Source organism: Diadema antillarum, unplaced genomic scaffold (assembly GCF_040938485.1).
Source record: "Diadema antillarum isolate AM-2024a unplaced genomic scaffold, OU_Dant_1.0 seq00001204_RagTag, whole genome shotgun sequence".
Taxonomy (NCBI): Eukaryota; Metazoa; Echinodermata; class Echinoidea; order Diadematoida; family Diadematidae; genus Diadema; species Diadema antillarum.
The window spans coordinates 324,307-458,277 of record NW_027271997.1 but is presented as its reverse complement, the minus strand read 5'-3'; the positions used below and the strand labels follow the sequence as shown (position 1 = coordinate 458,277).

Sequence of the window (133,971 nt, the reverse complement as noted above, 5' to 3'; positions counted from 1 at the left end):
TCTTAAACAGCTCTTTGGTATTTATATAAATGTTAATTGTTCTCTTATCCGAGAAGAGAGAGAGAGAAAAAAAAAACCATTGCGTGTATATAAGATGTGTGTGTGTGTGCGTGTGTGTGTGTGTGTGTGTGTGTGTGTGTGTGTTGGGGAGGGGGGTCCCCGAAGTGAAACATTCATTTTTTCATTTTCATTTCATTTGTTTTCACTTAAAGGAGATGGCTAGTAACTGATCAGTGGGAATCAGTGGGAATGCTGGAGGATGATTGTTCCAATCCTTGTGGGATTCATTTAAGAGTGCATTATATATCTATTGTTGTGTGAAAATTATTTGCTTCAGAATGGTCTCATATTCAAGTAATGTGCAGTTTAATGTTTCCAGGTTAGCGTGCCTGGTCAGTGACGGGGCATTAATCTGCACATTACTTGAATATGAGACCATTCTGAAGCAAATAATTTTCACACTACAGTAGATATATAACGTACTCTTAAATGAATCCCACAAGGATTGGAACAATCATCCCTCAGCATTCCCACTGATTCCCACTGATCGGTTACTAGCCATCCCCTTTAATAAAACATGCGTATACATCAAAATGTGCCAATGGTATGACAAGACAGTATAACATGACAATGTGACAAAAAGCAAACGAACAAACAACCAAACATATCAAGTGAAGGGGTTAGTGAGAAAGCAATGGGCCTTATTTAAAACTAACCCCGGAAAAGTAAATACAGTCTCATGTCTCTTCTTTCTACATACACTCACACATAATTATACACACGCATGCATACACTGACAAAAAACATACACCAGCACATTAACAATACACAAGATGCCATTTTCACAAACACACCCCTAACATGCTAATCTCTTAAAAATTCTGAAAATGATATTGGTAACTTCCAGAATACCTTTCAAGTAAAATACATTTCACATTAGAGTGGATAGAATTCCAGATTTGAGGGCCTTGAAAAAATATTGACTTTTTGTATTAGGAGGATGTTCGAACCTGAGGTAAGTAAGAATTTCTATACAATTTCTTGTGCCGTACAGGCACAGCATGTATACGTTTTTGTCCATATTAGCCTACTATCATGTCACTGAGTCTTGATTGCACAATCAAATTAGTTATCTTTATACAATGTACTTTGTTTGATATTCGATATAATATTCTCATAGATCAGACATTGCTAACTGTAGGTACTTTTCTATATCATTTATTATTCCATATTGCAGTATATTCTAAGAATAAAAACTCTAATTTGGGATTATTAAAGGTGACTGCGCGTTTAAGACGTTTCACCTACTGCATGGACTGATGGCATTATAATAAATCACACGTCTATTAGTTATTAGATGTCGACTTCTTTGTGCAACAAGGCTGTGACAAGTTTGATCCCTCTTAATTCACGACGAAAAATCAATCACGCGGCATATCATGATAATGTATCGGTTATTATTTTCTTGTATTTTCTTGTACCAACTATAGGGGCAGATCCAATTCGTAAAGGGGGGGGGGGAGGGGCGCCTTTACAAAATAAAAGGGGGCCCAATCCCGGATCCGCCGCTGCACTATATGAGAAAGTCCAAATAAATTGTTCTTTGCAGACGATAATGTATTATATACTTATTAAAAAATTGCCCAACTATATCCTCTTGCTCCCCTCCCGTGTTTATCCCTCGCAATATCGCACTAACTCAATGTTTTACAAACATGCATGAATGTGTACAACTATATTGGAGGGCCCACTGGAAGTTGTAGAAACCTGGAAGTGGTGCGAGTAAGGCCTCTTTTTTGCTTTGTTTTGTTTTGTTTTTGCTTGTTAGCTGATGAAACCCGGAAGTGGCACCAGAAATGACAAACTCCCTACCCCCCCCCCCCCCCCCCCCCCCCCCCCCACACACACACACTTTTAAAAACGTACGTGGCGCCGGCCGTGTGTAATACTCGTTGTAATAGCAGACATAAAAATTTGGTATACTAAAATAATGATTCGGCATAGTTTCAGAATGGGCGTCTTGAACTGCAGCTGCAGGGGATAAGAAAATATATCTATATTCTAATTTGTTGCGTTACTTAATAAATTAACACAGAGGCTTTGTCTTTCTCAGCGATCCATGCATGATAACTTCACGTATTCGGTTCCATGTGTTATGTTTTGCTAAAAAGAGAAAGAATGAAATAAATGAAATGAAATGAAATGAAATGAAATGAAATGAAATGAAATTTTAAGTCACAAACATTTAGTTGCGGTATGTTTATATCATTCCTGACGGTTTAAATAAAATAAAGCATGCAGTTTTTCTCCTGAAATCTTCTTACAAATTTCAATAGTGGGTGCTGAATGATGTTGGCCTCCGCGCCGATGTTTTATTGTTTATACAGGCCTATTAATCGCTGGCACGCTGCGGTACTTCATCACTATTTCATATCACTGATTACCATAATCATTGTCCATAATCCTATATCATGCCTTTCACGTTGTATAATGGCTTATGTTACGAGCTTTGTTACGTTATATATAAAAAGAAATCATCGGCTATCATTTTCCAGTTCAAGCGATATGTCAGTTCTATCAGTGTCGTCAGTATGAGCTATAGAAGATTGCACAAGCGTCAATAACGGTGAAAGAAAAAAAAACAACAACGTTGGTTATTTCCATTAATCGTATTTATCTGCAACATTGCAATTATAAGAGTAAATATGCCGTGCTTATAGCAGTGGAAGGTATATATGATATTGTTGGGCGCTATGAAATGCAGATTGTGCAAATTTAGATTTCTTTGTACATTGTGCCCTGTTAAATATCTATGAGACATCAAACTTGAATGTTAACATAAATCGGGTACCATAGGGCCTACACAGAGCTGGAAAGAAATATCTATCTTATTACTGAGATGTGTGTGTGTGTGTGTGTGTTGGGGGGGGGGGGGGGGGCAGGTGCATGGCCCATAAATGATAATGTAGTGCAAAGAAATACTTTAGCAACTCAGTGTATAGTATCAATTACCGGTATTGTCGCAACTCGACGATGAATCATTTCATCAATGAATTGATAATAATTATTGAACACATCGAGACTTTCCATATAATATAAATAAACATGCATCGGTCTTTGTAAATCCTGTTTACCTGAATGAAGCAGGGGCGGATCCATGAATTCCTTAATAGGGGAAGGGGGAGGCCCACGCGTCCCCCATTTTTCTTTTTATTTCTTTTGTTTTAACAAAAAATAAAGTGTATCCGCCACTGATGAAGTATAGGGCCTTATGATTAGAAAGCAAATAACGAATACAAAAATTAAACAAAATTTTGAAAAGAGAATTGCAGAAAAGAAAGACAAATTACTGAACCATTTGAATAAATGGACAATCAAACTTAACCCTCCATAATATAGCTCTTAAATTGTATTCCCGTTTCATGCGATGATATCAATATTTGATAAGTTTATAACTCCCAATTCCCACAAGATATTGACAGTTGAAACTTCCGTATAATTAATATTCTGTATGCTTACCATGTGATATTATGTAGACCTTGCTGATATTGACTTTATGTGTACATTCTGTAAATATGTTTGTTTACCTGTTGGTTTACATCCAATAAAAAGTTTAAAAAGATAACGAATTCTATACCGTATACGAAATCACCAAGTTTGTCTTTTGCAAAACTTAAAAAAGAAAAGAATCCATCCAGAAAATGTTGCATTTTTGTCGAAATAACCAAAAAAGTCTTAAGAAGAGAGTATAATACATGTATTATATCAGGATATGGAATGAGCATAAAGTATCTACGAGTGCATGTGATGTTTTCTTCTTTGCAGTATACAGTATACAATTCTGGGCAAGTGGCGAGTTATCTCGTGCACCATGTGCATTGCCAACAGATCTCAAGGGTGGATCTAGCGGCTTTTTCCAAGGAGGGGGTTTCAGGGGCTGAGCTGGGTATTGCGAGCGAAGCGAGCTGGGGGTGTATGCCCCTTCCCACAGTAGGGAGATTTTTCATTTTAGGGTTGCCAGCTTGCGATTTTAAGCATACTTGCATGCTCTCTCTCTCTCTCTCTCTATTTTTTTTTTTTTTTTTTTTTGCTCAAATAATTGGGGGGGGGGGGGGGGAGGGGCAAAATCTCTCGGGGGCACATTCATGTGACGGTGTGAGATCCTCGGCGAGGGGGCTAAGCGACCGAGCGGAGGAGGGTGTGGGAGGGGGGATACCCCCTCCCACGGTGGGGACCTTTTGTAAAAACGGAGTACAAAAGTCGCGTTTATGGAGCATTTAAAAGCAAATTTCGAGGGAATTAAACAGTGGATAGAATTATTGCGAAGGACTATGATTATGAACATATACGGGGGTACAAAATTTATGTGACGGTGTGAGATCCTCTGCGACTGTAGTTATGATAGCGAAGCGACCGAGCGAGGGAGGTGCGGGAGGGGAATACCCCTTCCCACGGTAGGGACTTTTTTTGTAAAAACAGAGTATAAAAGTCGCGTTTAAAGGGCATTTAAATCAAATTTCTAGGGAATTAAACATAGTAAAAAAAAAAATCACTGCGAAAGACTATGCTCATAACTTATGGATACTATTCATTAAATTATATACGGACGGAGCGAGCGAGCCACTCCGGCACTTTGCCATTCGTTTGAAATGTATTCATTAAAAGCTAAAACGTAATAGCATTGTTCGAGCAATAAGAATTATTCTTATAAAATATTACTAGAAAGCATAGAAGAAAAGGATAAATGCAGGGTTTACTAAAGTTATGTTCCACGGGGCACACTCGAGGACGCGAGGCCATACCGCGAGGCTACACGAGGCTTGATAATTATACACTGAATTTACTCATAAGTAAATAATAATGTATAGATGTATATAATGGGTGAAAACGTTGAAAGATGTACAATTGGGCAAATCAGGAGTCAAAACTAAAACATGTGACTCACTGATATAAATATATCTCAGTGAAATAATGTCATTGATGTCAGCTTTCTTGCAAACCCGATTATACTGGGATATCTCCAATGGTGTTGTTTTTATTCAAGGTTAAATAGAACTGTGACATATTGGCGAACGTCTCTGACTAGAATAAACACTGTTTTGGTGAAAATTCAAATTAAGGGTGAAAAAACATTCAAATGAAGATAATTTAATCTTGTTCATCCTTTCGAAGACGGTGTTAATTTGTTCCTAAAATACTGCTTACCTCCTGTGAAGTTTACAAAAGCTAATACACATCGAAATTAAAGAAAAAAGTGGAGTTTTTGTCATTTAAGCAGAGCTTTTCATATTCTTATCTTCACTTTCATCTCATTTGAACAAAACATATAGCAGGGGTCTCAAATTTTTGTTTATCAGTATAGATACTAATAATGAATGTAGTGCATTTTGTTTGATCAAATCACCATAAAAGCCCTATACAGATATTGGAAGTAAGCCATATTCTAATTTGATCAGAGACGTTCACGTTTCATTCATAGACATTCTTCAGACATAATATAGGCAGTACAAAATAAAATGATGTCCTTTGATCCATAATTAAGAGTTTTGTGAGCAATATTTCCTTTATTCAACACATGTTAATCTTTTGTCAACAATTCCGAATGGTAATTTCAACTTGAATTATTTTTCATACTAACTGATTGTAACTACAAATCTCCAAATTGGAAGATGAATTTCGATTTCTGCACCAAAAGTCAACAACAACCCTGTTCTTGATATATTATTCAGATCTTACAACACTTCTGAATGACAGACAGCAAAATTACATGAAAAACTTGCAATTTCAACTACTTTACCTAATTACTCGTTTATATATCAGAGACATTTGCTTTTCCATCAGGGACGTTTCGGCTGTAAGTTATCACTAGAATTAAACATCAAACTCCGTATTTTAAAAGATGCTCGTAACTCAACATTCCACAATCATTGAGAAATCATTTACCTACTAGGCCTATGTCAAGAATTGTTTTTGTTATATAATGATGACCACTACTTTGCATTTCACCTTCAGGTGTACATGCAGGTGTGTCCACACGCTATCAATATTGTATATATTTGCTTTCAAATATATAGTCTCAAATCTATAACAAAGGTAAACACGAATTAAACATGCCTAAAATAATTATAATTGTATGAGTATGTCAGGCCAGTTCGGATTTTTATTAGAAACAGTAACTGGGCCACTGTTATGTCGTCTCAGAAAGATGTAATTAACCTTTACTCATCCTATAGAAGAATCAAATTCCGCTGCGCTTTTTTTTTTGGGTATACTATGGCAGATATATTGTAAACAATGTAATGCAGTTGCCACAACACCAAACTCAAAAGAATATCAACGGTAGGGTGTATAGCAACTGTTTGTTGACCAAAAGTGAACTGAAAAAACTCTTTCAAGAGGTTGACAATGATAACATAACAATATCACATTTTGTCTGTCACATCGTTAGGGGATTATTAATCCTGCTTCCTTCTACCTTATAAGGCGATACATAGTGTTTTACAGAGGAAACTATGTAAGGGACATTCTAAATAGACGTTTTCTTGTTTCATCACAGACGTTAGTATGTTTCCTTTTCTCATGTATTTGGCTTAAACAAACCTAAAAAAAATATCACTAGAATATCTCACCTTACTTCTAAAGGAAAAAGCTTCATTGAAGATGAAATTCAGCCCAAATATATGTTAGTCGCTGATAAGAAAGAATAAAATCTTACGGGTTCAACAAAAATGAGGAAGTTATGACATTTTGAAGTTTCGCTAGTTTTTCAGGAATCAGTTTTTGAACGGTCATTATGAATCTGCAAATGGCAAAGTGAGCATGTCATCCCTCACAACTTACCATAACATTTGTACATAACATTTTGAAATTTCCAGTTTTTCATTCAAACATTATATGCCCCAGGCTTAAATCCGGGTATATCTACTTGTAACTGATCACTATTCTGAAGGTAATCAACCAGGAATAGCATTATGTTTCAGATTTCAATGCCAGAAACATTGAATTTTCGTTATTTTTTGTACACGATCAATGGAAAAAATGTGAGGTTATGACATGGTTAGCTCACTCATTTGCATATTCTTATCCACTGTACAAGAACTTGTTTGCAGAAATTATCAAAAATTCAATATAGTTAAGTAAGGGTGCAATTAAGCATAATTAAGGGTGCAGGTGTGCCCCGCAGGTGTGCTGCTATACTGTTTCAAATTAGGTGCAAATTTGAACCTTCGTTTCTTAGCGAGTATATATAATAAAGCCTCAAATTTCACAGGCTCAAAAGCAAACGTATAATGTGAGGTGCATCAAAAACAGAGTCCGCATTATAACATTGAACTGAATTTATCCTCCATTTGGCATTCAATGTCCTCAATCAGTGCATAGTACCGACTATCTATGTCGCTTGCTACCTGAAACCGGGGTTGGGATAGTCATTATTTTGTGAACGGATGGCAACTCCAAGATGTCCGTCCAGTCTTGCCAGTACCACGGCCGTGGTCTGGAACTTATAGGCTCTATGAACATGACTGAGACTAAAGATCCTGAACAGGAAGACATTGTAATATTCGGAGCGTTTAAAATCCATCCGGTCTTCCCATCTTGCTGTACGAAAAAAAAATAAAGTTAAAATGACATTAAGATTAACTTGCCGTGCACCGGAAGAAGAAGGTACCCACAAATGAACGTCTCTGAACGAAATTACACATATACCGTGGAATAATGAAAGATCTTCTCCTATAATTGCAGTAGTTGAAAATATGTAAAACGTCCCGTATAACGTCTCTGACGTAATTAAACATCTTTGCTTATCAGTACTTAATGGGTTTGATTTTTACAAGATACTGGCATTATATTTGGATTGAGGAACCTACATGTGCTACAAAAGTAGGCACCAATTCACCATGATGGCTCATTAATATTGGTTTGAGAACAGATCTTGTTCAGAGAACGTCCCTGACCTAAACCTGTTTTTCTTATATTTCTGCTTCTCTCACAAAAAATACGTAATTTAAAGTGACTATACTACATTATAATTATAGACTATTGAAATATTACTAGTCATAAAACATAGTTTCTGTCCAGGCAATGTGTTTACACTTGCTCAATCAACATAAAACCTTAAATTTGAAACTCATCATGTTCAACATCTTTCAGGAAGCTTCATTTTTCTTAATCATTATTACAACACGCCCGTGTATAACTTTGTTCTTGTTTCTCATACTAACCGCACCCATCCAGAGCTACTTTTACTTTAATGTTCTCATAATTTGTATAGTGGATGTCTTTATTTCATGAAACAGTAATTATCATTTTGCTCGGAGACGTGCGATTTTTTATCTTCATGCAGATTCTTACATATTTATTTACTGTCTATCCTTCTTTGATTTACCTCTAATCCAAAGATTGAAATCATTCACAAATGATACTGATTGGCATATCTACGGAATGATAGCTCTTATAAATTGGCACAAACACCAGGAAAGTTTTTGCTATTACTCACATTTTCAGGATTTGTGGGCATTTCTGTCGAATTGTGCCGACTCGATTCAAGGATGGCGCGTCAATGCGTAAAATAAGCACGCAAATAAAGTATCATGCAGTGCATAAGTGTCAGATGAGGGAATATCCTTCAGAGATTTTCAATCAGGGACATTCGTTTTGAGACATTCGCCAATTCGGGTTTTCAACCAGAACTCATTTTTGTGGACAGTATGCTACTGAAGTTGCCAATCATCATAGTCGCCTGGCTCCACTGGCGTACTGATCACCAGTTTTTATCTCAAGCATAGGTATCCTAATCCACTTTCATGAATGACACCATTAACCAATTGAACATCTCTGATGGTTATTTAGTATAATTTTCTTTAATGAGCCACCACGCGATTATTTCATACATCCCACTCACAAATTTTGGTGGAATGGTAGCATGGATAAGACGCTAAATAAATATGGCCTTACATGTTTTACATATTCATCCTGAATTTTTTTCGTCAAGGAAAAGATAATTCATTCAGAGACGTTCTTTTTCAGACATGAGTGAATTCAAAAGTTCCTGATAAGATAAATCTACACGTTCATGGCAGAAGTACTCAGTAACTGTGATTAAATAGTTGCAGTGTGTGGGCTTACTCACAAGGAAAAAAAAACCTGTAGAATTGGATTAGAACAAAAATCACGACGTGTGATTCTGGGATTTTTTCATAGAATATGCATTTTTGTCAATATTTTCAGCTTTAAGGCATTATTTTTTAAGGAAATGCAGTAACAACAATACAAAGTATATATTTTCTGAAAGGCACACCCCTCCCCTACCAAATGATACCTAAAACTATGAAAAACACCCCCAGGTGACAATTTTACAAGGGTTTGAATATCGCAAAGCCCGAAAATGGCCAATTGTACATCGTTCATAATAATGATGTATACATGTATATATTATAATGTATATTGTGAGTGTATTGTAATTTTCGTTCCGTTAGGGGCTAAAATTTTGCATTTTCAGTTATGATATTGACAACTGTTTGACAAGAAAAGTCTTTTTGGTCCTAAAATAATTGATTAGTAATTTGTTGTTTGTTGTTCTCCCCCCCCCCCTTTTTTTTTAACTTGGCAGCCCAAGGCGACCCCCCTCCCCCTTGTATCCGCTGCTGGATCTGTCGCTCCCGTGCTGCACAATGCACGCGTACTACACTAGTAATTTCACGTGGTGGATAATCGAAACCGCGGCTGGCTGTGGGTATGTAGCATAGCGTGGTGAGGATCGACGCTTCCGCGCTCCCGCGTCGTGACATGACTGCTCCAGACACAGAGTGCCACACGAAACCACTCGGCTTTATATGTACATACGGCCTGTTCCCCTTGCTTGTGCACTGCTCCTGTCTGTCGCGTGTGTACGCGACGCACGGTACGATGATACTACAAGGCAAGTCCCGTGTACAGTGACAGTGACATCAACATATTAAACAGGCTTAAAACGTTGTTTTGGATCCTTTTCCCACCATCTCTGTATGCATGTATTTCTCCGCATCTCAAGTTCACTCCAGCCAAGAGACTGAAGAAATAAGAAACATTTTCTAGGTAGGCGGGGAGTCAAGTCCGAGTGTTAAAGACCTGAACACAGTCACTGAGTCAGTGACCACTGCACTGGCACTGGCACAGCAGTGACCGAGGTGCAGACTCGGCTGTATTGTAGTGAAGCCCATGAAGGTAAATATAAAAAGAAGCATGTTCACAAGATCAGAGACAGAGTCGAGAGAGGCTTACCCTTTTTAGGCCGTATTCTTAAGCTTAGTTGTTACGAGCATAACATAGCAGAACTGTTTACTACGTTATGTACGGCCTTCATCTTTGATTTTTGTGTTTATAAGTGAACAAGCGTGAAGAGGGTCTCAATGGCCTAACTAACTTTAACACGGTTAGAGTCTAACGTTACTTGTTTTCTACATAGGCACCCTAACCATGCTAACGTTACATTTACTGGGCGTCATCGTAGGTAATTAAGGTAATTGTATAGTTAAGACCCCTAACAATTGAAATTACACAGTAGTGTCAGTACACTGTGTAACCGCAGCAGCGACCCCATACGGACAAATACGTACCGTAAAGGGTTACTGTGTTACAGCGCCCCGCGACGGGGTTATACACTGTGCTGCTAGTGTAGGGCAGGTGCATACGACTACGAGCGCTCTCCTAAAGCGAACTGTACCGTACGGTACCCACGCCAGAGGAGCATTCGAATGCTCCCAAAGTGTACCGTACCGTACTGTACCGAGCCAAAAGTGGACCACTTCCCAATGTGCTCCAAAAGTGTACCAAAGCGTACCAAAAGTTCATTGTCAAGCATGAAGCATGCGCGTATCATGCGCATACGTCACAATGCAAAGACATCATTCTCTTTGTTTGGGACAGCCGTAAGTAGTTCAAGCGACAGGTGGATGACATTCTTGCTACAGACAAGCGTGACCTTTTCTAAAAATAACTCGTGAGGTATGCTTTCTCCACAGAGCGCTCGAACGCTCCAAAACTGGCACAGTACGGTACGGTACGCTTTGGTTCGCTTTAGAGTGCTCGAACGCACCCAGGGATCTACTATTACTAAATAAGCGTAGCCATAGGCAAAACGTAAGTAATATAGGGCTAGCCATTCAAGCTGTAGCCACAGAGTCTTACGTTTAACATGACATCACAACGTTTAACATCACACTACACAGGGCTGTAAATTCAGCTCAATTTGACGTCGTGAATATGAACATGGTTTGAAGTGAGTAAAATGCAAACTTGTGAATCTACATTCTAGTATAATTTACCTACTCACGACTCTATATTGGTGTCTAGACAAAGACAAATCGTAGTAGATGCTGCTAGTCGTTGGCTATGCTCCACAATTAGGCCTCAAGGGTTTAACTTGGGGGCCATGCACCCTCTTGACCTGACTCTAACATTAATAGACATTTTAAGTTACATTAATACAGAGTTGTAATACAGAAATGTATTCTGACATGTTCTCCTTTCAGCTTCTCAACATTGCCGTTGCAAACCATATTTTGACAATCAATGAAATTATTGCCATAAATATTGTCAGATGCTTACAAAAATTGCATAGTAACCGATTCACTAATTCGCTCACTACTCCCGATAGGAATGCGAGTACACCTAGTGTACATTCATCATCTGTTGAAGTTGGAAAGCTGGCATCTGTAGCTCCTGGGCCTTGTTGCGAGAAACCTGAAAAATCTAACGCAAGTCCCCCAAATTGTGTGCATGTCCATTGCAGAAAGGATGTTTGATTTCGTATGCAAATATCAAACACAACTTTGATTTTGATTTTGACCAAACGCAAAGTTTTGGATGATACTCGTGTTTGATATTAATGTGAAGTTCCATCGCAAGTCACATTTCTAGCAACGAGGCTGTGTGCCACCGCCCAGTCCACAGCACAGAAAGCTGTGCAGAAGTCATACAGTGACAATTCATCATATTTGCTGGCTAATTTCAGCAGAACGTGCGCCTTCACCAGGCATATGCGTGTACATCATGCATACAATGCTCAAGCAGAGAGCAAGTCTCGAACTGGTGTTTGTTACTTCTTTGTGAACTCAGTAATGTTTATTGCAATAGTTTCCTAATAGTGGCCAAAGTTGCATCAAAATGACATCGTAGAGAAGCTGAAACTTGAAAATATAAGCCTGTAACCTAACATATCAATGAAAGCCATTTTAAGGTCAAAACAGTGCGGCCCCTTGAAGGCTCGTAGACCCGGTGGTTGCAGGGGCGCTGTTGGATGATACTGCCGATCACCGCTAGCATTGATACGAAGATTGCTGAAGTTGAGCTGCCTTCAAGAGTAAAGCGCGAAGGTATTGCTAGGTAACGTTGCCTTCGTTGTCTTCTGCGCGTCACGCAGTCTGTAGCGACGCCAGGGTGCGCGCTTCTTAGTATGACGTCACAGAAGAAGTTTGCTAAAGCTGTCATCATCAGCCGAATCATGAACCGAACTGTGATCGGTCCACTAACTACAGTGGATCGGACTTCTTCGGACTCGTGGAAATGGGTCAAAGCGTAAGCGCTAAAGAGGAGTTGATAGCATACAATGTGTAAGTCTCTGTAGGAAACTTGCGCCGTGCGCCCACGTACACATTTGACTAAATCCACCAGGTCTATGTGCCTTTAACCCCTGGATTGCTCAATGCTGGTTGTAAATCTGCTAATCACCTGACTACACTGACTTACGACTGAATTGTCACTACTGACACCACTAGTGGCAGTATAAAAAACACTGAAATTGTAATTGCTACTTGACTAAACTAATTGTATCTGAAAGACTAAAAGTATCACACAGTTTTTATTAGTGAATAGGTACAACTTATATATAATGTAAAAGCTGTTTTACAGTGTATTTACCTCTTTATTGTTGAAATGACACAGACAGATTGAGCTGACTACTGCATAAGTTCTAATTCACAGTGTTGTTTGTGTCTTCACTTGCAGTCTTTATGCACTTTTTCCATGATGTGCGTGATACTGTTACATCACTGTTGAATTTCCATTGCAAATTGAAGCAGTTTGCTTCAGTAGCACATGCCATTATTGACGATGATAGATTACAAAATATGTGTATGAATATTACAGAGTTCTATCTTTGAACATATATTTTATTGCAGAGCCAGAAGTGAACCAGCCAGTAAGATCTGATCAAGAACTAAATAAGCAACACAGTAGGAATACAGAGAAAAATGAAGAGATTGTGTCTTGGGATCCAGTGAAGCAGCAACATTGTGATTTGTAGACTGTCTGAGAAAGGACTTGGTCTTTGGATGACTGCTCTCCATCAATGCATGCTTAACACTGAGAGAAGAAACCCAAATACCACAGCTATTATAGGGAGGAAAAAGAGGACACACCACCATCCGTAGAGATGTCTTCCACAGATGACCCCAAATCCTCGGCGGGAGGGGACGCCAAATCAACTTCGACAAAGCCACAGTCAGCTTCCTCAACACCATCAGCATCTTCTGGCGGTGGTGGGGCAAATCTGCCTAAGGTGCACTAGCACTTAGATTTTTATTTTGTAATTTGTAATGGCAAAAATGGAATGGTATACCTAGTACTATGGCTAGCATTGATTGACACTGATATATTCAAATATCTTGTGTGAATCAAACGTTTGTAAGAAATCGTGTGCCAGTACAATTTTCAGATTGTTCAAATTGATTGAGAATATCTTCACTCTGCTTTTTGACAAACAAAACCAAACAAAACAGCAAAGAAATCCTGATAAGTAAACGCATTTGTCGACTGTATTTCTGGAATTGCTGCTGATGTTGCAATCAAAATGCAGTCTCTACATCTGTCCTTTAATGATCCTAGTGTTTTGGAATATATTTTCTTTATGCTTGTTGCTTTCACAGAGGCCAAATTACTCACTGAAGTTCACACTAGCTGGCCATACGAAGGCAGTGTCATCAGTCAAATTCAGCCCGAATGGTGAATGGTTAGCAAGTTCATGTAAGTACATTTTATTATTTTATTATTATTTAATTACTATTTTTAGTGTTATTACTGCTTTTAATGTTGTGATAATGATGATGGTGATGATGATGACAACTATCATTTTCTAATGTAAGTTGTGGAGTGATAATCCATACGTCTGTTTGCGTGCTATTGTCAGGGCCGGCGGAGCGTTTTCAAAAGTGGAAGGGGGGGGGGGGGGGGGGACCCACTTCCGGGTTTCATGAGCTAACAAGCAAGCAAAAAAAAAAAAAAAAAAAAAAGGGGGGGGGGGGTCTTCAACGGAAAAACAACCTTACCGCGCTCACACTTCAAGATCTCTGTCTATTTCTTTTCAGTGCCACTTATGTACTTCCGGGTTAAAAAAGGGGGGGGGGGGGCCCAAAGTGATGACAGCTTATGTATTCCTTTGTATGGTGCACAAAAAGTGGGGGGGGGGGACTGAGCCCCCCCCCCCCCCCACCCCCCCCCCGTAACCTATTAAATGGTTTCTTTTATTTGCCTGGTATTAACATGTAATTTTGCAGTACACACGTATATCAAAGACTCCTCTTTACTCTTACTGCTTCTCTAGCTGCCGACAAACTCATCAAAATATGGGGTGCTTATGATGGCAAATTTGAGAAGACGATTTCAGGACACAAACTGGTGAGTTAAATGAGCCTGACATAACATTTTATGGAATTCCTCAGTCATGTTGAAACAAAGGATGAACTTGCATGGACCAGGTGACCAGAATGATCCATCAATGAATACTTGGGAAAGTTTCCATGTATGCATTTAATGTATTAAAGACATAATTTACCATTTGCAGATGAAACAAAAACCCAGTATTATTGCTTAAAAATAAATCTAATATGTGAGTTAGGAATAGGAACAACCAATGTAAAAATTTGAACCAGTATAATCGATGTTTGATAAGTATTGTTAAATATACAAATGTGAACAATAATTATTAAAGAAATGTTTCCAGACTAAACCATCTACAGTTATGGTTTGGTGAGAAAAATAATGATATCTCCTTATATTTTAGGCTTTACTGCAAAACTTTTATATGGTAGGATGTTTTATGATACAACTGGCCTACACATATGCATCAAAATTGATATCTTGAACATTTTTGAAATCCCTGCTCCCAAAGGTAATCAGGACCTTTAATCTTTTTCTAATGATATTGCCAAATACTACTTTTGCTCTCACATGAATGTGCTGGCAGGCACCATTCATAAGGACTACTTGAATAATTGTTACATCAGAGATGCTTATCTCAGTGAATTTAAAAACCACCATGCCCTGTTGGTACAAATGGCCTTTTTTGTTCTACTCATGCACAGAGTGGAACCCCGAAGTGGTTTATTAAAGGGATGCCTTGTGGTAACACTCTTTGTGACATAATTGTGTGCAGTACCTGTTATGACAAACCTACAGTCAGACCATTAAGTTATGTTACTCCTGCACGCACTGCGCACGGGGCTGCTTCGTGCGGTTGCGTGCGGTTTCGTACGGGTGCGTGCGTTTTCGTGGCATTTTGTACGATCTCGTGCGGGGGCGTGCGCCTCTGTACGCCCCCGTGCGACCTCGTGTGCCTCTGTGCGCCCTTGTGCGCCTCCGTACGACTGCATGCCAGTCTGTGCGAGGGAGTATGGATCCGCATGCGGGCGTACAGATTCGCACGCAGGCGTTTGGATCCGCACGCTGGCGCACGACTACGCACGGGTGCGTACGGGGGCGCACGGAGCCATACGCACCTGTGCGAAATCGCACCCTGCACGCAACGGCATGAAGCGGCCCCATGCGCAGTGCGTGCGGGAGTAACATAACTTAATGGTCTGACTGTATGGCTTGTGTTTGACCCCTGCCAAAACAGAAATATTGTACTTAAACACACTGATTGGTGGCAAGTTAATTTGCTTCCAGTCATTGCATTCATCAATATCTACTGTGTACGCCATATACCTAGCGAGTCTAAATTTTCGCAAATCGTGACTTCCCGACAATTTTGCGAGTAGTTAAATTCGCGATCGTGGAGTACTGTACTGATCGGAGAAATGTACCATACTGGTATATGTATGCGTCACATTCATATCAGGATCAGAGTCATTATTTTTTAGTGTCTTTAATTTCACGAATAGCATCTGCTCACAAAGTTTGCGAAAATAAAAACCTTGCAAATATTCGGCGTATACAGTATGTGATGTCCAAGGAATTACACTCTGACACTATGAAACAACCAAACAAACCCACAAACATTACATACAGCTTCAGCAGGGCTTGACATTAGCAATGGCCTGGGGCCACCATGCCGGGGCACCACTATTTTTTAGGAAAGATATATGTGCTGGTGGACTGATCGGGCCACCCACCAAAAGAAAATGTTAGTGCCAAGCCTTGGCTACAAGTGTCATATTATTGTCTTGCTGAGTTAGGTTAGTCATTATTTTGTACCATCTGTCTTGAAATGGACCACAGGGCATCTCTGATGTAGGATGGTCAAGTGACTCAAGGTTACTTGTGTCTGCCTCGGATGACAAGACGCTAAAGATCTGGGACTTCAACACAGTGAGTGTTATACATGTCACAGACACTGTTAGTGGATACTGTCATAAATTTGATAGCCAAATTATTGTACAGCATGTTCTGCCATTACATCATGGATCTAGTTAAATACTCAAATTTCTCTTTCTGTTTTGACTGACATTGCCAATTAAAAAAGCATGTACATATTTGCCACATATCCCATTCCATCATATATGGGTGTTTTTTTCTGGAAGTTAGCAATACTTCAGAATCAATGTATAATATATAATGTAGATTATTTGAAAAACAGAACTGTCATGAATGAGATGCTTCTATTTTTAACAGAATGAATTATCCCCATGAACATACTTCCTGAAGTGTGTCAGTGGAGATGTGATGAGGGGTTAATAATACAACTTATTAAGTGCAAGTTTATTCAGGATTAACAGTCCTTTCTACAGCCATGCAGTTTAGTGGGAGTGAGCATTTACGAATATGATAGTATGGCTGATAGGTTTAATTGCAGAAAGTGTGTTGCTATGGTTACTGCATGTTATGGCAAAAATTGCCAAAATAAAAGAACAACACCTTGTGCAGCCATTAACTTCCCCAGTGTTCATGTGCCTGAGTGAAATTGTCCATTTCTTAATAATATATTATTCTTTGATTAAAATAACCTGTGAGTGCAATCTAAACTGGATGCTGTTTGGTTATTATCATATCTCATAACACAGTTGTTCAAAATTTGCCATTTTGGTATTACATCAGTATAGAAGTATATTAGTAATCTCATCATTCTTATTGCTCTCACAAGACAATACCATTGGGTGGGATTATTAATCACAGACAGCAGCAGTTTCATTTTGCTATCAAATTTGGTGCACAGCTCAATGTTATTTTCTGCATTACATGTTTCTGGAGTCACCGCAATGTGTTTGAGAATATATTCACTCCAAAATGTGTCCAGGGTAAAGTTGTCAAATATGTGTGACTGATTTCTATTCTCCCTTGTGTTCTGTCTTAGGGGAAGTGTTTGAAAACACTCAAGAGCCACAGTAACTACGTATTCTGCTGCAACTTCAACCCACAGTCAAACCTCATCGTCTCAGGCTCAGTAAGTATCCAGTTGTCTCTGTCAGGTTCAGAGTCATCTTCAATCAAACTCCAATAATCTAACATTGCTACAATATATTTGTCACCTTTAAGTATTTGCACTTGTCCCGTTTGCCTATAAGTCACAGCAGAATCTTTCTGGGGACATGATCTTGAATTTTATTTTAAAGTTTTGTTTATGTACAGTTCATCATGTGAACTTGTATCCACTGCATGTTCAAGCATTGAGAAACAAGAAAAGTTAAGAAATTTTAATTTCCTGAACTTCACTTGGCCAGTAGTAGGAGGTTTCTCACTCCTACCCCAAGAATACTGGGGTATTTTCTATTCATTATGTTCATTGTGAGCCATATTAGACATCATTCTGTCAAAGAAAAAAAAATCCTTTTCGTGTGTGGTGGGAATGTTTGATTTGATTTTTAAAAAAAATTATTTTGTTGTTGTTAGAGTAACATATTGCTTTGCTTTACTTAGAGAAAATAACATATTTTAATGCCAATAATTTTTTGACTACCAATAGTTAATTCTAATTTCCTCTGCCTTTGTTCCTCCAGTTTGATGAGAGTGTGAAGATCTGGGATGTGAAGACAGGGAAATGCCTCAAGACGTTACCAGCACATTCAGACCCAGTCTCAGCCGTGAGTGAAACCCTCCTTGTCTCCATTGTAAAATGCTCAAAATTACTCACAGTGGTTCAGTCTTTGAGAAGTCACCACCACCACCACAACAACAACAGCAGCAGCAGCAGCAGAACAACAACGACGACAACGACGACAACGACAACAACAACAACAACAACAACAACAACAACAACAACAACAACAACAACCTACCCTTGACAGGCTCAACAGTAGCTCGTGTCATACCCATTCAAAATTTGAGAATGGTTTTGCTAATGAAATCAGAAACTGTACAGTTGTTGATGTGGTACTTCTACAGTGCACTCCTGTTACAACGAACACAGTTATGATAAAATTCTGGTCACAACGAAGTAAAACATTATCAGCTCTATATTTTTTATTGTTTATTTGTTCGGTTATAATGAAATTTCTATATGACGAAAGAAAATGGCCAGTCAGCCTCATTACAGTTATCATGACTGAATTACAGATAGTGGAACGAAAAAAAAAAGAAGACTCACCCAGAAATGCTTGTCCAACATGGCACAGAGCCTTTTATTGTGTGAAAAGTGTAGCAACTCTCTCATCTATTTTCATCTTGTGTCTCTGAACCAGGTTGATTTCAACAGGGACGGTTCTCTCATTGTCTCCAGCAGTTACGATGGTCTATGGTGAGTTCTATGTCTCTGTTATCACAGCAGCTTATGTGCTGAGCATATTCAGAGTATGGTAATATTTGTGGTATGGTAATGTTTGTCCATCTCACACTAGGTGATACCAGTATGAAAGTAGAAACATGCAAATATTGCATACACTGTTTTCTGTTCACATGAATTTATGCTATCGCTATTGAAGAAAAAGTCAACAGTCAGTGACATTACACAATTGTAAAGCATGCAAAATGTATCTTACTAGACTGGCTCAAAAATGTAATGCATGAAGATTTTCACTCAGCCATTAAAGGAAAAAGCAAATACTGTAAAAGTGGATATTTTCGCGCGACTAATTTTTCGCGCTTGGCCGGGCAGGAAGAGTTTCGCATGTTTTTAATTCCGCGGAATCAAGACATCACGTACAGGAACATATGGCAAGCAAAAATATTCGCATGCTTTTATTTTCGCTCTAGTTTCTGGTTGCGCAAAATGCGCGAAACTTTCAACACCGCAAAAATTTCCACTTTTACATTAGTGGCTTTCTACTGCATCACTACTGTGCACCAAACACTGATGTATATACTTATCTACTTAGCAGTACAAGTTCAAAATTTATCATAGCCATATCGCAAACTTTTTCTTTGAAACAGCCATTGCAGGTTTCCTACAAAGTGTTCTTAACAGGATGAAAGTGATAGTGAAATACATGTTGATTCGGTGTCTATTAATATGTAAGATATTGACGCAGTGAAATGTTTATCTATGTGTTTGCTTTGTCATGGTTGTGTTTCATTTGTTGTTGTTGGTGGTGTTTTGTTGTTTTTTGTTTTTTACTTTTAAAGAGGTGTAACATGCAAAAAAAAAACAAAAACAAAAAACTCCAAACAAAGAAAAGAAACCAAGCAACAAATAAACCCTGCTTTTCCATTTTAACTAAAAAAAAATATATCTGCATATTTTTTTGCTCCAAATTGTATTATCTGAATTTGTTAGTACCTGCTGATCTCAGTAGATATCGCACCTTCATGCTTAAATACTATGAATGTTTCAATGTAGGAAATTTATGTATTATCTTAACATGTTATAACCATTAATTTCCTTTTCCTTCTCTTTCAGTCGAATATGGGATACAGCTTCAGGTCAATGTTTAAAGACATTGATTGGTGAGTTGATGGAGAATGTTTCAGAGATTTGTTGTTTTAGTTTTCTTGATTATGGTTGTGATGGGATATCATTGACATACCATAATGACAACATAATTATAAGTTATTAAAATTTTTGATAGATATGTGAAAAATGTGTATATTCCTCCTGAATGCTGCAAATAAACACCTTAAACCAGAAGTGTTGGCAGTGTTCATGTCATTATGTTGTACTGTGGCAGAAACTGCTTTTAGCAAGCTGCATAGCAATGAACTTTATGTGTTTAATGAGATTGATAATTAATCAATGCTATAAAGTAACAGGCAGCAATTAAGTCAGCAATGATAAAAGTGAATCAATGTCTAATTTCTTCCTTGCTGCAAATTTACCACTCTCTATGGGTGCATTGAATTGGCACAGGAAATTAATAACAAGTTTCATAGAAAGCATAAAGGCTCTACCAATTGATATGTGTGTTAGTATGGTAAGTATGTTTTTATCTTTGTTATTTTTTTTCTCATAGAAAAGAGACTGAGAAAAATGTGCTCTTGAAGAGAAGGATGTGTTTGTTCGTTTGTTTTTTTTCCTGAAATTGAATAGACATGTTTTTATTTACCATTTCTCATTTTTAAGCCAATATTCTTGCTTGGCATTCAGAATATGTTTTTAGTATGCATCAGTTTGTTTGTTTGTTTGATTGTTTTTGCCTGCAGGGCTTGGTAACTATGATGTAGGATTTGGCAAGAGGAATAAGTCTGTTATAGATCAGTGGATATCCCTTCATGTATCTTCAGATTTTAACATTGTGACTAGATATGCCATTACTGTCGTCTGCTTTTCAGATAATGTATCATTCTTGTGCTGATTGTTAACTGTCTTTGTTTACGTTGTTTTGTGTGTGATAGATGACGACAATCCACCTGTGTCGTATGTCAAGTTCTCGCCAAATGGAAAGTACATCTTGGCTGCCACTCTGGACAAGTGAGTTCTCACCCAATACTGGAAAGCCTGAAACTTTCGCATATTTGAGCCGACGACCTTTTCTGTGGCATGAAACTTTTGTGAATTGCTACTGGTATTCAATGTAATGTGTAGACAAAAACTTTAGCATGCATTTTATTTTTGTGAATCATGGCTCCTTTCCAAATTTGCAGAAGTTTCATGCAAAAATTTCTGGTTTTACAGTAATTGTTTTGTATTTCAGCTGAGCATTGCTGATGAAAATTATTAATTGAAGCCTGTAGTAGGATTTGATGATGCATATGCATTACAATGACTTTAAACAAAAATCCCTTGAAATGTAAATAATACTTTGTATATGCTCTAGTATAATGGCATTATTTGAACAAATGCTGAAGAATGAAATATGAAATTAATAAAGACGAAATTTCTGTTGATGGCAGCACTGATTATTGGAAATATGTGTTATGTGTGGAAGTTTGAAATCTGAATTTCAAATAGAAAAGATTATTTCAGATGTAAATTTGTATGCTTACCTTTGGGTGTTTTTTCCTGCTATAATGGTGAGGTAGTCTCATTCATAAGGTGTGAAACAAGAAATTAAGAGATGTCATGTTTTCATTTCCTGAAATGAAACAAACACTTTCTCATTTGTGTGTTTGTGTGTGTGTGTTTGTTTTAATGTTCTGATTAGCAATATATAAATCATTTTTTGAACTTAATCATATCATATTGATGCATCCCTCCTCCTTCGTAACAGCACGTTGAAGCTGTGGGACTACAGTAAAGGCAAATGTCTAAAGACGTACCAAGGCCACAAGAACGAGAAGTACTGCATCTTTGCCAATTTCTCAGTGACAGGGGGCAAGGTGAGAGAACATACAATTGTGTACTATGTGTCAAAGTCTTTTTGTCTGATATATTCTCACATTGATTAACCCTAACTGAGAATATACCATGCATGCAAGTACATCTACAGAAACTGTGTCAATCTGGAGGTATGCCTGAATGGTGGAAGGCAGAGCAGTGGCACAACCTTTTGATTCTTTCTTTCATAGACCACATTTTAGCTTTGCACTTCTAGTGGATCATGAATGTTACAAATGTCTTCACAGAGAAGCTTTGTATTGCTCTAGAAGATGTGACAAATCATAATTTTGAATGACAGATGCAGTGAAGAGATTAATCGGTCAGCTTTATTGATGATGTCAAATAACTGGAAAACTACTACTGTGTCTGCTGTAGGTTAGAGAACAAAGTGAGATTACCCTTATCATTTGCATTTGATCTTTACAGTAGACATTGCTCCTAAATTTGTCTTCTTTTTACTTTTGCATTGTTTCCATCATACAGTGGATAGTCTCGGGCTCAGAAGACAATATGGTGTATATATGGAATCTACAAACCAAGGAGATTGTTCAGAAGCTGCAAGGCCACACAGGTAATGTATTTGTAGAAGTAAAATGAACCAAGTGATCTATGCTGGTGCGAATGTCCACATTTGATGAGAATTAATTTGTCTCATTCCGTTCCAGTGAGGAGTAACTTTGCTCCATTTGCTTTCCATCTTTTGATGATGATGATGATGATGATGATGAAACAGCATTTGTATAGCGCCATTTATCTGTAGAAACATTCAAAGGCGCCTTACAGTGGTCTCTGCATAATGGGGTACCGCTTTATTGGGTACTCTGCTTATAATTGATGCATGGGCCGAATACACAGTTCCAATGCATGCTTTGCTTACCTGATAATCGAGTGGGCATTTCCGTTAAATGGATAGACATTTTCCAGACAAACATTGTCTATTTTCATTGTTTCCCACAGAAAATCTCGAAAATGGGTGTAAATATAAGTTCTCAAGGAACTGTGAGGTGCTGAGAAGAAATAGAGCACTGAGGTTTATGTTCTAACATGTTCAACATGCTGTGTATGATTAATTGGATGTATTATTACAGACATGAATTACTTCACATGTCTAGCTTCAGCTGTCTTTATCAGGCATTTTGCAGATTATTTTCTTTAATTTGATTAAATGTGCATAATATGTGCATATTTTCCATCCTTTTTTTCAAAACGAGGCATGGTTCCTGCTTTTTCAATGTTTTCTTTTTTTTCATTGTGTGCCAGTATGTTTTGTGATCTTCAAAGGTTGGTGGCCTTATGTATGTGTAATACAGAGTCAATGTCTCGAGCAATGTATCTGTCTTCACTCTCTGAACATGGTTCTTTTTTTCTTGCAGATGTTGTCCTATGTACGTCATGCCACCCAACAGAGAATCTCATCGCATCAGCAGCCCTTGAAAATGACAAGACCATCAAGATCTGGAGATCGGATTGCTAACATCTCCTGAGGCCAAAACCCTATCCTCCCATTACATTCTGTACAGATTTGCTTTCTTTTGTACATTTTTCAATTTCCATTTTTCGTCTCAAAAGTTGTGGATGTCAGGGGCAGAACCTGTGAGAAGATGGAATACAGCGATGTTTGAGTTTCGGTGGAAAGTTCCCCTTATGATCCAATACTGTCTCTTTTCATCAGAGAAATAAACGAAGTTCAAGAGTCTTGTATACAGAAACGGTACACTACACAGATGGAAGAATGCGGGACTACATGCAAGAGTGTATGTTACCAACAGAGAGAGAAGCAATGCCGTCTGCATACCCTGGCTGAACTTGAAACTGCAGCAAAGCATTGATGTCAAGTTCGAAAATAAAATCTGTCATTGACTTTCTCAGGTTTTATCTTATTTGCATGAAGAAAAGTGGAAATACTGGTGTATTTTTCTGCTCCTCAAGTCACTGTTTATTCAACACCAACCCAAATGATTTTCTAATCCACCCCCCCCCCCCCTTTTACTCTTAACATTAAACACATATAACATCCATAAAGGTAAATACTGAACAACTTATTTGCAGACCAAACTCTTAATTAATATATGTATTGCTTCTGACAAGTTGGGGGGAAAAATGTAATTCATAGTAGCGTGACCCGCATACTTGTATCACATTTCCGGTATTGCACTCACAGTAAGGCATTATACAGGAGGTTTGTGTATTTGTGTTTACATATCATGTGTTCACCAAAGTCCAGTTTGGACATTCTTATTTTCATCAGTCAGTGATCCAGGACTACAGTTAAGTTTAGGCAAACTTCTCTTGCAATATGTTGCTGTTGTTTTTTCTAAATGACTCAACAGAAACCTAGGCTGTGTGGGGCAACTATTTCATCATGCTCATGAAGACGACCTAGCTGTTGATGTAATAACACATAATTTATATTGGTGCTGCATTTTCTTTTCTTTTTTTTTTCTGTTAGTGTATCATTTTTATGGAGTGAATATATTTGCTATATTCTCTGTTGATGTGCTTATCTGATCACGAGTGAAGGCTCTGTGTTCCTGTTAAATTGCTTGTGAATTCAGCCTATTCTTGAAAGATGCGTAGTGAAATGATGTCACTTGTCAAAAGCAAGGGTTAGAAAGACATAAAAAGACAGAGAAAAGTTATACACTGCTGATGTTCTCTGATACTACCAATACTTGTCAACAAGAGGGAAGTTGGGGGGGGGGGGGGGGGGCGTTTGGAGGACCAACCAAAAGTGGATTCACGTCTTCATTGCTTTTTGGCATTTGAGAATGCAGGGAGGCATCAATTCACAAGGGCCCCCTCTTTGTCATCGTTGGGGGACATTGCAATGTTCCTGGCTTCAAACTTGAGTCATAGTGAAATAGTGAAATGCATTGCATTCTTATTTTTTGCATTCAAAATTACAACATGTGATATATTATGCTTCATTCTGGAATCAAACAATGGTGTGGGAGAGAACACACATCAGGCTGTCTGTGAGAACCGGGCATGTCGGTCAGGGTCTACTGAATCACAGGGCACCATCTAACGTCAAACTTGGTATGGTGGTAGAGCTGTAGAGGGGATAAATTCCTTGTTTGCCTCATCCGATTTGTACGTACTTAGCAGCCAATCGACTGATTAACCGGTAATTGACTTCTCAATGGAGAAAGTGTCTCGTTATTTAAAGTTCTCTTTATTTGAGTACAGGTTTTAACCACCGTCTACTGTTAAAAAAAGGTAGTAACCACTATTATGAGAGTAATTGCGAGTATTTATGTAGAGTCATCTCACTGGAATCTTTTAAGGTTCCTAGGTACCTGTGGAAATTTACAGCTGTGTTGCTTCAGTCTTGCTAGTTCGCTTCTGTCTGGCCATGTTGATGAGTCTGGTGTACAAATTCTCATTTCCAACCAGAGTAACAGTGTGCTGTTTGCCAGACCGCACCATCTCTGTACAAGTTAGACAGATTTACCACATCGTGCTACTTCCAGAGAAACCTGCCTTTAAAGCCCGAAAAAACACAAAAATTTAGCACGATTTTTGGATATTATATTGTGTTCATGCCTTATGTAGGCAACGCCATATAATTTGCATATTTTGACATGGAAGACAATCTCACAATCCAGAAGCACAGTAACAGAATTATAAATCAGTATCATTTCCAAGTGTGAGAAACCTTGTTATTGTAGTTTAGGGTGTCAATTATAGGGAATTACATCAAGCTAAGTCAGCTCCATGGCTATAGCAATGAAGTTACTTTTCACATTGAAATTTACCCTGTATATCATTAGAATATCATGAATATTGTCCAAAGTTTATGGGAGTTACGTTAATGCCCCCTTGATTGTCTGTGTAAGTATCATGCACATTACTGCAACTGATAGAATAATTTGAGTCATGCACATTATTGGGCATAAGAAGAGTCATTACTGTCAACCAGGAATTTTAACCTTTTGAAGGTCGCAGAACATGTTGGATGCTGCCCCACTGGAGTTATGATATTTCATCTTCTGCTCAACACGACTCACAAAAAAACCACAGCCATGAGATGAATTTCATGATTTTTAAGTTGATCTTTTTTTCAAACTCTCTGTTGGTCTGAGTTATGGGTCCTGAAGATTGGGTCTTGATGTTGTGATCTGAAATGAAACACTTTGCTTGGCAAAACATATCTTGTTTATGTTTCATGTGATTCAGCCTCCTGCAGCAAAGGATATTTAAAGTTTCAGATGGTATTCTGTGAAATTTTATTACTGTATTTAGTAGTGATCTCTCTCTACTCTTACTTTGTAGTTTGTGTAAATCATTGAACACAATATGTAAACTGAGGTTCCTTCTTTTCCAAAGTGTCATGTAGTTCAGCAAATAATGTTTTGTAATAAAGAGGTTGTACATTTCAAGTTTTAGTCTTCACAGTTTTCATATATTTGCCTCTTCCTCCTCCTTAGTAATCTGTCATCTGTGCAGTGCTTGATATGATGGCACTTTTCATGACCTATCACACACCAAGCAATTTTTAGTTAATTTAAATGCCCTGCAGGCAGTGATAATTTTTGACTTGCCTAGAGCTCATTTCACCAGTATAATTGTGGCAAAAAGGAAAAGGAGAATTTATATATTTGTGCTGTATGGAATCATATGTAACAAAATGGAGGGAACACTGGCATGTACACTAAAAGCTATGAAAGTCTGCCACTCTCAATACCACAATGGAAACTCGATATAAACAAAATACCAGATATATGTATAACAAACTAATTTCTCTGGTCCCATTGTTTACTGCATACTGATATAACAAAATATCTGATAAAAAGAACAAATTGTCATGGTCCCAAGGATCTCGTTATACTGAGTTTCCACTGTAGTTCTGATGTGTGTGAAACTCCATAAAAGTCCTTGTGGAAGTACATTGTACGGTGATTGGATAATGCAAAGCTATCGTGATGTCCCCATTACATGTACATACAAATGTATGTATGTGACCCTGCACCACAAAACCAACAAAAAGTTGCCAGACATGGATTTTTAGTTAAAGGCAGATTCTGAAAGAGTAGACTATGCTTTAAAATGATGTATAACTCGATTCAAATGGACTCCCCTAACCTATCTAAATATTTGAAAGAAAGCACACACTCTGGAAAAGTGTGAACTGAGAAAAGAGGCTCTGATGTACAGGGTCTATTCAAGCGCTTAATCCTTGGTATGTAGTGCTCCCTGTGCGATGAATGGGACAAAAAACAGGATGTAAACCACTGTGGCAACAACAATGAAGGGATTATCAAATTTAGCTGAACTTGACCATGCTATCTTAACACATTCTGTCCATGATTGCTGCCAACTTTCAAAGCAGTAGCATTATCCTGTCAAAAGTTATCAGAGTTGAAAGTGGAGAGTGTGCAAAGGATTTTTCAAGAAATGGAAAGGGGCCTCCAAGACATACCTGATCACACTACTCTACCAGAAAGGGGTTGTAGAACAATTGCTGAATACCCACTTTCCCATTCATTTTATCATTCCAACTTCAAGAATAAGGTAGAAGAAGAATAGCTCTTTCAGAAAATGTGGAAAACTAAAAATTGACTTGGTCGAACCGTTTCACGGAGTTCTCACATAAAATCAAGTGGTGCGACTTTTTGTTGGTTTTGTGATGCACGTTGACATATTTGCTGAAGTTTTCACTGGAATTGTGACTTCAAAGCGATTTTATTTCGTGAAAAGTGTGAACATGAAGAATCTTCACATCTCTCTTCACTCAGATTCAACAACAATTTGCATTACAAGCAAAGGCAGGCATATCTCGGTGATCAATTCAGATTTATTCCAATATGGTCAGCCATCATAGCTTACACAACGTGTACACATAGGGTTACACACTATTGGCCACTTAGCTGATATTTACAGTGTACAGTACACACTTTGCTACACTATGCAAGTACATTGTCCATGTATGCTAACTGATACAAACAAGATGTGAATTTGTTTCCCAAAATATGACACAAAATAAACATGATACAAAAGCCATCTTCAACCATCATGACATTCAAATGCTTTGTGTGTTTGTGTGAATGAATGATGTATAAATCAAGAGAAGGACAGAAAGGATACATGTATCATGTGAATGGTCAAGACTCTTAAATAGGACTGTATACTCCGTAAACCTGTGGACTGGTTAAGAAATTATTACAGGGTTATGACACCGCCTTTTCTTTCACAATACAACTTCATATAAATGAAGTTAGTGTGCGTGAGTTTGTTGGGATAAGATTTATTGAAAACAAGTGCCTAACATACCCTGATACATGACGCCACTTCTTTGTAGAGAAAATGCAAATTTCATGCGAAACATGCTAAAAAAAAGAAGAACATCTTGCTGTATAGAAAATAAGTCTCATAAGCGATAGATTGACATGAAGCATTTAGAAACATTCTTAATGAATGGCAACATTGAATATTGATGAACATAACATTCGTAAAAAGTGAGCAGCATTTGCTATGAATCTTGGTTGAGTGCTCCTTAGAGTCATGTTTTTCGAGGTGTAACAGAAACAGTTGTTGAAAAAGGATCAATTCCACCTCATTCAGTCCCGTTCAAAAGATCAAATCATCACAAGTATTTGAAGTTAGAAAATACACAAAAAGAAGTATACCGAAGGGGCAAATAAAGAAAGATTTAAATGCATTATGAAACCAGAAAACACAGTGAATGTGTTTATAACTTTCCTATTCACACAAAATTGCCCTAACCTCGACAACAACCACTAACTCGCATCACTTCTCTTTTCTCTGATATTCAAATTCTATTAAATTGTAAGGCTATATTGCAGACATGCCCTGAAAAGTGCTTGGTTATGTAATAGATGAAACATGAAAGAGAAAATAGGTTCAAAGAGGGCGAGGGACGGGGTGAAATTATTATTATTTTTTCTTCTTCTTCTACACTTACTTTTACATTTACATTTACATTTACATTTACATGCACTTGAGGAAACTGTCGATAGCGTAGGTCTCTGTAGGAAACTTGCGCCGTGCGCCCGCGTACGCGTTTGACTAAAACACCGGGACCATGCACCTTTAAGATGACTGAATGACTGCTCACAAATGACAAAACACAATTTCTTATTTATATATTGCATCAAATATCATTTACATTTTCCTGCTTAATTACAATCATGGCACTTTTATCAAAAGGTCCTTGCAAATCCTTCCCACACATTCACTGGTATTTTACTATCTTGTACACTACTGCACATGATTTCTTCACTATCACATAGTGTTTATATGTATATGCATATTTGCATACAATCAAGTTTGGCCATCCCATGTTACTCCAAGCTCCTCTTACACACAGGTACGTACATATTTCACGGTTGAGATGTTCATTCAGTACAAATATTAGAGTTGGTATGGTTTAACTAAAAAAACACCATATAGCACACATGACAACTAAACATCGTAAGGAAGTACACATCTGCATATTACATGGAACTGCTTTATCTGAGGAATTCGTTTGAATAAACATACACTTTTAATCACCCTATTCACTCTCCTATGCACTTGGACACACTAATTCACCCTCACACACCGACACTCTTGTACATACACTCACACAGTCTCAACATATGTCTTGCAAATCACAAATGTGATACACATCAGTTACTATAAAAAAAAAACAGTCAGTTATGCAGAATCACATTATGCTGAATTTTGCATTGTTTCAAATTCAAACGACATGTTCCATTTAATAGCTTAGACTTGTCTGGACAGACTACGTTCAACAGTATTTGCACAATTCTATTTCAACTCATTATCAGAACTATTTTACCAGCAATATGTGCAAAAATTTCTGCACCACAGAAAAAAACCCTCCAGGCTGATTGTATTTCACTACTCTTGCCATTCTATAGTCTTGCTGGGCACATGGAAATATATGAGTGATATGACAATAACTTGACTGTCGTTACAGCCTTCAGCCCCTGCGCATATAATCTATAAACTGAGCAATTTCTTGCTCCTCTGTTGGTAATGCCCTTGACTCGGGAGAGTGTGGTGGAGCGCCCCCAGCAGAGAGATGACCAAACATACAGGAGAGAGAGAGGAGGAGGAGAGACGTAATGCATTGATGGTTCACTTTGTGCAACAGGACAAAAAAAGAATCATGTATTTGGTTGTATTATCCTTTGATGGCAGGTGGCATGCATTGATCACAAAGGGTGTACTATAGCTACAGTCAAACCTGTCTATAGCAGCCATCCAAAGGAGACGAAATAAGTGACCATTAAAGACAGGTGGCTGCTGTAAACAGGGTATTCAAAATGGCTTTTCTCATGGGGGAAAACGAGTGGTTGTATATGGCAGGTGGCCGCTATAGACAGGTGGCCACTAAGGGAGGTTTGGACTGTACATGTAAAGTCTATAGATAACAGGTTGCTGGTGAATCCACTGATTTGGTTTTAAATCACCAGGCATTCATTTCATAAATAAATGCCTGTCAATTCAAAATCCAGCATTTATTACTCAGATGGATTTTTGCAACGTAAACCTGAAAATCAAGAGCATCTAAAAAGTTACATGATCCTCCTGACCAAACGCTGTGTTTTTTTTTCTGCAAAAGCAAATTTGAATGACAGAAGAAATAATAAACATGCAGATTCTCACAGAAACTGTTTGATATCAAAGTGCCAGTAGTCTTGAATTGGTTCTGGTCAAGTGTTGTCTGCTTTCACCAGGGCTGTGGGTCAAATCGCAATATGCAAGTGCCCTTTGTGGGGTTACCGTAATCTAAAAATGGCTAGATACCATCATGGAGTCCTAAACATTGACCACCATGGGTTTCGTCACTCCTCATCCATACTGCATTCATCACCTCTTGAAACCTTCTTGATCATATCAGCTACCTCCCTCCTTTTTAGGTGTTCCTGTAATGAAGGATTTCACAATTTACAGAGACTAGTTAGCACTGAAGGTAGGTGTGTACATGGTAACATCCGTCTAAGATATTAACAAAATTAAAGAGGAAAAATATGTCTGCAAAAAAATCTGTAAGTCATACAGAAATAAACATCCTTTACTTGTATATCACCCATGTAAGTGTGGACACCTACAAACTAGTTCTAGGCAAATTCACATATTTGTCAATCTTGAGTGTATAAATCACATTTTATAGATGTAGTACAGGTTACATACAATCTATCTGCTTGCATACTTTAATATACATTAAATAATTTGGTTCTTTTACAATTTCATCACTCATGTTATGTGTACACAGGTGCTACATACTTAAGGTGAGGTATTTTGGGCCAAAAAAAATAGAAAGAAAGGAAAAATTTCTGTATCATCACCATTGCTCTGCATGGCCAATCATACACAAATTTCAATATCTACTTACAATCAATTTACACTTGTTGCATAATAAGTCATGCATGAGCAGTTTTGGAATGACTGGTATGTATTCAAGAATTCCAAGAATGCGCTGAATGCACAGATGGCATCTCCCATCATACCTTGAAATAGAACTGTTAAAATATCCCGATAATATTACAGTCAATTGTGGAATATCAAAACAAAGCATCACAAACAACAAACATACGAGTTACATGAAAATGCAGATTTAAATGACCACTGCTGATTTGTAGATGATAACTGATTTCAACAACAGAAAATCAACCACTATTTGCATTAGTCTTAAATGATCATATTATGATCATCATTATGATCACAGCATCACAGCTCTGTATCATTGTTGCCAGTGAAGCTGTATGCATCATCAAGCCATGACAAACTAGGGTCTGTATACACAGACTAGTCTTCTCTCTCTGTGTGTACATTGCAGTTTTGACAGTGATATCACATACACACAACACAAATCACAAAGTCTAAAGGCAAGAACACTGGTATGTATACAATACAACAACTTCAAAATGATAAACACACAACGGCACATTTCATGCAACGACTTGCATTCCGACAATATATATCTGTAACCCAACATTAGCAGCCGTTTCTAGAAGGCGAGTATTCCGATAGACTGAAATTATGTTTTCTACAAAATTGTAAAGTACAGTGTAGCTGATCACATAGTACTAATTCCTCATCAATGCTGATTTTCCTGTCTTTCAATGCCATGGAATGGTTGGAGACAAAATGACTTAAACTGCACACTCTTTTAGTGATACCTGTTATCTCTAAAATATATGTCACACCTGGTCTGTGAGAGAACTCAAAATCCTGAGGGATGGTGAAATAAAGTCACTGGGGTTACATCTAGAAGGAGACAAAACATAGCCATCCTTCCTGCTCACTGTCCTGTGTTGGCTTTGTACTGGGGGGGGGGGGGGGGGTGGACTGGTATAAGGAAAACCAATCTTGGAAGATTTTGGCACATAAGATGAGTACACAGTCCAATCATACAGCCAGCAGAAAACTATTTTCTGGTTTGGTAACTTCATTCAAGTAACAGCATCTTGTACAGTGTCAGGAGTGAATAAAAAAGTCTTGTTATTAATGGAATACAAAAACTGGTTTAACAGCCTTAATCAGTTTCTTCCTAATACATGTACTTGTGCAATACAGCAGCACAGTGAACATATCATATTTCTGGGGATTATACTTTGAAACTAAACAATTTGCATCACTGGAATCAACCAATTTCACACATTATATTCGTTAAGACATCAAACATTGTACACTTTGAAGGACTGTAAATGGTGAGTATATCACTACAAGCACTTGTGTACTCTAAGACTGGGGTCAGGATTTGGGGTGGGGTAAGAGCAAGCATCTGCTCCATTTGACTTTGTTTTCATTTGTTTGTTTGTTTGTTTGTCGCATCAGACTAATATGGGTACTTGATAATGCTGAGGTCCACATGGTCATGCAAAGAACAGTATGTGGAACTTGAAAATATTGGTGCACAAGTTGTAGCACTTTCAACCGAGTCAAGTCTTCACTCTTTTCTTTTCTTTTTCTTTTTCCTTTTACACTCGTATATATATCCTGGACATTTGTGAGGTACCATTAAAAAGTATTCTATGAGGGATGATGTCCATAAAAAAAGTCAGATAAGTCAGTTGCTGAAACTCTAGAATCATATGTGGTCTACATGCAAAGAAACACGTCTTCTCTTCTTCCTTTCACCATCTCTAAGGCAGCTGTCACTCTTGTTTACTCATTTTATTCCTCACCTCTTTGCTTCGCTGATAAATATTTAGGAGTTTTTCCCTCTCTCTCTCTCTCTTTCAGAGAAGGAAAGGAAGACTACCTGTTGATTGCATGAACTGTTTCAGTGTGACTGTGCGAATGAAATACATGCAGTGTTCCAGGAACTTTGTCATCTCGTGAAAGCTCACCACTCCATTAACATGAGTCTACGTGCACACGGAGGGAGATTTAATGGGGAAGGGTAGGGAATGGAGTTCTATGGATGATAGTGGTGTGATCCTGACTTAGAGTCTAGAGTGACAACGAGGCATAGTTCTGAAGGACTGGGGACAAAACACATCTTTATGTGGTATGAAATATACTCACTGACTGGTGTACAATGCGAAGCTGTAAGAAATGGCCACAATCTACAGTTCAGATCACTGGCTATATATCCACATTATTACCATCTCTTTAAAATGCAGACAAGAATTTAATTCAGTGTACAAAATGTTCATGAGAATAATGACAGATATATGATTATGAAAACGTATCACCTGGTATTCTGCAAATGAAATTTTTTTCTATATCTTCTTGTACCAGTCTACTTTTATAATCCTGGTCCAACAGACTCTCCTATACAGTTCTGGTCTACTTACTTCTGTATGTAATCTTTATTACATATGTCTCCTTGTGGAATACTAGGGGCATAATTCTACATGAGTCTTCTAACACAACACCACTAGCAGGACAATACACTTCATGATCCTCATCAAGAAACTGTCTAATGGTGTTGCATGCTATCAATGACAATGGAATATTAGTACCTGACACCCCTCTATCGAATCAAATGGATGCAAGTATTTCTACTGGATAACATCACACCACAGTACTTCCGCACCATGCTTCAAGCAATGTTGCACTCTTGTAATACTGTACTTTCACTAGCATCACCTCGATTGACCTACTCCACAATATGTACACACAGTAAATATATATATAATATATACACACGCATACAATACTTTATACTTTTATATATCTACAAAGGTGACAACTGTTGTCCAGTCTCAGTACAGCTCCAGCTATAGCACTTGAATCGACCACACCACACTCGATACACACAACAATAAGTTACCAGAGTACCTACTTACATGGAATTCCACACATTCACACTGACTTTCTGGAATATCGATTTCTGTGTAACATTGTTACCTTGCATTTTGTTGAGCTTCAAGAGTTCACATTTAAGCAATACGTCAACAACTACCGTCTGAATTCTGAGGAGATGATACTTCTGTCAAAAGACCATCATATCTCCAAACAAAACAAAAGAAAGCATACAATGCATGAGCTGCACAAATTAATGAAAAATCCATTGACTTTCTAATGCGGGTAGACCTCTGTGTCTTACTGTTTGCATAAAAGTGCAATTGATACCAAGGTAAATAAACTAAAAGAGTAAATGTAATAATATGTCATCATTTTGTTAGTGACTGTCACTAAATTCTGTCTCTATACAATGACTCCCTAGGGTATCCACTTTGTGCACTCCCTGGAAGCAAAAATAAACAACAAAACAATTCTATCAAGCATGTTCCTCGATGAGCATATATGGAAATAACACTTCAACAATCACCACCATCCATGGAATAGATCTCATTCTAGAGAAGCATCGAGTTATGCTGACACACACTGGTCAGTTTGAAGACAAGAGACCCGCGGGTCTAGCGCTCACCTGAGTATCGCAAGTTCACCTTTCACGCAGTCACTAATCTAAATTATTCACAGCTCTACCAAAATTTGACCAGGCACTCTCAAGTAGAAGATGAAAATGTACAATAAGGTCCCATTTTTTTAAAGATTCCTTAATTTGGGGGGATTGGGGCCCCCTGGGGCCCTCTGGGTGGGGCATGGTACTCATTTTGATAAATTGTGATCCTGATCCCCTAGGGATGCTACTTGCCAAGTTTGACGAAAATCCATCATGAGGTTTTCAGGAAGAAGATGAAAATGTACAATTTAGGCCCCCATTTGGACCTTCCCAACCACCCCCCCCCCCCCTCCCCGAGGGGCACCCCTGGATCTCCTATGAACAAACTTGAAACTACAGTCATTAATGTACTCACTCATAGTATTATCTTAGCTCTATAACTTCTGATACTAGAGAAGATTTTAAAAGATTCCTTCATTTTGGGGGTGTGGGCCCCCCGGGGGCCCCCTGGGTGGGGCATGGTGCCCATTTTAACAAATTGAGATCCTAACCCCTTAGGGATGCTACCTGCCAAGTTTGGTGAAAATGGGTCATGGGGTTCTCAAGAAGATAAAAATGTACAATTTAGGCCCCATTAGGATCCCTCCTCACCCCCCTCCCCTGGGTCCCAAGGGGGGCACCCCTGATTCTGCCATGAACAAACTTGAAACTACAGTCATTAATGTACAAACTCATAGTATTAACTTAGCTCTATCACTTATGGTTCTAGAGAAGAAGATTTTTACAGATTCCTTAATTTTGGGGGGTTTGGGCCCCCTGGGGCCCCCTGGGTGGGGCATGGTGCCCATTTTAACAAATTGGGTTCCTAACCCCCTAGGGATGCTAGCTGCCAAGTTTGGTGAAAATGGGTCATGGGATTCTTAAGAAGAAGATGAAAATGTACAATTTAGGCCCCATTAGAACCCCTCCCCACCCCCCTCCCCTGGGTCCCAAGGGGGGCACCCCTGATTCTGCCATGAACAAACTTGAAACTACAGTCATCAATGTACTAACTCATAGTATTAACTTAGCTCTATCACTTCTGGTTCTAGAGAAGAAGATTTTTACAGATTCCTTAATTTAGGGGGTTTGGGCCCCCCTGGGGGCCCCCTGGGTGGGGCATGGTGCCCATTTTAACAAATTGAGTTCCTAACCCCCTAGGGATGCTACCTGCCAAGTTTGATGAAAATCGGTCTTGGGGTTTTCAAGAAGAAGATGAAAATGTAAAAAGTTTACGCACGACGCACGACGGACGACGCACGACGGACGACGGACGACGGACGACGGACGACGGACGACGCACGACGCACGACGCACGACGCACGACGCACGACGGACGCCGGACGAAGGGCGATCGCAATAGCTCACTTGAGCCTTTGGCTCAGGTGAGCTAAAAAGTGACAAGGTAATGCATCAAACTGCCACAACTCATGACAAACCATGTTTAAGCAATACTCTTCATGGCTTTGCATTCTTTGGAATGCTTATAATCACTGGGATGAATCATCACAAATGTCTAAATATAACAAACTGCAATTGTGGCTCAAAATGGATGAATGGATGGAAACCTGCCGCGCGGTGAAAAAGAGCAAACTTCATTGCCCTCATTTTTGACGGACGATTCACTGCTCGGTCTTCTTGACCACTCCCGTAGCCTCCTTCAGCGAAGAGAAGGAGGAGAAGGTCTTGGTGATCCAGCTGTTGGCGTTGCCGCCCGCCGACGTGTTCCTCACCAGCTGGAGCTCGGCGAGGGCGCTGTTCAGCTGGTGCTCCAGGTGCTGGGCACGGCACTGCGACTCCACCAGCTGCAGCTTGGTCTGTGCCAGCTCCAGCTCAAACTCGCGCACCTGGTTGAGGGCCTGGGCCAGCTCGGGTTCCTTGGGTACCTCCGAGGGTGGAGGTGGGTCGTTAGGAGACCGCTCATACTTCCCTTCCTCACTGATAAGATCTCGGCAGGAATCACAACTCTGAAGTCTTTCCTATTTGATGCAATCAAAGATGAAGAGGGTGGGGTGAGGTATATAGATATAAAGATATACATAGATAGATTGGTAGATAGACAGAAGAGAGGGGGAAAGATAGGGTGGAAACTGAATTTGTCTATCATTTACACCATAATCACACAAAAATGTGAAATTAAGACTAATGCATCACTAAAATGTCCTTGATTTCATAAGTAAACTAAATTCAATAAACACCAAGGAAAGAGTGATCTTCTCTGAATTTGTTCATTCAAAATCAAAAGAATAATCGAAACACTGAAAACCTAGTAGGGGACATGTTCAGTGGATACAAATCAGGCCGTAAAGCCACTATTTACCATTAGCAGATGAAAGGAAAAAAAAAGCTTAGTATTTTCAAAATAGTTTTAAAATGTGAGTTAGGGTTAGAAACAACGAATGTAAAAATATTAATCAGTATAATCAATGTTAAGTATTGTCAAATATCCAAAATGTGAACAATAGTTTTATTAAAACCATTTCTAGAATATACTGTCTACAGTATGGCTTATTGAGAAAATTTGTGATATCTCCTTATATATGTGGCTCTATTGCAAAATTTTTATATGGTAGGATGTTTTGTGATGTTACTGCACAATTATAGGCCTACATATACATCGAATGTGATAACTCCAACATTTTTAATAACTGCTCCCAATGGTAAGAAGTAAGAATCTGATGCATATGTGTAGGTCAGTTGTATCACAAAACATCCTACCATATACAAATTTTGTGATAAAACCTAAAATCTAAGGAGATATCACAATTTTTCTCAATAAACCGTAACTGTATACGGCTTAATCTGGAATCCCTTTTATTAAAACCATTGTTCACATTTTGTATATTGAACAATACTTAACACTGATTATAACAATTCAAATTTTTACATTGGTTGTTTTATCCCTAGCTCACATTTTAGAATTATTTTGAAGCACTAATGCCGGGTTTTGATTTCATCTGCAAATGGTAAATTATGCCTTCAAGGTGGCCAGGAGATGAATGATGGCAAGACACTCAGTCAACTGACCCTGAGGTCCAGCATGGACTTCTTGGCCCTCGTCTGCTGGGCCTCCAGTCTCTCACTCAGCTTAGAACAGATCTGTTTGTATTCTCCAATGATGGCTGAGTTCCTCTTGGACTCAGACTCCGCCTTGGACGTCTCTCTCCTGTACATCTCTTTCACCTGGGAAATAAAACATTCCCAAACATTCCCAGCTTGAGTTTGACAAACCAAAACAGATTTACAGAACAGGCTCATAGCAGCAGCATATTCATGCATTCATTATAAGCATACCCCCCCCTCCCCCCCCAAAAAAAAAAAAATAGAAAAGAAAATATCCTTGTAATCCCTTTACAGTGAGTCTTTGAACTTCAGCAAACAATACATTTAAGCTGAACATGCACTTGTTAATTTCTGAGAAGAAAACAATGGAATATCATTTTTTCTTTTAAAAAAAAAGGACGAAAGGCACTGAGAAAAAGTTGAAAGACAAACAATTGGGGGTTTAATTGAGTATGCAAGAAAGTCACAGGTCTTTATGCGGTAAGTATGATCAAAGAGGCTGAATACTGATTCTAATCTAAGTGTAATGCCAGTCTATGGTCAGAGAGGCTTCAAGTTGTGGAGGTATAACAAACATTCACAATGATAAGAAGTTTCATCAAAATCAGACATGAAGTGAGAAAGTTGAGAGAATTTCAAAGCTTCAAACGTGACATGAACCAGTGATATTAGCTGCAACCACAATGGGCAAATGAAATGAGATGATACTGGCATCACCTTACAGGTCTCATGCTGACCCACTTTCTTCTTTCTTGTTCTTTTTTTTTGTGTGTATGGGACTATTAAAAAACATCTGCGCACACTTGACAGTACAGATGGCTAGAAGACTTGGATCAATTCATTCTGATGCAAAGCAGATAAGTGTGTCTACACAAGTTTTCTATCTTCAAAGCAAACAAATCTCTACGGCATGACGAAGGACACCAAGATAATATCCTAACTCGAGTCTTCCGATTACAGATGGTTCATATTAGACTCACACGAATAACAATTTGCAAAAGAGACATAGAATAGCATCTTTTATTTATCTCTTTGCTTCCATGTCACTTCGTTTGGATCCCTGCAAGCCTCCCACCACCTCCAGAGAGGATGTTTGAGGCCTGACGAGGGAGCAAGCTCACCTGCGCCGTCTCCGACCCAAGATGCCTCTTTTCCTCCTCCGAATCCTTGAGCTGCAACCTCAGCGCCTTCAGTTCCTTCTCCAGCTCGTCTGCTCGGTCTCGCTCCTGGTGATTTCGGTGGCAAAGAATAGCACGGGAACATTTGAGGTGTCAGAAACACCGCATGTAGACAAACACATACACTGTACATTGCTAACCGCAGGAAGTGACAACGCAGGAACACAAACAGGGGAAACATCATGGATTAATTATCTTCCAGTCATGCCAATGGGGTCAACAACTCTCTGAAAGTCTTTGATCTAACTCACGTGGGAAAATGACTCTTTCGAAAATATTGTCTGTTCTACCACAGATTTCATGTTTTACCATATAAACTGCTATTTATATTATGAATTCCAAGTAGCATTACATGATGTCAGGGAGATACCGCCTTGTGAAATTAACATAATTCAAATGGCTTCACTTTCATACCACTGTCTACGTATGCTTACATTTTCTCTGATAGAAAGCTGTACTTTCTTTTCTGTTGTCAACATATCTTGCATATGATGTGTTTTCTTCCTTATAACTGAAGACATAAAGATATTCCCAAGTTTTTCTCATGATGTAGATATCCAGGATTAACTTTGATGTCATCGGAAGATTTAGCGGGCTCAAAGGATAATGATGCATTAAGTGAAACCCAACCCTGTTAACCTGCCCAGCTCTATATCCATGATGGCCTTTACAAGCAAACGTTAAAGTTTCTCAGAACATGCATCACCAACATTACATGAGATTTTGGTTTGCTAGAAAAATACCCTCTATTGTCTCAGCGTGAGAGACGTCCAGGTTTAAAAGTTGATGGTTTCCATGACGACAGTGAGTTTGTTCTTACCGCATCCATTTGTTTCTCCATCATGAGTTTGTGGGTGATGAGTTCATGAGCCAGCTCATCATTCTCCCTCTCGAGGTGGATGTTGGCCTCCATCAGCTGCTTGTTTTCTCGCTGGATGCAAGGACAAATTATTATCAACAAAATTAATCCATCGGCACAAAGACAAAATCAGTGATGTCAAAAGAATGTCATGGAATTAAGTTTCCACGTCTATTCAGGTGGTTGTATATCAACGGAGTTGTCAAAAATTAAACAAACAAACATTGTTATGAATGCAAAGGATGAAACTGATGTCAAATTTTACAGTGGTGTTAGGTGTATCACTGAATTTTTGCACAACTTTGGTATCAAGTGCAACACTGATGACAATATGGATCTCCAGCTTCATTTTAGTTTCTTCCATAGCTGTTTGTTTTTTCTTAACCAAACATCATCACCTGTGAGACAGATACCTGACTGCTTTGTTGTAATATCGGATCAAAATCCTGCTTAAAATGTCATTAATCATATATACATGATAAATAATTCATTTGAGAAAGCTTCTCTCAGAGCGATTGATAGTGGTGCCATCCAATAGTCAAATATTCATGAAGTTATAAGGTGACCAAAACTTCAAAGTAAAAAAAAACAATGACCTGTATCAGCCTGTCTTATTTTCTTCATATGTAAATAGTCCTCTACAATTCTACAAGCTCAAGGCAAAGGTAAATTCTACGAGGATTAAGATTACAAGCTGAAAAGAGAGAGAGAGCTTTTCTCACCTCTAGTCTCTCAACGGGGTCTTCTCTCTCCTCCTCCTCCTTCATGGCGTAATACTCCTTCTCATACTTCTTCAACTTTCGCTGGCTCACCTGCAAAGGAAAGGAGAAGTTTATTATCGTTTCTTTCCTCCTTGCAGTCTCAGAGTTCCCTGACAGCCACAGCATCTATCATGAACAGAATGATCATCTAAAATCAATCAAGTTATGCACTGATTGGAGTAAATCACCTTTGATCCTCTACATTCCTGTGAATTGGAATCATGGTTTCTGGACTTAAAGTGAACAAGTATAAGGGGACAATGAGTTAGGACAACTTTTCCTGTAAACTACCCATTGCAAGAGTGTCACTGTCAAAAGTACTTGAAAGGCATTGGAAATTATATGTCTATCCCGCCTCCTCAACAGCGAGACTGATGCCAACCTTGAAGACGACCGCTATGAGAAAGACCTGCGTGCCATATACCATGAACTCAATCCATGGATAGTCCATCATTTTGTCCTTACCCGCACGAGCATTGTACCCAAAAAAGACAAAGACCTCTCTACTGCCAGTGACCAGTCTCTACACAATAGCTCAAATCACTTGCCAGAAAATCGCCTTTCTCAACTCTGCACCCTTCCCCACAACTCTCCATGCCTTTCTTTGTAAGAAGTGTAAATGTTTGCCTCAAAGAGTAGACGATCTGACAATGGAATTGCGTGAGGTACAGTATGCCATTGATCCCCTCATTATAGTTGTATTTAACAAACCGTTAAAATCAGAATTGTTTGGAATAGAACACACATTTGCAGGGACCAAGTGCTATAATTTAATGAGTTGAATTATGCATTTTTGTCACTGTTGTGTATTAGACATCTGATATATTGTTCCTTATGTATATTTTTATGTTTGTATATTTGGACACAACAAATGATTTAAATTTGAATCTGAACCTGAATCTGCCTTGTCAGACACCCCAAAGACCACAGCACCAGCCACACTCCACATGGCTCCTTAATTGCCAACTACTCATTCTTATTCAAAAGAGCCACCAATACATGTACTCTCAGGGACCTTGCGAACAGATGGACAACGCCTTCTCAAAAATCCGCCAACTTCTTTTCAGATGCCCAGGAATCGTCAACCACTCCAAACTGTCAACTAGTCACAGCAGTCTGCATCCAGCTACAGGTGTACATACCCTCTCCCCAACCCAACCCTCCAACAACAGTTCAACTCCCACATTAACAACCAGATTCCTTCTCTCATGTCTCATGTGTACCAACCTACCCAGCAATTCTGAAATCATGCAAGTAATGACATCCCTTGCCTCCTTTACAGTTATGCTCTCAAAAGACCATCCTACGCATCAGTGCTCCATGCCCCATCCCCACAGCTGAATAGCTAAAATACAATCAAAAACTTCTATGACAAACACTGAACTAAATCAGGATAAAAGTTTACCATGAATTTCATATACTACTCTGTCTGTCCTGTTTTGTGAGCATTCTTTCCATTTCAGTACTTTATGTAAGCATTTAGATAAACTTTATTACATATCTTAAAGTGCAAATGGCACATACATGTCTAAACATGCAAGTAGTGTAACGTGCAGCTCACTTTTGTTGACATGGCAATCTGAATCAGTTCAGCTGCACTCTCATCGGTGCGATACTTCTTCGGTAGAGTGACCCGGAAGTACTTCAGTACACCTTCAAAATCCTGTCCCAGCAGTTCCTTCTTTGATGACTGCAGGTGTGTCAATCAATGATAATGACAAGTTTGATTTTGTCAAAGTCGAGTCAAAACCAATTTCATAATTTCGTTTGCTTGGATTCATAATATCTGTGCAGTACGCAATCATATCTGTCAATAATGTACAATAAAAACATTTACCAAATAACAGAAGTTATTACCAGCCAATCAGATGCTGAATTTAACCGCATTTAACATTCAGTACTTTGCTAACCTGAAGACATAACATCCTGGTTAGCTTGACTCATGGCAAATCAACACTGTAACGGATTTACGCATGAAGTTATCATGAAACAACTAAATGTGGTGAGATGCGCCATTATGAGGCATCACAAGCTATACAAAAAATAGGCTTACTCATGCACTGTGACCTACTCCAGATAAACTTCTAGTCTTATTTGGGAGTTTTAACATAAACACTGTATATGTAAGAAGAGTGACTAAAAGGAATAAAATTAAACTGATTTCCGGGTATCAAGAAAAACAACAACTTAGGGGATATTTTTACATATTCATAAAAAATTCTTGAAAAAACACAGAAGATGAAACTGATATTTTGAAAGCAATAGAGACTTCCACCGCTTTAGCTATGATTTGTCTTTTTGAAATGCAAAAAAAAAAACCAACCCAAAACACCCAAATAAAACTGAAAAACTGAGAACAGATCTGTGTATAAAGTACTCTGTGGTATTTCAAAATGACAATGCAACATTTCACTAAAGGCTGAATGCACCAGGTAATTAAACTTCCATGGAAGGTGTTTACTCACTTTTAAGAGGGCAAGAGCTACGTGGAAAATGACAGCCATTCCCTGGAAGACAAAAACAAATGAAACAAAATACAAATTTAGTAGTTATGGAAGACACAAATTAAAACATAAAGCTGAAAATAATACATTTGAGCTGCACACTCTGACTTCAAAAATTCAGTAGTAAGTACTTGATTTAAGTCTAACATGGGAATTACAACATTTGATAGAGTATTTAACTCTAAGCTTGCGATATGTCAGCAAAGTTTGTACCATTGATACCTGACCTGTTGACTAAATTTTCCAAGAGATAGAACTGGAACTGTTTTTAAGCAAAATTCCTATTTTCTACCTCACACAATGTCAATCGAAAGGTCATATAGACTTACACTACTTCTTGTTCAGACTGCCACTAAATGCAGAGCATTAGGGCACATATTTGAAATATTGATCCATTATCTGGTAGTCCACCAAAACAAGAAAAAGAAATATGAATATTTTCCCCTCCCTTGAAGTTACACCAATTGCATAATAATAGGTAATGCATTCGCAAACCTGGCAATGAAAACAAATTTGCATCATAAGAGTGGCTCTGATATAGGGCAGCGTATTCTTCATTTCGTTTTCCATTGAACCATGTCAATCCTTTGCCCCACTGTAAATTGCTGTGTTGCCATTTTTTAAACTATGGTACCGGTATTCTCAACAGTTCCTTATTTTGTTGCTGCATAACCTTTGCTTAGAGAACTGTGGACTTTCTTTTGTCTTTTTATCTATTCCCCCCCCCCCTCCTTTGTTGTTTTGTGAATTACATCATTCATTTACTTGCTTTTGTTCCTTCTTTCTTTTTCTCTATCTTTGTGTTTGTTTTATGTCATGTCCCTTTTGTAAATAGTTTTTTCTCTATCTATACCCCCTTGCTTGTTATAATTTTATAGTTTTTTTTAGAAACTCTTGTATTTGATTAGTTGTTTTAATACTATGAGGACCCCTAATTTCACAAGCTCTGCTTTTCTATAGGGTCTCCTCGTCTTTCTTCTTTTTCTCTGATTTAACCAGTGTATTCTATTATATTTGTATACTTGTTATTCTCTTGTTAATTGTCAGACACATTCAATGTATTATTGTAAGGAAGGAAGAAAGATGAATAAACTTGAAACTTGAAACTGTTGCTCAGCCCTGCCCTCCCTGCAGCCTCACCCTCTCTGTAGCAACATCCTCCCGGCAGTCCTGCCCTCCCTGCAGTCCCACCCTCCCTGCAGTCCCACCATTTCTGGAGGCATATATAATCCCTGCAGCCCCACCCTCCTGACAGACCCACCTTTCCCAATATTCTCCCCAAAGTCTCAGCCTCCCTGCAGTCCCACCCTCCATGCGGCCCCGCCTTTCCTGCTAGCCAATCCTCCCTGTAGCCCCACCCTCCTTGTAGTCCCACCCCTCCCTGCAGTCCCATCCTCCCTGCAGCCCCATGTTCCCTGACCTCCCATTTTCCCTACAGCTCTACCCTTCCTGCAGTCCCAGCCTCTCTGCAGTCCCAGCCTCCCTGCAGCCCAACCCTCCCTGCAGTCCCACCCTCCCTGGATTCCCACTATCCCTACAGTCCCATCTGTCCTTGTGGCCCTGTCCTCCCTGACCTCCTATTTTTCCTACAGCTCCACCTTTCCTACAGTCCCACCCTCCCTGCAGCCCCACCCTCCCTGTAGTCCCACCCTCCCTGCAGCCCCACCCTCCCTGCAGTCCCACCCTCCTTGTAGTCCCATCCCTCCCTGCAGTCTCACTCTCCCTGCAGCCCCATCTTTCCTACCAGCCAATCCTCCCTGTGGCCCCATCCTCCCTGCAGTCCCAACCTCCCTGTATAGTCCCACCCTCCATGCAGCCCCACCTACCTTCAGCCCCACCCTCCATGCAGCCCCACCCTCCCTGCAGCCCCACCCTCCCTTCAGCCCCACCCTCCCTGCAGCCCAACCCTCTCTGCAGTTCCACCCCTTGCTTCACACTCATCCAGCACACCCCTACCTCCTCCTCACTCAATGCTGCTATCCAGCTGTTTCACTGAGTCATACTAGGAAATCAAGAATACAGCAGCGATGCCCTCCGGCATCAAAGTGTGCAATTGTTTAAAACCTCCTCCAGCCCCTTCTTTCCCCCTTCCCTTTTTCCTCTGTGTGTACCTCTTTCTTTTATAAGAAACGGGGAGAAGAAAGAGAAATGAGCTGCCATTATAGAATCTCTCATGGGATGGCAGCAGACAGGATGCAGGTCATCGCAGAGGGAGGAAGCGTGATGGCGTGAGATGCCAGGAGACAACCAACCTGAGCTTGCAAAACATCACCATCAAATTTAGGGTCAGAATCAGGACTTAGTGATTCACACACTCTCTACTGCTTGCTGTATACATGAGCCCTGAAGAACAGTGAAAGTCATCGAAAGTTGACCATGTACACAATTTTCATAATGTGACATATTTAGAAAGTATTGAGAATTTCAGCAGAGTGATGTGATATTTAACTACAGAAGGGAACACTTCTTAGTCACTCCATGATATATCCCTACATAGATATTTTTGCTAACATCCGGCAGAAACAGTGCAATTTTGTTGTTTCTTCAAAACTTCCCCACATACAAGGTGAAACATGAGCAGCTTATGACGTATATCATACGCGCACCCACAGATTCTTGAATGTGTACTGTAATCTCTGATGAAATCGATAGCACAAAACAACTCTTAGATACAGAAATATAAGCTGAAATCACTAAAACCTAGTGGGTTTTCCGCTCAGCTAATGTTTCAAGAGGAATTTGGCAGACTCTGGCGACAGGTGGGCACAGAATAACCTTTGACCCCGTACCTTTCAAATCCTCTAAACAGGCATCAGATCAAAGCATCCAGCATGAAATCAACTGCTGCTGTTTGATCAGAACAAAATAATCTCTTGCAAAAAAAAAAAAAAAATATCGGTGCTGCAAATGCACCAAATCCAGGCCCCATCAGAAATCTAGCTGCAGCTGATTACAAACTTGATGGCAACAATGACTAAATACTCTCTATGACTGTTTACAGACACTGAAAGAAGAGAGGAACATCTTTATGATCCTGTAAATTGAAGTTGTGTACAGGTTAAGTCAGTTTTTGTTACCTTATTTTTTCCTCTTTACTCAAAGCTGATATATTTCTAGACAAGCTCCTAACCCTCATGAGCACACATCTACAAACATGTACAGCGGAGATGTCATCGGGGGAAATAACTAAAGAGGCCACAGCCCAGGAACAAGGCTAGGTGTGAATGTTCCCCCCTCCCGCCACCATCTTCCCCCTCCCGCCGGAGGAGGCGATTACCTCGGAGAGGAAGACGTCCATGATGTGGAATACGGTGTGGAGCGGGAACTTGGCCGTGAAGAGAGTGAGGAACCACTGGGAGGCAAACATGTGGGTCTCGATGCCGATGTGGAGGAAGTGGCTAAACAGATCTGGCACGTTGTCCTAGGCCGAGCAGAAGATAGAAGTTGAAGCAGAAAGAGGGATGGGGGGGGGGGGTGGTTGGAGAGATCAAGGGGGAGAAAGTGAGAAAGGAGAATAAAAAGGGAGAGGGAGGGTTGAAATAGGAAAAGAGAGAAAGAAATGGAAAAGAGGGGAGGGGGTAATGTAGACAAGAAGAGGCATTATGTGAGGGCAATAAAAATACATTCGTAGATGAGATGGTGTTATGAGTAAACACGGGGCAAAGAAAAAATTGCACAGAAGAAAAGGAGTGTGACATGTGAATACAAATAGAGACAGAAACAAGAATGAAAGAGAGAGAGGAAGAGAAGACGAAGGATAGATGAAGAGAGAGGAGATATAAACACACAGGTACTGGTAATACAAGAAAAAACAAGGGGGATAACAATATTCCCAGATGGGAATCGCATTAAAAATATGTGAAGTGTTTGGAAAAATAAATAGAGCTGGGAAAAAACCCCAGGAATTTTGAAAGAGAGTGACTCAGTGTCCAAAAAAGATAGAAATTAAAGAGGATAATTACAAAGCTGAGGGGATACCAGACAGACAAGGAAGTCCACATAGAGTACAAACAAAACTAGCAACTGAAACATACTTTTCATGACACTTGGCATTAATGGCTCCACATACACAGCATGTTCATTACGATGGTTTTCCAAACACAAGGATAGAGTATGCTGTAACGTTCAAACCTGCTAAAGTATATGCAATGTTAACAAACCTGGCACTTGCATGATACTGGTTCTCACATCTCATTTTTATCCAAACAAATGCTTCCGACACGCGAGAAGTGTTATTGGTAACAGGCATCTATCTTGTCAATAAAAAATTTTATGAGGTAGTATTGCGACTGACACCAATGTAGGCAGTGTGCACTCTATCTCCTTAAGCTCTCAAAAACAATGTAGGAAAGAAAATATCAGACTGTTAAAATAAAAATGAATGACAGAACATGGCAAAAGAAATAACACCTGTAGCATCCTTCAAAATGCAGCCATTACAACTACAAGGGGAAAAATTGTAGTCACTGAAGTAATGTGAGGGAAATAACCTTTAATACATACTGGAAAAATTACTTCGTCTCTGGCCCATGGCTATGATAGGGGGTTTAGCAAAGGTTGGCAATTGGCCCAACCATGCTTGGCAATGAGTGACAAAAACAACGACAAGCGGGGTTTGCCGTAGTCTAGCCTTAATTTGCAGGCACAAACCCTTGTTGGTCATAAAGGAGTCTGGCCCAAGACTACTACATGCACCACTGGCACTGTCCCATAGGCCCTGTATTGCAGCTTCTCCCAGAGGCTACAGTGCCAGTGGTGCATGTAGTAGTCTTGGCGCAGACTCCCTTACGACCAACAAGGGTTTGTGACTGCAAACTAGTTTAGCCTTACCTCCAGGAGGCGGTCCAGCTGAAAAAACTTGACATGGAGCTCCTGGAAGTTGTTGAGGAAGAGGTCCCTGAGTCCCTTGTCGTACATGATCTTGATGAGGACGGCAAAGGCTTGCTCCTCCGGCATCTGACGAGGAAGGGATGAGTCAAGCAGTGAAGACGTGTCATGGATATTTGAATGACAGAAAATTTGAAGTGTGTGTAGAAGTTTGTCAATTTACAATCTGCAGTTTACAGTGCTGCTACTCATAGGGCTCAGTTCACATTCATTATCTAATAGAGCACAATGTGCACATGCTATGACCATCTATAATCACTTTCTTTTCAAACTCACTTTATTCCACTTGCTTCTATTGAACCAAGAAGACCCTTTCTTATTACAGCATTACTTGACTTGCAAGTGTAATACTAGTCTTGGGAAGACTGTATTCAACGCTACACATAAGAGTGGTCTTTGGAGTATGTTTTCACAACACTCTGTCCTCAAGTGACCTCAATGATCTCAGGTAAAATGGTGCTTTCACATGGGTGTAAAGATGTGACTCTCAAGAGGAATCTTGCTGCTTTGACAAAATTGTGAAATGGGTCAAACAGTATGAGGTAGTATTGTGACTGACACTAATGTAGGCAGTCGCGATACTACCTGTGTATGCTTAGACAAACTGTACTGCCCAGCATTTGGAGAATAACAAAAAGACAGACAAGTATATAAGCGTTCCAGTGGTGCCATATTGGGAACTCTTTTTTCTTGAGGCAAGAAAAATACTTAAACTTGATTTTGGTGAAATAAAGGTAGAGGAATAGCGCTGGTAAATATCTCTATCATGTAAGTAGAATGATACACACAGAGAAAATTATGAATAGAGAACATACTTCAGTACTAGAAACATTTTTTTTTTTTGTTACAATGAAGGAAAACCAGAGTATCATCAAACTACATACCTCGAACTATCAATACTCCTGAAAAACTTTAGAACAAGTACAAATTGTAGAGTAAAGGCCACAAAATGTGTCCTCATACAAATGGGGATAAAACATCCAATTGATGCTAAAACTTTGCAACATAATTCTCTGTGAATATAAGCAGTCCAGTCATAAACTACTGGAAAGTAAGATATTTTTGAAGTACGACATTTTCGTTAATTAGAGCCAATGGCCTCTTTCTTGGGATGAAATTTTTGCAAATATTCAATGCATATGGTGGTGTAGACAAGAACTTTTGCTTGCATTTTCATTTCATGAATCTTAGCTCATGTAAAATTTGCAACATTGAAATGCACATGAACACTTCTTGTTTTACAGTACTGTCAAGAAACTCTGGGCTACATGGTATCAAAGTGGAAACTTACGTGGAGCCAAAGTACTGCAGCGAGGAATGACAGGCCCTGGGTGTAACCGACATCGTTGTCATAGACAGAATAGGCCTGAATGGATATGGAGACAAGGAATTATAGTCAAAACCTATTCTTGGCTGGAAGAGTATAAAAAATATGGAGTCAACATTCTGAGTGATTCTTACTGTGTGAGACAGACTCTACATGGAAAAAAACCAGAAAAGTTTATATCACAATATCATACTAAAGACACAAGATGTGTTTGTTGGCACAAAATTCACTTTCTTTCAAATCAATCTCTTGAATTTGTGGGTACTACTCAAAACTAAGCTGGTAAAATGGGAGAATTTTATCTCCTTTGAAAAGATTTTGCTGTCAATAATACCTTTCACTCATATCTGACATCATATTGTCACACATACTGAATTTACTGTTTAAAAGAGGTATATTATCTCCCATAGAATGCCAACTGTAAAATCCTGGACACAAATCATAGATAAATAACACAATGTCTCTGATCTTTTTATTTCACAACTATGCGTATATGCACAAATTCCCGCTTCCTGACAATCAATTTGTGTTTAGTCTTCCTTTAATTGTCAATCATTTCACCACGACTCTTTTTGACTTTGCTTGATATCGCATACCGCATGGCAGCAAACATGCATTATTTGCCAAGCTCTGTGTTTATCATGCATTTAGATTAAAAAGGCTCTCCTTGACTATACCGAGGACTTTGCTAATACATGTTGAAATTCAGAGTAACTACTTTGTGGTGCTTATGGCTGCACCAAACAGCCTTAAGACACTCACTGATCTGAATACAGATGCACTATTACTGAACCTGATGTAAGGCATGTACTCAGGTTGACCTTTCCCTAGAATACCTCACTTGGCTTGCGGTTAAGACGCAATTGAGTCACTTTGCATTATTGGTCAACGCTAATAGTGTTGACACTGGCGAGTAAATACCACATCTTACGCTGGAGCACCTCTCCTGGGTCACGCGGCACCCACCTTGCTAATTTTATACATGGCATCTTGCCCGCCCTCGTTCTCATTGTTGAATTTCTCGTGGGCCGTAAAGGTTCGACTGATGTCACGCAGGATGACCTGTTCGGCAGGAGACTCCTGGGGAGATACAAGAGGTGAGAGAAAAGGGACCATTGAAAACAACAGAACTCAAAACAACCTGTCACATGATAGGGCCAAAAACCTCTGCAGATCAAGAAACATACCGATAAACAGTAAATAAAAATACATTTTGAAAGCAAAAATACATTTTTGATTAATAGGGGGGAATCTTACTCATTTCAAGAATGTTAAATCAAATTTCAGAAAAAAAAAACATTTCATCTGAAAAAATCTTCTCAGTTTTAATGAAGACAGAATCATACTGCGTATCATAGAAAGAAGTGTTTATCATCTCCTAAGTAGTTCACAAGACCTGTAAAAACATTAAACAAATCTAAAGATATCAAAGAAAATTTGAGGAATCAAGAATGTTCATAAATAAAAAATGGACACAAGTACAAGTAACCCACACCAGTATTTGATTTTCTTGTTTCATTGGTAATTCCACACTGTTTCCATTTGCTTTTATTTTTCTTACAAAGAAATTCAATCATTTGTGCCTCTTGTCTCAACATTTAAACACATGTGAAATAGACACCAGATATTCATGACCTGTTTTAAGTGCGATCATCTCTTCACGACGGTCGTATCTATTACATGGTTCAGGTAGCTTCTATCTTAGGACAAAAGCGGAAGCCTGTTGCATGAAGACATAACTGATTTGACACAGGGTGATCGCACACCCCCCCCCCCCCCCACACACACACATCATGTGTATGTGTGTGTGTGTGTGTGTGTGTGTGTGTGTGTGTGTGTGTGGTTCTGAGAGGACAAAAGCTAAATTACATTTGACTTGGAAAAAAGACAAAAAACAAAAGCATGAAATTGAATATGCATGCAAGAGGGCAAGGATTATCTCCAGGCAGATGGATGGTAATAAATTAACCTGCTTTCACCGACTAAAGTGCACATAAAGCATATGAGATACATGATGAAAATGAGCGGCTTGATACCATGTGCTGGTGAGATTACAACACAACATGGCTCATATGACACTCCATCCATTACCCCATTAGTTTAACTCTGACTGTCTCTCATCTATCACCAGGGGGTCCTCAGAGACAAGAATTTTCTGATTTGAGGCACTGCATCCAGGTAAGGGGATCATCTATGGACAAAATGCAACAGCAGTTTCACACTGGAAACAAATTCTTGTTTGTTATCATGTTTCTAACATGCATTTCTAGTCATATTTACATGGAGTGCTTAGACACTGAAATGAGTTTCGTTGCCTGCCAAACCATGGTGAAAGTGAATACAAGGTCAGGCTATGCTCTTCCCTCTCAGTCATGTTACAGAGGTCAAACTGTTCTGTCAGCAAGCATCCAGGGTGCTTAAAACAAAACCAGATTGGGATGAATCTCCGTACATGCCTCACTAAACGTGAATTGAGAAACATGTATGAGGCCGGGGTAAAACTTTGAAAGACTTTGTGGCATGGGCATTTATGGAGTGGGACGGCTGGGCCGGTTCAGATCTATTCAAGAGTTCCCCCGTTACAAATTGTGTACAGTTTTATCACTGATCTCTATGCAAGTACACACACACCAACAGAATCTCAACTGGAGTGGACCGTTACCGATGAGCGTACAACGTATGCTTCGATGCACATATTCGCTGACCGGTGCTCTTCATGGTTTTCGTATGTACTCCAGTGGGCAGCGAATGTATTGAACCACCCATGAATCTCCACACTACCAGGACCTTACCTTTGCTTTCATAGACATGATTAAACATCAAAACACATTCACAGACAAGTCCCAATATTTGGGGTGGTAACCTCAAATGACAGAGCTGTTCTGCTTTCGATATTTCATCTACGATATTGTACATGGTGTAGCATGCATGCATTATTGCCAGGGATGCCATGATCTGATCATCAAGCTGCTGTGTATGATTCTACAAACAATGGGTTATCTACAATGAGTCTGTCCTTCCTCAACACTGACCTCGTGAAACTCGTAAACTCTCATATGTTTTGACGTCACATGGGCAATCACACTGTCAGTACGAAACTGCAGAATGTATATGTGACACCGGTGACAGTAAGTTTTGATAAAGGATATTCCCATTTCATGCTCAGTGCTTTATATCACATGCCATGACCCTGGTCACTGGAATCAAACCCACATCTACAGTTTACTCAGTTCGCATTGACTCCCTGGGAAGCTTTACTAGGAAAATCTGGGAAATTTTCCTAGCATGATGAAAAAGCACTTGACTTACACATGGTGCACCTCTTTTAGAAAACAGAAGGAATTTTTTACCCTTAGCCCATTTGGTACTGAATTCTGAAATCCCCATAGACTTAAAGGGACTGTAGGGCCTACTGGTTGAGGTGAGGATTCAGGTTTATAACATTTTTTGGTAAGATAATGAGAAACCTCTTATGAAATGTGAAAGGGCATGTAATTTCAAGAAGGATTCAATGTTTATTTGATGAAAATTGGCCTTGAAATGGCTGAGATATCCAAGAAGCGATCCTAATAAAATTGACAAGCCACAACTTTTATTAGGATCTCTTTGTGTTTCCTTGTTTTTATAGATATCTCATCAGTCATTTCAAAACCGATTGTCATCAAATAAACTTTTGATTCCCCTTAGATTTGTATGCTCTTCAACATTTCAGAGTGGTTTCTAAATATCTCGCAAAACGTTACAAGCTGAATCCTCACCTCAACCAGTACTGTACAGTCCCTTTAATACGCAGGCCACCAGGTTTCCATATGGAATGGGTTAATGTACATGTACAAAGTGTATGTCAGTATTTAAGGACGTAACATGCACTTTCATTAAAAAAATGAAATGTTGTGGATTTCTCTTTATACTTTCTTTATTACATTGTAAATACATGACAATATGACCTGTTGTAGTCATCTCATCCATCAATGGCAGAACCGAAACTTTAAGAATAAGGGTCTATGTGAAGGTGTGAAGTCCGTTCTTTGTTCTTTTTGTGATGTTAAGTGACTGTAACCTTTAGCAGAATACTAGCAAATCTCACACCCTAATTCTTTGCAGGTATAAATAAATAAAGAAAAGAAAACAACCAAACACTAGTATAGAAGAATAATGATTTCTTGTCACATCCAAATCTCATACGTTTGTAATACAATGAAATCCTGTCATGATCTATTCACAATGCTGTAACTTTCATCTGACTAGGTAAAAGATACCCTGGAAGAACACATGCAGTGTGTTTATCACGCCGCATACCATTTTCTTCTCAAGATGAGAGGTTAACAGCCTCCCAGGCATCCAACGTCTACACGGATTTTGTCACTCATTAAACTCGGGCAGAGTAATAAACTCCAGTCTAAGCAGGGGCTTGCAGTGCTTGTAATTTCCACCAACAGCTGTGTCTCCATTCTCCGCTAATGAAAGTGCAACATGCAAGCAAAAGAATGCACAATGTTGGGAAAGAGTGGGAGTACATGTGTGTATAATATAGTGAAAGAACACTGCTACAAGCACAAGTGTGTGTATGTGTGTGCGAAAGGGCATTATACACAATGAATTAACAAGAACATGGGCCTACATGGTAGAGATACATGTGCCAAACCCAAGGACTTGAGAAAAAGTGAAGACAATAGTTACATTGTAGGCACACAGAAATGAAGAATAATCAAATAGATAAAAAAGAACAAGAATAAGTGCATCAAATGTGGTAGTCACAGATTCAAATAAAGAGTAAAAAATATGTACAAATCTAAATGAAAAGTATTATATTTAACACAATCAGTACAGTCAATGACATTTACTTTTACACTCTCAATCAAAAGTGATAGACCTAGGACATTTCACCAAGTTCATGATCATCTCGTTATTCTTTAAGTTGTAAGAAAAATGTTTTCCTTATAAATGTGATCTAAAGATAGTGCTGATTTCACCTTATGCTGTACTTGATATGAACCAGGAACTTTGTGCAGTTCTGGTGAAACAGTTCCTGGCAACAAAATGCATCAAATTTCAATAATATAATGTTGCATGAGATAAACCTTGTAGTTCCATGAGACAAACCATTCCCCTCATGCAAACTTGATCCCAGCATACAAACTTGATCCTGTTTTGTCCCTTCATTCATACTATGCTATCACCCCACCTTCCATAGTGGATCAGTCTCATTCCATTCAATAACAGGCTGTACACAATCCAGTGCATTCATTGGCTGTGTACGTCATGCTTGTTAACCAATCACAGAGCAGCATCAGTGTTCACTTGGTGACTGGCTGACCAAATATCCAAGCTGACTCAGAAAGTTATTGCAGAGATGTACTCTGTGAACTTCTAGACTGAGCACAGAAGTGAGTATGGTTCTCCACTTCTGTCAAGTAAGGATGAATCTTAGGTTTCTTGATGCAAGCTTGGATATTAATTGTCTTTGGAAGCTTGCAGCACAATAAATACAGGTAAGCAACTATACATGCATTCATACTCTATATTCATCACACGTATCTTGAGATCTGCATCATGCTGAAGGGACAACTTTAATTTCTCTCAACAGCTCATTATTATCAAATCAAGTAATTGGGCACAGAACACACTTGTCTATCAAGGTAAGTAATGAATCCTTCGCAACCACAGTGATGTATCATGATGGTAACTCTTGAATCATTCAGGATTACCACAGCCTATGACAGTAAGGGTTGATTGAGTTCAAGAAATTGTGTCATCACCGAGTATGATTTAAAGATGCAGTTACCTGGTTTTACCAATGTTGGTTGCAAACATAAATCATAAATGTCTTCTCCTTCTTTGACCACTGCACCATCTGGTCAAATATAGAAGGTAGGGATCTGTTCCTAAGGAAAATATCCAGGTCTCGAGGCTTGAACTTAGCAGACAGAGTGTGTGCTTGTATGTGTGTGTGTGTGTGTGGTCTGAATTGATCAGGTAATCCATGTATTATTTATTAGTAATACTATACAGTGTTTTGTCTATGCCTTATTGGCTTAACAAATCATTACACTTGTTGCAAATTTCACAATTTTTCCCTGTGTAAGACAAGTCATTAATTCCTTGCATACATGAAAAGCTGCAGAACATGCAGTTTGTGGGGATCTGTTGTTCACCACTCACGAAAGCGAAGCTGTTCTCAGCTTTTTGCTATCAAAACAAGCATAAACAGTTTAGTGTGCTCTGTTTCTATTGCTAAAATAAGTAAACAGGACAAATCTCTCCCCCCCCCCCCCAAAAAAAAAAGTCACCGTCTCTGAACCCTGTCATCTTTGCCAAGTAACGGTTCCCTGGTCACTCCATGAGACAGTCTCCATAGGGAGGGTGAGACGGATTAACCCGTTGAGGACGATTTGAGAGATTTTGCTATAACACACATTTCCCATAGACACCTTCCTGAGTATACACAGGACTTGACTTCAACAGGTTAAAGGAGCAAAGTCAGCGACTGCCGCCTTCCTCTCAGGATGCTGCGGTGGCCCTTGTGACGTTTGCATCAAAGAGGCAAGATGTCAACCCCCTTCCTCGCCCCCACTGGGCCAAAGTCCCCCCTCATCCTGCAATATTCCTAAAAATACCGCCCATGATTCATGCTGCCATTTCTGGGCTCCTCTGAGCCAGCGAAGCTTCCGACACAAAGTCTGCTCACCCAGACGAACCTCGTCAGCCACAGCATTTCTCCTCGTCCCAGTAAGAACCATGAACGATTAGCGCAGGGTGGAGCGCTTCCACTCGCTTTAAAGGTCAAATGTCACAATCACGATCCACCTTGAGCTGAGAAGGATTCATTTTGCAACTACCATTTTGATAATATTTCTTCAAACTAAAGCCTAGTGAAGTCTAGGACAGTTCTGAAAATAACTTTGTAACCCTCTTGTCGTATACCCAGGGCAAGCGTGACGGAGACCGGAGTATTTCTAACAAGGAAAGCAGTTCATACTGGGCCAACTATCCATCACTTGTGATTATACAAAGGTGAGCAAATTCTCCTGTGAGTGCACCACTGATCATCTTTGTATCATTATCAAATTTGATTGATGTATCTACTCCTGCATGAGATTCTGTCAGCAACCTCATAGACTATTGAAACTTGAAAGTGTTGCACAGCCTCTTCTGAGGCTACAGTTCATGATAGAAATATGAAAGAAAATCAAATTATGTTAGAAGTAAGAACTTCAAAAATTCTTTTCAACTCATATTTTGACCAATCATGGTCCAGGTGTTATCCAAACAAGTTTTTGCTCACTCCTGGAGACAAATTTGCAGTTTTGACTGCTTAAAGATGATCTAGGAAGTAGAACTTACCTTGACCTTTTATTCACTTCTACCATAATACTCGAGTGTAAGTACATTGAGAGTTGCATGTGTGACTGACATGTCATAAAGTTTGCGACACAGTGCGGGTATAGACTTTCATTTTCAGATAGCAGTTAGCAGGAAGACTCGCTGCAGTGTAAAGAATGGCTCATAAATGTACAGTACTTAATAAGAATTACTTCTCAGGCCACATCCATGATTTCAAAACAAGATAGTATCAGAGATATATTTCTTTATTTAATAGTCTCAAACCCCTTATTCGGCATCTCTACACTATCATGTCAACATGCAACAATAGCTGCTCTCATACTGCCATACAAATCTGTAACAAGCTGTTTGAGTGTATCGGTGTCTCAGTATCACCCGCTAATTTCCCCTGAGATGACTGATAACAACAGTTTAGGTACAAGGAATTGCCGACAGCTATTCCCCTTTCATTCTCTGCCGTATTCTCATCGGCCATCTCTTTCTCTCTGTCTCTTGCTGTTATACCTAATACTTCAATTTTCTTCCTGATCTTTTTTGCATTACCCTTTCTATATTTGCTTTCTCCCCCCGCAACAGAAGTATGGTGATGAAGCTTTTGTGGATTTCTTGCATTTGTGTATACATAACATACATTGATTAAAGGACTGAAGACTGAAAGAAGGAGGAAGCTTGGGATGGAGAGGGAGAGTAATTACATTTTCTAGGTTTTTATTCACTAAAAATCCAATGATACCTTGTAATTCACTACTCTTTAAAAGAAAGAATTTCAACAATCCAACTTCAATTTGATTGCACAAACATTGTTCAGGCCGACTGAATACTTGCCTATACCTGTATAATGTAGTGTACTAACCTCATAATAACACCAAGACCTGTGTGAAAATATAATTTGATGACACACTGTCAGTCAAGTCAGTTCAATTGAGACTATTAAAGTAATGAGCTGAAAAAAGGAGGGGCAATATGACTTCGTTAAATTACACTACAGGCAATTTTATGGGCTCTTACACAACAAAAACCTCTTCATTGCAAAACAATAAATATAAAGATATATTTTTGACATCTGGAAGCACTTCAGAATCAAATTTCTCTACTAAAATTCACTAACATGTGATCCACAGGTGTTTTCCAATCAAGTTTCACTAGATTTTTGTACATGTTCGTTAAGTTAGTAGGTGGTACTTAAGGCGGGAAGCTTAGCTTCACATTTCACTTCCACTGATAACATAATTGTTATACTCTTCTGAAAGACAGAAAATCATGCACATGAACTGAGATATATCCTAGTAGATTGTGAGCTGTGTGTTTAATTGACTACAAACAGAGTTAGTGACATGCTATCCTATGGATTGCAATTGCTGTTTGGTGTCTGCATGCGGAATATTTTTAGATTCTAAACAGCACCTACGTCTAACGATTCGTATGAAACGTGTCTGAGATACTGTGATTATACACTAATCTCTTGGCACAATAAATTTTTTTAATGACAGTGTTACATAATATGGCAATAGGCTGGAACACATTTAGTTGGCCAAGATTACACTTACTGCACCTGAATGCACTACACTTGATAACATGAATACCAACAGAAATACAATCTTGAAGATCATCCGTATAACAACACAAATATATTGTTTGACATGACATGAACAAGTGCATCCCCCAAGAGGCTATGGACAAATTCACCTGCCACAAGTAATCCTGGAGGAATCAAGAGGGTTCAAGACATTAAAGTAGTAGGGCAAGGCACATTCTCCTAGTGGCAGATGTGCCCATCTTTCAGCTGCCAAGCTTTGCTTTTCTCATGGCAGCATTCACATTGCATGACAAAGTCAGCAAACATGATGACTTTGAAAGATGCTTCGATGCTCATGGAATAAACCTACCAATCCACCTGGTCCATTCCCCCAAAAAAGTATACCCAAGGGCACCGGCCATGGCAGACAAATGTACATTTCTATGGTCACAGACATTTCAGGATTTCACAGGATTTTGTGGGCTTTGTTTCATGTGCTTTTTCTTTTTCGTCCTGAAAGAAGTACGAACCATTTGATGGTTGTCAACATTCCCCCATAACAGCATAGACTCTTGGGGAGACTTTAAGTCCATGAGTGCATGCACTCACTTCATTTGTTTGGATTATTGCTATGAGAGTGCCTGCAAATGGCTCATACATCTTTTGGGCGCCATACAAATATGCAATGGCAATAGATAAGAAAAGAGAGATACAAACTTATGTCTGCTGCTCCTTTATATGCCACTCACATACAGTTCTGAAATTATCATTTCTGGACTGGAAGTCAGGGAGACATCTGTTCCTTTAATGCATGGTGGCATTCTTGCAAAGTGATTGGAATGAATCAGCTGCCACATGTACTCTGAAGGGATGGCATGTAGCATGACAGAAATGTCTCTATAAGGGGCTAACATGACGCAAATGACACAACCTGAATATGATGTTGGCCCCAGCGGAGATGACAGGATGGGATTTATTGAAAGATTCTACCTCTCTGAATGATGGGGAGAGCTTCTGATATTGCTAGACTCTATAAAACAGAATGCATCTTCACTATGCAATCTTACTGTGTTTTTTACAATCTCCCTCCTCCTGCCTGACTGCTTTTGATTGGCTGCGGACAGGTTCTCCTCAAAGTCATATTTCTTGAGTGATGATGTACATGCAGATTCAAATAAGACCATGTTTGAAGGTACAAGTTGAGATGTAGACTACACTGTAGATCTTCAGGTAACATGCGGATGAGTGCACACACACACACATATTGACATTAGATACCACATGGAGTATTCACCAAAGTTCAGCCAACAGGATATCATCAGCCTTTTTAATATCCACCTACCTACTGTGTCATATATTACAGATACTTTTTTTTTCAGAAAAAACAAACAAACATAATTTTTATCATACTTGAATGCTAATGATTATGTGGGGATTTTTTCAAACCAGGTATATTTTACCTTCACAGAAAATGATTTATAGTAAAAGAGTACTGCACATATGAAGGGATGAAAAGATGAGCCAATAAATTTCAATGTCATTCTTGATATTCTACATCTTGCCATCTCTTGTTCTAAATATGACATTTGCACATGTGCAAATGACTCATTAGACATGATTTAATTGTGGCACTCTGGACTGATTAGCACCTCAATTATGAACTATCCTCATGTTAATTACATGACATAGCCAGGACCTGTGCATACTCAAGAAACACAAGATATTACAGCATCATCTACATACACAGAGTCTGCACTCAAGAAAAAAGAGGGGGATTTCCCTACACATATAATGTACAAAGTGCTAAAGATAATTTCAGAATCTTGGCAATTTTATGCAGGCATCACATTTTTAATTTCTTTTACAAGCTTGGTCACCAGCCATTTGTCCTGGCTATTGTAATTAGGTTAAATCCTGTTTTGCCCTGCAAAATAAATGTTTTCATGACCTTCATGTCGGGTACATGTTGACTACATTGGAATTCATGTGTGAGAGTCTTATTACAGGTGGAATCCTGCTGGTAGTTATAAGATCAGCTCCAGAATGATGGCAGGTCTAGTAGAGGTCTCTATAGCAGATGAAAAGGATCCTTATTCATTAACCACAGCACATTGCCTCTCTAACACAAAGATTGAAGTAAAGAGTGAGACAAACTTGAGAACTATCATGTAACAAACTTTGGTGGTGATAAACACATTGGGCCAGTACAGGCAAAAAAAAAAATAGTTGAAGTAGAGCCCAGTAAAAAATTCCCCTGTGTCCAACAGGAAGTACTACAAAGTAGACTACAGAGAAAAATGAAGATACGGGTAGATTTAAGCGCTGACTTCCACATTCAAATCTCTGCTTTGAATGTCCACTTGTCCAGAAGTTAAACATGCACATCAGTGAAAACTGATAACTCCAAAAGCCTGAACTTAGATTGAACTACAAAATAGATAATAGAAAAAAAGGGTAAACCTAGACAAAGACAACAAGTAAAAACGACTTTGGGGAACAACTTCTCTCAGTAATGTGAACTAAAAACAAAACAAAACTGGGAGTCACATATTATGTTCTTCTGGCTACATATTCATTTCATCGTTTCCGTATAAGGAGTTATCCCCAGATAGACTGACAAACTTGGGTCAAACATGTTGCTGCTGTGTCTTGGGACATCACAAACAGTATAACAACCACACACAGTGGGGACAATTCTCTTCCGCAAATAAATCCATTCTTTTCTTTATTGAGAGAAGGACTTTGCAGCACATAAAGGCCTGATGTGAAACAGATTGCTAGAGACTGGCTTTATCAGAAACAGGGAAATGAGATTATGGGCATCAGTCTCTGATGAGACCCATTTCCCTCGCTGACAATGGTTTGTTCTATTACGGACAGGATGAACTTTGACAAGGAATTATCATCCAAATCACGAAATACCCACCAGTTTGCCTCCCATGTATCAGAAAGATAAACATTATGTAGCAAATCACCGAGGGGGTTCTATAGATGGCAGTAGGCCTCTTGCAGTCAAAAAAGAGAAAAGAATGATTTCTCTTAAAATGTGCTCACATACAACAGAGCTACCAAGTCTCAGGCATTGTGAGTGAGACTCAAGCATTTTTTTCTCACGCATTGGGAGCATAGCTTAAAGGATTAAAGTGGGAGTTGCAATAGAAGGCATATTTCCCTTTTGTCTTTCAAAATAAGTAAAAAATAGTCACTTAAGCATGCACCAGCTTGCACCATTAAGAGCTAAAAATTGAAAAAGCTCCCTACAGTGGGAGGGCGGACACTCCCTCCCCTCGCTCAGTCGCTTCGCTCCCTCGCTCATGCACATATGCGCGCGCGCAGAGATGCTGAGCCATGAAAATCTTACTCATAATTTTTTGAACTTGGCATCTATGATACAGCTTTCTGCAGTCCTGACGAAGAAGTGTATTGTCCTTATCTATCTCCATAATCAGAATCAGAAAGCTTGTGCCAATCAGCAGAGAGAGTGAGAAAGAGAGAAGAGACAGAGCTCCAGAGGGATGTGTCCATTGCCCAACATGGCATGGTACAGTTTGCACTAATTAAAGGAGAATTCCTGACCAGTCAAAAGTTAGTCTGGTAAGAAAGAGAAAAATCTTTTAACAACAACAGTCAAATTTGATAAAAATTGGATTAACACTAAGGGCATGATGAAATTGTGAAACAAAATACAGTATTTATATGCAAAGGAGTTGATGATGTCATCTCCTCACAACTTGCATACAGTTTGCACACGAAATCTTTCATTTTATTCTATTTTTTTTTTGTATTTTGCAATTTCACACCTTCTTGGATTTCTAACTGATTTTCATTAAAGTTTCACTGTTGTGCCTGTAGTATTCTACTCTTTCTTATGTGACAAAACTCTTAACTGGTTCAAAGTTTCCCTTTAACCCACTCTAGGTTATTGTGTCTCTCCACTGCCAGCATGGAGACTGGTGGTTTCCTGACATAATGATGAGCACTTCCGGAAAAGGAGACACTTGATTATTGAACACACATTTTTGTCCCCAATAAAATCATATATATATGGTCTTTCATCTAGAGAAACAAAATTGAATCATAAATATGCCTCAACCTTTCTGGAAAAGGGGAAAAACATCACCCTGGAAGCAAATGAAGGGCAGAAGGAGAGGAAGCTAGGAATAACGTCCCAGATAATGACCCAAGCCAGACGAGTAATGCACTGACAATAGGACCTTCCCTTCTGAAACATCCTTTCTATCAGATTTAGACATCAGATGGAGCTATTTTTAGCATCATGACCTACTACTCTAGGCCACAAAATGAAATCAATACATGGTACGATTGTGGATACAAATTGCTTATCTTCTCCATCAGAAAGGGTAGGAAGCTGAGTTAATCCTGCTTGATTGCTATTACACTGACCTGCAGAAACTGCATTCTCCTTCTACCCCACCCCTCTCCTCCCTCCTGCACCTCCCCCCCCCCCCCCCCCCCTTCAAGCTGAACATTAATTCACTGGATTTACAGATCTACAATTCTTTGTATTCATGACTACAAGTGGGTACCATGGGCAGGGGAGGTCAGAAACAGTAATACATAAAGCATCATCATTTAGAACTGAAACATACCAGTTGTTACTTGTAACTTCAAGTGAATCCGTGTCTACTTTGTACATGTATGTCATTTGAAGCCTAATATGGTACAGACCTAGATGCAGCTATGACAGTACTGTACCTGGAGTACAAAGTACACATATTACTTGTATTTCTTACTATTCAAAGGCTGACAGCTCTTTGTTACCTTTTAATCTTATCCGATTAATTTAACATTATACTGTTTGAATGTTTGATTTCATCATTACAACATAAATTATTTTTTTTTAAATCAACCATAGACATTCTCACTTTCTATGGGATTTGGTTTCCATAATAATTCATAATGTATGTTCAACAGTGCTTTTTTTTAAAATACAAGTGTGCTTCACACTGCATCATACAATAAATTGTCTTCCAACAACCTTTGCTTTAAGCCAATTCTTTATTCGCCACATAATACAAGCATTAAATTATAATAATGACAATGAATGACAGCTCTAAATACAAAATGGAATTGGATGTTTGTTTTGGTTTTGTTTCCTCACACAGCTATTACATACCTCGCCTCATATCATATGAGAGGTAACAGCATTTATAGGTGTTACCTGTCGGGTTCATGCTATGTCGTGAGGTTGCACAATGCTTTTCCACATGATTAATCTCTCAAAGCTGTCAATCGCATCATTTCACTTCTTGCAGGACGATGAAATTCATGTGATGAGTTACGCTTCACCATCTGGAGAGATGATCTTAAAGACCTAATGAGCATTTACAGAACTTCGACAGACATTTTTTAGGATTTTAGAAAGTTGCAGAAGTAGGGAACACTTTAAACCTATTGTTGCCAGTTGTCTAAAAAAAAGGAGAAAAAAAAAAGGAATTCCAACGAAATTTGGTGAACTTTCAGACAGAATCTTCAGTAATTCATCCCAAGACAGCATTAACACCAAATGATATGGGACAAAAAGGAAAATATCATTAATTTTTCTCTCATGAATTAAGCCTCAGAAAATGCAGCAGGAATCTAATTCTGTGCAAAAGTGCATAGCATCACATTTTACTCTGAGCAATATTGTGGTAATAGGACAAACATAATTAACCTATCACAGTGCAATGACCTCACTAGCTTGAAGCCCTGATCAAATGGAAATACGATCACAATTACCTGTTTATGCTCCTCCATTAGACTTACATATGGTTGCAGTCAAAACACGTGGCTATGCTCATATGAAAGACAAATAACTCAAAGTGACATACAAACAGCTATCCAAGCGATCCTAACCATGGTTAAAAAGGCAAATTAGTGACAAATCAGAGATAACGATTGAAACATTGCTGAGTATACAAAGTTAAACTTGCCAAGCAACAGTACAATTGTATGCATGTGTATGTGTGTGTGTGTGTGTGGGGGGGGGGGTGCTATGAATATGTCCTTATTCTACTTTTGTATATATTTGTGTGTGCATTTACTCACCTTACAACATAGATTCCTAGCTATAAGCATAGTTTTTAGAATTTCTCTCACTTTACCAGCTTTTAGTACATTACTAGGAAGCTAAGAAAAAATTCCAGTAATTGGAAAAAATATCAAAAATCTATTTGCAGCATGGAAGCATTTTACCAGATATGTTATCAGAGTCCAAATGACAGTGCCACTTCAGGCTGCCTAAGACTGATGAATAGTTATGACCAGACTATTTGTGATGGAACAGCTATGAAGGAATGAGGTCTGGAGATAAAAACTGAGGGTAATGGAGACAATGAACTGTGTTTCCAAACAACATTGGTTGGTCAGTATCAGCGTTCCTCCATTACTGCAGATTTATGGCTTGTTTATAAATCATCCATGACTCTCAGACAGTATACAGTTTACATTTTGCCCACAGGGATGACTGCTTGTACATCAAGTATGCTGTACTGTTCAAATTTTCATGACGCTATACTCCAAGCAAGTTTAAAGATACAAATCAGATGTTACATGCTCCAAACAAGTGCCCTGGGCTCAACATGATATTCTGTTCCACTGAACATCAGAAATAAATTTCTAAATGAATAGCTATTTGAATTAAAAAAAAAATGTGCATGTTTCACTTTTGAACTATTATAAGAAAGAGAAACAGGCACACTAAAGAAGAATTCATCATACACTAAACACTAAAAATTTGTGAATATTAAAGAAAAGCAGATAAGGATACACATGGTTTTGAACTTTCATGTTGTAGTGAAAGTTGACTTGTGAACAAAAACACAAAAATACAATATTTAGGGAGAAAGATCACTTTTTGAAATCCTATGGATTCTGGGACAAGCTAAAGACCACCAGTCTGAGAACTGTCTCCATCTATTGTTGCATTCATTCACACTTTTCATTTGTTTTGTACGTGAAAAATTGTTCATTTACATTCTCTAAGATAGCTGGAATTCAATTTCTTCATGTCATCATATAAAAAGGAAATCTTAAGTTAAAAAAACAACAAACAACAACAACCAACAACTGAGGGCCACACAGGAATCTTCATCAATACTGGTCACATGATAACAGGAGTTTTTTTTCTTCAAATGATTAACATGTGGCTTTGCAAGATGATAACTGAACTTTCAAACACTCATCATTTATTTGTTAGCTTCATTTTAATCCTAAGATTTTTGTTAATGAATTTGTTGCTTTTGAGTGATTTCTTTTGCTCAGAACAACTTCCCTTCTAAATAAATTCTTCTGACTTATAGTCATCATCACACTGCTTACTCATTGAATTCCCCACTCCATTTCCAACTGTTTGAAATAGTTGTATCCTGGTTGTATCATAATTTCCAAGTGAAAACACATTTTTTTTTTTGGTATAATTGTCTTTTTAGATGATTACATAATGTGGGGATGTTTCACTATTACTGAAACAAACAAGGAACTAAACTACTTTTGAAGGCAGAAGAACCCCATCACCAACAAAAAAAAAAAATACTAATCACTGGAGAAAACACAACCCATATCACTATCAAAGAGCTTTGCAGAAAAGAGTAGTAATTTGAGCAATTGTGTCAATGCACAACTCAGATTTTGTTTTTATTGGTGAAGGACTTAATATTTATAACATTAATATCACAGCATTTGAAATGCACCACCTACCTAGTGACCTATTCTGAGGCGTAAAGGGACATAATTTGTAATTAGAGCAAGTTACTTTTACGTACAAATGTGAAAACGAGAAGGGAGATGTGATACGTGAACAAAGCTAACAAATAAAACACACACACACACACACACACACACACACAAATGAACATGTATGTACAATAATAGATGGGGATGTCTGGATTTACACTTTCAATTACCTTACCTTATAAGAATCAGTAAAATGAATAACCACAAAGAGTATGTCTGACAATACTTAGAAAAGGGGTGTGGAAGAGAGTTGAAATATACACATATACTAAGTATGCCTACATAAAATACAGAGTAAAAGCAAGTGATGGATAAGACAGCAAAGGGGATGTGAACTGCCGAAAACTGTATACGACACAGGAGAGGACTTGTGCTATCTTCAGTTATAATCAACTACAAAATGATTACAAAATAATCTGAGTGAATAAGGATATGAATCAAGACATGAAATATTGCAAAATTTGACAGGTGTTTGCTGGTGACTAAGAAGGAGAGGGGAGGAGGTGAGGTGAGGATGAGATGGTAAGCTTTTGTCTAGTACGTGATTCTCTTTGTGTGATATATGGAGGGGGGGGGGGGGGATAGTCTAAACTTTGCCAGGCAGTATGAGGGCAGTAGATAAGCTAGACCTGATTTTCTATTTTTGTCCACTTTCACAGTTGACAATGGAGGAGATCGGACATGACAGCCAAGACTTGCCTACTCTCCAGTGAGTCTGCCATTAGCTGCAGTTACCTCCTTCTTCAGCACTGACCTACATCCACTACACCTCGCAGGAATCCCTGACCGATTTGACTGGAAACCTCTCATTCCCAATCCCACTTTTCCCCCCTATCCCCCTTTTCCAAATCAACCTACTTCACCCCTACCACCCCCACCTAATTCTCCCCCCCCCCCCGAATCAACCCCACCTCCCTCAATCATTACTACCTCGTCTAACCTGCCCCCTTTACCCAATCAACCCCCTCAGCCCTCACACCACTTATACCCCTCCCAAAAAAAAAAATCAAACTCCTCCACCCCCTTCTCCGACATCGTCCTCAACCCCCACCCCCACCCCCTCTTCCTCCAATCCAGCATCGATTGTCTCACAGCCCATCGCTCAGAGCCTGTAAACCTGCCACATGTACTGCGCCAGTGCACCTCGTTAGGGAGAACCCTCCACCACTACAGTGAGAGTGCATGCTCTATGCTACAGCTCTTCGAACCCATCTCCGATAAATGAATAGTGAATGGTGCCAGAACGTGTTGGGAAGACCATGACGTGAAAGGACATTTGTCAGCGAATCAAGCAAGCTGATTCATCATTTTTCTATCAAGGTAGGAAATTACAGATGATACTAGCAAAAATAACAATGTACACAGAGTGCTTTTATCACTTGTACAAATGTAAGGCAGCTAGTCCCCTTCACATGAGCTCTTGCAAAAAAACAAAACAACAAGTTTCAAACATGTTTAAAATGTTGCTTACATTTCATATTGTTGTTGTTTTTTTCATCTTGCAGTACACTTGGTAATTAATGACTTCATAGTAGTCATGGTGTGTTCATTGAACTATGTCATGAGTTTCCATTTTCATTCATTTCTATTCCTGGATTGTGAATAAAAGATCAAACATTGTCAAGTATTTCTCTGTTGTCCCAGAGTGCAAGGTCCTTATCATAGGAAAAGCAGAAGAAGAGACCTCAATACCAGGTCTATATTCCAGTCATATCTTCAATTCTATGATTAAGCTACTTTTTTTTTTTTTTACTAATCAAGGCACCAGTTGCAAAATGAGCTAAAAAAGCAGCCCCCCAAAAAGTCTTTTTCTTTCCACTGAATTTTAGAAATGTGGAAATGAGATTTAAATAGCCTTTAAAAAACAACAACTCATATTTGTGTACTGTCAGTCAGCATATTCACCAGTAAGGAACTTACATGTCTGTAACTTTGTAATATCTGCTTGACTTCTTCAGTTCTTTTCTTCCTGTTACCTCCGCTTCACTACAAAATTTATTACACTGAACTTTTTTTGTGTCAGAGTAAATCCTCCTTTTGAATTGACAATCACATGACACCATGAATGATTGAGTCTTTGCCTTTATGTACATGAATCCCTCTCTGAGGACAATTTTTGACAAGCAGTGTAAATGATATGGTCATATATGCTAATACAGTCATAGGATACTGACTCCTGGCTCACATTCACCCAGTCTTGAGGTAAATGCCAATGACTCACATCCTTCCGTATTTATACAAACTTTGAAATACATGTATGTCATGAATCATTTCAATGACATTAAGTCATAAATTTTATTTCAGTGGAGGTTATGAAAAGGGGAAAGAACTGAAAAGTGACCGCCCACCCCCAAAAATATTACGCATGATGGGAAGTTGATCTAATTGACATCATCATATATTTTCATTACAAACACCTGTATTGAAAAAGGGGCGGGGCAGACTGCTATCAGACTTTTAACATAAACATGATCGCAACATCTTCAAATTACAGAGAGTGTGTTGTAACGCACAGATCTTTGGGTGTCCTGTTTATTATGTGATATGTCTAGGAGAAACGAAACTACCGAAGGCCACATAAACAGAAAAAAAAAATTTGTTAAACAAATACAAAATCTGTGAGGAGCTCCAGAAGGAAATGTGAAAATTTTTTTAATATACTAACTTCATTAGACAATATTTAGTGAAAACTGGGAGATTTTGACAGAGAGGAGTAATACGTAAGTTAAAAAAAAATTGAGAGATCAACTTTGGCACGTAGGATGTACAAATTATGACAGATAAGTCTGACAGACAGTAACCTTCCTGTCTAAAAGATGGCTTGACATTATTAACAACAAAATATATGAACAAAATATTCGAACATTGCAGATTGCTCAGTCGTAAAACACAGTCACAATTACTGCTCATCAGCAGTCTGATATGGCTTTGGCTGTGCACCAGACCAACATTAGCTTCCTTTTACAGAGTGTAGGGGCATAATGCCACTGTGTTTTAGTATATGATGCCACCATCTAAAGGCCAATGACCTCGGCTATTGTCTATGATTAATCTATTTCCAGGGCACATAATTGGACAAAGATTGTTCAACTTTGCAACCTAACTAAATGATTCAGAATTCAAGTCTGACAAACAAGTGTTCTTTGCTTGAGAACAGACATCAACCATGCTAAGCCAGAACTAGGACAAAATCAGACCGATTAGCTGGATGGAAGTTCCAATCAAAATCGTAGCCAAACATTTAGGGAGGCCTGATAATTGCATTGAGTGAAAATTCTTTGTTTGCCTGAGACAAATCAGCTCTTCCCACCCACCACCCGCGACTGTCATAAAATCAAAGAAACTGACGTCAGTGACCCACATCCAAGGATATCCCTTTCTCACCAGGCAAAAGTTTGATCAGTTTTCACAGTGTTCTGAGAGTTGGGCTCACATTGATCAACACCTGCTCAGTTCACCACCTTGACTCTTGCGGCTTTTGCTGACATCTCCCGCCGATAGTTATCGCTAGGTTCCTTTTCAAAACTAGATTGCTACTCACTGTTGTGTCTTTTTTTCCTTTCCATTTTAACCTTAAAAAGTGGCACAACGAAGGTCTTTTGCAGTAATTGTAACTTTTTTTCTGCAAATTGTTTTTGCTTTGTCTCATCTCTCCACAGTGAAGCATCTGCTGACTGGAAGGTGAATATCATTTTGGATGTGTCCAATGGATCGGTCTTCTGCGCTCACTAGAAACAGAGAAGTGGATTACCTGTACTGCAAAGCATAAAAGCTAAAACTGGCCAATCACATCCACTCATCGCTACCGAAAGGATCACAGAATCATCGCAAACTGGGCAACACTATAGCTCATTGCTAGAGAGGCAGCATGCACACAAACAAATGCCAGAAAGTTTGGAATATCTGACAGGATTGGCACAGTGGATTTCACCATAGTTCAGTTCTTTGTGGGAGGTGGGACTACCCCCTGGTAAGGTTATTGTTGTCACCAGCAGATATGTACAAAAGGCCAGCAAACAAGGTGATCTTGAACCTCACAGTGCTCGTCCCACATGAGTGATAACGCAAGCAAAGGAAGAGCTTTGTTTGGTCTCACAGCAAATTGCCTTCATCATCACATTCATATGGTTCCCTACTGACAAAAGCTACTACAGCACAGCAGATAAGACAGCAATGAGTATGTGCTTGTGAGAACTACACGTCCTCTATCACAGAGAGTAAAAGGAAAAGTTGACTAACTCTTGACTATCTATGAATGCTGTGGGATGGAATCTGTGACCATTGGAAGCACTGGTATCTGGCTGGCGGACTCAGTGAGTCCAGTCATGGATTACGTCACGCAAACACTGAACGCGACCAGCCTCGTGTACGACAGCGACATGAGCTGGAGGCCAAACATCCTGAGGGCCACAGCCGAATCCCTGATATCTGTTGAGACTGACCTCCTGACAGTGGACAACTGGAATACTACGTCCACTGCTGTTGCACCTATTGAGAACAGGGTGGTCAAGCTGCTATCCCTGCTGATGATGATTGTGACCTGTATAATGATAATCATTGGGAACATCACAGTGCTCATTGTCTTTCATTACACCAAGGCGCTGGACAATGCAACAGGTATCTTTATCAAGTCTTTGGCCTGTGCTGACCTTGGAGTGGGTGTGTGCTGCTCCTTCTCCATCCATTCCTGGTTTGTCCAGGAGTGGCCCTACGGTAACATCAGCTGTGCAATGGTAGGCTATGTTCTGGCGGTCGCTGTTGGTGTGTCAATCATCGGACTCGCCTGCCTGAGCATTGACCGCTACATCGCCATCAAAAAGCCGCTGCGATACTGTACGATTCTCACCAAGACTAAAGCCAGGATTATCGTCATAGCAGTGTGGGCCATCAGTGCTGGTATTTTCATGCCGTCTCTCTTTGGTTGGGGAACATTCCACTACAACGATCACAGCTACGAGTGCTCGCTCCACTGGGAAGAAAATGTGGCGTTTTCATTTTTCATTATCTCGGTTCTTGTCGTGCCGGCCCTGGTTACATCAACGTTCTGCTATGCCCATATCCTCAAGGTCTGCTTCGACCAAACACAACAGATTGAACGCTCGGAAATGATGTTCAAGTCTGCACACCACTGCGAGGGTAGCAGAGGAAAGTATGAACGCCTCCTTGCAAAAATTTTCCTGATTATCATCAGCGCATTCTATGTGACTTGGCTTCCTTTTGTTGTCACAAAAACCCTACGAGGTATCATGAACATCAATATTCCACCAGGGGCCGTATTCTTCTTTTCATGGCTTGGCATCGTCAACAGCTTCTTGAACTGTGTGGTCTACAGCATTGGACACAGATCCTTCCGCGTCGGATTCTTCGTAGTTCTGCGCAAAATTCGCAGGAGTGTTCTATCAATGTTTTCACGCACCTCAAACAACTTTCAGAAGAAACAGAGGCGAAGCCGTCTGGCTAGCGGACATGAGAGGTATATTGATGCTCAGCCAAAACATATTCAGATTAAAGAAACTTCAATCTAGGATGGTATCAGTAGGACTCCATGAATACCAAGGCTCACACTTAGTGTCAGACCTCAAAATATGATTGGACTTTGTGAATGGTACTCCTTATCTTCCTGATATGTTCACTATTAAAACTGTCTCCATATTCACTTCAAATGTTTTCCTTCCTTACCTGAATATTGCCAGAACTCCCAAAGAGATGGAAATATAAAGAGAGTACAATTTTTATTGCAAATCAGGGACATTGTTATTATTGTTTTGTGTATAAGTAGCAGATTTTAGCACATCCCTCTTATCTCATTTCTCACTATTTTGATTTCCCACAAGACTGTTATTACCCCAAAGCAGCTCGCTGTGTGCTAGAATATAATGTCATTATTTGAGCTGTCCATTTGACAATACACCAGTGTGCTATCCCACCCATACACATCACAACAGGTCACATGAATATGACTGTAAAGGAGAAAAACATACCTAAAGAATATCAAGGATGACATTTCATAAGAAATGACTAGAAATATACGTTCTTTGATATGAAAATAACACCATTTCAATGATATAAAACTTCAGATTTTATTGCCACATACTAACAGAGATGCCATCTCTCACTTTTTTTTGCAGTACTCAGTACTGTTTTTCTACCAAAAAATACTACAGGTTTTATGGAAAATACTGTTTTTCCAAAGTTATATTCCTTCACATGTCTATTGCTGGAAAGGTGAAAATACTGTTTATCCACCAAAAATAGCCTTTTCAGCCCTCAGAGTACTGAAGTGCTGCTTACAAGGTAGGCAACCGTGCACTTTTAAAGGAATAGCATGATTTTTCACGCTCTATGCAAAATTCAGGTCTGAGTACAATTTGTATGTGTGTTCTATTTTTTCTTTTTATTTCAGCATTTGCAATCTTGCACACTTTTATTGGGCCCACATGAATTCTAGTCATGTTAATTATGTTTAAAAAAATGACACTGGAGTGAGGAAACTTGTGATCACTTTGCATAGTGCACAGAAAACTGCAGTGGGCAAGGACAAAATTAGCAACATCTATTTTGAGTTACAAGGTCGTGCCATTTTAGGGTGTGGGTATTAAGCAGCGATTCATACTCTGATACTCCTCAGGACTGCGGTAGAAGCAAAAGGGATGGCTGGCTGTCTATTTTAGACAGCAGTCACTCGGCAGATTACCTTTAAAGGTCAGATATCCCTTTTGCAAACATCACAAGTTTTATATTGTTGGAGAATGTCACCCAACATGGCATATGAAATCTCACGGAAATACACATGTGAGTTTTCAAATAGAAATTCAAAAAGAAAGAAAAAAAACAACCGGATGTCACTCAAGAATATGCCCCCTTTTTATAGAGAATAAATGGTTGGAATTCTTTCGGATCTAAATGAATTCACTGGATCTATCGTATTATTTCCTTCTCCATCATAAAGAAGTTTCCAGTTCTTTCATCTTGAGGAATGGTCTGAATTACCTACCTCTATTTTAAAAAGTTACTAGGAAAGAAATCTAATTTTCAGGGTTGCAAAAGAGACATTTATCAAGCATGCCCTTTCCTGCTGTGGAAGTACTGGTTATTTACGGCTGGCAGAATGCAGTTCTGAAAGGAGCGCGATGATTGATCGAACTAATCAAAGTGCATTCATTAAACAGCACTGTATATAATTTATAAGAACACAGGAAGTACACTTGGTCTTCAACAGAGAATCTTTGCAATTTTAAGCTTTAGAGTCAAAACTACTCATGGCACAGAACCAAATACAGTCAACCTCGCCAAAGTCCACCTCACACAAATAAAACAAAACTGGCTAAATCGAAGAAAAGTTATACCCCAAATTGATATAACCATGTGTTAATTCTATTGCGTAAGGTGAAATTCAAGTTGGTCGAGGAATTTTCTCCAGTCCCTGTAGATTTGACTGAGGTGAGCTGACTGTACCACTATTATTCATTTCCAATCCATTGTTGATGCATACATGTTAAGAGTATGAACTGCTTCCATCACTCAAAGTCAGGAGACAAGAAATAATGTCACTTCTGAAGAGTAAAGAGTGCTTTTTCAGTACCATATCAAATCCTTATCCACTGCTGTTTACAGGAACAGTCTGACACACCAGCCAAAGGGGCACCTCGTCTTTGATTTAGATAATCAATGCCTATTTCGGCATTCTGTGATGAATATTATAATTTCATGTGTGATATTGATAGAAATGAATGAATCACACACACACACACACACATGCATAATTCTTTCGAAGTTTAAATACATAAAACTAATACCAAATCATAGCTTTTTATGCAGTACCAAAAACAAGCCGAGTGCAGAAAATGAGAGAAAGAAAAAAAAATTGGATGCTCGCTTGGAGTGGATTTTTACCAACTATTTTCAGGTCTCTGTATCACCAGAATATTGCTACTCAACTGATTTCAATCTCTGGAAGCTGCAGGACATGTCTTATGGAGGATTATGATTGATTTTACCAGATAACTGGTATTCTGTTTTTGCTGTTACTCTTTAAATGACTGGTCTTGGTAGCCATAACACACAGAACATTTTTTTTTTTTGGAGGGGGGGGGGGGGATGAATACCATTCAGCACAGTAATATTTCTAGTTTGTATGTACAATAATTCACCTGGTGTACATACTCAATTTGAAATTATTTGTATAGAGTTTTTTTTTTGTGTGTGTGTGTGTTTCAACTATTCCCTGATGCGCTTCCTTAAGTTGGTTAGATAGGCCCAAGGGCCATCGTGATTTTTATTGCTTTTTTCCAACTGGGCAACTTAGGGAAGCGCACCAGGGAAAGCCTGACATCTTGTATCCTTGTATTTGCTTGTTTGGTTTGTTTATCTGTTACCACTTGCATTGTCTTACAAATGCCAAATAAATGATAATAATAATTACAATAATACAAGTAAGTCATTGTCTAAGCCAGATTCAGTAGAGCATCAAATAATGCATGAAAAGCTTTTATCATGCACAGAAGCAATTTCAATTGAATCACACAGCATTTCCAGCTGTCTATGACAACAGAAGTAGTTATCTGTTGAGTTTATCGTGACTGCATATTATAAATCACTCCCAAGCAGAAACTGCGGAATAAACACTGATAAGTCTATTTTTGACAAGGCATACAGCATGATGTATATCTAAGGTCAAGAATGGCATTCATCAGTCATATACCATTGGGGAAAAGAAAAAAAAAATCAAATAAATGTTGAGGAGTACACATTCTTTCACAATACACAACTTGACAGGAAATAGCTAGGCCCTACATAGTGCATGACCAAAATGTTGGACAATTTACTCAGTATTCACATCATCTTCAGTGAACAGAGAACTAAATGATCAAGTCTCATAATCCCATTTTTGTGCTGGTAATTTAGCGAACAAGGTCTTCCTCATACATGAACTAATGAACTATTCCTTTCAATCTTGCGTGTTAAAAAAAAAGATCAAGCCAATTTTAGGTATTTGCACATTCAATCATTTGAAACGATAATGGAATAGCTTTTATTGTAAGCAGTTTCCCGCTCAAATTACAGAGTAGGGCTAGAGAGTTTTAGAGACTACTTAGCTTTGGTACCACTTAAGAAAGAGTACAGCTATGAGCATTTCTTGATGCTGAGTACAGTGCACTCCTGCTATAACGAACATGGTTATAACAAAATTCCGGTTACAAGGAAGTAAAAAATTAGGCCAAAACATTATCAGCTCTGTATTTTTTATTGTTTAGGTTATAACAAAATTTCGATATAACAAAAGAATACAGCTAGTCCCAGGCAAGAACTTCATTTTAATGGGAGTCGACTGTATTGACTGAACCAGGTTCACTGTAGCTTTGGCTGGAGGATTCAACAAATTACATGCTAGCATCTCAGTGAAACATTTGCATCACAAAAATCAGAGCCCCATTTAGCAAACCTTTTCTCAACTTTCACCAGACTTATAACCTTGGAATGCTTTAAAGGACAAGTTCACCTTTAATATGCATGTGGACTGAGAGAGAATGCAGCAATATTAGTAGAACACATCAGTGAAAGTTTGAGGAAAATCAGACAATCTGTTCAAAAGTCATAAATTTTTGAAGTTTTAGTACCACCAGTGCTAGTTGAGAAGACTACTGCAGCATGTGCTGTCACATGTATAAAACAATGTAAAGAAATAAATACAAAGAATTATGAAACAAAAAATAATTTTTTTGATATTCTCTTCACATTTTCCTTATATTATTCTACTCACGTGACATCATAACCCGGAGTTCTCATCCAGCAGTGACTGCATAGAAACTATAGAAATTCATAAACTTTTATATGGATTGACCAGTTTCCCTCATACATTCACTGGCATGTTTGGTTGATATTGCTGCATTCACTCAATCCACATTCCATAAGATGAACTTGTCCTTCAAGCATCTTCCTGTCCCTATGAAGGTCACCTAGGTTGTGTTCATCAATGACAATTTATATTACAACCTCAAATGGAATGTATCGAAAGAAAAGAAGAGATTCCATTACAATCTCTGAAGAAGAGATCATTTTCTATTGAAAGCCCCTTTGATGTGTTTGTTTGTGAAGGCTTTTACATTTGAGCTTGATATCACATTGACAGATATTGAGGAGCTTTTCCTGTTCCGACTGCTGAACTTAAGTGGTCGTTTGACATGGTATTTGACATATAATGTACTCTGCTGTAAATTGCCTTGATGAGATAATGCCTTTGTCAGGGACTGGTAGGCTAATGCAAGAAAGGGACTTGATGGATTACAAGCAAGTGCATTGCCACAAAGTACATATCATCGGCTGACAACCAGAAAGGCACTATTGTGTTCTAAGATTTTGAGCATAAATAAAAATTAAACAATCAATTTTCATGAAATAAAAAGTTTATTTTCTAAATCAAGAGTGGGTAGATCTATTATCACTGTTCCAAATATAGGGTAAAATAGCACCCCCGTGGATTTAATTTGCAACATTTTGCTGAAAATGAAAATAATTTGAAATTGCCACCATTATGTAGAAGAGATTGAGCTGTATAACATAACTGTATACTGTAAAAGTGGAAATTTTCGCGGTGTTGACATTTTCGCGCATTTCGCGCAACCAGAAACTAGCACGAAAATAAAAGCCCGCGAATATTTTTGCTTGCCATATGTTCCTGTGCATGACGTCTTGATTCCGCGGAATTAAAAACAAGCGAAACTCTTCTGACCCGGCCAAGTGCGAAAAATTAGTCGCGCCAAAAAATCCACTTTTACAGTACATGTACCAATACCTCAATACCCCCTCCCCCCCCTCCCCCCCCCTCCCCCACCCCATTGTGATAAAGCCCTGTTCTGGTTTTCAGCTGACGATATGTGGAAGCTTTGCTTGTACGCAAAACAATCAACAACATGAAGACACAAATAATCAGTGTCTGATGTTAAAGGCTGAGGGAACAATGATGTCGATGTCCTGCACAAATTCATTGAATATTATCTGTATTTGAAACATTGTATATAACCATGTTTGTGTTAACAGTCATGTGAGATTTGCAGTGTATAGTATTATGTATTCACACGATACTTTATCAATGCGTATAAATATATATATGAAAGAAATGTAATACAGATTTTGATAGACATATTAAAATTATTGATGTGCTGAAATCGAGTGAATATACTTGAGTTATATCTGTCCTTATTTGTAGATGATGTATATATTGTACAGCTAAGATAATGGAAACTATAGCTCCGGTCAGACAATGTGAAATTTCGCATAATTTCTCTTCCCCGTATTTTGCTTCTTGCAGTCTTGACAGTCTGATAACAAACTTCTTGAAACTTTCGAGCAAAACTTCCTGCTTACTTTTGGGAAGTTTTTCACTTCTCGAAATGTCCATGTGCACATAGTCTTGTTCAGTGTGGCCATGCACGGCTAAAACTTCGAGATGTTTGTCACGTACAATGTAATTATATCCATGTCGTGTAGTTTACGCACATTATTTTGCTCCCTGTTGTGTGTTTGAACTTTTGATATTCAAAGAGGGCATACAGTTTTTGCCTATTAATATGTGGAACATATGCATGCTAGAGATCGACACTACCAGGAGTTTCATGTTCACACTATGTGTGTAGTTTTGTCAGTAGTGTAATCACATGCTCAAACGACAAAAAGTTAACTACGCACAATTTCACAAAATCTGACCAGGGTTATTCTGTCACGTACTGCACTTGAAAGATATAAATGTACATTCTAAAACTGCCAAAATGTGCAACTTTCCTCTTTGTATGGACTCAGCTTAACATATATATCGAAAACCATGCTTTAAATTGCAAGTGTATAACATTCTTCATTCATGAATACAATCATAATGTACATCTGCATGTGCTGAGATACAATGAACAACAAAACAACTACTATCCCACACATACACTGTAAGTATACAAACAGAAGGAAGACTTTAATACAGAAGAAACACCATACAGTATTACTGTATCAATAATGAGAAAGAGTCCACAGAAAAATGCACCCTACCTTTAGAAAACACATAATATTTCAACAACAACAACACCATCACCCCCCCCCCCCAAACACCCATGTCTTTTTCATGGTACTACTACAATAGATACCTTCAAGACAATGGTGAAGAAGTGGGTACGATACAGTCAAACACCGGTCAAACAAACAAACAAACAAACAAACAAACAAACAAACAAACAAACAAACAAACAAACAAGCTGACCATAATCATACAGTACACATGCACAGAGAGACAGACAGAGAGACAGGTCTGCAAATTACAAGACATTATGCAGACATGCACTATACATAGGACAGGGAACAATATACCTCCACAGATTTGACTGAGAGAAAATGAATATTGTCTTGACCATGAAATAAGTGTAAGGTTACTGGAACATGATGGAATTTGTCAGACTATGTCGCTAGGGTGGTTGCCATGACATTTCACCCAAGTCTGATCTTGAGCTAGCATCTGTCCTCTCCTTCATCCCAAATTTTGTTAAAAAACTGACTAAATCTCCATCTTTTGAGCTCGAAAGCTGCCACAACCACCCATGGTGAGCTCCAAACTTTTCCCCCTCCTCTAAAGATGACTGGAGTCTTGGCGACAGATCCGTCTCCACGGCAACCCAGCTAACATCATCATAGACATCATCAGGATGAGGAGATAGGGAAGGGGCGAGAATTAGACCCAGCATGAGATACTGGTGACAACATTCCTCACCCTCTTGTATTGCACATGAGGCACTCATCTCACAGTCATCTCACCGTTTTAAAGGCATGTCATAGCTTTGGTTGAGATGGAGGATTCAGATTTTAACTTTTTATGAGATAATGAGATACCACCTATGAAATGTTAACGAAGATACAATTCTTAGAGGTATTCAAAGTTTATTATTGATGAAAATTGATTTGAAATGGCTGAGATATCAATAAACAAAGTAAAACAAATTGGTCTAAATATAAGGAAGGTCCCAACCTTTATTAGGACCTCTTTGTTTTCTGGATATCTCACCCATTTCAAAACCAATTTCAAGAATTGTATGCTCTTTCCTATTTCATAAGAGGTTTCTGAACATCTCACAAAAAAGTAGGAAACCTGAAGCCCCATCTCAACCAAAACCATACCATCCCTTTAAAGTGCAATGCTACATAATTTTCACATTTACTTTCATGCGGAGAATCATGGAGATTTCCCTGAAAGGAGGATGCAACATGAGAAAGTTATGGAAATTGAAGTCTCAACTAGTTAAAGAAGATTTATAAGTAATGCTGGTCATAACCACATAAATGTATTTGTGTGCCAAATAGCTGAAGTAATGATGTCATCACATTGCTAGTCTCCAATTGACTCACTGAAAGATATTCACAGAATTTCTTTTCTTTTCTTGTTAATTATACAAAGCGAAACTAGCAAGAATGTTCTGTGTCTTTTGCATAAAGTAATGGTAGTATTATGGTAGTATCGCAACACTCTGGCAATAACTTTGTAGGTGGGAAGTTTTTTTTTCAAATCCTAAGGAGTGATTTGAGGCTCATGACATCATCATTTGTAAAATTCAATATATGATTAAAACCAACTGAACTTTTTTTTTGGAAAAAATTCAGTTTCATCTCAAGCATGTATACTTTTTTACTTTTGTCACTGATATGCACTAATATGCATCACAATATGAAAAAAAAAATCAGTCCACCCTCATTTTCTTTAAAACTCTTACAATGAATAATTTGCCTCATGCAGTGTGTGCGTGAATAGCACCTGAATAAGAAAAAAAAAAATCTTTGTAATATTTTAATAAAGTGTGGGGGTGTACTGTAGATGTCTAGGGTCCTGCTCTGGTTATTGTTTAGGTAGGCACAGTTCAGAGCTCAAATGTTCTTTGCTTACAGCCAAGGGATTTACCTCTTATTGTTTTCTTTCCTTTTCTTCTTAGCTATGAGTAAAACAGTGGCAAATAAGTAGATTTTTGCATCACAATCCAAAAAGGGATAATTCCACTTTAATCATGTCATTACATTGTGCTACAGGCATGGAAATACCAGCTGTTTAACACTCGTTTAAGGGTCATTGGGATTTACTGAACAGAATATCAGTAGCATGAGCATCACACAATCTACTCACTGTACATTAGCATACAGACAGCCACACAATTTCACTTCACTTCTTGATTTATTATTCTATACCAGTTAATGTGACTCTTGGCAGATCAAATTATCATCAAGCAACACTTATCCATCAAGCAACTGCTTACAACAGTATTAATGGAATTGTATATTCATTTTCAAAGTTTGGTTATGAATATATCTATGTACTGTAAAACGAGGAATGTTCGCATGCATTTTAATTTCGTGAATTTCGCGAGCGCGAAGATTCGCGAAATCAAAATGTACGCGAAAGTTCTTGTCTACACTATATGCATCGAATGCCAGTAGCAGTTCGCAAAAATTTCATGTCACACAATAGGCCATCGGCTCCAATTCGCGAAAAAATTCATGCCGCGAATATATAATGTTTTACAGTATACTGCTGTTTTCATTTGTTTATCAACTGATTACTCTGTTGTTCATATCATATTATTGCTATTAACATATCTTTTGAAATAAATGCAGGAAAGTATCTGTAAACAAATAAACAGACAAACAAACAAACAAACAAACAAATTGATATATTTGTTTATCTGTCACTCGTTTTGTCCGTCATTCTATCCACACTACTTGTAGCTTGTAAGATCTATATACGTAATACAAAACTTGAAAGAAAACTTGCCCCAAATCAATCATATTCTTCAGAGACAAACACAACTGACATAAAAGAAGAAGAAAAAAACAACTGACAACTTATCAAAGAAGTAATCATACCAGTCTCTAAACACATGGGTCAGATACAACAAACACAGGTCTCCCAAGTTCAGGCAAATAACCAGCGCTGGACAAAGAAATAGAAGGGACCACTTTCGGTCGAACTTTCGTCGCCCTCTGCGTTCTGGGATGCGATCGGGTATTTGGACACAGTTGTGGCTATTTGATCTCCCCCCAGTCAAGTATAGCAATACCATGGATACATCATCAACAGGACTTATTGGTGGAGGTTTGTTCCTCTGACCTACATTCAGCCATGGATAAATGGTCATGATGTCACAAGATGAGACAGGTGGGGCATGAGATTTCGTAACGTACATTCTTTGATAAATTCCCTGCTTAACCCATAGAAGACCAGTCCAGAGTATACTTGGGCAGGTGTCTATGGGAAATGTCTGTTGTAGCAAAATCAATCCGTCCTCAATGGGTTAAAGGAAGAAACCTTCATTGATAATAACATCACAAGTACTCTCAAGTATTGTGTTAGCATTACAAAAATATAGATCTCATCCCATTTCTTTTCAAGGTTAGGGATGAGGTACATCATTATCGACACATTTGCTTTCTTTAAATTCATTCCATTTTCTCTGAAAGCACAAAATATTTTCCTATTGGCTTCAAAACACAAAAATGTCCATTTAAATATCCTGAATGGAGGAGTGATAGAAAACTCAATATCTACTAGAAACGACTTAGGCTGCACTTATTTACTTTGATGGAGGGAAATGTGTCAATCTGTTGCAATTACTGAAAATTTAGACAAAATCAAAAATAGCTTTTAACTAATTGTAAATCAAGCACATGCAGTTCAATGGATGGATATGGGCAAAATCAGAATAAAGACCTGTATCATAGATGGAATGAGGCAACAGAAAAGACCGCTTATGCCTGAACATAATATCACGTACCATCTCACGTGTTAGCTAAAGCTCGTAAAATTGTCTTGGTTGTGGTCATGCTACCAGGATATCTCCCTTTGATTTGTGAGACTTCTCACGTGCAATGCATGAAAAACAACAAAAAACTGACTGACACAAAATTGACTTTATACTATTGGCTTCCTTGGTATCCAAAGATGTAGAAAAACACTGTCCTTAACCCATTGAGGACGGGCTGATTATGCTATCACCAGCAATTCCCATAGACACTTGCCCAAGTATACTAGGGACATGTCCTTGAAGGAGTATATTGAAGGAGAAGAGAAGAGTACTTCCGATAGAAAAACATGAAATTAAAGACATTTTATGACCAACAAAAATGCAAAGTGAAGTCACTACAGAGGACCAAAGGTTAGCCGACTTTATCAATGACATTGAGACTCTCATAGTATTGTTTTGAGTAATTGCAGATCACCGTGAACTTCTTCTCACCTTGTTAGCACCCCAGTCTGGCTCAGCAAAGATAGTGTTTATAATCAATGATCAACTAATCAATTACTAACGGTAGCTTCAACCATACATAAATGTCCTGAAATATGTGATGAACCTTGAATTCCAAAATAAATTTATAGTATATATATGTATATACTTTGATATTGCTTTAAAATATCATGTGATTTCAAGTCATTTTAACTCAAATTCTAAGAAACATGGACAATATACCTTGTGAAGTAATGTTTGGCACTGTACTACAGAAGGACATCATTTTTAGCTTCAAATGTCTATTCAGGTGGCTCTCACAGAATGGCAAATACCGGTACATGTAACTGCATTTTCCTTATACATTGTCAGATATTCCGGCAAACCGCAACCCCGCCCCCCCTCCCCGCCCCCAGATGTGACAATGTACCTTAATATTCCATGATTCCAAAGTTGACAAAAATGGACTACAAATATTATTGTAATTAAAGAAAAATCTCTTGCCTCATATCAACTTATGGCCAGTGTTAACTTATTACTACCTGTGAAGATACATGTAGGTGTGAATATTCCCCCCCCCCCCCCACCCGCCCCCGTCCGTCCATCAAGGGTACAAATGTATATTACGGTTGCTAATTTCAACACCTCCCCTTCAGCAGTCTGTAATAGCGTAAATTAAAGGCTTTTCTTTTCCCCAAAAAATGAATGCATATTCATGAAATCAAGCTCCACACACAGAAAAAAAAAAGTCTGAAAACATCAGGCTATGACTGGTTAGGGTAACACGCCATACATTGGTGGGTGACGCCAGCTAAATGGGAGACGGAGGGACGGCGACTGGTATGAGGCACGTTTGATAGGACTCCCTCAAGGGATAGCTTGGATTAGTAGGAGCTGCTCAATATGGATGGCGGAGCTTGGGCTGCATCTGTTTTCTCCTCAATGCTGGATGGCACACCTTACTTGTTTTGATGGCAAGTCGTCTCTCATTTGGTCAAAATTCATCATCGAACAGAAGCCCTGGGGTTTTCCTCACATTCCATCATCTCTTTAAACATGCATCCTAAACTCCAAAGTGACACACATCAAAAAGGGCTATGGTAAACACAACCTATTTGTGTTTGGGCGATCCTGAGGCCCCCCCCCCCCCCCCCCCCCCGGGAAAAAAAAAATCAGTGTCAGTGAGAATATTTTGCTTGAACTACCACTTCAGTGAAGGAAAAAGAGATGTTTGCATACGACAGCATTCTACAAGATACCGCACACTGGATGTTAGAGGAGCTGCTAAGAGAGCTAAAACTAGTCAATATCTTGGTTGCGTAAATATTTATCCTGATGAAATCAAACACCTGTTGTTATTTGCTATTGATTTCTTAAGTGAATTATGAGTTGAACTTAAGAGAATGTTAATTTTTACCCGAAAAATGAAGAGTGACTACAACTGAGATCAAAATAAATCAGAATCAAAATGTCATGATTGTTGCCATAGTAACAGTTACTTAAACACACACTTAAAAGCCTACATTGCCTTCCATCCCCATAAAAATAGAAAATCCCCACAGACTTATGCAATGGTATACTATTATATTTGCTGTTAAATAAAAATGTACACTGTATAACAATTGAAAATGACGATCTATTCACCTCCTTACATGTAAATGCAAGAATTGATATGCCTGTTTTAATGTCTTCTTTTCAACATTTATTTCTGATTGTCAGGGAAGTACAAAGTGTGTTGTGTGTCTTTTAAACAAGTTCTGCAAATTCATATCATGTGAAAGTAAGTACCACTGTTCCAGCACGTGATCGCATCCCTGACACGAGTTGGCAAAGGAAGAGTTAAGATAAATTCTCCGCCCGATGTAGCACCTTCTGAGAAAATAAGAGCGAGCTTTGAACTCTTGACTGTGAAAAGGAACCCGTTGAACTTCGTGATATTATGATTTGGATCATGAACACATGTGAGGGGGTCAAAGTTCTTGGCCAAACCCATACCGACCCTGGGAGAAACAAGAAGCTGATTTGCACGTACACAAGGCTGGGTATGACCTTTCACCCCAGACAGACCCCCCAAAGAAGTTGTGAATGATGTATTTTTCAGTTCCATTAAATTTGCAAACATGCTCATTTCAATCCTTCAACGCTCCTGACTAAAATTTTATGTGTGGAAGAAATCCCCATAAATTCAGGTGGATTATGTAATTTCAGTCAATCATATGAGTGTTTAGGATGCTCTGAGCTCTAAGATTTCAAGAAAGGGTCATGCACTACGACATAGTATTAAGATGTTTATAACTCACAACAGCTCAATCTCACATGTCCATTGCATTTTGTTCTTTTTTTTTTCATTTGGACATATTTCTTACAGATAGATTGATACTTTTCTTTTAAATTTGCACTTTTATCCAGAGAGAGAAAAAAAAAGAGAGAATTTAAAGTCATTTTCTCTGCATCTCAAACTGATTCAAATTATCTGTTTAAGAGTCAGAAAAATGCTGCAGGAAAAAAAACTTCAAGTAAATTTTCACTATATATGTATATCAGCAGAGCACTTACATTTCTGCACTATGCGTTTATCCTGCATACTTTGTAGAAAAAATGCAGATAAACTTTTCGATTGATTTTTTGTCAGCATTCTTGCTAACCACCTTCTTTATTTTGTACGCAATCATAACATGTCTGCTGGGGAAACATTTAGGAAGCCTATTATATTCAATGGTGTGATTAGAGACAAATTTCTCCAGTGTCTACAGAAATAAGAGTGATTTCTGATCTTTAAAGCATTCAGACAATCTCACATTACCACCACCAGGTGCTGTGGTAAGCAAAATAAATACATAAATGAATACAAAAACCTAAAGAAGAGAATTAGGACACCACTTTCTACGAAGGCTGAACGGAGGCGTGAAAAAGTCTGCAAAGTGGAAATTTCCAAGTTTACATTAGGCTCGCAACCCAGAACGTGATGGATCTCCTAACGTTACGAGCCACCTCCAAAAGTAAGGGGGTAGCGTGACAATGCACGTGATCACCTTTATACCACATCAAATGGTAACAATGGCACCAAGATTGAGGAGGATGACTGTAAGACTCGGAAAAGACAGAGAGAGTCAAAATATCAGCGATGCAGTGATCGAGTATCTGGTGTTTGGCATCTTCATTGCCATAAAAAGAGATAACTCTGTCACAGTAAAGATGAAGGGACAAATTACAGGACTGAATAAATTCTATGAATGATGGGGATGAAAAAAAGAAAGGTGATTGCGGATTACAATGAGAGCACATTGCTTGATATTTGATTCAGCAATCAAAACAAACAACAAAAACTGGAAACATACAAAGAATCATACAAATTATCATACAAGTATCTTTGAAATTATCATAATACCGTTGTAACTAACTGTATATGCCATATATTTTGCAAATCTAATTTTTTGCGAATCAGGACTTCCAGATGACTCTGCGAGTGGTTAAATTCACAATTTTGGAGTACAGTCACTGAGCAGAGAAATGTATGCATACACATCACATTCATGTCAGGATCAGAGTCAATTTTTTCTTGTGTTTTTAAATTGGCGAATAGCACCTGACTAGCGAAATTCACACAAATAGAAACTTAACGAAATATTCGGCATATACAGTAATAGACAAAATACTGCAAATGTTCTATTAAATAGTCATACGTAAATATCATGATTCTACTCCACCATGGCTATAACAAAATTTTCGGCTGTTCACACTCCTCTTTAGCTTTAATATGGCCAATTCTCGACTTTGTTTGTGGATTCAGGAATAGACATCTTTATTGTGGTATTTTGAGCACCGTTCAGGTCGTATCTAAATCTGACAATCTGTGATGATGAGTGCATGGGTGGCGGAAGCAGCTAAACTTGGTAACAATTAGCATTGATGACAGATGTAAATAAAGTACTCCAAAGGTGAACCGGACTCAGCTCAAACAAAGAGATGCGGACATTTCCCATCTTACAGCCTCCTTCCTCCAGGAAGAAACTAAAAAAGAATTCTTTATCTTGGAGGTTTGAGGTTTGAACATGGTGCAGCCTGTTACAAAGTGGGGGATTTATAAATTTAAATGAATGACTGCTGCACAAGTAGTGACAGACATTCAAAGTACACATTGTAAGAAGGTACTTAAAGAGGTTGACAAATATGCATGTTTTCAACCAGACTAGAGAGGATTTTTTTTCCCATCATAGAATTACTCACTTCCACCCCTGCAGCTTTTTCTTGTTGTTGTTGTTGTTGTTGTTGTTTGATCAATGGACTATCATGTAAAGACAAGTGGCATTACTGTTCACTCTAATCCAGTTTCCACTTCTGTTGCTAGCTCTAAGGCCATTGATGTAATCAGCAATGAAACCATTCAAGGGAAATTTCATTCTGACGTTATGTTACTTTGTACGAAAATGGAAGAATAAGAGATGTAGATCAGTGAAACTTGAGAAAATAATCAGACACATAAGCAAGCCATGAAGTTCTTCCGAAGGCTGTATTTTCATTTTTTTTTTAAATGCACAAAAGCTCTTGTATTTTGAGTCACAAAAATAAGAGGGTGAAAGTAAAGTGTACTCATACTTCCAGGTTAAAATGTTTACTTCCATGCAAAAACATTTAGGGACTCATACGGCTTTCTCCTCTTTATACAGGGAAGGGACAGAGGCTCCGAGAGAATAAGAAAAACTACAAATATGAATGAAACACTTCAAAAATAAGTTGTTTGCTGATTGCAGGCATGTTGAGTGCTATCCAAATATCTCCTGCAGCAATATTTAGCTATCGCCAGTATATGACGCAATGCCAACATTTATATTCTCTTTATGGTATACAGACCGTCAGACCTGATCCCCCCCCCCCCAAAAAAAAAGAAAAAAAGAAGAAGAGGAAAGATATGATGGACGAATATCAAGAATACAAACCTGTATCTGAAGAAAGATTTATCTATCATTAGTAATCTTGAGGAAAAAGAAACTTATTTACTGTGCTAGAAACACATAACAAACATTTCAAGGTTTGAAACACATAACAAACAATTCAAGGTTGGTTGAAGCTCAGTCATTTAATTACAACAAACATTGTATACATGACAGGCACATCACAATATGGCTTTTGGGATGAATTGGGGCAATATTTTTTTATATCAAATGGTCTACATGAATACAGGTCGGTGACTGGTCATAACACTTGATTAATGCATGAGGATAAAAATTGTTAAGCTGCGAGCAGTGATGTCAAGTCAAGTAATATAATTCCACAAATTGATTTGACTGCCAATGGGGCTAAAATGAATTGATTTACATTCATGTAGACCATATTATATAACAAATTGCCTTGTCTATTGTTGGGATCCACTTGGCAGTCCCTTGGGAGGTACATTTTCCCCCTGAAGCAATATTTTACCTCAGCACTGCACACTTTTGGACAAATATTATCTCTTGGGGAAAATAAATAACTCACATGGGGATGTCAAGTGTTATATTTCACCTCCAAAAAGGCAATGTCTGTATGATATCCTCCACTCAAATGTATACCTGTTAATGACAATATCATAATTCATATCATACTCTCTTTTTAAGAATAGAAAAGAAGGAATGAGAGTGAGGTGGTATTACGGTTTCCTCCTACAGTACAGCAGTGTGTGAGACATGAATGATGATATTATATGGTACACGGCTGTTTCTTCTCCTATTTGAGCTGCTATCACACCCAATTTTGTATATAAACAATGGAAAAATGATGAGAGGACGTTGATTGAAGAGGCGGGCACGTGTAGTAATTCGGCACTGTCTGAAACGAATTCTGACCGACATAATGCTCGATATGAAACCTTTATTCTCAGTCTCCAGCAGGGTTCACCTGATATGGGGCTGAGAGGACCCTGTTTGTTTTCTCTCTTATAGCTTAGACGGAGGCCATCTGATGGGAGGGTATTCTGGGAAAAGCAAACAGGTTTCCTGATGAAAGATTGCCAGCTCCCCTTCTCAAATCCACTTTTCTCTCACTTTTTCTTTTTTAACCCTCTGCACATCCCTCCCACTCAATTTTCTGACTTCACCCTGATTCTCCCCACCCCCATCATCTTCCGTTTGTACTTCCTGTCAAATATCCGATCACTCTCTTCGACTGCACTTTCATTTTGTCATCTTCTGCGGCAAAATCCTTCCATTCAACTTTTTCCACCCTCGCTCCCTCATCTTCTTTTGCTAAATATAGGCACCATTATTAATCATCCATTCTCATCACAGCCTTTCAAGCAACTCTCTTAATCAATTGGTCCATTTCTATTTCTGAATCCTCAGACTTTCCCTCTCCCTCCCCACTCTCTATCTCACATTACATTTCTAATAAACACACGCATTCCGTTATTCCTCCCTAAACTTTCCTCCTCGTGCCAACTCAACTGCTCCACACTGTATTAATTATCTCCCTTTCAGGTTTCCCCCTTCTGACTCACTTCTAAACTTGCTTTTCCTTCCCCCCCCCCCATAACACTGTAGCAAGTTATCTTCAATCTATTTCACAATGATTCCATCTTTCTTACGATCTCCCCTCATATCTTTCGTAGTATCTCTCACTGTATGTGGGTGTCTGTGCCTACGTCAGTAAGTAAGGAAGTTACCATCTCAATTACTAGTTTCATACCCTTAAATGGACTGGCCTTCAAGTCATATAAACATACTCAAATAATTTTTGGTTTTCCTATTGATGGGGAAATTAAAGAATGCTAAGAAATGCCAGCTTGACATTCTCGATGACTAATTAGTTGTACTTGACGAGGGAGAATTCCTCTACAAACTTTTTTGCCCCCTTCCATTTGGAATTTGCACATAATTTGCTTTTGATAGATTTAGATGGAGTTTATTTATTTCAGTGGAGATTTTCAAAACACACATAATATTTCTGTGTGTGTGTGTGTGTGTGTGTGTGTGTGTGTATGTGTATATGATGAAACCATATACATGTAGTCTTCCTCTATGGACCTCTGAATCAAAGTTGAGTAGAACCCTCCCCCCCCCCCCCGAAAAAAAAAATAAAAAATTGCAGGATTGAAGTAAAGCAAGTCGCTTTACACTGATACAAAATCTTTTGAATCATAAAACCATACCTTTATCACATACTTCCATGTGATATCATTTATAGGTGTGAGATCAGCGTAAGACATGTAGTGCCCTCTATCTTGAAGGTGAACACACATACACACACACAAAAGGTGCAGAAGAATTGGCAAAAACTGGTCACAAGGTGGCTCACATCCATCCTAACAAACTGCACTCATGAATTCAGCACAGCTGATTGTAACTAGAAATGTCGCTATGGCGACTGGTATGCCTCCGCCATAATGCATGATTCTCCCATTAGGTCTATAGTAAATGTGGACAATGTGTGATTACATTTTCACAAAATTGGCAAAATATTAAAATGACATGTTTGTCACAAATGTATCGAATGTTCACCTTCCTTGACCTATGTTTAATTGGATGAATAGGAAAGCATGTATTTGGGGATTTAAGAACTTTAACTTCGACTTTGACCCTTTCATAAGTTTACGCACTTCAGTAATTTTCAAGGTATGGAGTAAAAGTGCAATTTCTGTATTGAACAGTAAATTGTTATCATTTTCATCTGGCCTTTGATTCATAAGAGAATCACTGTCAGGCAGAAAATACATAAATATGTACTAAGTTTAAAGATAACTTGAGCCACTTCCGAGATATGGAGAAAGAAGAAAGTTCAGCACTTACACTTGATCTTTGACCTTTTGACCTTTGACCTTCTTGGCAAAAAAAAAAATCCCAGAGAATATCTAGTGGGTTATACATGCATACATCAAGTTTAAAAAAAATAATCCTGCTCGCATTGCATAAACACACTGTATAAGGACAAAAATAATATTTTAAAGTATTGCCCTTGACCTTTGACCCCTGACCTTTGACCCCATGGACCCCAAGTTCTCTAGATAACCACTGCCAGTCAGTACATGCATATATACTTTGTTCCATAAAGATACCTTGAACAATTTCCAAGATAGAGAGAAAAAAGTGAAATTTTAACATTTTACTTGACCTTTTGACCTTTGACCTTTAGACCTCATGACCCCAAACTTTTACCAGAGAATCTTAATTGGGTAATACATGTATACACTAAGTTTCAAGAAAATATCTTCAGGCATTGCATAGATATGGGGGAAATAGTGAAATTTTAAGCATTTGACCTTGACCTTTTGACCTTTGACCTCGAGCATGTGCACCCAAAAGTTGATAGGCACAACTTCACCCCCTAATACACGTACATGCCAAGTTTCATTAGGATACCTCAAAAGGTTTTGATAGTTACCCTGTCCACAAAATTCATTACGGACGGACGGAAGGACGGACGGACGGACGGAAGGACGGACGGACGGACGGACGGAAGGACGGACGGACGGACAACCCGAAAACATAATGCCTCCGGCACCACTTCGTGGCGGAGGCATAAAAAAATCATCAAGAATACTTTTTTTTATGGTTTTCATTTTGTGTGTGTGTGTGTGTGTGTGTGTGTGTGTGTGTGTGTGTGCATGTGTGTAAAGCTCTACAACTTGATATCAACTTCATTTCAAGCTAACTAAAATCAAATAATTCTTAAACAATCATGTTCTTCAAAAGGATACATGAATAATGCTACATATAACAGCACTCTGGGAAAGGCAGATAATGACGTCTTTTTTTCTCAGCAAAGAGAGTGAACTTACAACTACATATGAACAAGAGACCCGCGGGTCTAGCGCTCACCTGAGTATCGCAAGTTCACCTTTCACGCAGTCACTAATCTAAATTATTCACAGCTCTACCAAAATTTGACGAGGCATTCTCAAGTGGAAGATGAAAATGTACAATAAGGGCCCAATTTTTTCAAGATTCCTTAATTTGGGGGAATTGGGGCCCCCTGGGGCCCTCTGGGTGGGGCATGGTGCCCAGTTTGATAAATTGAGATCCTGACCACCTAGGGATGCTACCTGCCAAGTTTGACAAAAATCCATCATGAGGTTTTCAGGAAGAAGATGAAAATGTACAATTCAGGCCCCCATTTGGACCCTTCCAACCACCCCCCTCCCCCCTACCCCCAAGAGGGGCACCCCTGGATCTCCTATGAACAAACTTGAAACTACAGTCATTAATGTACTCACTCATAGTATTATCTCAGCTCTATAACTTCTGATTCTAGAGAAGATTTTTAAAGATTCCTTCATTTGGGGGGTTTGGGCCCCCTGGGGGCCCCCTGGGCGGGGCATGGTGCCCATTTTAACAAATTGAGATCCTAACCCCCTAGGAATGCTACCTGCCAAGTTTGGTGAAAATGGGTCATGGGGTTTTCAAGAAGAAGATAAAAATGTACAATCTAGGCCCCATTAGGACCCCTCCTCACCCCCACCCCCCCCCCCCCCCCCCTGGGTCCCAAGGGGGGCACCCCTGATTCTGCCATGAACAAACTTGAAACTACAGTCATCAATGTGCTAACTCATAGTATTAACCTAGCTCTATCACTTCTGGTTCTAGAGAAGAAGGTTTTTGCGGATTCCTTAATTTTGGGGGGTTTGGGCCCCCTGGGGGCCCCCTGGGTGGGTCATGGTGCCCATTTTAACAAATGGAGTTCCTAACCCCCTAGGGATGCTACCTGCCAAGTTTGGTGAAAATGGGTCATGGAGTTCTCAAGAAGAAGATGAAAATGTACAATTTAGGCCCCATTAGAACCCTTCCCCACCCCCCTCCCCTGGGTCCCAAGGGGGGCACCCCTGATTCTGCCATGAACAAACTTGAAACTACAGTCATCAATGTACTAACTCATAGTATTAACTTCGCTCTATCACTTCTGGTTCTAGAGAAGAAGATTTTTACAGATTCCTTAATTTTGGGGGGTTTGGGCCCCCCTGGGGGCCCCCTGGGTGGGGCATGGTGCCCATTTTAACAAATTGAGTTCCTAACCCCCTAGGGATGCTACCTGCCAAGTTTGATGAAAATCGGTCATGGGGTTTTCAAGAAGAAGATGAAAATGTAAAAAGTTTACGCACGACGCACGACGGACGACGGACGACGGACGACGGACGACGGACGACGGACGACGGACGACGGACGACGCACGACGCACGACGGACGCCGGACGAAGGGCGATCGCAATAGCTCACTTGAGCCTTTGGCTCAGGTGAGCTAAAAATGAACCAAGCTAATCATATTTTTCATCATTGTCCCAATTATACTTATGCCCTTCTTTAATTTTGTAGGGATCCTGAAATTTCATTGAGTGCCATCACTTACAAATAAAATCCCCAATGTTTTTATGATAACTTTTGTTTCAATGATATGTAACATACGTAGCGCTGTGGTCTTATATGGTACTGAGTAATAAATTATTACCCTGGTAATTGCAGAGCCCCATAAAAGTTCTAGAAGCAAATAACATTTCACAAACAACCAGCTTGATTTTGATCTTTGCACTTGGTCAATGTACAATTTCTGACGCTGCCAAACACACTAATGACCAAAATCAACAGAACACTGTTTAAATGCACCAAAACACACACACACCAGCATGCACGATATACAAATGGTATAAATTTTACATGACATAAAATATGTATAAATCTAGATTGTACTTGCACAGCTTCTTGTTTTATATCTTTAAAAGAAAACTGAATTTTGATGCACCTTTAACTACATTTTGTCAACCATTTCTCTGCACAGGTCAGGTATGGCATATTCTCCATGATTTCTACTCAGCGATGAGTCTCCCTGTAGCTGCAAAGTTACAAACTACCCTACAAAAATGCAGAAACAGCATCAACTTCCACAGTATGTCTTGTTGAGGAGTAATACCAAAAGTGATATGTCACCTTGGGGCTTGAATCTCAACTCTGAACCACAAATCAGAAGTGATGAAATATTACATGATACCTTGACTTTGAGACCTCAAGAATGACTGAAGTCATGTTTTGATTTAGAACTTGCAAACATGCATACATGAAGCAACCTATGAGAGAGAGAGGCACCAAATGACAATCATGACACAAGAGCCGCGGTCACACGGGCAAAAGATTGTGAAGTTTAAGATCGCGATCATTAAGATCTCGAAGTTTTGCCAGTGTGACCGTAAACTTCTCATGAAGCTTCCCAACTCAGGACATTTACCCACCCCTGCCAATCTTCTCAATCTTATGCCAGTGTGAAAGCTAGAAACTGAAACTTTGTGAAATTTGTCAGGTGACCAGTCCACCACCTGTTTTTGGGCAGTGCCTGCGAAGTGCACAGTCATTGTGATGTAGTGTGTGCATTGTTACATCACAATCACCAGCTGTCAGACAGCTCACTCTATCTTCTTCCTTGTGCATGCGCAATAATGACCAAAACTTCTCAATCCAATAAGTGAAAAGTTTGGCTATCAGTGAGAATGGAAGACCAAAGACCGTGAAGACTTCGTGATCTTAAACTTCTCCATCTCTTGTAAGTGTGACCGCGGCTACTGTCTGGACTCATTATATAACCCCTAAAAATTTACACTACCCTGATGCCAATGGACATGCACCATTCAACACTCACGATGGTAGAGAATTCTTGCACGTTGAGTGCTACTTACCTTTGTGATGAGGAGACGATACTCTTCTAGCAGGTTCTCGCTCTCATGTACCCCGGCCAGGAGCTGCCACACCTCGCCCCGAAGGGCCTCGGGGACCCCCTTGCGGACGTAGCTCTTGAGTTGCTTGGGGCGCACACTGAGGTTAACCCTCCACTTGGCTAGGAGTTCCCCCCAGCCCAGGAGGATGGATTCCTCACAGTCCTTGCCAACGCTGCCTGAGCCACTCTGCAGGGGCTCATCATCATCTGGTGGGACGGGAAAATGATGAGAGATAATAACACACAGGTGTACTGGATGTCACTGCTGATAATGACTCTATCTTGACCTCTCTTCTCTAGTCTATTTTACACTCTACCTCCTCCATCAGATTCAACCTGAAGGGTCTGTCATTGCCTTGTGAGGAAGGTCAAATACAAAGGGATGATTCAAGATGGTAAAGGCAGTGGTATGAAGGGGCAGGTATAATCCCTTCTGGTCTTGAAACCTGGCATCAGTTCTTTAACATTGTATTTTGTATAAATGTTATCTGATTTCTGCTGAAGCGACACATGCTATTTTCATAGCTAATCTTTACCCACATTTCCTATGGTAACTTCTCATCACAGAACAGTCCCAGATTGGATTTTGTACGCATCAAAGATTGATCACATACCAACAATTTTCAGGGGCGCTTTTGAAAAACACTCTTCCTATAATGTTCCCAAGTGAAAAGAGATTGTATAAGTTCATTGTAAGAAGATCCATTTTAAGGCATTATGCAGAAAGAAAACTTCACACCTTGATATTCATGTAGAGAGTAATAGTTCTCTCTAATAAGTGCCAGCACTTTTTATTAAATTTAAAAATCGAAAATATAATTTAATATTAAATACATAAATAATATTTAAAATATAATTTTGGACCAGACTAATATGTGTAACATTTCTGCTCAAATTCTTTATAGATTACAGTCACCCCCAAACAATATGCATTCATAGAATATCCTTATTTCTTTTAGAATGCCTAGGGTGTCTTCCAGTTACCATAGGCTTTCATGGTGGTTCCAAACTCATCAGGTACAGTTGTATGATGCTTACACAGGTAGTATGAGAAGAATGAATCCTGCTTACCTTGCACGGTCACATAACACTGCAACATACAAACACATCTACCCATATGTGTACATACTGTTCATTTTTTTTTCAGGAACCTTTATTTCTGACTCCATGTAACAAAAATGACATTTACAAAATCATTTTTGAATGTAGTAACAATACAAACAAAACACTTGGCATTTTTTCTTTTTTGACAATGCAATTTTTTTATTAACTAATTACTCACCACTCTCTTCTTCCAGCATTGAGCTGAGACTATCCGGTGTGCGGACTTGGTTGATGCTGGACTGGCGGATGGGAAGATGTCTCCTTTCCCGCTGGGTGTCACTCTCCAGACTCAGGACTCGATAGGCCACATCATTCTCGAGAGTTGTCTCTATCTGTGAAACACAATGAAGACGAGGAAGGATGCTTGTAATTACTGGGTCCTAAGGCATCTTTCTCGTGGTTTCATCATCACCATAGCAACCTGAGTGCAGCTCACTAGATTATGTTCTCATTTAGTTAAGTTTCAGTTTTGAAAGTCTCAAGGCGAAGGAAATGGGAACCTACAACTGTGTGTCTTGAGTTGGTTTGATTGCAGAGGAGAGCCAGAGGGTACTAGTATCTTACCGTTTCCCAGCTCTCTCAAAAACATTTTCAGCTTGATAGACAATCAGCACACAATATAATTTACACCATTATAATTTACATAAAAGCACTTCATCATTCACTGTGATTTCCTCTTGTAATATCCTAGTACTCTTCCTGGGAAAAATTCTGCTCAAAATATACAAGACTCACTAGCTAGTATTGGGTAATCTGGATATGAAGTGATATAATGACAAGAAATACTCATAGCTGTCAATATACTCACACAAACAACACAGCTGTTACTAACTGAAACCTGCCTACATTCATAGTGTTGTAGTTAGTCAAAGTCTAAAAACAAGAATTCCCGCTTGTCCATTCTCAGTGCCAGTGATGTTGATATTCTCTGGAATATTGTCATTCCAACGACTTCTGCTAAATCCAACTAGAGCACGTTTCTGACATCAGAGCATTCGTTGCACTCTTTGTAATGAAATATTCCACGCATACACAATATTCAAGTAGACAGCACTGCTTCGAATGATTATTGGAAATGTTCCTGACACTGAAAAACATCTGCTGATGTTTCCAACTTAAATTGCCAAGGCAGTGTTATCTGGACCCTGGATAAATCACTCAATATATCAGGGTATGGTGGATGCTAACATTTTACTGCACAAATCCCTTTGACGTGAAACGACAATCATAATCCCACCAAAGGATTTCCAACATGTCATAATAACAGCTCAATCCATATCTGTCCTCACAAACATATTCAGATCATCAACTGATGTGATATACACAAGCTTGTACATGTATACTGCCATGTCATATCAGAAGCTACAACATTGGAAATATACCAGCACTGAATGTAATATGAACCAACACTCAAAGGGTGATGAAGCCTATAGAAGCACTCTACAAAACTCCTGGTAGCATCATATTACCAATGGGAGAACTTAATCATCCTGTCATCTTAGGTCATTTTGTACAGCATAGCATGCTTGATTTCACCACTGTTCAAAGAATGTGGCTTAACTCTAAAAGTACATGATGGAAAAAAGAAGCAGCAATTACAGAGATATTGGCATCAATTAACTTTGATTCACAACAATGAATCACAGAAAAGTGCTACCAAGTATATTATGAGCTACATGTAGTTATCCACAATGTGCTATCACAATGAAAAATATCTTTTTTAATCTTTTGTTTTGGGAGATGTCCTTCAAGGTGAAACAACACAAAAATGCTCCTGCGACAATTGGTCAGGTCTTATTTTCTCCAAGGACTTAGGGTTAGGGTTAGGGTTGTGATAGGGCTTTACGTTAAGCTTTATGTGAAGATTAGGATTAGGGTTAGGGTTATGTTTGTGCGTAGAAATTATGTTGGGCTTTAATAGCGTACAGATATTTCATGAAAGCAATTGTTGCAGGAGCAAATGTCATGGAACTATCCTTCAGAGATTAAACCCTTACGTTATGTCTCTTTTCATATGAAGAGTAAAATATCAATAATCAGACTGTCAAACTGTCAGAAGGCAAGGGGGCAAGTCAATTTACCTCTTCGAGGAGCAAGCTGAAGTTCTCCTGTAGGGGCTTCTTGGTCGTGATCTTGTTGTACCAGAATTTTTCTGATGCAGCAAAAATACGCACTTTGGTCTCGATGACAAACCGGACGGGCTCTTGGATGCCCAAAATGACCAGATCAACAGCGATGGTCATAAACATACCCTTTTCTGCAAAGGACAGTATGACAGATGAAATGAATTACACATTTATCATGCAGATCTACCGAATTGCAAACTTCTCTTTGCCATGAAAACATTATGTCCAATTAGATTGAGTTTATCATTTTTTTTCTAAGAGTTCATGGTGACCAATCTATCATGAGGTATACAGAATTAATTGCGTTGGACCAGAGAAAGCAGAGTGATAATCAAAATGTCCAAAACAATCATGTTGGGTTCTACGTTAGTTTAAAGGGTGTGTACAGTTCTGGTTGAGGTGAGGATTTAGCTTTTAACGTTTTGCGAGATATTCAGAAACCACTGTTAGAGACGTCAAAGAGCATGCAATTCTAAGGGGTATCAAAAGTTTATTTGATGAAAATTGGTTTTGAAATGGCTGAGATATCCAAAAACAAGGTGAAACAAAGAGATCCTAATAAAAGGCGTGGCCCGTCGCCTTTTATCATTGCCACTTTTTGGGATATCTCAGCCATTTGAAAACCAATTTTCATCAAATACATGTAAATGTTGAATCCTTCTTAAAATTACATGCTCTTTCATATTTCATAAGAGGTTTCTCATTATCTCAATTAGGAATGTTCAAATCATGAATCCCCACCTCAACCAGTACTGTACAGTCCCTTTAAACATACACAAGATAAGCACAGATTGACAAGGTTTAAATCCTTGGTTTCTATCTGGCAATATTTATACGCAACTTTCTTTAAAAACAGCTACACTTACACTTTGTAAGTTTTTTATTCTTTAAAGATTACTGATGGCAACGCCTTCTAATCATTATCATCAATGTCTTCATCAATACATCATTATTGCCATCATGGTCAAATCTTGAACAGTAACATCATGTTAGAGCCACTGTCAACTTCATCACCTCTCTTCCTTCCTCTACATCATCATCAACATCACTTCATCATAATCCTCATCATGATCATCATCACATTACACCACATCATTTCATCATCACCATCATCATTATCACCACGTCATCATCACCATCATCATCATCATCATCATCATCATCATCATCATTATCATCATCATCATCATCATCATCAATGTTATCATCATTCCCATCATCATCACAATATTTAATCCTTATCATCATCGTCATCATCATCACTTTCATTGTCATTATTGTCATCATTGTAAACAAGCATCACAATGGCAAAGTTTTATTCTCACCCAAGCCAGGAGGAGATTCCGTGTTCAACACCTCTAGCTCTGGGAGGTTTGGTTCCCACCGACACACCACTGTGTAATTCCGACAGTCATAGTTCTTCTCCATGTTTACCTGCAACCAAATATGTACAAGAATGGAAAGCCATGAGGTAAAATTTTGCTAAAAATCTATTTTGCAGTCAATGCACCCACCACTCTCACAGAATGTCTTGAGTGTACTTAATTCAACATGACATTGATCGACAGGAAGTGAATACTCTCTCTGAAAATAACAAGTAAAAATGTTTCTAATTTGGTCAAATTTACAATTCAAACATCACACTTGTACTACAGATGAATTAATCTATATCACCAAAGTCCAAATAAAATACAGGACTTATTGTGCTTCAAATTGAGGAGACAGAAATTGTTTATACCTTTGACGTCATGTTCACTTGGACTATTCAGACAACTACATTCCTGGCTCATATTGTTTTAAAACTGACTGGGTAATTCAACAATCATGTTTCTGTTGCTCTCTGTCAGAAAGATCTCTTGAATAGGATCACTACCAGCAAGCATCATAAAATGTATGCTGGCATTAAAGGGTCACATCAAGGTTTATGATTCCAATCTCTTGTCACCTGTCAAACATATTATGTCCATCAATTTGATATTATTGACAGGTGTGTGATTTCTATTGAGGAAGAAGAGACAGCCCCTGTCTTGGCATATTCTGTCATCTAATTACAGTATAAAATTACTGCACCATGGCAACATCACTACACACAGCGTTCAACACAAGTGGCTTAATTTCCAGAGAGAATTATATTCTGTGTTACGGTAAACTGGAATCTGGAATGAGTTCTAGTGTTTTTGTTTAGTTTTCCTGGCAACTACATGAACCTCACATCATAGAAAAAAATCCAGTAGCTAACTACGGTTACTTGTATATCTCACTAAATCTTTTTGACATACTCCTAAGCCTTGGCTTTCGCGTTCATTTGATAAAACCCAAGCATGTACATAATGCAAAACAACATTTTTGCAGTCCCATAAACATTTCAATGTTTTTACTAGTAAACTTACTTGAACAAATGTTTATCGATTACAAAATTCAGTGAATGTGAAATGCTTGTAGGAAGATAAAAGGGATAATTACATTCTAACGAATTATTCTAACGAATAGGATATAAGCCACTAATTTTGATCTTTAATTAATTCTATTTGTTTTATTTTCATTCTCAATAAGTGTTTGCTGTTTGTATGGAGGTTCTGTTGAATGGAATTGTTACATGCAGCTTTATCAGCTCAATATGGAGATGTAATCTGAAGGCAGCTACTGTGGCATTCCTTTAACATAGAAATTACACAGGTATTGGTATGACTTGTACAGTGGCTACTGTGCCTAGATGCTAAACTGAGATGATCTGATGAAGCAGAGTTCATTGACAGTTTCCTCAATCACAATATCTACAGAACACTACGTCTAGGCCAGAGGTATATTCTCTGTGTACAGTTGGAGTATATACGTTCTACCTTGAGACAGGACTAAACTTTTTAGCTCATATTGCAATCTGACTGATTATATCTAAATACAGATATAGCAGAGTCCAATACGCACCTTCATACCCTTGCAATGAAGGAATTTCATCGTGCAATGACAATGCATGTGATACATGTGAGAGAAAAGCAGAGTCAGATAAAGACTGAATCGCTAATGACCCAAGAAACATATCTTTCAGTTTTGACAGACAGACACATTCTCAGGGTAGGGTAATGAGTAATTAACACATATAGCAGGGTATAATAACAGAAACTAATTCTACCATCAGGAATACAGAACTGAAATCCAGGAAAGGTAATTGGGAATGTCTTGCTCTTTTTTCTCTCTCTTTAAATAAATAAAAAAAATCCTTTTCATAGTAATTCCAGCACTAGAAACATTGTAGGATGGTCTTATTAAAAAAAAAAGTGCCGCAACATGAATACATCATGAAGCTCCTTGTATACATGTGTATACACCATATACATGTACATGTACATAAACTGCTGTTGCTATGAGATTCTCTGTAAATAACCGATTACTACATATTACGTACTGGCTTTGACACCCCTGCTAATGCTTAAAGATAACGGCTAATACAACTTGGAGAACAAGGACACACAGCAGGTGGCAAGAAGTAGCTATTCACAGCACTTCGGCATATAATTAAGAATTGACCATACAGCTATGACCGTTGGCTCCATACTGGACCTTTTAAACATCTCCGTCATCTGCTCTAAAATTATTTTCTGTCATTAGGATTAGCCACATCAACAACGGATGTTGACTTTGAAGTGATATTTTCTCTCATGGCCATTAAGTATACGTTTTCCTCATTGCAATATTAATTTATATTCACATTATGAATCTCTCCTCTGATGTGTTTATTACCAGATACTAAATACTGATGGATGAGTATAGAAAAAACAGACACAGCAAACAGGTTATGATGACTACAGGATGTAAGAAGATAAATTTCTCACAAGTCAAGAATGCCACAGAAGATAGACATGCATTCAATAATTGGCAGAAAACAACAACATTGGTTCTGGTAGCACAGACAGTCATTATAACTTGGTGTGAACCAAACGAACAATTCATGGCATAGGGGCACTTGTCCTCCTTGATGAGAAAACTACAGAAAGGACTAGTAACAGATATATATGGATTGCATTTGAGGGCCAAAAGGGGGTACTGAGACGGAGCACTGCATACTATAATGTTACTTGAGGAAATGAAAGACGAGATTGTTATATAGCAGCATGACAGGACAATGCAGAGAGATATTCAGGTTACAAGCTATCGATTGAGCAACAATTTCCAATTCTACGGAATCTCTAAATCTCACTGTTGAAATTTATGCTGTAATGCTTGAAACCTTTGATATTAGAATCAGTGTTACTTTTAGAATTAGTATCACTTTGACATTGCTCTAAATGGTACTCATTACTTATGCACATCCTGGTAAAGAAATATGACTTCGTGTGTAAACTTCCTCACTTGCATATTATTTCATCAAAGTCATTTAAGTTAACAGCTACAGTGCAATTCCATCCACCTACAGACACCATGGTCTACTTTCAAGCAAAAGCATCAATATACATGTACATCTGTGAAAATATACATGCAGGCTTAATCATCATCCAGATAAATAGACTTTCTAAATACTTGTACGTGTAATCATTTTTTGACAATGGTTCTTACATTCAAAATATTCAGATGCATCACAGTCTATAATATGGAATAGCATATTCATTAATTTCTTTGAAAATATATCCTTCAGAAGTAAAGAAAAGTTCCCCCAGCAATCAAATTTGTTTCCATAAGAACTGACTAAATATGTTACAGGAATAACATGGGAATTGAGGTAATTCCTGCATTCTCTAGATAATGTTATCAAGCAAAATTCACATCAATTTCCAAAAAATCCCTGAGCATCACATCAGTTTAAAGTGACTGAGATATTCCATCGTACACAAAAATGGGCTAATCATATGATTATCACAGTTTGATATAAACAGACCTTTGTTTTCTACATTGCATTTATAGACATTACTATATGTACTTGTATGTATGCTTAATATGATCCTGGGAAAGAATTGATAATGTCAAGCCAAAAGATTGAATAAAAGAGTCTGTAATCTGAGTTCAGAGAAACATTCTAAATACTCACAGCATCCAGTAAATACATTTCTCTATCAGGGACTTCTCTTCCAGGACAAATCAGGACACCAAAACATCTGAAAGAAAGGAAAATAGAAGATGGATGACTGTAAAATCTGTATAATACATATCTTGCAAGCAAACATTCGGAACAATCTTGTTGCATGGTCTTGATCTAGTGTTTCATTGCCTGAAGTACAAGTTAGCACAGTTGCCCCTGCACATACAAACATAAACTGACTATTATGTACGGATATGATATAAAGTGCTAAGTTCTCAAGATGAAAGTATCCACTACTTCAGTGAGAATTTCTAAAACCATTATTTATTTTGTTAGAATAGTAAAACACATTAAAACGTGACAAAATGTTACAAACGTTCAGTAATGACGTGTGCGAAAGTAAGCAATGGCATATTAATGCCTTCCAATTCCTGAGAAGTTTTGCTTGAAATGCTCCTTTTAAAGTACTCATCCAGTCATCAAATACTACATTATGTACTGGACTTGCAGGTCTTACTAGGCCCCTACTAGACTGATGTGTGGACTGGACTACATATCATGCAATAACTAGCCCTTTCTGTGGCTGGGATTAAACCCAATGCCATAAAGTTTTAAATTGTCTGAGTTCTTACAAATCTATATGACTGCTCTGTCTCTAGTTTTACAGGCAAATCACACAGTTAGTTTCCAGGGTGATTCGTAGAAATGCACTAGAAATAAGAAATTATGATTTAACTTAGTTTCATCATGGGCACACTGGCTATTTTCTATCCTTTCAATGACAACAGTGAGTGATACCAGGGGCGGATCTAGCTTTTTATGAAGGGGGGAGTTTGGGGCGGTATGCGAGGGAGCGTAGTAGCGACCGAGCCTGAGCGAGCGGAGCGAGCGAGGGGGGGGGGGGGAGGGTGTGGGAGGGGGGTGTCCCCCCCTCCCACAGTACGGAGAATTTTTGAAAATCTGTGTGTGAAAATGGCATTTTCTTGCATCTAAAACACCACTATTTTTGGTATAGAGGTCATTGCCAAATTAAAAATTACAAGTTTAAAAAAAAAGATAAGATTTTTAAAAAAATGGTCCCCGGATTTTTTTTTTTTTTTTTTTTTTTTTTTTTTGGGGGGGGGGGGGGGTTGCAACCCCCCCAACCCCCCTTCTAGATCCGCTTCTGGACACACTTTCAGCATTTGTATTAGCCCTGCTAATTTCATGGAACATCAACATTTTTCAAAACCACAGCTGGAGGAAAAAGCGCAATGCAAAAGTTCTGATGCAAACTGTCATCTACACAGCATATTTGGTACACAATTGGTGGACAAAGAGAGAAGTTTTCTCAATGTGATGAGAGACAAAATACCTTTCTATGATGAGCATTTTATGATGCCCTTGCTGTACTGTGATTCCAATCTCCTTCTGAACACCCTGTCGCAGCTTAAAGCAGCGCTTGTCCCGCGGGACTGGTGAGAAGTTCCCTTTCCCGCTGTCATCCTCCCTGATGTCTACTAGAACAGGGATGTCCAGATGGAGGATGCGTTCCCGTGGCGACATGGGCAGACCAGGGACACTGTCAACCACTCCTGGACTCTTGGGGACTCGGTGGAAGGCCTGCCCAAAGCAGGTCAAGATTCGTTGTACCTTAAGGTGGAAAATATATGTGACAATATCAAACACTGATATATTGATATCAAAACACACAGTCAAAATCAAATGTACACCCCTTTTTATTTTGTCATATTTATTGTTCATTTTGCAATTGCATGACATCATTCAAAAGATGTTCTCTGTAATGGTAAAACAATTCTACTTATGATAATAACAATTAGCAACAACAGCATCATTTAATTCATCGTCATCACCATCGTCATATAAGCTGGAACATCATAAACCAAGTACTACTGCCTCTAATGATTTGAAACAAGAATAAATTCACAACATCAACTCATAATTGTTAAAGCTGAACACTGGAAAATACCTAACATTTCGATTGTAAAACCATAATTATCAGCGGTAATGAAGTCACAACAGTCATTACACAAAACTTGATTATTGTGGAACCAGATCACTCTACACTATAACAAGTCTTGCATGAAAAGGAGGGCTTCATACTCTGGTAAGAGTCTTGACATTCTGTCTGAAAATAATATTGATAAAAGCAAAATCATACTTTTCCATCATTGTCTATAATAATGCGAACCTGGAAAGTACACACACACACACACACACACACATTAAGTCAACTGCAACTAACCTTTTCATAACTACGACTAAAGACATTGAAATAATGGTGTCTTATACTGCTTAACCTCTCACATCTTGGATTGCTCTTCCGTTTTAACATAAGGATAACCTTTGGAAAATGGTAGGTTTTAGTAAACTGCATAGAGATTTAAGTGAGTATCTTTATGTGTCAAATCATTACTATGTGACAAAGTATGAACAAACTTCTAATTCTTATTAATCCACTCCTGTATGGCCCACCAAGGGCTTGAGTAAGGGTACAGGTAATCCCCACAGTTGGGTGCCTCTATGTGAATTCAGCAGCACACATCTTATACTCAGCTGACACATATTGAATTCCAGCATGGCTGCATCCCCACCAAAGCCTAATCAAGCACATACTAGGCGTCCAAGGCCGTGGAGGCCCAATACTCACGGCTTCTATGACTTCACATCGGAAGACATGACACTGGAACAGCTGACTGTCCTTACTGCCATGGCTACACGTGAATGCAAAGCAGTCACTCTCAGTCGTGTTGGCGTGTCCACGGCAACAGAACAGGATGCGAGTGATGCGGTAGTGTGCGATCTCCGACTTGCCATCCACTTCGAGTAATCTGAAGAAAATGTGAAGGTCGGTGATGAATACATAAAAAAGTGACGATTTTGCAATGCCAGGCTTCGCTGGCCAGATAAAATGATTCATTTTGAGCCTTGCTGCAGAAACCAAATGAGAATTCATTATACAAAATGGATTTGGGCCCTGTTGCATAAAAGTTGAGATTAAACATTAGTCACAAAATGAAACATAAGTCTCTGAATACTCAATTCTGATTGGCTGATACCTGACTTGTGTTTGATATTATACAAATAATGAATGTTTATGAGTGTAATGGACAGAATATTTCATAAGGTGAAAGATGAAATGATCCATTCAACGAGGTGCAGCCGAGTTGAATGGATCAAAGATTTCATCTTTCACCGAATGAAATATTCTGTCCATTGCATGAATGAAAAACATTTATTATTTGCTTTATATAATGCCTAAAATAGATCCTTGTCATTTGATGTTTTATTAATTTAGAAACAAGAGAGGATCTGAGATCAAGAGAGTGCTCGCTGAACGCTTTACGCTAACGCGCTGTCGCATACACACACTGCAAACGCAAGCGTCTTACATGCCTAGTGTGTCAGGCTCTCGGCGCGCGTGCAACAGAGCAAATCGTATGGATCCAAGATTGCACGGTAAATGGAGCCACAATTGCACGGATGATGACATCATAGCGAAATGGGCAAAATGATCAATGTCAAACAACCAATCAAATGACAAGGATCTATGTCGGCATTATATCATCCGATCTATGTTTGATTGCTTCTTTACATTCAACAGGGCTCTGGATTTATCACGACCTCATCAATTCAGAGAATTTGCCAGTCTTGAGAGACATTAAAAATCAGCATCACAACCCTCCTACCTGACGGATCCCTCGGCGGTGCGGGGGACGGAGAGGACGATCTCCATGGCATTCTCAGACTCCTGCTCCTTCAGGATGGTCATGTTGCGTGTGACTTCCACTTCGCTCTTGGGGGCATTCACCGTGGACGCACCCAGGTAGAAGATTCTGCTAAACAGGGTGCACACCTTGTCGATGGGGGTGATGGCCGTCGGGGTCACAGGGGCTGATGCTGGATCTGACAGTACAAATGATAGTCACCACCATATTTAATAATATCCATAAATCTTATTGAGCAAATACTTTTATTGATGGATTTTGCAGGAGAGTAACAAAAGACATGATACAATCTGTTGAGAACCTATGGTGTCATCACTTTTATACAAGTTTGTGGAGTTATGTCCTTTTGCCTACCATATGACACTGTATGACAGTGTAAAATGTAGGCTCCAGTAGCTGAACATGAAATTAACAAAGGAAGGCACTAAAGCCTGCAAGTTTTTTGTTCATTTTGTATGTATGTTCTTTTTTTTCTTTAAATAATTCTGCACATCTCAATAGGGAAACATACCAAAGTAAGTGCAATATGACACACTGAATATAATTCTATTTCATATGGACTGTGATGATGAAAACTTGAAGAGGTTTTAGTGGTAGCATTTCTAAACCTGTCTGATTACCATAGAATTGGACATAATCTTAACTGATATCTACACATTGTATACATCTATCATTTCAAAACAGTGACTTGACAACACTGATTGCTAGAGTTACTGTTACAATCTTTGTTTCAGCTGCTAAAGCTTTATATTAATTGCTTTGCTCTAATATAGTAGAAAAGTCTTCTTCCATGAATATTCACAGCCATGTGCTGAAGCAAGCTCTTCACATGAACTTAACCATAAAGTTCAGGTATATATTGGGGGATAAAAAATCTATACCCTGCAGGGTATGGATTTTGAAAGGGTAGTACTGCAGATTAGTACTTGAAAAGCAGCACAAAAGAGTGCCACGCCACACAAATGAACTACCATTGTGGCTCTAGTGAAGGCTTAGAATATGATAATGAGTCAGTTGTTACACCACAAGACCACAAAACCTAACACTCCAAGTTTGAACTGTGAACGAAGAGAACTTACTAGACATAGGAACCCAGGGATCTGCCTGTTTGCTCCCATCCTTTGGAGTGGCACTGTCCACGTGCCCGCTCATCACCATCTCCCCAATGTCTTCGATCTTCTCCTGGGGTGACTGCGGTGACCCAAGCTCCCCGGAAGACCCATCCCCCTGTCCAGTCCCAGCCGGAGCCAGGTTCAGCTTGATGCTGGGAGGAGGCACCTTGGTGTTGGTGGCAATCCCCCCAAGGTGCTCCTCGAGCACCTCCTCCAGGTTGGACTTGAGTTCGTCCATGTTCCCGTTGCCGGCGATGCGCAGGCCCGTGTCGGAACCAATGGATGCACTCTCCTGCTGGGCGGGGTTGCTCTCTGGCGATTTGTCCTCGCTGGGAGTGACGACCACAAACTCGTCAGTGACAGAGAGCGAGTCCATGGAACTGCGACTGACCTTGTCCTCCATGGAAAGGGTCAGTAAGCAGTCGGTAGTCAACTGTTCTAGGTGCCTCTGTGACCTATCACAAGTGAAGGCCTAGGATGGCTATGACAACTTCAGAGAGTGCAATGGACTATGTGACGAGGTCCTGATGATTCAATCATACATTTTTGTCAGCTGCACAGATTGTGTCGACGTGCTAAAAGAACCTCCCTCTGTTTTCCTGCAAACACGTTCACTTGCTGTGAGGTCGCTGAAAAGGTCACTGGGTCACCAAAAAGGTCACATTGGCACAGCTAGGATGTGTGGTAATTATTGGTGCTCCTGAATCAGCTCAGTAGGAATAAACGTCTGTTTTCCCTCCCAGTAGATCGCTGTGGATTATTCCGCATCTCATGAGATTATTGGCAAGAGTGCTGTGGCCAACAAGATTACACCCTCAATAGGCAACCTGCAAGTACACAAACATAACAGAGTGGTGAGCTTGCTATCACACTGTACTAATCTATACACACTTGACAGGAGAGGGAGAGTGTATCATACCCATGGTGATCATGACTCCCTAAATACAACTTTTAACTCCCATTTGCAAAGCATTGTGGGTGTCTGGAAACAAAATGGGCACATTGCACCCTTACTGATTGCTCATCTTGCAAATGACTCATAAAATCATTCTATAAGAAGTAATCATGCCAATTCAAAAGGATGACAATAAATGGAATTTGTACTAGATCTCAAGCTCAGTTGATTATTTTCTTTTCAAAGAGAGGGGAAAGGAAGGGAATGAGGAAGGGAGGAACGAAGGGAGGGATGAAGGGAGGGAGGGAAGAATGTTTAGGGAAGAAGGGAAGAAGGGAGGAAGGGAGGAAGGAGGAAGGAAGGGTGGAAGGGAGAAAAGAAGGGAACGATGGAGGGAGGAGGGAGGAAGGGAGGGAGAGAGGAAGGGAGGAAGGAAGGGAGGAAGGGAGGGAGAAAAGAAGGGAACGATGGAGGGAGGAGGGAGGAAGGGAGGGAGAGAGGGATGGAGGGAGGGAGGGAGGGAAGATAGGGAGGAAGGAAGAATGCCTAGGGAAGAAGGGAGGAAGGGAGGAAGGGAGGAAGGGAGGGAGAAAAGAAGGGAACGATGGAGGGAGGAGGGAGGAAGGGAAGGAGAGAAGAAGGGAGGGAGGGAGGGAAGATAGGGAGGAAGGAAGAATGCCTAGGGAAGAAGGGAGGAAGGGAGGAAGGGAGGAAGGGAGGGAGAAAAGAAGGGAACGATGGAGGGAGGAGGGAGGAAGGGAAGGAGAGAGGAAGGGAGGGAGGGAGGGAAGATAGGGAGGAAGGAAGAATGCCTAGGGAAGAAGGGAGGAAGGGGGAAGGAGGAAGGAAGGAAGGATCAAAGGAAGGAAGGGATGGAGGGAAGGAGGGAGGAGACATTTTTCCTCATGATCTACTAACCAAAATAATATTGGTCCTTGCACATCTGTCCTACTGATATTTGTAGCAGTTTCGTTTCTCAAATGGAAACAGTAAATTAAAGGAAAATAAATGATGGTCCTGCAGATAGTGTCCACCACCAGATCACATGAAAAAAAAAATGCTTTCACTATCTAACCAAAGAAGTGGAAAAATGAGCAAAGAAAATGGGATTCACAGATTACATAAATGCACTTTACCATCTACAGATAAAACTCTACTACAATCTAAATTCAGTTGGAAATTCAAAAAGCCATAGTACCTTTTTATGGAGAATTCATCCTTTGTACTATAAGAATAGTGATATGACAGCATATAATTATGTAGACAGGAGAAATTGTGAAGAACCCACTGAACATTATTAACTACTCTTTCATGGTTTAGAATTAGATTAAACCTAGCCATGGTAACATGTTTGACAGCCAGGTTAGGCTGCCTCAAATATTCAACATAGCCCAAAGTTTGTAGGGTATGTAGGCCACACTTAGGAAGTGATTTATGAGGAGACACATCTGTTCAGATTGGAAAGAGAAGGACCTGGCAATTCCCGGAAATATTGTTTTCTACAACTCTTACATGCCTTATACCCCTTTCAGGTAATCGCGGTTCAATTATCCGCATCCAAATAATGCGGATGAAGTAATCAAAATCGCGTTCATATATCCCATGAAGTGCGCACTACTTTTACAACGTATCCGGGCACTTACCCCCTGGGCAACTACCCTCCGGATAACTACCACCCGGATAATTACCCCCCAGGTCTATTCCCCCTTAGGGCAACTACCCCCCGGACAACTACCCTCCCAGGGCAATCACCCTCCAGGGCCATTACCCCCTAGGAAAACTACCACCCGGTCATCTACCCTCCTAGGGCAACTACCCCCAAGGGCAATTACCCCTAGGACATCTACCCCCCGGATAACTACCCCCTGGGTAACTACCCCCTGGATGACTACCCCCCGGATAACTACCCCCCAGATAACTACCACCCGGATAACTACCCCCTGGATAACTACCCCCCGGAGAACTACCCCCTGGGTAACTACCCCCCGGAGAACTACCACCCGGATAACTACCACCCGGATAACTACCCCCCGGATAACTACCCCCCGGATAACTACCCCCGGATAACTACCCCCCGGATAACTACCCCCCGGATAACTACCCCCCGGATAACTACCCCCAGGATAACTACCACCCGGATAATTACTCCCCGGATAACTACCCCAGGATAACTACCACCCGGATTACTACCCCCCCCATTAACAATACCCCGAACCCCCCCCCCCCCCCCGCCCCCTCCTGATACTTACCTACTGGACAACCCTCCCTCCCCGCCCCCGAAAGTTACCACCCGTCGTATATTTTCCATAAGTTCATAACACCATATCAGAAGATGCACCTTTCTCTTACACTGTCATCACTCTTTTGGCTTGTCATTTATTTTCTACCGTTATAACACATGATAGACGATAAACATAAGAAAAGGAGAGTTGATTTCACTCCAATTCATATTCCCTTAACATTAGCGAGGGACTCTTCGATATAAAGCCATAATTTCTGATAGGATCCGGGCACGGTTTTATGAAAGTTATCAGTCCTGACAAGCTGTCAGTTCCACACAATTACCAATCGTTGTAGATCGATCAAAGCAGGTCCATGGTAACAAGTCAGTGACTCGAGCTTATCAATCAAGCAGAACCCATGGTTTTATTGAAATTATTAGATACTAACAAGATGTCATAACTGGCAACTTTTATCAAAAGGTGCCCTAATCTGTCATGAGAGTAAAATTACAGCTTGTTTTACATACAAGTAGAATTGTGCTAGTTTTCAAATTAAATGTTCTCGACACTTTAAGAGGAAATCCAGTTCAAATATAAGTTAGTCTCATTAGAAAGAGTAAAATATTACGAGTTTAACGGTATTTTTTTTTTTACAAAACACCCCTAGTTGTTAACGAAGTCTTTTGTCCTGCACCCTCTTTTTGAATAGATCTAGGGAGAGTTGTAGTTGACAGAATCCTTTTTACATTATAGGGCTGCTCTGTTTTATCCCGGCCATTTCAAGAGTATTTTTTTCTCAAAAAATTGAATCCTTCTTGGAATAACATGCTCTTTAATATTTCGTAAGGGGTTTCTAATTATCTCACCCAAAAGATGTTTAAAACCTGAAGTTAGGTCTCGACCAAAACCAGACGATATGAAAAAATGTTGGGTTTTTTTTCAATTCAAATAGCTAATGTGTTCGAAAATAACAATGAGAGACGTAATTTTCTGGGGGAGAGTTATTGTAAGAGGGGTGATTGTTTGGAGCCTAATTTTAATAAGGAGTAATTGTCAAGGGAGGTAATGTTCTGCAGTGATCATACCAAGGAGGTGACAATCTCTTCCCACATCCTTGATATACTAGTTGTTAATATGCCCAATAATGCAGTAGGGCAATTCTGAAATGAGCGTTAACGGTATAACAGTAAAATAGTTACAAAATTGATGAAACAATGCAAAGAAAGCAAATTAAGACAGAGACGAAGTACACAAATAAAGATACAGTGCACTCCCGTTACAACGAACACGGTTATAACGAAATTTCATTATAACGAAGCAAAACTTCTGGTCCCAAAATTATCGCCATTAAAGTCTATGGTACAAAATTCGCTTATAACGAAGACGGTTATAACAAAATTTTCGTTATCACGAAGTCTTTTCTGAGCGCCACTGACAAAGAAAAACAAAAGAAATGCGCTCCGTTATAACGAAATGCGGATCGCATTCGAAAATGCGTAGCGGAACAAGCATTATTAAAGCGTCTCTGCATGAGCGAACGCATCATTAAATGTTCACTCCGTGTATCACGCACAGTTTCCGAGGGGAACTTGCGTTGTTGTAATAAAATAATTTGAATTCAGATAAGGTTTGTTTCATTGTTCCGAAGTCCTTTAATACAAAACACACAGATTCTGATACAACTAAATGTCCGTTAGTTCGGAAATGAAAGAGGGTTTGTTATTAAGCACATTTTGGCGTTATTCCAAAGGTTCGTTAATTTGATAATAAAATATGGTCCTTATTCTTATTCTTATACGGTTCGTTAGTCCGAAAATGATAGGAATTCAAAACGTTCGTTAATCGGAACATTACAAAAAGTATCGTTAATCCATGGTGGAAAAAGGAGAGTACACTAACAAAACTTAAGAATTGCAATCTTTATAATCGTCTTAAGATAAATAAATCTTCGAAATAACTAACCTTTCTCATCTTTTTTTTTCGTTAACAAAATTTCTTCGGAATAACGAACCTTATTTCATTTTCGGATGAAAAAGCCTTCGGAACAACGGACTTTCTGACTAGTGAACCTTTTTCTTTCTTTTTTTTTTGATTTATAAACCTTCAGAATGACGAACCTCATTTCATTTTCAGATCAACGAACCTTCGGAAAATGAACAATATATTATTTTGATCTAGATTATGAACTTTCGGAATGATGATTCTGCGGAAATGCGAACCTTCACATAAACAAACCATCGGAATCCCGGGAATGGCGAAACTTCGGAATAAGGAGTCTTCGGAGTAACGTACTTTAGTAAGAAAAGAACCTTTGGAATAGCGAACTGTAACCAAATCCTACACCGTCATTTTCTGCACATGTGTGACAACACAAACAACTTTATGCTCTTTTTAAAATGTAATATTTAAACGAAATTAAAAAGGTATTCTCCCATTTCACATAGCTTTCCAGCGTATGATGAGGATTCAACAAACAAAATTTTTTTATGCGTGGTTTCCTCCTTTTCGTTATACATTGCATATTATATTTGTTCGGTTACAACGAAATTTCGTTAAAACGAAAAAAAAAAAACTGCCGGTCCTGAGCATTTCGTTTTAACGGGAGTGCACTGCACATGAACACACACGAGATAAATCCCTTGTAATGAGAGAAAGAGGAAAGGTGAGTTATGAATGACAGGAATAGACTACCTTCACAGTGGACAGAGAAAAGCGAGAGGGAAGAGGAAGATGATGGGTCAAAACCAGGGCACGTGAGGCATGAGATATAAGCTCCTCAAAATAAAGAAGTGTTACATGGAGTTGTGGTAAACGATAGACAACTGTGGTTAAAAAATATTGCAAAAAGTTTAACTCATTCTGAAGTGTAACATTTCTTCAAAATGTCTTAGTTCAATGGTAAAGGCATTCAAACTTAAAACTTCTTTTATACTATACTATCAAGAGAAATCCGAAATTTCGGAACAGTAAAAGAAAATAGAGATTTAGCGAAAATAGTTTGGTTAAAGGCATTGACATTTACTGGATTACCGGGTAGGATATGAAGGGACAGCTTCGTTTTTTATGAACATAGAGTCAAAATACAGAGGGAGAAATTAAGCTTTTACATAAATTGTCCTAAGTGCAAACGATACAAATCGTAAATCTTTAAGATGTTGTTTTCATAAAATGATGTATCAGTATGGCATCTCCGTGATTCCTGGCAAATAATACAAAGAACTTCGTTTCCTGTAGTAATGATATTCTTTTTATTAAAGGTAAGATGGGGGGGGGGGCAATGACCCGGGAGGTAGTTACCCAGGGGGTAATTGGCGTGGTGCACTGTCCTGGGGTAATTTTCGTCTTGATAGTTATAGGGGAGGGGGAGTTGTAGGCTTGCTTATCCGGGGTAATCATCCTCGGGAAGTTATCGGAGGGTGTAGTTATCGGGTGGAAGTTATCTGGGGTCTAGTTATCGGAGGAGGGGGTAATTAACCTGGGGATAATTATCCTGGTGGTAATTATCGGGGGGGGGGGGGGGGGGGTAGTTATCCGGAGGGTAATTATCCGGGGGGTGATTATCCGGGGGGTAATTATCCGGGGGGTAATTATCCGAGGGGTAATTATCCGGGGGGTAGTTATCCGGGGGGTAGTTATCCGGGGGGTAGTTATCCTGGGGGTAGTTACCCTGGGGGTAGTTACCCAGGGGGTAGTTCTCCGGGGGGTAGTTACCCAGGGGGTAGTTCTCCGGGGGGTAGTTATCCAGGGGGTAGTTATCCGGGTGGTAGTTATCCAGGGGGTAGTTATCCGAGGGGGTAGTTATCCAGGGGTAGTTATCCGAGGGGTAGTTATCCAGGGGGTAGTTTTCCTAAGGGGGAATTGCCCTGGGGGGTGATTGCCCTTGGAGGGTAGTTGTCCGGGGGGTAGTTGTCCTAGGGGGTAATTACCCTGGAGGGTAATTGCCCTTGGAGGGTAGTTGTCCGGGGGGGTAGTTGCCCTAGGGGGGAATTGTCCTGGGGGGTAATTATCCGGGTGGTAGTTATCCGGAGGGTGGTTTTCCAGGGGGTACTGTTCCTAGAACCCTTTTACAAGCGCCCGTTCATATAACGGTGCGAAAGACGGGAGTATTTGTCATGGTTACTGGGCACGCCTCTATAATGACGTAATGTTTCCGGTGATATATACTCACGTGTATGCACAGCTCTCGCTCAAGCTCAGCAATCAGCGGTTGTGCGGCGGGAAATCGAGTGACCTTTGACCGAACTGTGGAATGTTAGTGCGCATAAGTCGTAAAACGCGTTCATGTATTCTCGATCAACTCTTCATGCTGCAATAATGCGCATAATAGCAGCATCAAAATAATGCGCACTTTTTTACTCCTCTCTGTTCATGTAATCAAAATTTTACGACTTATTGCTCCTATTATCCGCATCCACGATTACCTGAAAGGGGTATTAGAGGTCAAATAGGTGTTTATGTCGATCAGTTGCAGTTGAATCTCCCACTTCAACCCACCCTACATACATTGTATGCACTGTGTTCAAATTTGCTACCTTGACAAATGTGCATCATAATATTTTGCATTTACTGTATACGCGGTTGCTTTTGCGAGGGTTTCATTTTCGTGAGCTTCGGGCTGATCGCGACATTAAAAACGCGCGAAAATATTACCCCGTCATACCTTATGTACAAATCGATGACAAAATGCATCCAACGCTAGCCAGACCAACGCGGCCGTTACACCAGCCAGTACGTACACATACTCCTACTAGTACGTTACCTATGGTGGAAGTGCAGCACGATGCTAAATATGTGCAATCTCAGTGCTACGTAACTGCAACCAGCACAGCAGCCCCATACGCATAGCGTAATGGGGCTGCGGACTGTAGCATTTAGGATCATGACAGGGTAGTATCGTGGACAAATATCAACTTGAAATCTAAAAATTTCTTCAATTTGAAGATTTACCAGTAAAGTTAAAGTATTGACAACAGGGTTCGTGCAACGTTTGGTTCTGCCAATAGTTTCTTTCTGTTCAATGATGACTTAATGTGACTCGATCGAGAGGAACCTGGGAGAGCTTGAGAGCCACACTGAATTGACGGCTAGCGCATGTGCACACATTACGTGTGCACAAATTAACATATGTCTGTGTGAGCATGCGCTGGCCGTCAATTCAGTGTAGTTCTCCCAGATTCCTCTGGACCGAGTCACATTAAGTCATCAATTCGAACAGAAAGGGACAATTAGCAGGACCAAACGTTGCACGAACCTTGTTGTCAATACTTCACCTTTACTGGTAAGTCTTCAAATTGAAGAAATTTTTCGATTTAAAGTTGATATTTGTCTGCGATACTACCCTGTCATGATCCTGAATGCTACAGTCTGCTGCCCCATTATACGCTATGCGTATGGGGCTGCTGGTCGCAGTTACGTGCTACGTTTGCCTACGCGAGGCTCGACGTGGTTAGGTGAGGCCAAAGGATGCATGTAAAACTTTTGCTAGCGCTAGCACAGCTCTGAAACTTTGTCATCTACATCTATTTGTTGCAACATTTGGTAGGTACTTGTGAATGCCGTGTGTGGGTGTCTCACTGCAAGTTCCCGTAATTGTTTCATTTTATAAATCTTCTGCTGTGTCTTTTCTATTGTCATGTTTGGGAAGTCACAATGCAAATGGAAAAACGTTACGAGTACGTTGGCAAGTGTTTGAACGTGTTTCTCAGGCTTGGGAGTAGACCCTACTAGTACTACTACTAGTATCAATCACGAATTAAACAACACGCGAAAATGCCACTGATACCGTGATTCGCGAAAATATCTGTACGCGAAAATATTGGCGTATACAGTATTTCATATGCACAACACGTAGGTGTATATACAAATCAATTACAGAAAGATGTACATAGTAGAAGTACTTTTTCAGAGTATTTTCCTTCATGATAACAGATGAGTGGATTGAAGAAGAGAGGAAAAAACTGAAGCATTGAGGTGGAGTGCTACAATTGTACATGTAAGCCTACATACAGTGTGCAAATTTCCTATGCTACACGTAACAAGGAGTTCATCAAATAATGGAGTGTCACCCATAATATTGAGCAAACTTTAAATACATCTCAATGACATTTATTATACAATGTAGCATGCATACGTACATTGTACATGTACGTGTACAATTGTAAACATAAGTTTGTACACATTGGAAAAGTGCATTATCATTGTACTGCTCTTTCCAAAACACAGCTGGCAGTGACGGCACACTCTATCCCATGCAAACTGAGCCCTCTCCCAGTGTTAATCTGGTTTGTTGTTATTGTTTAGGTATGCCAATAAATATTTTACGGCAGTGCCACACAAGTGAAGATTGGCATTTATAGTGTACAGTGTACATGAAACACAGCAAAAAGGTATGAGAAAATTGATATCTAACTCCTAAAATTTACAAAATATGGCCATATAACATTTGGCAAACTTTAAGCTTGAGGTCAAAAAATAAGCTGTACGATTAAGTGAGATCAATGCATACTTTATTGGTTGGTAGACAGTGACATACACATTGTACACTGTAGACATGTACAGTACTGTAGCTGTCTATTTAAGACAGATCTTTGTTTCTGGGTAATTCCATGGGGTTGGGACTGAAATTGTGACATACAAGTTGAAAATTCAAGTTGGGTAAATTGAAATTTCCTTTTTCCCCCTGATTTGTTACTCCCATTCTTCAACATATTCCACTAGAAATCTGTTTATTACTTCGCACACTTTCAGTCAGCATGGGTAAACAGGTATGGCAAAATACCTATGTTACACGGACTTCATTTGTTGACATCCTTCATCATTTTGTGTTCTGAAATGATAACAATGAACACATCCACGTTTTTTTCGTCCATAGTACATCAACATGTTATTTAACAGGCGCATGAGATCATTATTAGTAAGATTGTATGTTCTGATGTCAACTGCAAGCCACTTTTATTAACATGTTTTTTTCTACAAACCATTAACAATTTCAATCAAAGGTTTAACTTTTTCATCAAGAGTGACACAATGACAATATTCTTAAAAGCACCACAATTGAAGCAAGTGATTTGTATGGGTATTCAAGTGAAAACATGATTTTATTGTTATAATCAGGGGTTTTCAGACAACAACCTCGCCCACGGTGTACTACCTATGTTACACAGACAGTATGTCTTTGTAACATAGGTACACTACGACATATCAACTGATTTCCTTTATTGTGGTGCGAGATGTTAAAACCTACACATATAGACTTTATGTATGTTCCCACAAATAACACTATTGTAACAGTTCTTTGGAATTATATCTACTGCACACCTGTGGAACAATACCTATGTTACACAGACTTCAATTCTTTGTAACTCTGATATGAAAGAAGGCAGACTTAATCAGAAGAAGAAGAAGAAAGTGAAGCTTTACACAATTTGACCTAATATACACTAACAACATCATCAACTAGTTGTCAACTAACTAAGAAAACTAATAAAGAGAAATCAGACAAGTCTTCTTGTCTTCTCCATGTTCTTTGTTTGAAATTAATTTCTGCTCTTTTGTCCAATGTCCATTTAGCCCTTGATTTTTTTTTTCTTCTGTCCATTTTCCCTCTGTGCAGTTTTCTTCTTGTCTAGTTTGTTACATTCGCTCTTCTTGGGTGTTGCTTTGTCGGCTTCCTCTCTGTTTGTGGAGTGCTGTGGATGTGTCCTTTTCACTCTTTCATGTAGTTTAACATGTAGCGGTGGTAGAGGAGGAGCCATGGCAGATTCACCGACAAACTGAACAAAAGGTGTAAAGAGAAATAGAATAAAAAAAATAAAAGAAAATTTTTGTCGGGGTTGACTATATATTCCTGTTGATGTATCTGTGTGTTTATGAATGGAATTAAATAATTTTAACAATTTTGCTTACATTTCTACCTCTTGGCATACCCATTAGCTAGAGTTCCATGTGTACCTCCCACCAAAATTGAAAAAAAAAATGGGTTATGCTTAAAATGATGTAAATATTAATAATAATAATATAGCATGCAAAACATAGGAGAATATCATTTTCATACTCTATGCTAAAAACTTGTTTTCAGATGCAAGCTACACTGTAGGAAGGGCAGGTTGCTGCCCCCAGTGTCCTAGCTAAGGTTAGGGCTAGGGTCAGGGTTACTGTTACGGTTATGGTCCTTAATAGACTCCCAAAATAATACTAGGCCCTATTTTATATTCATCCCCCATCGAAATTGTCGCCCTCTTTTTGAATGATAGTGTAGAGCAATAATAGTCCAATTTTGATTGGGGTTCATAATTTTATTGAAGCCTTTCCTACCCACTACCCACCCAAACTGAATAGGACACTGGCATTTTAGCTTTGAGACTTCACACTTGGGTGAACATGGAATGGAAATGGTGAATCTTTGTGAAATGTTAACAACTTCATCAGAGCATCTAACAGGTCAGTGAAATCTTGGAAGGAAAACATTGACATTTTCGAAGTAAATCTGTTAAAGAGAAAGAATTTCACAGCTCCTAGTTCCCTCAATATCACCAGCAAAATAAGGCAAACTCTATTTCTCTAGTTCAGATGCAGTCTGGACATCTACGTTTTCCAACTAGTATATAGTGATTAATACTAACTCTAGCACGTCTACCTTGGTAGATACCTAATGACAAAAGAGTCCAAAAATTCACAATAATTGGGAGGTAAAACAATTTTATATTGCAGTGAAGATACACTGATATACTTTTGTATGGTTTTCTAAGAGAGGAATATATGCTCCTTTTGCAGAGACCGGCATGGACGGAAAATTTGGCAATCAAAATTATGAACATGAACCTGTAACAAATATCTCAGTATGTGGGACTACAGTATCATCGTCCACAGTATTTTTGGCCAGTTCAGAGGTATAGATGTCGTTTTTTTTCCTCTAATAGAGTTACAGAATATGACAAATGTTATTATTTTCATAAAATAGCGTAAAAGCTTACCAATTGACATCAGAAACATTAAAACTCCTGTACCTACGTTACATGGACAACGGCAGAAAAACAGATCTTGCGCTGTCCAGGTAGGTGTATATTGGCTGTGAGTAGTTTTTCTGCCATTGGGGGAGGACTGCCAGTGACATGAATACGATTGCTGAAGTTAGTAGCTCTTCTTTTTATCGCGAGAGCGTCTTTCCTTACCTACGTTACACGAAGAGGCCGGACATCGCACTGAAGTACAGTGATATGTTCCGTATTTTCTCGTTTATTTTGAGGATTTTGATGCTAATTTTTGGATAAGAATACTCCTGAAATATAAATCTCATTATAGAAATAAAGTTTCTAATCATATTATGATTGGAAGTGTATGTAAAACCATGCTATACCTATGTTACAACAAAAATTGCCATGGACATCGTTTGTAACATAGGTATGAGGTTGCTTGAAGATGCTCTGGTGTTCTTATTTTGTTACAAATGTTTATGTGCCTTATAGTCTTTGTAGAAGTCACCTTGCCTCTCTTAATTATGATAGGCATAATGCTGAAAGGTTGTATATTCCTGTTTTACATTGCCATGAAAATGGCATATATTTATGTCACAACATAAACCACAAAAAACCATGGGACATCATGAGTGAAACAGTCATAGACAAAATACATTTGTACACAGGCTTGTTTTTTTTTTTCATCAAATAATTCTTCACACATTTCTCTCCAAGAATAACTGCAAACCACGGACAATTATTTGATAAATTTTTCAGAATATGACTTTTATTCCCTACACAACATGAAAATCTAGAGAAGACCCAACCCCATGGAATGACCCTTCTGTCTATAATCTACTAAGTCTGCTCATGACTATTTTGAAATGCTTCTTCAGCATGAAAAGGGCATGACCAATGTTCGATGAGATTTAAAAAGTTCTACATCTTTTTTACTACTTGATTTGGCTCAAATTACTGTCTTACTCTCTGTAATATATGAGTAGGTTTTCAGCAAAATAACAGCTCAACACCACTCTTTCTCAATAATAACCGTAACCAGACAACCCTGGTGGTTTTGGAATTCCTAGGGAGAAAGAATGATGTTACACTGATAACAGCCTATTCAGCTACAACTACACAGTACTGTTGATCCATATCTTGTCTCATATTGGCAAGGATGAAAATATACCTACCCTTTTGTGACTTTGCCAAGACTGTACATTGAAGCTAGAAACTATTGCATACTGTATACGCTATAATTTTCGCGTACATAAATTTTCGCGAATTGTCGTTGTCACACATTTTCGCGAGTGGTTAAATTCGCGATTGGGGGACCAGAGAAAATATGAAGTGGCAAAGAAAGTGTGAATTTTCAACTTACTAGCAAATAAGAATGACACTAGTTATACACTGCATGAAAAAGACTTGCCAAACTCTGCGAACTAGTAAGTTAGAATTCAACATTTTTGAAGTGGTTAAGTCCATCGCGCTAGATTTCTGACGAGTGGTCCCCTTGCGATAATGGATTGGCTCTCTACAGTATTCGTAAGTAGACATGGACGTGCGTAAACAAGCTTAGCCAGTATGGTCTGTTCGGTAAGCCGTGACATGGTATACTAGTACTGAAATGTTCGTATCACCAAGGCAAGGGATTCATTTTGGAAGGTAATATTTTCGCGTGTTGTTAATTTCGCGAATAGCTCCCGACTCGCGAAATTCGTGAAAATAAAACCCCCGCGAAATATATAGCGTATACAGTATTCAGTTATTGTTAATCAATGATATTAGATTGCTTTCAGTTTCTCTACAGCTGCATTCACACAAAGGATTTGTTAATTTTTTGTGTCATGATGCGAAAACCAGTTTTGTATCTGCTTCCATTTATAGACAGCAAAAAAAAAAGAATAATAAACAAATAAAAATAAACAAATACTAGACTGCAAATGAAGTGATTTGATTCTCTGATTATCAAATACCTGAACAATGACTGGAGCATGATTCTAGAGTTGATGATGATGATGATGATGATGTGTGTGTGTGTGTGTGTGTGTGTGTGTGTGTGTGTGTGTGTGTGAACATATAAGAATTGGTGGTTTCACATATGATTGCAAAAAAAAAAATGATTTTAAGAAACTGAATCAATTTTGGGTGTGTGTGTGAATGCAACTAATGTATAACCTTGTCAGTTAATAACCTCAGTCATTTCAGCAAATGGCCAGCAAAGAGCCAAATATTTGCTTTGGGCATGAGAGTAAACATAGCTGTACTGAACATGTACACCCTTGAAACTGCTTAAACACACACTTTGAAAGACTGAGAAATGATACTTTTAAAAGCTTACATGTAGGGTGCAGTTTTCCCCTTCTGAATATGTGTCCCTCATCAATGACGGACAAAAAGGGGGTGGAGCTATAACTCGACTTAGTATTATGACAGGATATTGAGTGTACAAAATGCGAGTCACATCTAAGCTGTGATTGTATTATAGATTGAGATCAAGTTTACTCAGTCCTTTCTTTCTTCTGTCTGAAATAAACACCAAATTGTTAAAGACTGTAGTTTATCAAACTGTGTACTGCGCTATACATTGTACTTCTAATATAAACAGCAAACATAAAAAACACCAAAGCAATAAAATGAGACAACTAATGCTGCAAAATCCATGCAAGTTTTCTGATGTCCTTCATTTTTATGTGGATTATCTTATGATACAGGAGGTCCATAAAAATCACCAGCCAGAAGGATGCACGTCATCTGAGGCTTGGCTGCAGTATATTATGGCAAACAGCAAACATGACAGCATTAATTTAAACAGACAAAACAGATTCCAGAACATTCAGTAGCATGGTTATGGAAAAAAGACACATCTCTAAAAACATTGGACCAAGCAACATACCGTAAAGTTCCGTGTATAAGACGCACTATTTTTTCGTCGGAAAACATTGAAAATCGGGGGTGCGTCGTATACACGGGTACAGTCGAATCACGGAAAAAAATCTGTCATGTACACCCAATTTTATAAGGCCAACTTGGGGCCATGTATGCCCATCGACGTTTGGAAGGTAAGCAATCACCAAAACTTACGGATAAATGGGCGATCTTTCAATCTGGACACACACAAAAGCTGCAAATACGAGATAAACTTACGATCGGCCTTGTGCAGTAACGATGTATTAATCTGGCCATAGACAACAGCTGTAACAGCACTGCCGTATGCTACCGATGTCAGTCTATTGAAGCTACCAACAGCCAACCTAGTAGCTGGAATACGCGATGTACAGGTATCATTACTAAATTACCGATACCGTAAAACTTATCAATGTACTAGTATCAATATGGCCATAGACAAAAGCTGTAAAATACTGAGTAGGATCGACACTATGTCACCGTAAATATGAACAATGTGTGAAGCATGCGTTTGCTCTTCATTTCACGATGCCAGCTAGGATACTGTACTGTAGCATAGCTACACCACTGTAGCTAGCTAGCTAGCTAGCAAACCTTTGGCAAAGGTAGCAGCTGCAGAGCAGAGAGGCTTTTGCAATGGACTCGCGTGCACACAGCGATCGGATCGTAGCGCGCTTGCCCGTTGCGCGCTGTGTGTGCAAGTCGATTGCTCTCTGTGTGCGTGTGCTGAAATTATAGCGAGCTGCCTCTTGCAAAAGGCTAGCACTGTGCATACAAGCATGGTACAAGAGACACACATGTTACTGGCAATCCCTCCGGGCGAAACAACAGTGAGTGTAATTACCGTGCGCACCGTACATCTCGCCGTATGATCCCTCTGCTACACTTGTTGATGTTTTTCTTATTTTTCGTAATGAACCTTCCAGTCTGACATGCGTCAATATGCGAGACACGCACCCTCTGCTATGTATGACAGCAAAGATCGTACTGTACACTCATGAGTACGATATGCATGACACATGTACCACGATTGAAAGGCGAAACAATAGCAAGTGAGTACTGAGACAAGTTTCGCATTTTGCGTTTTCCATATTTTGCCGATGTCCGATGAATACCGTTAAAAGAAAGTATAAAAGGAAATGAAAAATAGAGCAAAGACATGCTGCATTCTAGGGAAATTTTGAGCTGAACTAATATGTATGAGACACGCAATATTTGCGTGGAAATTTTTTTTTTTTTAATTTTAGGTCCGAAAGTAGGGGTGCGTCTTGTACACGGGTGCGTCTTATACACGGAACTTTACGGTAAGTGACTTTGAATACAGCATTCTGTTCCTACAGTTAAACATGTATCATGTCATTAATATGCTGGCCTCTGAGGTGGTATGAGTTTGGTAGTGGTCACAGCTCAAAGCTTTGGGAAGTTAGAGAGAGTTCACCAAACTGTTGACGACGACAACGACACTGACAGAAAAGTGACACCTACACTATGCTATGCCACACTATGCTACGCTATGTGGGCGAGACAAAATCCCCTCCCCCCCCCCAAAAAAAAAAAAACACAAACAAACAACATAAATAAATAAATAAATGAATAAATAAAAATACAATGTTCAATAGTGTGTGTATATGACCTTTGTGTTGGAGCATGTATCCATACTGTACATCAGTAATCTTAGTTTAAACACTTACATCTCTAACATCAAGTTGAATTGGTCTATTGTTAGCTTCTTTGTTTATTTTACAAAGCTAACAGAAAGATCATCACCTGGACATCTTACCCTGACCCCTGTCACATGTAAAACTTGAAACTCGTATTTGGGGAAATCATCTTCTAGATTAAAAGTAAATATATTTACTTTTTTTTTACTGTACATTGTACATGATAACATTACAGGAATGACAATGTTACGTATCATAGGACATTCCTTAAAATAGAAATGCTAAGTTTAGACAACATGTACCTGAACACCTAAATTTAACCTTCAAAAATTAATAAACTAATAAGCATGTATCTGCACGTATCCACACACTCGGTACTCTAAGATGTGCTATCCCTTTTGCATTCCTTCCCAAATAGCACAGAACATGATATATTCCACCAGAATGACAAGACTATTGTAAAGCTATAACATTTCTGTGATATTTGAAGGTTGTTAGTTGTTAAAATTCAAATAATGCACCAAACGCTCTCTGTAACATATTCTGTGTACTAGGCACAGCTGCATACATTAATCCTCCTGTGGTTGTAATATGATACTTACTGTATACTTTGAACAAAAGATAGATCTGCATGTTAAAGGGACTGTACAGTACTGGTTGAGGTAGGGATTCATGTTTTGAACATTCCTAAGTGAGATAATGAAAAGCCTCTTATGAAATATAAAAGAGCATGTAATTTTAAGAAGGATTCAACGTTTATTTGATGAAAATTGGTTTTCAAATGGCTGAGATATCCAAAAAAGTGCTAATAATAAAAGGCGACATGCCCCAACTTTATTAGTATCTCTTTGTTTCACCTTGTTTTTGGATATCTCAGCCATTTCAAAACCGATTTTCATCGAATAAACTTTTGATACCTCTTACAATATTGTAGAACTGCATGCTCTTTGACATCTCATAGAGTGGTTTCTGAATATCTCACAAAACGTTAAAAGCTAAATCTTCACCTCGACCAGAACTGTACACACCCTTTAAAGCTGTCAGAAAGAAGAATTCACTAGCTTCTCTTACTTTGTTATCGATGGCAAATAACAACACACCACTTACATTTATGACTACTTAAGTGCATCACAGATCTGTAACACTAGACTAGTACATGAAGTTTAGATTTGTACTTTTTTCATAGTACGACAAAATTATTCAAATCTTAACGGTCAATTTAACTAAACAAATAAAGACCCTCTTGAGTTCAAAATTTACAGGAGGTTTCCAAATAGTGTTTTCTTCAATACCCAAGTGTTCTCACTAATTTTTCAAAAAATTGCATGCAAAAGGGATGGCTTACGTACATCTTCACTTTTTCGCGACCACATTCTATGCATACCCCACCGCCAGGAACACCTTAAATTTGTGCAGCAGCATGCTAAATTGCAAACTGGTTTTCAAGTCGAGAATACATCTTCTCACAAGGCACGAATGAGAAAACTTCATGTATAAAAGATGATCTCTGATAATCATATTTTCATGCCATCAGCTTTATTTTACTCTGGAGATGATAGAAAAATTAAACATTTAGTCTAGACAAGAAATGTCGCTATGGCGACTGGTATGCCTCCTCTATAATGCATGATTCTCCTAATAGGTCTATAGTACACGTGGACAATGTGTGATGACAGTTTCACATGACTGACAAAATATCAAAATGATATGTTTGTCACAAATGTGTTGAATGTTTACCTTCCTTGATTTAGGTTTAATTGGATGAATGGGAGAGCATGTATTTGGGGATTTGAGGACTTTTCCTTGACTCTGACCCTTTAATAAGTTTATGCATAGAGTAATTTTCAAGGTATGGAATAAAAGTGCAATTTCTGTATTGAATACTAAATTGTTACCATTTTCACCTGGCCTTTGACCCTTGACCTTTGACCCTATGACCCTAAAATTCATTAGAGAATCACTGTCAGGCAGAACATGCATAAGTTTCAAGATAACTTGAGCCACTTCCGATATACATATGTATGGAAGAAGTAAAGTTTTGCATTTTCATTTGATCTCTGACCTTTTTACCTTTTACCTTTTTAGCAAAAAAAAAAAAAAAAAAAAAAAACCTTCCCAGAGAATCTCTATTGGGTACAAGTGCAATACATGTATTGTATACGGGTACCAAGTTAAAAAAAAAAAATCCTGCAGGCATTGCATAAATATGAGGATCAAATAACAAAAAATTGAAGAGTTGACCTTGACCTTTGACCCATGACCTTCGACCCATGAGCCGAAAATTCCCTGGATAATCACTGCCAGTCAGTACATGCATATGTTCCATGCAGATAGCTTGAACCATTCCCAAGATATGGAAAAACAAGGAAATGTAGAAATTACGCGGTGCGTAATATATGTCCCCGCCGGAAGTAGCATTTAGTAGCAAAATGTACAATATAGGTAAAAAGATCAAGGTCAAAGGTCAAAGAAGTCAAAGGTCAAAATTCTATGTAGAAGTTTTGAAGCCCTCACCTAGTGCCATCACATAAAGTAAACGGAATCGAAATCGGGTTAGAAATGGCGAAGGAGTAGCATTTTGTAGCCAATGTACAATAAAGGTAAAAAATCAAGATCAAAGGTCAAAGAAGTCAAAGGTCAAAATTCTGTGTAGAAGTTTTGAAGCCCTCACCTAGTGCCATCACATAAAGCAAACGGAATCGAAATCGGGTTAGAAATGGCAAAGGAGTAGCATTTGGTAGCAAAATGTACAATACAGGTCAAAATCAAGGTCAGAGGTCAAAGAAGTCAAAGGTCAAAATTCTGTGTAGAAGTTTTGAAGCCCTCACCTAGTGCCATCACATAAAGCAAACGGAATCGAAATCGGGTTAGAAATGGCAAAGGAGTAGCATTTGGTAGCAAAATGTACAATACAGGTCAAAATCAAGGTCAGAGGTCAAAGAAGTCAAAGGTCAAAATTCTGTGTAGAAGTTTTGAAGCCCTCACCTAGTGCCATCACTTAAAGCAAACAGAATTGAAATCGGGTTACAAATGACGAAGGAGTAGCATTTTGTAGCAAAATGTACAATATAGGTAAAAAATAAAGGTCAAAGGTCAAAGAAGTCAAAGGTCAAAATTCTGTGTAGAAGTTTTGAAGCCCTCACCTAGTGCCATCACATAGAGCAAACGGAATCGAAATCGGGTTAGAAATGGCGAAGGAGTAGCATTTTGTAGGCAATGTACAATATAGGTCAAAAATCAAGGTCAAAGGTCAAAGAAGTCAAAGGTCAAAATTCTGTGTAGAAGTTTTGAAGCCCTCACCTAGTGCCATCATATAAAGCAAATGGAATCAAAATTGGGTTGGAAATGGCGAAGGAGTAGCATTTTGAAGCAAAATGTACAATATAGGTCAAAGGTCAAGGTCAAAGGTCACAACTGAAATTCTGTATAGAAGTTTCACAGCTCCCATGTAGTGCTATCATATAAAGCAAACAGAATCAAAATCGGGTTAGAAATGGCGAAGGAGTAGCATTTTGAACATTTTGATCACACACGGACGCACGGACGGACGGACAGACGGACAGACGGACAGACGGACACACACACGTACGGAGCCCGTTTCATAGTCCCCTGCTCGAACTCGTTCGGTGGGGACAAAAAGTGATATTTGAACATTTTTACTTGATCTTTTGAACTTTGACCTTTGACCTCATGACCCCAAAACTCTCACCATAAGGTCTTAATTGGGTAGTACATATACGCTAAATTTCAAGAAAATATCCTCAGGCATTGTATAGATATGGAGGAAATAGTGAAATTTTGAGCATTTGATCTTGACCTTTTGACCTGTGACCTTGAGCATGTGCGCCCAAAAGTTGACTGGCACAACTGCATCCCCTTATACACATACATGCCAAGTTCAATTAGGATACCTCAAAAAGGCTTTTAGTTTACACTGTCCACAAAATTGATTACGCACGGATGGAAGGACGCTACAACGGACGGACGGACAACCCGAAAAATGCCTCCGGCACCACTTCGTGGTATAAAAATCAGAATTGATCCTACACATTATAGCTAAACATATGATACTGCAGCTCTCCCATAGACTCACACTTAATTACGTTACACTCGCGAACCACAGCGAGTAGGGGCTTGCGATGAATTTGAGTGGAAGGAGAGTTCTGTTGACTGAACGAGAAATTTTCCTGTACAATAGATGTTCTCTGATAATCATATTTTCACGCCATCAGCTTTATTTTCCTCTAGCGATGATAGAAAAATAAATATTTAGTCTAGAAAATCCGAAGTGACTACATTGTAGCTAAACTTACGATATGGCAGCTCTCCCATAGACTGGAACACATAATTACATTACACTCTGAACCACAGCGAGTCAGGGCTTGCGATGAATTCGAGTGGAAGGAGTTTCGTTGACCGAAGGAGAAATTAACTTGTATAATAGATGTTCTCTGATAATCATATTTTCACGCTATCAACTTTATTTCATTGTTGTTGTTGTTGTTGTTGTTCATTTTCCATCTGTGAAGATGGCTGGATAGCCCATATTCAGCTACACTAAGCTGGTCTTCCATGGGGTCCAGTTGGATGTGGGGTGGGACCACTTCACCGGGTTAGACACCCTGCTCTTTGCGATGAATGAAGTGGGATCTTTTACGTGCATGAGCTGTGACTCTCTCATACACGGGACCTCCATTTTATGTCCTACGTATCTGAGGGACAGAGTGTTTTGCCTCTTGCTAGAGGGGACGGTATGTTTACACACAACATTGCTCAGTCCAGACTCGGGTTCGAACCCGGGCCGCGTGATCGTGAGGCAGACTCTTCATTCTGGAGACGATAGAAAAATAAATATTCAGTCTAGAAACTCAGAATTGATACAACCTAACCCTACGATACTGCAGTGCTCCCATACACTTACACATAAGTATGCAATTTACCTTGAGCTACGTTGAACATTTTGTGATGTCTTTATCGCAAATCTAGCGAGATGTGCATGCATATCTTCTGCGTTCCGCATGCGCTGTACTTCACAATCGCGAATTTAACCAACCACTCGCAATATTGTTGTGAAGTCAGACTCGCTAAATACACTACTCTACATTCGGGAAGCAGCGATGCACTAGAGAGCTTTAATGAAAGTTTTCTCAAGAACTTTCAATGGTACCCCCTATCATATTTGGTATCTACATAAAGTGGATGCAGTGAACTCACGAATGGCGAACTTTCACTGCATGAGGGCAGCATAAAGAGCTTTCATTCACGATCAAAGACAGGCGTGTATTTCGGCAAGTTAACTCGCCCTTGGGTTGGGATGCGGCGTGGAGCCTGGCGAGTTAAGTCGCCGTTGGTCGCGAAAGGGTTAAAACATCAAGTTGAATTGGGCCGTGGTGTTTTTCACACAGCAAACCTACAGATGGTCACCGTGACATACTGTATGTATGCCACTTGTGGTTACTATCATTAGCTCCTGGGGATTATCAAATTTGTCACTTCAAGTATTGAATTACAGTACACATCATCATTCATTTCGTCAAATAAATATGAGAAAGAATGTTGATCTACAAATTGTAAATCATGGAAGTGAGAGAAAACCTACGTGTAACTTCAGCTTGGGTCATGATCATACCATGGGAAAGGAGCAGAATATGATATCACAAAGGCACTACAAAACTCATTGAAGACATAGTCTCCTTTTTTTTTTCCAGGGTAAATAAAACGTCATACTGGATAGCACTCTATGTCTTGATTAGAACAACTATAATAATAATATAGTCTAGGATTCTACTATACGTGTGTACATATGGCATTACACTTACAATGTAAACAAACTCCAGAGACATTAAAACTTGACAGTAATAGCAGTCACTGAATTTAGCATCAGAGTCACAGGTCAGAGGTAGCTGCAGGGCAACAATCTATAAACTGTGATATTGTGTTCACATCCATTACATTTAACAGAGCAGTGTAAATGCAGTACACAAGTTACATGCAGTTCTTAAAATAATCATTATACAACACCTAAAAAGATTCTAGCTACACTGTATTTGGTTGAATGCTCATCACATGACATGCATTTAAAAGTACCATTGCATGCTGTCACTGTTGAGCCGTGAAATGTCATTCAAGCAAAAATGGATATTGCATCTAAAGCTACAGTAATGTCACCAATTAGGCCTAACATTGACTCCCATGTTAAACTCACGATCAAGCTGTAGTTTTTGCACCATTGCACACCTCTGACATCACATGAAACATACCTTTGCCATACACACTACATCCGTGACAAGCACACATCAATCAATCATTTTACTGTCAACAACTTTAACCAATCATTTTCACGTACGATCCCCCTGGAAAACAGTACTTGATTACTGACGGGGCCACCCTGTATAAATAAAACGAAATAATAATAATGATAATAATACAGACTGACTGTACTATGCCACCCATTTGACTTTGAAGGACAATTCCACCTTCATAAACATGTGGATTGAGTGAATGCAGCAATATTAAACACATCAGTGAAAGTTTGGGGAAAATCAAACAATCTGTTCAAAAGTTATGAATTTTCAATATCTGCGCAGTCACTGCTGGATGAAAAGACTACTACAGTGTACAGTGCATAATGTCACATGTGTAGAATGAAGGAAAATATAAAGAGAATTTCACCATTTTTTGGGGGAAAAAAGTGTATATTTCTTCGACTTATCACTGAGGCATGTTAAGGGTAATATTATTCTCCCCTGCTTTCAAAAAGAGGCAAGTCAAACATTCTTTTATTATGCGAGAAAAGTGAAAATATGTTGAATTCTCTTTACAAATGTTTTCTTTATATCGTTGTACACATGTGACATCAAAAGCTGTAGTCGTCTTCTCTTCAAGCAATGACTGAGCAGAAACTTCAAAAATTCATAACTTTTGAATGGATTGTCCAATTTTCCTCAAACTCTCGGCCAGATGTGTTCTAAAATATTGCTGCATTCACTCAATCCACATGTTTATGAAGGTGGACTTGAAGTTTAACAATCTTAATAAAATGGTTGCCATTTCTTTTACTAAACTTAGGGATTGGTGTGGACCACATCTGTTGATGTTAGAGGGGCAATCCAGGGATTTAGGGGCCTTGTACTGTTATGACCTTACAATGACTCTTTAGGTTACAGGATTTTTTTATTTATGATATCTTTTTATTTATGATATTTTCTTATTTATATTTTAGGTTACAGGATTGCATTCTGACATGCTCCAACTTTTGTTATTTCTGTGTGCACAATTTGGCAATGTTTATTGCAATAATTTCAGTATTCATGGCCAAAGTTGCATGGTAATGACATATAGTTGAGAAGCTAAAACCTGTGAGAACATAATTCTGTAACCCAAAATATCAATTACAGTTCCACGGTAATTATTCCAGTTTGCAGCATATTAACACTTTAAATAGCAACACTGAAAAATCTTCCACCCTCTCTGAAAGAGTCACAAGAAATAATGAATACTATCACTAATTGTATGACTTCAACAAATGCAAAGTTCTCACTCAACACGCAGGGCACCGGGCACCCATAATAAGCTCAATGGGGTTTGCATGGTCAGGTACTCGAATTTGCACACACTGCTCGATTAGGATAAAATCTCGCACCGATAATTATTGATCCCCTGCTTGAGATAACAACCGCAGCGTCCATTAATTCAAAATCATGAATGAAGGATTAAAGTTACCAGTTACCACTGGTTGCGTTCCGTTGTGTGCCAATGCCACAGCACACCGTTTGTCTCTTCTCAATCACGCCACGCAGGGAAGGGCGTTAGAGCGTTCATGTGGCGTACCGTAAGTACTTTCATTATGCACACTCACATACAACATACACACATTGCATCCATCCCAACACAAAATCTCACACACATGCACACAGCACAGTACCACGGGCACCAGAACATGCTGTCGAATCTGCGGTGCCGGTACGTGCCTGGGACCGGGTAAATTTACTCGAATTATGATGCACTGCTCGCACCGATAATATAGGGCCATAAACATTGGTAAAGCGCACAATTGCCTAGATTTCTAGCTGTACGATACCTGACATTAGATTAAAAAAATAAAAATATTTTACATTGTATTTAAACGTTAGATCTCAGTCAGCAGGACACTGACCATGGCGGCTATTCAATTGGCCATTCGCCCATAAGACCATGCTGACAAATATAATAGTAAATTAGAGTCGCCAGTAACAGGTAGAGAGTTCCTCATTCATTCAGACAGGCTTAAGTCAAGTTTAGTTCTTTTATCACCAAGAAAATGTAAACCTCTTGCTCTACAGCTACTGTCTCGTCCAGTCTCGATTCATCATGGACCCAATTTATACAGCGAGCGTATGACACACACACACAGTCAGCAGTCACACCACAGCACAGGCATTTAGAATTGTGATGATGGATACTCTTCATTTAGTACATACCTAATGTAAACCTGGATGGCTGGATCACCGTAGCATCGCATGCTAAGGATGATACCTTTCGAGAATAGAGTTCTTTCCCAAATATTAATGGTCTAGCATGTAAGTTTAGTCTAGTCGATAGATCCCAGGATCCCCTGCCCTGACCTGTCGCACATAGCACAACACACAACACAATCTTCGCAGCCCGTGTTATTTCCACCAGGCAGAACTACACACGACGTAGGATTCGTTTTGACCTGATGCACCACTTCCGGGTTACACAGCTGGATTTATGGTAGAGGGTGGGGTAAAGGCTTGCGACCGAGTTTGGCTATTTACAGTGCTGGCTTTACTCCCCTCCCTATTTGTCTGCTGATTTTATCTGATCTATCATATAGAGTAAAAAATACTTTGCTAAAACTTCTTATAATTATAATGAATCATTTGTTAATACAATAGGCATTGTACTGTCCAAAGACTTATCATTCTAAGTCTTCAAAAGACTAAAAACTTGTATATCACACCACTCTATGACGTTCGTAATTACAAGGGAGTGAGAAAAATGAATCAACGTTGAGCGTCGAGCTGTATTATCCCTGTAGGGAATGAATATGTGCAATCTGCAATGTAACGTTTTTGCATATAACATCACCTAAGAACGTTCGGCAGGCCAGGTCGAATGAGAAAAAGTGGTTCACGTTTGATCGGCGGTCTCTTTTTCGAGTAAACTTAAAGGGCGGTAAGTCTTTATAAGTACGAAATAATGTTTTCATGTGAGCAAGGCCGACACTTTCATTTTGCCGAAATGTTGCAGTTGAGATCGAGAGATGCGTGACTTTCAAGTTGAAATTTCGTGGTCGTTGGGCGGCTGGTCAGTCGATAACCGATATTACTCTGGAGTCTGCGTTTGAGTCGGCTCGACTCCTCTCGTAACTCACTGTTGTTACTGTTAGCACTCTGAGCCCGCGACCGGGGCCAGCTCCTATCCAAATCCTACTTTTAATACAGTTACGGTCTCTAAATTACTTCAGGTTCTTTCAGATGAGTAGTTTTCCTTATTGGGACACGCATTTCAGATCAGAAGCACAACACAGCAGAGATTAGACGACAAACGAACGCTACTCATATTAAAGGTAAAAGTTGATGAAAACAACAACACAACTCCTCAACTGAGGGCGCCGATCTGGTACATTTCAAGTACAATGATCAAGTCATAACGATAGCATAGATGGGTTGCTATAGTAATTTGAAACTGTTGCCACCGCGACTTGAGATGCTCACAAAAGGAAGTTCTGTGCAGCAAATCAGCGCTGGGAATCCGTGGAAAAGAGTTTATTGATAGTGTTCACTGCAGTCAGTGTCAGTTTGTGTAAAATATATTAGACAAGAGTGCATGTTGAGGGAGAGTGATGATGCTTGATGAGGATGTATGATTTTTGGTATGTGTCTAGGTCCTAGTAAGAAGTAAAATGGTGCATTTTGCATTTTATGTGATACTGTGGTCATTGATCATGGCTGAACAGTTTTAGACTATTTGTAGTATTTGACATTGGTTAGATGTCACAGCAACTTACATGTGGGCATTTTCACAGTAATGGGGTCCATTTCAAAGACACTAGGTAATCTTATGTTTCCAATGTGAATAACCACTGATAACCCACCAAACACTTTAGCACTGTATAAAGCTCACCTAGGAGAGATAACTTTGTCCAGATTTTGCTCCAAGCAGGCTATCTATAAAAATTTATTTCAAAAAACGTAAAAATAGTGAACGTATGTAACAGGTGGACAGACATTTGTGTACTAATGCATGACAGTCAAATTAAATACCTTCTATGGTAAATGAGCTTTTCTTTACCGGTACTAAAACAACTGATATGGATAAGAAGATACAATATCACCCCCAAAATTTAAATTAACTGTGCACTATAGTACACTTGTAGAAAAAACGAACGTATGTAACATGTGGACAGATGTGGACGTTA

At 39.0% G+C, this 133,971-nt stretch overlaps 3 protein-coding genes across 3 annotated transcripts; 2 read left to right on the top strand and 1 right to left on the bottom strand.

The window, feature by feature from the left end:
* Positions 1 to 13,411: 13,411 nt before the first annotated feature.
* LOC139744706 (WD repeat-containing protein 5) lies at positions 13,412 to 23,659 on the top strand. The gene is made up of 12 exons (XM_071655129.1): positions 13,412 to 13,537; positions 13,905 to 14,001; positions 14,579 to 14,652; positions 16,474 to 16,563; positions 17,546 to 17,635; positions 18,189 to 18,272; positions 18,870 to 18,925; positions 20,024 to 20,070; positions 20,956 to 21,031; positions 21,771 to 21,879; positions 22,364 to 22,451; positions 23,254 to 23,659. The coding sequence occupies exons 1-12, from the start codon at positions 13,412 to 13,414 to the stop codon at positions 23,352 to 23,354; spliced, it is 1,038 nt and encodes a 345-aa protein (XP_071511230.1). The 3' UTR covers positions 23,355 to 23,659.
* Positions 23,660 to 36,373: 12,714 nt separating this feature from the next.
* LOC139744713 (rab GTPase-activating protein 1-like) lies at positions 36,374 to 132,146 on the bottom strand. The gene is made up of 21 exons (XM_071655136.1): positions 132,008 to 132,146; positions 106,877 to 107,736; positions 105,759 to 105,975; positions 104,720 to 104,900; positions 103,424 to 103,701; positions 102,079 to 102,145; positions 98,384 to 98,492; positions 97,014 to 97,189; positions 95,111 to 95,264; positions 93,791 to 94,035; positions 50,297 to 50,410; positions 49,295 to 49,369; positions 47,947 to 48,072; positions 46,394 to 46,537; positions 43,078 to 43,119; positions 42,174 to 42,302; positions 40,574 to 40,663; positions 39,813 to 39,923; positions 38,936 to 39,040; positions 37,779 to 37,934; positions 36,374 to 36,730 (listed from the first exon to the last, which is right to left on the bottom strand). Exons 2-21 carry the CDS (start codon positions 107,310 to 107,312, stop codon positions 36,374 to 36,376), a joined length of 3,312 nt encoding a protein of 1,103 aa, XP_071511237.1. The 5' UTR covers positions 107,313 to 107,736; positions 132,008 to 132,146.
* Positions 67,035 to 72,079, top strand: LOC139744705 (G-protein coupled receptor 52-like). Its single transcript, XM_071655128.1, has 2 exons — positions 67,035 to 67,247; positions 69,587 to 72,079. The coding sequence occupies exon 2, from the start codon at positions 70,193 to 70,195 to the stop codon at positions 71,450 to 71,452; it is 1,260 nt and encodes a 419-aa protein (XP_071511229.1). The 5' UTR covers positions 67,035 to 67,247; positions 69,587 to 70,192; the 3' UTR covers positions 71,453 to 72,079.
* Positions 132,147 to 133,971: the final 1,825 nt, after the last annotated feature.

Coding starts and splice junctions, on each gene's coding strand:
- LOC139744706 (XM_071655129.1), top strand. CDS start 13,412: ATGTCTTCCACAGATGACCCCAAATCCTCGGCGGGAGGGGACGCCAAA. Junction 18,926..20,023: donor AGCAGTTACGATGGTCTATG/GTGAGTTCTATG, acceptor CTTCTCTTTCAG/TCGAATATGGGATACAGCTT. Junction 20,071..20,955: donor ATGTTTAAAGACATTGATTG/GTGAGTTGATGG, acceptor TGTGTGTGATAG/ATGACGACAATCCACCTGTG.
- LOC139744713 (XM_071655136.1), bottom strand. CDS start 107,312: ATGGAGGACAAGGTCAGTCGCAGTTCCATGGACTCGCTCTCTGTCACT. Junction 102,146..103,423: donor AAAATGCTCATCATAGAAAG/GTATTTTGTCTC, acceptor CCTTTCTTTCAG/ATGTTTTGGTGTCCTGATTT. Junction 94,036..95,110: donor AATGCTGGAAGAAGAGAGTG/GTGAGTAATTAG, acceptor CCGTCCCACCAG/ATGATGATGAGCCCCTGCAG.
- LOC139744705 (XM_071655128.1), top strand. CDS start 70,193: ATGGAATCTGTGACCATTGGAAGCACTGGTATCTGGCTGGCGGACTCA.